This window comes from Sparus aurata, chromosome 10 (genome assembly GCF_900880675.1).
Source record: "Sparus aurata chromosome 10, fSpaAur1.1, whole genome shotgun sequence".
NCBI lineage: Eukaryota > Metazoa > Chordata > Actinopteri > Spariformes > Sparidae > Sparus > Sparus aurata.
Genome location: NC_044196.1, coordinates 28,801,723 through 28,945,901, shown reverse-complemented (window position 1 = coordinate 28,945,901; position 144,179 = coordinate 28,801,723). Strand labels below are relative to the sequence as shown.

The following is a 144,179-nucleotide window of genomic DNA, read 5'->3' as shown; positions in this document are numbered from 1 at the left end:
CCACTGTCACTTGCCTTTCATTTAGACACACCTACACACACACACACACACACACACGCGCCATCATACCATATATATATATATATATATATAAACGTGAGGAAATTGCTTTGAAAAGCAAGGTGTGTTCATGTGCAAGCAACGAAATAAGCGAGCTGTCACTTGCCTTTCCTTTCATTTAGACACGCCTACACACACACACACACACACACACACGCGCGGGCATACTCACACACAAACAGGGTACACAAACACATCCTTCCTTCATGCAGAGTCACATATGGTGGGCCATTCTCCTGGTCAGTAGCTCATTACATTTCTCATTATGTCTTTACACACATTTGGCCGATCCTCTGCACCTGTTGAGGTGTGATATACCGGCTCTCTGTTCACACCTGCTCCTTCTCCTCCTCCTCCTCCTGTTCCTCCCTCCGTCGCTCCATCTCACCCTCCCGCCCTCCATCTCACACTCCTCTCCCTATCACTCCATCTGTCTACCTGTCTCCCCCCGCCTGCCCGCCTCATCATCCTCCCCGTGCATCTGACGAGAGACCACGCTGTTGCCAGGGCGACCGCAGCCATTGTGTACCCGTTGCCAGGTGACTGGTCGCCGTGGCAATGATCAAGAATTCTGAAGCGGCGCTGCCACTCCTCCTCCCCTCGATAAATAAATCTTCACCGTCCCCCCCCCCTCCTCCTTTCGCCGCTCCGTCCTCGTCCTTCCCTCCCTCCTGTCGACACTGGGAGAAGAAAAGCACGGCGACCTTTAAGGGGAACTGAGCAACAATGGAGGGATGGGGTGGATGATGGCTTGTTTGTTTTCATTTCCTATGTCTTTCTCTCTCTCCCACTCTCTCCTCTCTGTTCATGCTCGCAACTCCATTCTTCTTTTCCCTTCATCCATCTCGTCTCCGGCTGTCCAGCCTGCCCGGTTTAATAATGAATTGTCTCTGCTTTCCTTCTCATTTCCCTCTCTGCCCGCTTGTTTGATCACCCCTCCTAATGCTTCGTCTCACTCTCTTTCTCCATCCCTGTGTTTTATTTCGCCAAACAGCGGACCATGAATGGCCCTCGCCTGGACCCTCTCCTCCTCGTCTTTGTTCATCCTGGCACTCAGGGTATTTCAACTTTCATCAGTGTCGTACCTCCTCCTTCTCCCCCCCCCGTCTTCATTTTTACTGCATTCACCTTTTTTCCATCCCCTGCTCCCCTCTCTCCCTTTCTCTCCTCATCACTGGACAATTTTGTCGGGCTTGTGGTGATGCTCTTATCCTTTTAATATGCTTACTCTAATGTGATAGTTAATTCCTGCTCCCCATCACAAGGAATGATGATGGCAGATAAAATTGGTTTTGCAGTAGGGTTTGAACATTATGTTTTTCTTTTTTTTTAAGATTGGTGAGTAGTTTTTGGCATTTCCATTTCCATTAGACTGTATTTGGGCTGAAATTCATTTTACATTAGACAGTCTTCAGGCCAGAAGAGATAAGAAATATCCAGTTTTTCGCTCCCGGAATTTTATTTGTGGCTCGAAGATGATGTGACACTAACCTCCATTGCGAGAAAAGATGATGGCGAGGAAAAAGAAAAGGGAAAAGTAGACATATCCACACTTGTGGAAACTAATTAAACTGTGAACCATATCTTATTTTGCATCAAAGGCCCGAATTGGTTCCGAGCAAGCTGATGCTCTCCGTCAACCAAGCTGAGGATCAGACAGAGAGATGAGGGCAGATACAGCAACACTCGGAAGCATATTTATTGTATACACAGACATGCTTTTTATGGCAGGGCTGGAATGCCCGTGGGGTGCTTGCTATACATAACATACTGTAAGCTATGAGAGTCAGTTGACACTTCCTGGGCAAATGTTGCGCTTAACATCTCACGTATGAATATGTCAACTATTTTCTCCCGTTCAGCCACGAAAGCATTAGTGAGGTCGCCTATTTGGCACAAAATGGCACTGGCTCACAGCTGGCGTCCCGACACAATACTGCGTGGATAAATACTTCCTGTCCAAAATGAAAGTTAGAAGTTAGCTTAGCATAAAATATAGGATGAGCAGGAATACGCGCGCTCTCCCCTAACACCACAACATGGTGAAACAAATGGAACAGAATGTTAGTGAACTTCAGAGACACGTTTAGCCACCTCTGGACAGAGACGGGGCAGCTGTTTCCCAACGTTCCGGGGCTAAATGCTAAGCTAACCAGCTGCTGTCTGCTGCTTCAGATTGATGGTAGTTATGAAAGTGTTAAAAACAAAAAAAGTAAAGAAAGAAAAAGTTATGAGAGTGGCACCGGTGTGAGCTAAAGCACTCGGGGAATTAAAGGAAATAAGTGAATTTCACAAAATGACAAGCTGTTATAACTGGGCCTTTCAAAGTCATTATGAAAAACAACATAAGCAGTATACAGAGAGGTGTCTGTATACATTTTGTGTATAGTGTACATCGCCCTAATTGCGTAATCGTAACAGTTTTGGTGTAATTACATGGACTCTTTTGCAAATTTGAGGTTTCAGTAATCAGCGCTGCAGATTTTTACTGTAACCTTGTCTGCTCATCCATCCTCTAGATGTGATATCTTCAGCCAGCTGGCTGCGTATGCACGAGTGTATGTGTGTGTGTGTGAGTGCGTGCGTCTGTGTGTGTGTCGTAGTGTAAAGGGCAGGTGATTGCAGTATTCCTCTCGCCTGCACGTCGTGATGTGATGAGCGAGCGCGCCCGTGTGTGCGCGGGGGCTCGTCCCGTGTGTGACCAGGCCTGTCCCCCCGACGCGTCCCCGAGCTTAGCCTGACGCTCCGTTGATTTGTATGGAAATACTGCCTGTTTCACACAGCAGGTCCAACGCCCTCTCTTACTCTGTCATCAGTGCCCAGCTGTGGGACGCTCACTGTGTTCTTTCATTTGATTGTGTGTGTGTGTGTGTGTGTGTGTGTGTGATCGGTGTGACTGCGTGAGGGTTACAGTACGCGGCTCAAAGACTGGGAGCGCAAGATTGTGTGAATGGCATGTGTGTGTATGTGTGTGTGTGTGTGTGTGTGTCATACAGATTCAACGTGTCGGTGTGTGAACTCACATCTGTCTCCTGATGATACTGCTGATCAATCTTGTTAATTCACAGCTACCATGTCTACGCACACACACACACGCACACACACACACACACGACCAAACACACACAGCTCCGGCTTGCCCTGACAGAATCCACGGGGTGAGATATAGTGACCAGAAGCCTCATCCAACATCCTCCTATCAACACCATCCGTCCCTTTTGTTTACCACCCGCTCTTCCTCTTGCCCTCCTCTTCCTCCCTCGCGAGATGAGTCAATCCTGCCCTTTCCCTTCTTCCCTTCCCTCCTCTCCATCCTCCCTTTTCTCTCCCCCCCCCCGTCTTCCTCATTTCCTCTCATATCCCATCCATCTTTCCCTCCCACTCGCAGCCTCCCCTCCATCGCCTCCCCTTCCATCCTCTCCTCCCCTCGGTGTTCCGCTAAAGTCGCAACCCTATTCTGTTCACGTGCTCGTCACTAAATGACAAACCAGAGACAGCTTCCGCCTCTTAAAGGCCAAAGCGAGATGTGTGCAAATCTATCTCTCCCTTCTCCCTCAGCCCCTTTTACCACTCATACAATATGTGTTTTTTTGTTTTTTTTTTTTGAGCCACCCCGGGCTTCACTCTGTCTAAAACTGCGGGTAATGGCACTATTCACGTCAAGAGAGGACCACGCCGAAAGAAAAGGTCTGGCTGTAGCCCGCGCGTTTCTCGTGGAAACGCTGATCGGCGGTGCGCTTTGCTCCTTTGTGGCGGTGTCGGGGTGGCAGCCATTTTCAGCCTTTGATACATGTTGTACACATCAAACCGGGAAAAAAAAAAAAAACAACCTAATCTCGGCATACACCTTCTCAACTGCAGAATGGAGTTTACTCGCCCTCAGAGGCGGACATAAATATTTATGGGATATATTTCGTCCTCTGCATCACAGTGAGTATCATCAAACAGGTGCAAGTTATATGAAACAGGCCGTTTTGAAGGGGGAAAGAAGAGGAAATTGAATTTTGTTTACATCGGCTGTTGTTAGTCTCAGGGTGCCCAGGCTTCTCCCGTTTTCGGCATGAATCACGCTGCAAAAGCTCCACTTTAATGTTGCTTTGTTCCGTGTTTTTTACCGAGCAACATGTACGCGAGACAGTACTTTTCCCTTCCGAAGTGAAACAAATCCGAGCGTTGATTCCCGCTTAAATATTCACACAAGCGCTCTGTAAAATGATCAGATGCGCCGTCCTGTCCGCCTGCTCCGCGGTAGGTAATCAGAACAACTAAAAAAAAAAATTCTCATTTGCGCTTGTTGTTCCCAGCCATTCACTGCGGGCGCACCTTTGAAGAAGACGGACCTGTATGAAGTGTTTGTATCCGTCACTGGTTTACCGCTGTGCTTTGTGCCGCAGCAACAGTTTGATCCGAACGTGCTCCCGCAGTCATTAAACGGAGGGAGGGCGAGCTCTCGGCAGCTCCCGGCTGTGATTCGGGATCCCGCAGAATCTCGTGAGCCGCACGTGGGGTCGGACGGACGCGGAAGGCTTTGATCGATTAGCGACGCGAGAGATGAGATAATTAGCTCCTGCCGGCGGACATCGTGACATCACCGCAAGAGTGATGTCCTTCAAATTCCTCCCCCGGTGGGCTAACCCCTGTAGCAACATTTACCTGCTCCGCTGCACGCAACCGTATTTATGGCGGGGCATGATGACATCAGAGAGAGATTGGCTTTATGGCTCAGTTTTATGCTACCCCCTCCTCTGCAAACCGCGAAGAGCGCGCAGCGGGATGAAGTACAAGGCAAATATGACCCTACGCGGAGCCGTGCGCGGGACTCCGGCATAAATTGAACCGTCGTAAATTTGGTTTATCGCGCTTGTCCGTGCATGTTTGTGTAAGTGTGAGTGCGCCGGCTTTTACTATTCTGAGACGCCAGGAATGCACCCTTGGGAATGCATAACCCTAAAAAAAAAAGTGGTGCCTCGGGAGCCATTCATCCTGCAGTTTATTAGAAAAGTGTCTGTTTTTAGGGCCGAGAGTGCGGGTTAAGGGTGAGGACGGTCCTTACCAGTAAATTAAAACGTGCGTGTTTACTCTGGCTAAACAGAAACACATGGAGTTCCACCATTTGATCTGAAATAACCTAAAAAAGAATACAACTTCACTTTCACTGTGGACAGCGTGTGTGTGTGTGTGTGTGTGTGTGTGTGTGTGTGTGTGTGTCTGGCATTAGTTGGTGCTTCCTGGCAGCCATGTAGCCCAATAGTGGAATTAGGGTGATATTGGATATTGGATGGACTGTAACCCATTACACCACTTCACTGTCATGGACGGTGGAGTGCTTACTGCAAACATCACTTACTGCACACACTCAAACATGCACTCTCTCGAACACACACACGCGCGCACACACACTGCGGCCTGACACATGATAACATCCATTTAACACACACACACACACACACGCCTTTTATAATATTTGGAGCCTGAAAGTAAACGACAAAAGAGGGGAGGACGTTTAAGGAAATGTTTTTTTCGCAGGATTTAAGGAAGGGAAGGGGAAAAGTGCGCGCCGCACATTGAGCATGTTCTTTCCCTCTATGCGAGCGTGCATAAGGCTCTTTTATATCATTTTAGATAATTTCCCGCTGGTACGGGCCCCGGCTCAAGCATATTTCTTTCCTTTTATCAGGTTTCTTTATCGCTCCATCCTCTTAACAAGCATTTTCCTGTCTCCTTTCGCTAAGTACGGCCTTTTTTTCACAGCCTCCCCTCCCTTTTTCGTCAATCTTCCCATTCTGCCAGCTCTCATCCGCAGTCATCACACACGCTCGTTTCGCCTTGCGTCCGTCCAGCCCCCCTCTCGGCGTTTATGTACTTACACACTTTGCATTGCAGACATGATATAGTACAGGTGTAGCGCGCTGTCTTGAATCAATCCTGACCTTTGGAGTGCGTGATATAATCTTTGTGATGTTTTTTATGTGTTTTTAATGCATTCCTGCCGTTATTGCTGCCTGGGGAGGAATAGGCCTGATTGAATTGTGATGTTTGAAATTGAATCTCCTCTCTGTTTGTCTTCTGATCGTCTTTCTCAGCCCTCCGTCCGTCTCTTGAGACTCCTATCTCTTTTTCTGTCTGGCTATTCCTTTCACTTTCGCCGTCCGGGTCTCCTCTTTCCCTCACTATCGCGTCTTTACGTTCCGTGGCATCTATAGGGCCCGAGTTCAGATAGCTGCTGTTTCATGTGGGATCCGGTTTAATATACAGAGGGCAAAAATATTCAAATTCACAAAGCTCCAAGGATAAGAAACGGAATATCTTATGTGTTCTTGCTACTTTTTTTTTTTTTTTTCCCAGCAAAGCATAAAAAGAGCACAGAACACTGAAGTGTCGGCCTTCTCGTTTTCAGCTGGCGCTGCCCGTCGCTATCACAGGTTAAAAAAAAAAACAGCAAATGTAGCAGGTGGCAGATGATTTCAGCCGCAGCTAATTATCATTATTCTCTAAGTCACTTGACCAAAGGCCAGAATGAAACTCTCAACTGCTGTTTCAGTGCTATTGCCAGAAAAAGAGAGGAGAACACCTGAGATGAGGTTTCAAACACCCGATGCCGAACGTTTTCTTTTTTTTTTCCTTTTGATTCTTGCTTTTCACAATGGCTGCAAATGGCAACTGCAGGAGGGTCAAGGTCAGGATCAAGATCAAGATCGTGGTTACGGGTTGATCAACAATGCCGACTGCAGATCCCCGATTGGAACACGAACCTCTGGCTCGGGGAGGTCGCCGATTCCGCGCGACCATCCTCCGCCTGGACTCTCTGCCTCGCTACGTGGAGGGTTCGAATCGTGAGGTGCAGACAGAAGAATTATCAATGTGGGTAAAAAAAAAATCTTTAGCTATTCATTTGAGGGCAGTTATTAAAGAAGTTATCAAAGTTTAAAGCCACACACCTAAGTGGACCTGATGAGATGGATTCAGATGTACTTACGATGCCGTCGCACCCAAACCATCTTTTGCGTCGCGTATACCCTGCACACACACATGTCGGAGTGTGGCCTTCACTTCCTTGAAGTTCCATCATCATCTAATGTGTATGCCCTCAGCTTCTCCTCCAACTCCCCTTCTCTCTCTCCACTTCCCGTCTTATGATTCTCTTTCTTTGATAAGTAATACACTGACCTTCTTTCCAAGCCTGGATCCATTGCAGGACTTTTTTTTTCTCACTCACCCCCCCCCCCCCCCCCCTCTCCTCCCCTCCATCATATCTAAAACAAGGAGGAAGAAATGGGACAGACACTGCATACATTTACCGTACTGGCACACGCCCCATTAATACACACAGGAAGTGGCAGACAAAGGCGCCACGGCCACAGGGGATGGGGAGAGAAAGTTGTGAGAGAGTGGGGGGGGGAGAGAGGGAGGGGGGGAGATCTGACACCAATATGGTGTTCTATTTGTATGTTGGTATCGGTAAACACCGCCTCAAATGGCTTCGGCGCTGCTTTCGCGGTGACACCCTGAGCGTAATTATGACACATCGTCCTGCTTCTTGCCATTTTTTTGTTTTTTTTTCCTCCGGCAGGTACCACACGCTCATCACGTGCGCACGCACACACGCGCACGTAAACAAACACACGCACATGGTCGGGCGGCGTGGCACATCCATAGAAAAATGCGAGTGCAAACACACATCCAAACAAACACACACCGACTCACGCAGACAACACACACACACACACACAGCGTGTGTCACACTTGTCTTGCATTGTGTTTGCTTACTGGCTTTGTTCCATCCATCACACCATGACAGGCCAGTCGCTGTTGATTAGAGCCACGTCAGCCCCAACAGAGAAATCAATGGTGAAATATATAAATAAGAACACAATTAAAGCAATTGAGCGGAGGCGAGGCAACAAGTGGCCCGGTGGAGAGACGCCTCCTGCCAGCAGAGGGCGCTGATGAGCTTCCCAGCGTCGGTGGAGGGAGAGAGGAGGGTGGTCTGAGGTTTCCTTTGTTAGTTCTCCATCATTTTTTCCCCCCATTCTCCCTCAACACAATATGTGTACGTCTGTAGGGAAATATACATGTGCATGCGCTGGCGGCGCGTCAGCTTGATAATGACCTCACCACTGCAAATGATTCTCATCCGAATGGGAAAATAGTTCCAAGAGCTTCCCCCCCCCAAAAAAAAACACAGCCCCCGTTTCTCACCATCGATCATCGTACACAACTCCGACGCACAGTTGGCCCCTGGAGCCCCCAGCAGTGTCGTTCAGAGGCCTGCCTGATCACGAATATAAATGACTCGTATGTTTCGGGGTCGGCGGAAATCGAACAGTGGTCTCAGAGCTCAGGGGAAGCCGGCGAGTTCTTCGAATGAGGCGCGGGGAAAAGTCAGAGAGCGCAAGGCGAGGCGGACGGCGGAGGACGCAAACCAAGAACTGCACAAATGAGCGCAGGGGACTAAAAATAGAGGGGAAGACTTGTGAAGAGGCGACTGGAGTGGCCTGAAAAAGGAGGAGGAAAGAAAAGGGAGAAGGAGGGAAAATGCCGCCAGCTGCTCCTGATTCCTCGGCGGAGGAGCTGAGTGGCATTTTTATGAAGAGAAGGCACGCGAGCCAGGACGTCGAACTGCGCCCACTCCACTACAGCCTGGCACACACACACACACACACACACTTTGGGGTAAAAGCGGCCTCTGCGCCGCAGCACAAAACCGCTCCGTGCATGTGCGGATGTGTGTTTGTGCAATCTCGGAGCGGGAATGCACTTAGAAATGCAAATGCGAGCCACATCTCCATAACCTGCGTTTGCGTGTGTGTGTTTTTTTTTGGGTTTCTGGCATTTCAAAGCTTGTTGTTTATGGCTCTTAACAAGTCACTTTCATGTCAAATCTCAAACGGACGCACACACACACGCTCACTAAGTAACACCCCAGCGTGGTGTTGCTAATAGCGCTAATTAATAGGCTAAATTCCGCTAATTGAACTCGCTTATGCCGAACCCTCTCTCTTCCTCCTACTCCTCCACTCCTCCTTTCATTCTCTCCGGACTTCAAGACCGCGCTGTTAGCTTTAATTTAAATTTGCATGGTGATTACATTGCTGTTCCATAGACTAACGCAATCTCTGTCCTTTCATCATTACGGTAAATAATTCCTCAACGCTAATCCCACATTCGCCTATTTTTCAAACCTCGTCTCATTTCAGCTTTTGCTCCCTCTATCTTTACGCCTCAGCATCACCCCCTACGACACACAAACGCAAACACAAACACACACGCGCGCGCACGCACACCTGCTTCTGTTCGAAGCCTCAAGGAGGAGAGAAGGAGCAGTAGAAGAGGAAGAGGAGGCAGTGTTCAGTTGAATGAGCAGAGTGCGGAGGAGAGAACGGGATCTGGGAGGGGACGTGGGGAGGGACAGCCATTAGCCACGCCAGCTGTTTCCCCTGCATATTAATACACAAGCAGGCAGGCAAACATACACCCAAACACACACACACACACACACACACACACATGAACGCATGCCGGCAAACATGCAAACTCATACTGTGAAGACAAAGCCTGGCGAGACAAGCATGAAAAATCCGACATACTGTACTCCACGTTAAACATCAAAGTGGTGCCAGAGATTTACAATAGAGACACATGCTGCAGACATGTATGGACATATATATGTGGACACGCACACACACACACACACACACACACACACAGACGCTCTGAAGATGAGTGCAAATCAGAAATGCACAACACAGAGATAAAAGCACACGCATCAGATTTATAACAGTTACGTCCATATTCATAAGAAATACACTCGCATGCCAGAGTGCACCCAACTACAAACACACACACACACACACACACACACACACACGGGCGCGCAGCACCCGAGCTGCAAAGACGAAAAACAGATGCGCGAGATTTACAATGTCGAGACATGCTGCTCAGATTCATAACAGATACAGTGGAACGCGCGCACGCCCGCACGTGCACGCCCTCGCACACAAACGCCGGCTTATCGGGAAGAGCGTAGAAATCAGACATCTGAAATATATATATATATATGCATAGAAACCAGAGGAACACACTCACACAGGAGACACATGCTGTGCAGATACATAGCAGATGTGGCACACACACACACACACACACACAGTAGTCTGTAAGAGGAGGGAGAAAGCAAACAGTGCAGGATGATGGGCACGGAGAGGAAGAGAAACAGAGAGAGGAGGAAGAGGAGGAGGAGGAAGAGAGAGAGAGGGCAGAGGGTGGCGGTGATTGTGACTGTGGCTCAAAGAATTCCCCGAGTGAGCATTATATATTGAAAAGGGGGATAAAGTGCAGAACTGCCTCTTCCCTTTTCCCTCTCTTGTTGTGTTTCCGCCAGAGTGAACAAACACTGTCACATCCCTGAAAGCTTTCCACAATGCGATGTGCCATATTCTCCTATGCAGCATTATGCACAACCTAATATTACATGGTCTTATATAGCACACACAGTGATATTTATTTAGTAACTCTTATGTAAAAAACAAACAAAAAAAACAAAAAAAACCACATTAACTGCGTGGAGTTGATAGCGCTGTGTAATAGTCCTACCGATTCATGTATATGACCGGAGCTAGACGGGGAAAAAACACAAAAAGATTAGCAACAAAGCTCCGAGTAATGCGGCGCGATTCAGCAGCAACACAACTTGCAGCCAAAAACAACAGTTTCAACGAAAACACGATATTCTTCACGAGAGGGAGATTTACTGTTGGGCTGCTGTGCTTGGACTGCGGTAGTTTTAGCTTAGTAGTGTATCACAGAAACTGTTAGCTATAGAAGTGTATAGCAAGTGTACAAAGCAGCTTCTGCCATTATCCAGTTAAGACGATGCTGTACATTTTAATGCAATTCATCTCGTCAGCAACCTGAATATGTTAAGTTTGGATCAATTCGTTGCGATGAGAGCTCAGAGAAGTACACCACCAATTAGGTCATCCACAGGAAAAACTCCATCAGCAACATGTTTATTATCAGTTGATAATTGAACTTTGTCTTAATTGCATCTTAATTGTTTTATGCAAAATGCTAAAAAGAGGTCTAAAGGGTGAATACTCTCTCCTATTACAACAAATCTTTTTGTTCCGGGCTGTCGATTTGACAAAAGAAGAAGATCAACGTGGGGAAAGAAAATAATGGTTATTACTTAGGTGGTTGGTTAGTAAATTCACTGAACAATATCTTTATATATCTTAAATTTAGTTGAATTAGTCTTTGAGGAGAGATCAGAAATGTAATCAATAGGGGGCATTAATGAGCTAAATGTCTATTGAGGGTAAGGTTTTCGAAAAGTTTCAGTACTTGGATAGTTTTTGGATACACCGTGTTTAAACCTCCATTAGATATTCATTTAATAGTGTTGAAAGTACCACAACTCTATAATGAAAAGGTCGTTACTTTAAAATGATCTTTTTTGTGTTTTTGTGTTACATTTATTTTCTTTCTTCCCTTGAAAAAGGTATTCATTATCATTTTTAAATTCTAGTATTGAATGTTACCAAAATTCGGGTATTGTGACAATCTTAATTTATGGACTAGCAAACTAACTCAGGTTGTAAGTGCTATGCAAAAAAATGCAGAAATTCCAAGTGATGCAGCGGGTCAGAGGTCATTTACAGACATGGTTTCCATCACATGGTTTCGTTTGATGGTTAAGTCTGGAATTATGACATATCCCATCCAATACCTTTCCTATAACCTATAACAAGGTCAATTCTGAAGTTAACAGAAAATATTTTTTAGTCATCAATATCGAAAAAGTTTTGTTCATGCACGAAAAATACACGTCAATATGTTATTATCAGATACTTGAACTTTCAAATACCAGCCTTCAAATGCCGCTATCACTCAGGCTCGAGTACATATGAGAAGCTAGGACATGCAGCTGAAGGACTATAAGGAAAAAGACATAAACACAGTGGCAGCTACTGTGGAGGTTCCCCCTCATGCATTCTCCTGCATCTATAATGCATTAGTACTGGAGACAATTCTCTCTTTTCTGTTTTATAGTAGAGGCAGATAAGTATATTGAAATATAAAATTGAAGCTTCCCTCAGCCTCCTATCAGGCACTATTCCTTGTGACTTTTGACAGCTCAAAAGGGAGGAGAGCCTGTTTTTTTTTTTCTTTTTTTTTACCAAGCAGTCGCTCGTGGAGACGGTACAAAAGTGCAGCATTAGTTCAGATATCACGCGAGAGGCCTTGGAGACCGAGCGCCCTTAATGGCGAGTGTACCTGGGCAAAACAGCCGGATGAAAGACAAAAATGGCGAGAGATGGACGGATAAATATGGGAAAAAATAATGTTTCATCTTACCCCTCGACAACAAGCAGACAGGCTTATGAAACAAAGGACAAAAACAGAGTGACAGGCGGAGGAATTCAAAGGTGCACATACTCAGACACTCCGGGTATGTTCGGAGACAGATTCACGCACACACACACACACACATACGCAAGCATGTCCACACACACACACACAGCAGAAAGTAATAAGTGGTGTGACATAGACAGTGAAACACTAAGACAGGGAGAGAAATGATTGTAGTGTGTGTGTGTGTGTGTGTGTGTGTGTGTGTGAGCGCGCGCGCACACACACACACACACACGTCTCCAGTCTAAGCTTGACTTATGAAATCCTAACTGTGGCTCAACACCGCAATATTGTCTGAAAATGTCAAGGCTTCGACGGAGGCCCCACTGGGACAAAATGTACTGTCAACACACACAGGGCTAAATCTGTCCGCGCCGAGACATATGGCTTTCATTTATCACGTTCTATGCTCAGACAAATTGTTTTCCCAAAACCTCGATGCGCAACACAACAAGAACGGAAGGGACGGGGCGAAGACGAAATGTCACAACGAGGGAGGGGAGCTGAGCGAGACTCTGCAAGACGAATATATCAAGGTACGCCATTAGCCACCACAGATACGTATCCTGCTGAATGGTGCAATGTGTGATACGGTAAGATTTCTAAGGTAGTTCCGGCAGAATATCCGAAGAGTAATCAGCAATTACTTCTTGGAATGAAGTGTGTTTTACAATTAGTCAACAAGGCCGTTGGGATCGTCTTAATTCTGTAAAAGAGTCAAACTATTTTCTGTTTAGAGTAAAGAGCAAAAATCTTGACACTATACCACTTTATATGTTTACTTATTAGACTAAGTGGCGAGCTAGCCGCTTCTGGGGGTATAGAGTTGTATTCAAAGGCTGGATGGGCCGGGGCTAGCTGGTTAGCATGCAAACTTCAGTAGATTTCCGTGCAACACTACGCAGACATCTCTGACGTAACAACACTGTTGTGTCCTCACACTCTGATGATTATATTTGTATATTGTTTGGAACATTTTAAACTAAAATTCTGTCCATATCTTGCACATCGCAACTTTAGAAATTAGGGGTGCACAATTAATCGTAATATTCATGCAATATAGCCGAGTTCGATACACAAAAAACAAAAGCTAAAAAAAATGTAAAGGTCAAATGTGCTGTAGTGCTGCAATCCTGGCCTGCAAAATGTTTCCCTCCACATGTAAGAAAACACAAGTTTGTCGCAGAACCCCACAAACATCTCATCATCGTGAATTTAATAGTTTTTTTTTCTTTTAGTGAAAATGAAAACTGTTGTGAAAATACAGCCATTCCCGCTAATTGTTAATTACCTAACTGCAATATGATTTACTTACCATAACATGCAGCCCTATAATTATATTGTATTTTTGTTTTTTTATGTGCTTTATTTCGGGACACACTGCCTAATTGCAGGTGAACAAAAGGTCCGAGGACAATTAAAAACAACAAAGGCTAAATATCCGATCTATTAGACTTCTGGCAACTTCCTACGAGGTTGTTTTTTTGGCCCTCGAGGGGAAAAAAACAAATCGGATTCTAGTCCCTTAAACTTCAGCTCAGCATAATGGGTTCGTGCTCTTATAATTAACCTCCCCTCCTGTAAAAGCCAGTTAAAATACATACAAAAATAAAATCTGAGCATCAGCCCAGACTGCATCTGCCCTAGGTTATTTTTTTCTGTTATGCTTTCCAAGCATCAGTGACTTGGCTTTAAGACGTTATAATCTGTCTCCATATACCCATAAACCCTTGCGTTCCAGAGCAATTTCCTGTTCAGATTATGTTCTCACTCCTACCACAACACGCTGCAGTTGTCTGGATAGTGGAGGGAGAGGGAGCTGCATTTTTAAGGCATCTCCGGACGGTCCAGTGCTCCGCTCTCACCTGGACGGACAAATGAAAGCGCTTAAAAGTTCAGGAGTTCACATGAGCTGATGCAAACCCGCTTGAAGCGAACGCGTCCTGAATCCTCACAGTCGATTCCTCCAATCTGAAAATGAGGGTTTAGGCTTACCCGACAACAGGAAATCTTTAATCTCCCTGTTTATTACATGCGTGACACATGTGGGGTGTGAAGGAAGAGACTGCCGAACATATGCGGCACATTTCCTCTGACAGCAGTGATAGCTTTACCTGAAATGCCACAGGGATTCCGACATGCAAGTACGTACGGCGGGCGAAACACGCTCGCACGCACCATATGTGCAACACACACATCCCGTTCCCCAACTTTAATTACAGTTGCCTATATTTTTCTACTGTTTCACACTAATTAGACAGAAGTGGTCTGTCGCGGGATAAACGATCCCATGTGGCACCCTTATTTTGACTTTTATCACAGCATCACACCCACACACAGACGCACAGGCGCACAGCCAATACACGGCAGTCACGGCGCACGTCTACGCAAGTGTGAAACGCTGGACGGACACACAGATGCGTATGAGCACGTACGCGCGCACGAAAATATATGCATGCGCGCAGTGGATGCTAATTAGGACGTGCAGGTTTTGATGTTTATAAAAAGAAGAAGAAGAAGAAGAAAAAAAAAGAATTCCATCAGCAAAACCTCAGTTTCCTGTCGAGAAGGGCTGCTGGATTTTAAAACATCTTTACGGGCTCTCATGGCAGGGAGGTGCGACACGCTGGGTGCATGACGCCAGGCTCGTAACGCTCACCGCGGCGCTGCCACTGTCGCCACCAGCCTGTAACCTGTACCTTCTACCCCTCCGCACGCGCTCGCCGCAGGACCGCACCCTACCCTGGGCCTGTGTGTGTGTGTGTGTGTGTGTGTGTGTGTCTGTGTGGAAAAGGCTTTTACTTTCTTTCCCCCGAGGCACGGTTTTACGCCGTGACTCCCACCTTGTGAAAGCCTGCGGTGTGGCGAGCAGGCCACCGGAGGCCCAGAAATGGCCTTGGCACTCGGATTTTATTCGCCCTCAAATTGATCCAAGATGGCAGTGAAGATTCCTGACTAACAATGCAGATGTGGGCCACTGTTGTTCATTAGGAGAGGCCATATTAGTTTAGCCCCAGGTTAAGGCACGGGGGATGATGAGGGATATTAACTCTGGGCTCCTTTTCAGTGGGGTCTTAACCTCCCTCCACCTCCATCTCGTCTCCATTCTATACTATCCCTTTTCCCCTGACCTCTCCCTTTGCCAGTTTCACTTCACTTGACCCCTGACCTGCCGGCTCCGCCCAGCGAACGGTAGGGCCCTGCGTGTCAAACACCGTCTGTGAAAACACTGTTCAGATAAGCTGAGGAGGGAGCCGGGCCCGAACAGGAGCCAGCATTCAAACTGCAGCGGGGGGGGGGTTCAGCGACCCAGCAGCCCTCCTCTAATGTGGTCAACACAATGCGATAAGCCTAGTGAAGTACCCACACTGTGGCAAAACCGATTCAATTTTGAGAAAACACTGCGCCGAGATAAGATGAACAAACTACCACACATTATGACTGTGTTTATTTCCAAGTCGCAGATAACAAGATGCTGCCGGCCAGAAGATAAGCTGGCGCAAGTAGTCGGGCAAACATATAGCTCCGAGCCCGTATGCATAAACATAGAGTACAGTGGAGTGCTGCGAGAGGAGCTCAGGGCCAGTCACATGACAAGATACACTTCATTACAGGGATTAATAATCATCATTTTCATTTTCAGCTCTGGCTCAAAGCAGATTTTTGCCATACTTGGATATGGAAATGTTTCTGCTTTTGGGCGTCAGTTATCAATGTCACAGCTTACTTACAACCGTGACAGTACACCACCCCCTGCTGCGTTCAGTGCTATGTGGTAGTGTTGCCAGCGTCGTGAAAAATATTGATATTGGATACCAATTTTGATACCGCAGGGACAAAAAGACGCAACATTGAGCTTGAAATCAACATTTTTGAATGGAGGTGGAAACCCTCATGAGTCAAGTCGCTGTCGTAGAGAAGAGCTGGTATCGGTGTATGGATCCTGACTGATACAATAAGTATTTAAACTGTCCCACATGTTCACAATCAATGTGTGTCCCCCTCAAAAGGTCCACTCGAAGCTGATGTGGAACTTTCGACTGTGTCAAACGATCTTCCTCAGCAGACGGATTTCGTTTTTGACAGCACGAAATTCCGTTCTTGTGAGCATTTTGATGGCTTTCCGTCCTCATTTCACAGATTGCATTAATCAATGAGTAATATTTGTATTACTTTTCCAAAGTCATTAACTAATACTTTTGGCCAAAGTGTGAGAAACTCATCGCAAATTCCAAGGGCCCAATGTGATGTTTCAATGTAGTATACTTTTTTAGGGACGCACTGGTACGCTGGCCAAACATCGGCCGCTATTCACCTTGATGACAGTCGCCAAATCAGATAGCAGTCAACTACGCTGATGTTCCCTTTTGTGTCACATCTTTTTGGCCTGGCACCTTCATGAGCTATTGGCTTGTGAAATTCTTGCCACATTCAATAAGAACGGGAAAAAGACTAAATCTGTGAGTAGGTACTTGTATTACCGGATATAAAAGGCCTTTGAAGCAGTTATTTAAGTTCTAAGTTTGCACATGCTCAAATGTGTGCTCTTTCGAAGACAAGCGTGATGAAGGGTTGAACAAATGGTTCAGTTGTGGTTTTATTAAGGGTTTCTCTGTGTCTCTGTCCAAAAGTAGGAATAACAAAAACAAAATAAAAAACATTGGTATTGCTGTCAGCTATCAGCCAAATTGTTATTTAAATCATCTCAGTGTTCTACAATTGTTGCATCTCTAATACTTTGGTCTGTAGTACAGTGGTGTAGTAGTAGTAGCATTTCAGCAGTTCCCCTTTTCGAAAATCAGATTGAAGCTGTATTTTCATACTCATTATTTCCTTCAGAATTAACAGTCAAACTCTCCTGGGCTCTCTTAGAATTTAAATAAAAATATTCCTACAAGGTCGTATTGGGAAAAGGAATATTATCTCTTTTGAAATGAGCACACAGAATGAGTCATGTGTCACTTTTTTCTTTTTTTTTTTTTTCAGATTTACAAGCCCAACACCGCTCCCTGCTATCCCCCTTTAAAAAGGCAAAAATGTCCAGCTCTTTCATTCTGAATAAGGAGACTCCAACAGGTTTCTGTCACCGGGATGAAAAACCAAAGCCCAGACACTCGACGCTCTCAAATAGAGAGCCTTTTAAATCCTCTGACAATGGGCGAGACAGATAAGGAGGGAGAGAGAGGAGAGCGAGAGAAAAGGGGAGACACACACAAACAGAGGGAGAGAGAGATAGAAAGGTGTAAAATGGAGAGGATAACGAATGAGTGCGCCGCTGAGAGGGAGCCTTAATGATGTCAATGTGATAAGTCTAAAACGAGGTGAAAATTGAAATGAGCGCTGCCACGGCGGTGGTCGGCGGGGAGAGTGAATAGGAGTTGTGCTGCCGCCACCGCCGCTGCATTCATTCGCTTAGATTAGGTGGGGGAGAAAATAGAGGAGAGGTGAGAAAGAAGTGAGAAGGAGGGAGGAGGAGGAGGAGAAGAGGAGGAGGAGGCGGAGAGAGCTGTGAACCTGTAAACGGAAAAATTATAAAAGCAGGTGACGAGGAGGGGACAAAGGGAGGACCGGGTGGGAGAGACACAGAGGGCAGGAGGATAGATAGCCAATAGACAAAGGAAGGAAGGAAGGAAGGAAGGAAGGAAGGAAGGAAAGAAGGAAGGAAGGAGGGAGGAAAGAAAGAAAGAAAGAAAGAAAGAAAGAAAGAAAAAGGAACGGGTGAGACAAAGGGAGAGTGGGAGTTCAAGCCAAAGTCAATTGAACAACTAATGTGAATCGATTTGTTGCCTCTGCTTTTGCTCTTCGGGGAGTGAGTGACATTTTAAAGGCATATTTTATTGTTGGGAGGAGGCGGGGCTGTTTGCCTGGCAACTGAACACACTGACAGCCTGCTGACAGCTGGACGGACTACACTGAATAGAAGAAATACTGCAAATGGCCCATGTGTGCTCGGGGATCCATTGTGCGACCGGCGAAAGTGTGTGCATGTGTGTGTGTGTGACGTGTCAGATAACATACAGAGGGGAACATGGAAGTGTGTGGGAGCGGGCGATAGCTTCTGTACGGTGGGATTGTGGACATTCTTGCATAAGTACCACGTCTCTGTGTTTACCGACATGATAAATATTGCAAATGGCCTGCACTTTGCTGGATGCATTGCGTCATTAGTAAGCATGCTGCGTGCGCGAGTGTGCATGTGCAACGGTTATATTTTATTAGGCAGGTGAGCACACTTGCATCCGCATGTCCACTGCTGGATTCATGCTTCCTCCATGTGTGTGTGTTTGTGTACAGGCATGTTATGTCCATGTATGCGAGTGTGAGCATGTTCTGTGAGAATAATTCATGGCAGTGAGTGAGTGAAATGTGGTGGCCGTCCACAGGCAGCCTGGAGTTCTGCCAGTATGGAGGGGCCAGCATTAATAATTAAAAACACTTTTACAGGGAGGATCTCTGCAGCGTCTGTTGTCGGCCACTCTCTTCAAGGGCATGTTCAGGACAATCGTACAGAGAGAAAGTTTGGAAACATTGCACAGAAAATATCCCAAAGATAGGACTGTGTTATACAGGGAGGTCATTGGAGGCCAGGGCTGCAAAACATCCAGAAAAAAAATATTTTTAGTGTTTCCACCACAGCTATCTGGCTAACGGGATAATCCAGCTTCTTTTTCTTTTTTTCCTTCTTTGTAATTGATTCAAGGTGTTTAGTCTGTTCTTTTCCACCAAGCATATGATCATTTTTGGTTCGGGACAATAAAAGGTCAAAGAGACGTCTCAGGAATTCACTCAGCCGCAAGGACCTACATTCAAAAGCAGGTCGCCAAAATAAATAATTGAATCAGAGCAGTCTCAGCAGACCTCGTCTCTCTCTGGAGTCTCTGGTCAGAAGCCAGCGAACGTAGTAAACTACTTTTCATGGTATATGTAATCCTGGGGAAAGTCTTCCAGGCGGCATGCTGTGCTGAGGAGTGGATCAAAACAAACAAACCAACATAGCTGTTCACCAGCATGGCCACGGTCCAACCCAAAGGAGTCATCCTTAAGCCCAAATGGCTGGCCAAGTATCTACACAGGGCCAATCCATGGTTTATTGGAAACACTAATGACTAGCGAGGGAAATCAGCTTTTGCATATTACAAATTCCGAACTGCACACATTATTGCACATTGCGGACACTTGCACATCACTTTTTGATATGCAGCTAATCAAGATTTAGGACGTATTCTCCTTAAACAGCCTTTCAGCTGTGCCTTGCTTCAGTAATTCAGTATACCTCCATCTGAATTTGGTACACATAGTGTGGAGGTTGGCTCCTAAAAGTGGCTAATTAGTGCATGGCAAAACTCAGAACTTGACTCATAATCTCTCCTGACCTTAACCCTATTTAAGACAATCTAAGCAACAAGGTCATTGTTAAACAAGTACACAGATTAGCTATAGCATTATTACCAGCAGCCTAATATTGTGTGGGTCCCCCTTTAGCAGCCGAAACAGCTTTGACCTGTCGTGGCATAGACTCTACAAGACCTCTGAAGGTGTTCCGTGGTATCTGGCAACAAGGCGTTGAAAGCAGATCGTTTAAGACCTGTGAGCTGCGAGGTGGGGCCTCGATGGATCCACATGCCACAGACGCTCGACTGGATTAAGATCCGGGGAACTCGGAGGCCAAGTCAACACCTTAAACTCGTTATTGTTTCCCTCAAATCATTCCTGAACCATTTTTTCAGTGTGGCAGCGAGCAAAGAGGCCACTGTTTCCATCAAAGGCTTGGTCTGCAACAATGTTTAGGTAGGTGGTACGTGTCAAAGGAAGAGCCACAAGAATGGCAAGACCCAAAGTTTCCCCCATTAGAACATTGCCCCCAACACCAGCCTCGACAGGCTTGCCTTCTTCCACAGTGTATCCTGGTGCCATCTTCCACCCCAGGTAAGCAACACACCCGGCCACCCACATGGTGTAAAGGAAAACGTGATTCATCAGACCATGCCACCTTCATTCATTGCCCTGTGGGCCAGTTCTGATGCTCACATGCCCATTGAAGTGGCTTTCGGTGGTGGACAGGGGGCAGCATGGGCACTAGGACTGCTCTGCGGCAAGCTGCAATGCACTGTGTGTTCTAACACCTTTCTATCACAACCAGCATGAACACTTTCAGCAATTTGTGCTACAGTAGCTCTTCTGTGGGACTGGGCCAGCCTTCGCTCCCCACGCACATCAGTATGCCTGTGGCTGGTCACCGGTTGTCCTTCGTAAGACAACCTTTGGCAGGCACTAACCATTGTACACCCAACAGGAACACCCAACAAGACGTGCTGTTTTAAGAGATGCTCTTACCGAGTCATCAAACCGCCAAAATCTGGAACTCATCAGTCACTCAGATCCTTATGCTTGCCAGATTTCCCAGTATACCCTGCTCCTTTGAAATTGAAGCTTTACTCTTTAACCAAAACATGCACAATGCCTCATTAACTCATCATAAAACAAACTTAATTCAAAATCGACGAGGTAAATAAAAACCCATCCAAACAGTCTTGGTTTGTCTTTCCACAGTCAACTTTGGTTTGGTCGAAGAAAGTTCTCAATCCTTTGAGTAAGATATGAAAATACTGCAGCTCATTTCCATGTCTTCCCCCTTTTTGCAACATCTTGGCCCGGTCTTACTCAAGCAAAACCGGCTCTAAAGCTAACAGGGCCATGACCGCGGCGAGCGTCAGCCATGGCTAGCTAGCAAAGAGCAGCAGTTGTTGGTCACCCTGGTGATACCTTAAATTCTGGCCGCATATTGTGAATTACACCTTCAATAAAAGTAATGGATGAAAACTGGCAGCTGTAATTTAGTTTTAGTTTACCAGTTATTAACCACAGTTCATGTTCAATTACATTTTAATGGTGGAACAGAGAAGCTTTTCATTTCTAAAATTCTACAGTATATCCACGTCCACACATTCCCACAGCAGAAGGAAATTATATTCAGCACAACAATCTCCATATTTGCTGCTGCTAACTACTTTTACTCTCCAGTGGCTGCCGCTGCTGTTAAAAACTGAATCACACTCCCCACCATCCAAGCCTTCGGTCATAACTGGCTATTATTCAGTTTTACCACTGCGAATCACGTTTGTTGATGAACGCACACTAGCCACTGGCTAGCCAACAAGGCTGTCATGCTCCACAAGCTGAAAAGAATCCATCCACAACCCAAAAACCTTCAACCATGATATTCAATTTATGATGATACAGCTGCTTCGGCTGCTAACTGCTGCACTGAAAGCTAATTCCCCCCACTTTATTTGACCGTGTCGCTATTTCTGACACACTTTTTGATCAGCATGCTGTCAAAAATAATTTAGCGGTTTCTCTTAGCCCTAGAGGTTTGTACTTCTGTGTTGCCAAGGAAAAGTAAAGCATTCTGATTTGACGGTAAACCTGCTTTGAATGGAGTGATGTGCTGAATTGTGTTTGCCATTATGATAAACTGATATTTTGATATGTGTGTCTTGTGTTTCGTGTTTTCGTGACGAAATCAGTTTTGGATGGCGACCAGGCTATGCATTGAATACATTCAGTATTTCCACAAGGAAGTTAGACAGGTGACAACATGCTCCACCTTTCATCTCTGTCGTTCTCTAACCATCCTGTTTGACATTCTCTGGATGTCTGTACAGTTGAGACAAGAGTTTAAGGTCATCTTGACCTATTGCTATTGCAACATCAGTAAACGAGGGATGTAACTGATGCTTATTTTCGTTATTGATTAATCAATTAGTTGTTTGTTTCATGAAATGTCAGAAAATGGTGAAAATGTTGATTCCCTAAATCCCAAGATGATGTCCTAAAATTTTTTTTTTTTTCCATAACCCAAAAATAATCAGAAGAGTAAAGAAACCATAAAATATTCACATTGAAGAGCCTAGAATCCGAAAATGTCTATAAATAAAGTGTATCCATTATCAAAATACTCAACAATTAATCTAACAGTTGACAACTAATATATCTATCATTGCAGCTCAACAATAAACAAGTCGAAAACACGCCCTGTACCAGGGCCTCTTTACATCATGGCCTCTCATAACAGAAAGAGAAACCAACTCTGTCAGGTCTTCTAGCTGTGTGTGTGTTCGGTAATAGGCACAGATGTTTGTCGAACGTGGATCTCGGGAAAGACAAAAAAAACATGCCAACATGTCAGTGCTCAGAGGGGTGTGATAGGAAAGCTGAAAATGAATCCCTTTTGCACACACACACACGCGCACACACACACACACACACACTCTCTCACATCCATTACCCGCCGCCCCAGCCTCCCTCCCCCCGCTCTCGTGGGTGTCGGAGTGAGAAATTAAATTTTTCTGATGAGAAAGTTTTTCCTGCCCCCATTCCTCTCCTCCCTCTCTCTCTCTCCTCCTCCCATCCATTCTTTAATTTATTCGCTTATTTATGAACTATTAATTTATGCACTGAGAGAGAAATTAACAGTTGTGCAGTCAAGTGTTCGGGCTGCCGCCGCGCTCACAATAGATGATCATCACCGAGGGACTGGCATGAGTCACGCGCACACTCACACATAACAGAAACACATGACACCGTGCACTCAGTCAAAGGGAAAGCGAAGACAGGTGCTGCATATCAATTGCCGCCGAAATAACTGTCCATCAGTTCTGCGCAGGAAGCACCAAACTTTGATTTGGTTTTAATTGTGACATCCAAGCGTGAGCACTCCCAACCATTACTCTAACAGTGTGAGAGAGGTGTGTAACATGCTTAATGTGGGGAAAAATTAATTGAATAAACTGTTTCTCTGACGCCGATCTATTAAAATCTGCTAACAATGTGTTCAATATCACACTTAAGAAAAAAAAAAAAAAATGCTATGAACACGAAGGACGACACATATATTGCCATGAAAATTGAGTATTTTCTAAAGCTATGAAAAAAAAAATACATTTTTAATTGAATAGACTGTTTTATAAATGGTTTAAAGAGTCTGAGCGTTTAGTCCTGAACATGAAGGTTGAGGAAATGTTAAATGGAGATCGGTATGTAGAATAAAATAAGGCCACTTCACAGCGATCCTTATAAGATATGATGAATCCATGAAGTAAAATCTAAAGGCAGAGTCTTTCACGGCCGCAGCTCCTCCCTCCGCACTCCGATCTACGCCCGCATGCTTCGCCTCAAGTTCCCACGCCCACGCTTTCCCAGCATGCTTCGTGTTTATCCAGTCAGTCATCCAGACGGTCAGTCGGTATTTCAGTCAGTCAATTAGGGCCAGGAAGTCCATCAGGCGCCCGCCGTGGGCGGGAAATAACTGACGTGCAGACAGGTCGGCCAGCCCCGTGGGGGCAACGGAACACGACGTGACCCATGCCGCCTCATTAGTAGGTTAACTGGCACGTGTGGGCGGCCAATCACTGTGTTTACGTGTGGGAGGGCAGAGCAGACGGGCGGAGCCTCGAGTGAGTGACAGCGGCGTGGGCGGCGGGCCTTGTTTCGGTGTCCCAAGAGCACCCCAGGGGAAGGGGACAGTGCGTGTTTAAGTGTGCGCGCCTTTGTGAAATTGAGTGTGTGGCAATGCGGTCAAGCAGCGGTGGCGTCTGCAGGGCTCTCGGTGAAGAACGCCCGTGGGTGGACAGGCTGTTTGTCGAACACTCTGTTTCCATTTAGCTTGGACAGGCAGACCACACGGGGCACCGAAATGGCCACTAGGACTGAGTGCCGACCCCTCTGTGACAACCCTGGACCTGAGGTCGCCTGTAGTCAGGATGAATTTGCACTTTTCAGTCTGACTTCGAAGCCCGCGTATGTTCAAAAGCCTCGGGTTGCCTTTGTTCGAATCATTGTGACAAACAGTCTTAATAATTGTAATATTCCCAAATAATTACCAGTTTCCTTCCATCTGATTCCCCTCGTGAGTTCTTTTATGCACCACTAGGCGAACACTGTTTACATTTCCGACCTTAGAAGAGGAGTAGGCTGATAAATACCAGCTAAATGTTTAATCCAATTGAGACATATTTGATTTTAGCCTGTCAGACAACGTGTCGCAGCCAGCATTTAAATCAGCAGCACATTACACGAGCGCTGACACTTCCCGTCAACAAACAGGATGTTGCCATTCATCCGCCTCGCTGCCGCTCAACCTTGAGTTTGTTTTGAAGAGCAAAGAGAGGGATGAGACGTGATAACGGCCCCGCGGCCTTTGATAGCGAATACGCCGTCTGACAAGTTAAGTCACTGTGGGGTTGAGGATGTGCAGGTAGATCAGTGGAGGCAGAGTCAAGTTGCGTATTACTTGAAATCACAGCTCCTGATTATTTTTGCCTTAAAGCAGTCGGGAAAAATTTGACCTGACGGCGCGCAACTCGTGTCGCAACCGACTTATTGTTATGTTATTGTTGTTAAAATATTACGCTTTGTACTTCCAAACTACCTAAAAATGGACTCATCACTTGTGGGATAATTAAACACAAAGCCTTTGTTGTGTTTGTTTAAGTATTCAACGAGAGCAAAGATGCCGTATTCATTATTTAATGTCTTTTATCCACTTTATGAAAGCTGCAGGTGGTCGCCTAATGGTTCTTTTGTTCCAAACCGTTCCAATTACCGGACCACATGGGAAAATTGTGGATGATAAAATGCTCTAACCTCCATCCACAAAGTGCCCTTGAGCACAGCGGTTAACGTTGGGGATTGTTGTAGCGCTGTGTGTGGTGACATCATCCAGCCTGTGCGTGTGTGTGTGTGTGCGTGTACACCGTTTTTCCCAGGAGTTGACCTTCAAGGCAAATAAGTATGTTTCTTGAATTATCATACCTGGTTAAATGAGGATTATAAGGGGTAAAATAAAACTGTCTGACCGCAGGATTATTGACATGGACCGACCCGCTCATATTCGCGTGCCATTATTGACGGGGATGACAAAGAACATGAACTAATTGGTGGCACTCACGCACGCACATGCACAAGACAGATGGACCAAGCAGACACGTTATATCTCATACACATAAACACTCATATACACACACACACACACACACACACACACACACACACACACACAAAGATAAGCCCCCTCCAGCGTCCTAGATAGGCTGAGCCAGACTGGACCTGTCCACACTTTGATGATTGACGGTTTGGCCTAAATGAACTGCTGCAGAGCTCTGTGAATGTGTGTGTGTGTGTGTGTGTGTGAGTGTGTGTGTGCGTGTGTGTGTACGAAGCTGTGGGGGGGCTACCTAAGTCAGTTATTGATCCACAGGGCCCCTTAAGGCTACTAATCAAATGAGGCGGACGCTGAGGGGACACAAGAGGCACTTGAAAGTTTCTCAAGTTTCTGAGACTTGTACAACACCCACACACACATACACACACGCAGGCAGTCTGTCAATCTGTTGTTCGGTTCGCTTTAGTGTGTGTGTGCGTGTACCCCAACAACCTCCCTGTCTGTCTCGGCCATCCGTCAGCCCCAGAGACTGATGGGTTAAGTCCAGCAGGTCCGGCTCCGCAGATGGACTTTTCCCTGCCGCAGAAGCCCACAGGGAGAGGCCTTCACTGGGCCAGGCATCTCAGGGAGGCTGGGTGTCTGGACAGAAGGCCCGGAGCTTGGAGGAGTCAACAGAGAGAGAGATCAATGATAGACTTTAAGGCCTATGATAGAATAGATGTGATGTGCGAGTTTTTTTTGTGTTTGTGGGGAGGTCGATGGTGGATGGAAGGAGGAATAGAAGGATAACTATAACGTCGGTAAGTACCAACGAACACAAGACTGCACACCGCATCCCAAGTGCGAACACGTCACGGGATCAAATTTAGCTCATGACTCAGTTCCGTGTCATTCAATTTCCCCGACTTCTGGGCTGCGGAATAAAGAAGAAAAGATTCACAATAATCCTGAGAAAGAAAAGCAAATTGCAGCCATTTGAGAAAAGACTGCCCCGTGTGTTGCAGTACGCCGGGGTGCAGACCAACAATACAGCACAATCACTGCTCCCACATCTGTCGCCAGGGTTAATCAATGGCTATACAGTGACAGCGAATAGACTGCTGATTCCATATGCCCGGCAAAGAATAGACAATCATTGACTAATCAGAACTTGATAGAAGCCGCATAGGGCAGGGAACAGCTGCTGTGCCCAGTGAGCTCGACAGTAATCACATTATATATTATTGATCTGCTAAACTGAGGATTATGGTTTCTGATATTTCTTCTGGGAATGAGAACACTCCGTTTCCAAGGTCATTGTCGCAGTGCTGGGACCGCACCAGACATCTTTGGGGTTTATTATCCATCCGCAGTTGGATCTGCAATATAGAGCGTAAACAGCTACACACAATCCTGTCCGGCATCGTTAAGGAGGCGAATCCTCAGAACTTTATGACTTCCTTCACACACACACACACACACACACACACAAGCACCAACCCTTGCGACAATCGAACACACACACACACACAAAGATGGAGGCTCTGCCATATTAGAGGTGGCGCTTGAGGCATTAGAAGTGTAGCTGCAAACTGTCCACGCTGCACTGCAGAGATATTGATGTCTTAATACAATAAAAAGCAAAATAAACATTATTATCCTGATCGTTATAATTATCTTCAGCCCAGAGGCTCAAACTGAATTATTCATGGAGTGCTTAATTAAATGGGTAGACTAGGCTGCAAGTGTGTGTGTGTGTGTGTGTGCGCATGCATGTGTGTGTGCACGCGTGTGTGTGTGTGTGTGTGTGTGCGTTGCCCGATGTCTTTTGGACAGTAACATTAAATGAGAGTAAATATTCAATCATTCTGGAGGGACTTAGAAAGCAAAAGAGGATGCTGTGACAGACACTGTGAGGGGGAGGGAGGGAGGGGGAAGGGGGGGGGGGGGGGGAGAGAGAGGGGGAATGGATTACACACACACACATCCTCGTTCGCCCTTCACCGCGGTCCCTGTCGAGGAAAAGCAAGAAAGACGGCCGTTTAACGTTTCAGAGCGACGGGGCTTTTCTATGCTCTCCTTTAAACATAACTGCTGGCACAATACGCAACCAGTCTCAGCATTTCACAGCGCCACTCAGGAGGCCGCAACACACACTCGCGCGGACGCACACAAGTGTGTAACGAAGCCGCATGCGGCGCCTCTAACGCAGTCAATAGTGAAGTCAAGGCCACAGTAGTTAGACGGCGCATAGTAGACAGTTATTACTTCTCTCTCACTGTGATTACTGTATCACCCTCTGAATGAAAGCACTTCCTTTGGTCGTGTCACTGATATTAGTCTTGAAAGATGTAGATGGAGTCCCGAAGCCAACACACAGGGACACAGACACGCAAAGCACGCACAAACTTGGATACACAAAAAAGGCCACTTTGCTCACAAAGTCCCCCCACAAACATCTGCTGGATGGCATTTGCATGCGTGCATGCGATCACACACATACGCACAAACACAGTAAGCGCACAAAAACATTGGCCTTCATGCAAATTCCATATTTGCATTAAGAACTATTGAACGCCAGAGATTTAACACAATGCTCACTATTTCCCTTCTCTCTTCCGCACACACACACACACTGATGTTGGCGTTCTATCAGCGCAAAGCTCTGTTTCCGTCATCTTTTCCTCAGACTTTTGATGAAGGGCTGCTACACACACATGCATACGAAACCGATGAAGTGCCGATGTGCCAACAGGCGTAGTCTGGACACTGTGGTAATGTAACAGCCCATTCACTTTATTACGCATTAGTACCAGGGCTGCTTTTTCATTACACCCTAATGACATTTGGTAGGGTCCACTAATCAGCCTCGCGGGACCCCTGCTGACTCCCCTAACCTATTACACACGTGCACACAGACACACACAGACATGTAGGCACATATTATATATAGAATTATGCACACACGCCGTCGGTTCCAGCATGCGAAGACATTTATACAAATGGCTGTAGACATAAAATGACACAAATGCACACATAAAGACATGGGGAAGATGCATCTGCAGTGTATATGCATTGTAAAACATATAGGCATTTCAAACAAAAAGCAATTTTGAAGTGTCTTACCAAGGCTAAAGTGCACATACTGTATACAATGAACAGACCCAGACAGAGGAGGGAGGGTCGGAGGAGGGAGACTTGAGATGGTTGGGGCCCCTGGGCTTGAGTCATTATCCAGGCCCTACATAAACCATGAAATGATACATTACAACTGCTCCATAAGAGAAATGCCATGCCAAAAGGGTTCCACGTAAAAGCCATGTTACCAGTGTTTTCCCTAGGTTAGAGCATTTATTTTGTGCGGAACAGGGGGGGGCCGCCCCCCAAGAGGACGTTTCACGTTTTTCACAGAAAAATCAAAAAATCTAACTTCACATCATCACATTCTCATCATTTTCACAGCATTATAACCTTTTCCATGTAAAAAAAAGTTGTAAAAGTAGACGATAAATTAAACAATGCCCACAAAGCTTAATGATAACACTTCTGAAGCTAGTCCACTGAAGTCCACTAACTACGACTATGAGAGCTGGGAAAAGTAATTTAGTTAGTTTCAGTGTTCTGCACATTTATTTTACATTTATTCTGCTTAGACAGAAATCCTGGTTACTAATTGTTAATCCTAACACTACTAACTTGAATAGCTATACTACCTCACAAAAAACCACCAGGCACACGCTGAGGCATAGAGTAAACAAAAAAAAAACCCTTTTCATAGACTTGCCTTTTTGTGACGTTGTCCTTTTGTTTTTGATCCTACCGTTTGAGTTGATTATATTAAATGTATTTGTTTTGTTTACTTCGCCAATTTGATTTATCTCATCTCTTTATTTTGCTTATTTTATCCATCTTTATCATTATTTCTGTTTTTCCGTCAGTTGTTTCTTATTGTTTAGCTCTAACTGCCATTTAATTACGTTTACACTGATATGTTTGTTCTACTTCCTTCTGCTTTGTTTGTCAAGCACTTTGTAAACTGTGTTTTTAAAAAGTGCTATATAACTAAAGTGTATATTAATATTATTATTGTTATTATTATTATTATTATTATTATCATTATAAACCATGGACCAGTGGTGGTTCTAGACCAGTTTTAATAGGGGGGCCAGGTTGGGGCTAGCTTTTTTGTTAGGGGGCACATACAACCCGGAAAAAAGGATAAATCCCTCATTCAGACAAAACAGTGTTTACAATTTCAGCAACTGTGATTGGGTAGTAAACTGCTGAGACACTTTATTTCTGCCTTTCCCTTCAGAACAAAATCACTGCAAGAAATCTGTCATTGTATTATTGATGCAGACTCCCTCTCAGGGGGGGGCCACAAGGGGGTCCAGACTCAGAGTTACGGGGGCACTGGCCCCTGCTAGCCCCCCCTAGAACCGCCCCTGCCATGGACGCAAGAGGATCTGAGTATGAGTGGGGACAGACAAAATAAATTGACTTAAATTGTAATTTGTTGTGCGTCGCAGCACAATTGAGGATGCTCATGATGAGGAAATCCCTCAGCAAATAATCTACACTATATCAAATATTAGAATTACGACAGGGCGAGCTCAACGGGCAGAGGGGGCGTGATGGCACAGCGACCAACAGACACCACAGCGCCAAAGAAGTCCAATAACACAACAGATATACACGGCTCGGCTCAACGCCTGGTCCGTCCACATGTGCAAAGTAACAACAAAGAGTGATCACGATTGGATGAAAATGCACAAAAAACAACACTATGTTTATTCAACTTTTTAAGTAATTATAATTTGATTATCTTTTGCTTAATTTTCGTTTCCTGATATACTCAGTCTTGTTAGTATATACTTTGCTATGTGCTTTGCTCTGATAATAAAGGCTGAAGAAGATTCAACAGAGCATTTTAAAAGCAGTGTTTTTTATTTTCACGATTTGATTCTGATTATTATTATGATAGCTAGTGGCTAGGCCGTGCTCAACTCTCGCCCAGGACACACATATGCCCACAGACGAGGACCGCGACGGCTGCAGACACACAGACTGCAAGTCTCACCCATAAGAAAGCACATGGAGCTCTTAAGCGCAAATGCCAGCAGTTTACTTTGATGCTTCACTACTCCGCAGCTCTAATATCTCTACACAAGAGTGGGCGACTGCCTCTATTGTGTATGCGAAAAAGGTACAGCGAATCTGCTTATATACAAACAAGCACACAAACACACACACCCCCACACACACACAAGAAAGACATTTGTGAAGGATTAGGTTCGTACTGTAGAGTGCGGGAGTGTTGCCTCCACTGAATACTGAGTGATTAGGTTTAGAGTTTCAACCTTGGGGCAACAGTGGGCAGGGAACACAGGAGGGTATGTTTGTGTGTGTGTGGTGGTGGTGGTGGTGGTGCCTTAGGCCAGAAGTGTTATTGTACCAGGGCTGAGTGTATTGTTTCAACCCTGAAGTGTTTCCTTACACAGCGATCTGTTGACCGCTACCTGAAAGCTCTTCAAATTGTCTTCAGCGCCAGCACGCTTTTTTCCCACAATCGTCGAGAGAGAGAGAATGCATCATTTTTCGAGGGCAATTTCACCAACGGGGAGGACCAAGGACGCTCCTTTATTACACTTTTTTTCCTCCTCTGCCCTCTTTGTTGTTACTGTCATTCATTTTGTCTCTGTAACCAACGCCCGCGCCCACTGACAGCGATATCACCACTCTGTGAGGCGTCGTCTCTTAACTTTGGCGCCTTATCACTGACTTTAAATGAACTTCACCGCCAATTACCTCTGTCAGCTATCGACTGGGTTACCTTTTCTCACTAACGCAGGCGGACAACAAGCGACATTTTTGCATTTCCATGTAATATACAAGCAGTTGATCTACATTTAGCTGGGTTTAACCCTCGCTCATAGCTATCGTTATCATTACCATCATATTATCATCATCATCGTAGCTGTAAATTCAGCTGTGTTTCAGCAGAGCAGAAGACAACCGACGCCACAGAGTCTGCATAATCGCTTGCTTTCCAATCAGCCCAGACTGCTTTTTCTCATTTCACTCACATAGCGCTATAGAGCTAATTTAATATTAGCTCTGCTCAATGGAGGTAGATGACCTTTGAGTCGGGGTGCTTTTAAGTCCGCCATGGCCTGATCAACTAATGGTGTATGTATAGTCTAAGCAAGCGGGCGCAGACAGCTTCATTGGCTACTTAATGGCGGCTGTTTAATCGAATTCCCTTTCCCTCCCTCTTAATTCCTTGTGTCTTTTTCTATCGGTGATGTTTTTTAAAAAGGGGAAGGATCCACTCTGGAGAAAGAGGCGGAGGTGGGAACCAGATGTACACTCTTTGAGAGAGCGAGAGAGAGAGAGACTGTGTGTGTGTGTGTGTGTGTGTGTGTGTGTGTGTGTGTGTGCCTGTTTGTGTGCGGGCCCCCGTGGCTCAAAGGATAAGGCACGGATAAGACAATGGTGTTTGCTGCTGGCACTAAAGGCTCATCATGGGCGGACCCCCTCCTCGGCCGACGCACACAAACACAAACACGCACACAAAGGGAAACACACACTCCAGCTGGGACGGTACCCGGTGACAGGCACTAGGACTCACAGATGCCCAGGTGGCGCAGGGAACCCTGGAGCTATGCCCAGACTGGCACAGGAGAGACTACCTACACACTTTAAAAGAAATGAGCACACACACACACACAAACTGGCACATATTGAAATGCACACATATACAGTTGTAGCGGCTTAGGCGCACCTACAAAGCTCGTGAACCCGCGGCCTGACACACACACACACACAAAAGCACACACCTGCTCACTCCCCACCTTCTCGCAATTAACACTGCTCCTATAGCTCGAGGCGCAGAGGAAATGAGGTTTTGGTTTTGTAACTGTGTGTGTGAGAGAGAGAGAGAGAGAGAGAGGGGAGAGAGAGTTGTAAGAGGTAGAAGGATTAAGGAGGAGGTGGGTGGAGGGTTATGGTTGGCGAAGGAAATATAATGTGTGGCATGGAACTATGTACTCAGGGTACGGTAATGACTGTGCATGAGAGGCCGTGTGTGTCAGTGTATATCTGCGCCCGGAACGCGCGCACACCCGCGTGTGTGTGCGCATACGTGCGCCCACATTAAGTCGTTCCCACCCATTCCCTCTCTAAGTATCATGTTCGGAGGCTGCAGTTCATTCCTGTCTGTCTGATTGTGTTGTTGTGCAGTCATGGCTAATTACCTTGATAGTCTGTTGACAGCGCTGAGACAATTAAACAGCCAAATGGAAAACAGGAGGGGGAACTTGTCTGAAATGTCCTCTCTGAGAGTTGAACTAAAGAGTGATTCATCTCCAACATGTGTTTATAATAGGAAATCGTTTACAGGCAAAAGGGATGGAGTTTGTTTAGCAAATTGTAGGATTGCCTTCTCCAGTGTTCGCCCCGGAATCAAAGCGATTGCGGTTTTTGTTTGTCTTGCTGTTGAGACATCCCGATGTATACATCTCGGGCTCGTAGGAGAATGATTTATTCAACATTCTCATGAACTTCTGTACGATCTAACGTCGCATTATGCCCTGTGTAGTTGCCCACCAGATGTGTTGATGCAGGCCAGCACAAGACGAGTCACATCTTGTTTAGGTTGGCGCACAGGATCCAGTTTCCCTCACGGTGTCTGGGAAAATCTGTGAAAAGAGGCCGAATTAAATCAAAAACCTGTTTGTTTCATACGAACGAACACCAACAAGCATTCCATTCAGGAATTATTTTAGGCTTTCGTCGGTATGAAATTGTTTTTGACTCTGATTTTGTAGTTCTACCACTTTCGTCTAGACTGGAATCTTAACAGCTATTTGATAAATGTATTCATGGTCAGGGTTGAATCCGTATGCACTTTGGGAATGCCCTGAGTTTTCATCAAGCACCACCAGCAGGTCATAGGATTCACTTATCCACTAATATATCTCAACTGTTACCAAACACTTGGATGATTTCCTGAAATTGCATCTGGTGTTACAGTCAGAAGTCAGAATTTTAATATGTTATGACCAAATACATGTAAAACCGAGTGCCTTAAACCTGCATTCTTTATAACGGACAGCAGTGGGCTGATTGTATATGAGCTTATGAGATAACCACCCTGCTTGTCAGTAGATTTGTTACCCCAGTAAACAGTTTTCTAATGGGTGTATAGTCTAATCCACTATTATGCAGACGACACACGACTGTTCCTCTCTTTTTTCCCCAGCCGCCGATGTTGCAACGCGCATTTCGGAATGTCTGGCAGATATCTCCGCCTGGACAACTGCGCACCACCTCGAGCTCAACCTTCATAAAACTGAACTCCTCTTCATCCCGGGGGGAAAGACTGCCCTCGCATTGACCTGTCAGTCACTGTCCTGGGCGTATTCCTCGAATTGTGGTTGCATTTAAAGTACAATTGGCGGTAAAGCAGGTTATGCTTTTCGCTACTTTGTGACTGATAAGTGGCAACCGGGGCAACTGTCAATCAAGACAGAGGTGAAGACATCCTCAATCTGTTGTTACAAATATGGTCACTTCTGGTTCCACAAAACAAGATGGCGACAGCCGTAATGCAAAACCGGAAGCTTTAAAACGGTAGTCCGAAAAACCAATGCTTACATGCTAAATAAGATACAGAACATAGCAAACAGCCTATACCTGCTTAATTTCAGCATGTGTAGCATTGCGCATGTTAGCATAGGGATATTAGCATTTAGCTTAAAGCACCTTTGTGCTAAAGTACAGCTTCATATAGTTGCTAGTGCTGGAGACTCCTGGCCTTGTTAATGGTTAACCAGGTCTTTGTTCATGCGAAAACACCTCAGCTCTTTTCCAGACTACCATTTGAGAACTCTGTGAGAGGAGCTACTGTGAGTGATAGTAGCAATGCTTTAACCAAATCTTTTGGAGTATGATTATTTTGCCAATCTTTAAACATGAATCTACACAGCACCCCGGGTTACAGTGCAGTCTTCACATAATCAGATTTAGAAGCCTAGCCTTGTATGAAATATTAGAGAAAAGAAAAAAAAAACACATTTCTTTCATCTGCAGACTCCTTATATAATCTTAATCAGCCTCCCTGTAATAGAGAAACATGAATATAAATACATATATATATATATATAAGTCTGGTCTGTCCCATAGGTGATAGCAGCATCCATTATGTACATGAATTACATACAAATGGAATTTGCATAAACATGATGAGGGAATTAAGAGGGTTAGGGGTTAGTGTCGCTTGGAGGCGGGGGGCTGGGCTGAGAAGAGGTTTAAAGATGCATTATGGAATTTCAAACAATGATTTATTTTTTTTTTTTTCAGGCATTTCTCCTCAGATAGCATGCATCTGGCTCAGACAGGGAAAAGCAGGTGGGGGGATGACACGCAACAAAGGTTGTGAGTGGAATTTAAATCCACAACATCGGCTGTAAATGGTACTACATGTGTCGGGCTGAATCACCACTTCACTCCGGGGAGTAAATAAATTGCGGGTCTGAACACAAAGGTTCTCCAAGGCTAATGGTTGCCTATGGAAAACAATCTCTTCGCAACGCGCCGCTCGCAGCATTATACGACTGAATTGATTTTTGCTCCGGCGTTTCAGAGGAATACAAATATTCTCAAACAATTCACGGCTTCAGAATGCATTTCAAACCTCCGAGCAGCGTGATGTGCGATCAGTCTTTGTGTCGAGAGCTCAGTCATCCCGCGTCTCTAACTCGGTGAAATATACACGGGCAGGGCCGGCAGCGGGGCGAGCTTGGCACCAGAGTTGTCGCTGTAGACTGATTCCAGATTGGGTCTTCAGGGGTTGTGGGGGGTGAGGGTGGATTGGTGGTGGTGGTGGTGGTAGTGGGGGTACAGTTGGCAGGGTTGTTCACACACTCAGGGCCAGGCCTGGGGGTGTGTGTGCATGTGTGTGTGTGTGTGTGTCTGGCTCCTGGTGTGTGTTGGCAGGATGTGTGCTGGCAGCACCCGCGTCTGACACCACTACAGTTGGTCCCCTCTGGATATCCTTCGCACCCCCTGCTCTCCTGCACCACCTCCCCTCCCTCCTCCTCCTCCTCCCCCTCCTCTCTTCCGGGGCAGAGGCCGGGGTGCCTCATTCCCACTTTTCATCTCCTTCTCTTAATCTTCCTCCTCCTCCTCCTTCCCCTCCTCCATTGTCTGCCTATATCAAATTTTCCATCATCTCCAAACCTCCATCTGCATATATAAAAAAAAAAGGCCTGATATTTTGAGAGCTGAGATGTCATCGTCCAATATGTTGCGCGGTTATAGCCGGCATTTAAATGCGAAATTAATTCACCCAAAATTATAACCGCGCAGTCAAATAATGAAACATAGTCTGCGCAGAAAATAAAACTTTATTGCAGGATTTTACAGGGTGTTTTCAGGCGGCATCGGTCAGAGAGGAACTGCCATCATATTGGCAGTGGATGCCAATATATGATATGTAATAAAAGAAAAGCAATAACAGCGCGATGTAACTGCAGATCGTATATCTGCCAAACTATAACCAGATTTGCACAACAGACCCGTCCTCCCTGTCTTTGTTTCTGTTTTTTTGGGGGGCTACGCCTGTGCACCAAAAAGTTTCCATCAAACCTCCGTGAAGCCAAAATTCCTTTCGACTGGAACGGATTTTCTAGTATTATTACAAGTTTCCACATCAAGGAAAACCTCATATCTCCCCAAAACTGAGGAAACGAGGCAGTTTTTTCAGAACAAGAAGCATGCTTTTCTTTTTATTTAACGAGCAGCTTTCCTGAAACGATTTGACAAGCCTGCAGAATTAAGCTGATTAAACGCATTTATTGGAAACGAAAAAAATCATTTTAAAAAAATCACTAAAAATGGAGATGAACAGTTTTTTTTTTTTTTTTACATCAATCTCCTTCCCCCCCCCCCCCCCCATCAGTGTACCCCGGCCTCTGATGTCTCTGTTCCTCATCTGTTCTACATTCGGGACAGTAGTCGGCCCGCTTCTCGGAGTATTTTCTTTATTTACCATAGGAATCCTGAGACGGCTCCAGGTTTAAGGAGACGCGAGGGTTCTGCATGGATCAGCCCCGAGCTAACAGGAGTACATTTTGTTCTTGAGGTGTGTGTGTGTGTGTGTGAGTGTGTGTGTGTGTGTTGGTAAGAAAGGGGAAGCACATGGGAGAAAGGAGAAAGAATAGAGGGGGGGGGGTCCATAAACTACTAAAACTTCTCCGGGCACCAAACAGCACATCTGTGCAAAAGTGAACTGAAAATTCACCGTGAAGACACATTCTTTCTTTCTTCTGTTCCGGCCTAAGTTGCTCCGGCGGCCCCCACCTCCCCCGGAGCACTTACTTACCCCCCCACCGCCCCAAATCCAACCTCCCCCGCCCCTCTGTCCCCTCCCTCTGTGCCTCTCTGTGGCAGATGGGCACTGTGTGTGACAGCAGGGTCATTGGGTCACATCCACATGGGGTAGGGCTCCCCTTTTGTGTGTGTATGTGTGTGTGTGTAATTTGACCTTTTGCATGCAGACATGTATTTATGTGTTATATATCATGTGTATGTGTGTGTATGCCGAGGCACGTGATTGTGTGTATGTGTGTGTGTGGGTGTGTGTGTGTGCACAAGCAGGCTGATTTTGTGTTCTTCTTTTTAATGTGTTTGTTTTTAAGTTTTTATGTGTGACACGTAAGTGTGTGTCACTGTGCTGCGGCAGCGACTTTGAGTGTGCATATCTCCAACTGTGTGTGTGTATGTGTGTATGTGTGTGTGTGTGTAAAGGGGTATCCAGTGCCATGTACAAGGGACTTGGGGGAAATGGCCTGTAACCCCTGAAATGGTTTGTAACCTTAAGCAGCCCCTTTTAGCCTCACCACACGCACAAGCTTACACACACACACACACGCAGACACGCACACACTCCCCTGCCGTGCCTCCAGTCTCAGACATGATATGCGTGACTGTGTCTGCACGGCACAGTCACGCGTGTTTTCGTGAGCGTCTGGGCATGTGTGTGTGTGTCTCAGTGTGTGTGTGTGTGTGGGGGAGAAAAGAGACGCAGACTGCATGGATGAAGGGTATTTATATGCGTGAGTGTATGTGACGGAGACGGAGTGTTTTTTTCATGGGGTTGTATGTATGTGTGTGTGAGTGCCATTGTGTGTGAGACAGAGGCCTGAGGGCATGCTCATCAGCAGATAGACACAGATTTGCATAATGAAATTCCCTCTATCGCACCGCCGCAGAGGACAAAATAAAACAAGACCCTTAACAAACCCTTTAAACACCTAGGTGAGTATAACAGAAGTACACACACACACACACACACACACACTTATCCTTTAGACCTTTGAAAAGTCTGTTACTATAGGCACATCGTTCTTGTGTGTGTGCCCAAGTGTCCTTTCTCTTTATTGTCTCACTTGTTTGGCTCAACACGAACACAATACCAACTGTACTATTCTGCTTCGCAATTGTCCTCCTCTCCTCGACTGTATGTGAATAGCTTTTGTGGCGTGTGTGTGTGTGTGTGTGCGTGTGTGTGCAACCTTTCATGTCCAGATTTGTCTGAAAAAAAAAAAAAAAATAGAAAAAAAATCTCATCACTTTGACCTGATCATTCATTTGAGGAACCTGGTCTCGGCTGAGCACCACGTCAGCGCCCCAGTCATGTCTGACAGCGTGTGTGTGTGTGTGCGTGCCAGAGAGAGAGAGAGGGAGAAAGTCTGTGCTTTCGTGCACCGCGGCGCGATCAGTGTATCTGTCAGATGAGCTGATAAAGGCAACCCGGGACCTTCACATGTGCACGCATGGCAGACAGGAAAAACCATCACCACCGTCCTCAGCCTGCCTGCCTGAATGTAACGTGGCATGCGCTTCGAATGCAGCGAGAGGAAGAGAGACAGAAGCGGGGTTGGGGGGGGTGGTGTTGATGGTTGTGGTAGTGGTGGGGTAACTGGTCGATAGAGGAGGGGAAGCGAGGGGCACAGACGGAGGCTGAGTGGAGGAGGAAAAGGAGACGGAAGGAGAGAAATCAGTTGTTTTTTGGACAGGCATCATTTTTCCTTCCAGAAGACGCTGGCAGCTGTTGCGTGTAATGCTGAGGGGTGAGGAGGAGGAGGAGGAGGAGGGGGAGGAGGAGGGAGAATGGGGGAGACGGGGATGCCGTGAAAGCATCGGGGAGGAAAAGCATGCTTTAGCTATTATGGAGGAAACCTAAAGGGAGTAGGGAGCGCGTGTGGAGTGGAAGGTGGGGGGACGGGCTGTCGGATCTATACAGAGACCACCTGTTTCATCAGAGGGAAAAACAAAAACATAGATCGAGCATGTCGGCAAACAAGGACAGACGCAGCAGAGGATTTCACAGGTCTTAAGGATGTTATTCCTTCCCTGTGCCTATTTAACTACCGCTGGCAGCAGGTCCTGCTGAACGAGGCCTTCTGTACATGCTCAGCTGGCATCTCCCAGCTCCTGAAAGACTGCTTTTCCAAGACTACTCCTATTGCAGCAAGGATTTGGAGGAAAAGAGCATTTTTGAAAGCGCCGATGTTTAGGCTGTAAACTTCCTCGAGACATGATAAGGTACATCTGCGGCAACCGCATGAATCCAGGCCTCCGAACGTCTCCATCGCAGCTCATCTTGTAAGCACGTTGTAACCCAGGAGCCACTATAAGGCCGCGATCCAATCGACGGCCCCGTGTGAAAAAAAATGCAGCCCCCCTCTGTTACGAACGAGGCCACTGAGTTCATGCAGCAGGGGTGCCAACATAGGCGTCTTCTGCGAACTGAATGCAGTTCGTCCGGCAAAGCAGTTGAAACTGGCCCAGCGACATCTTGCAACCCAGCCAATGAAATGATAGGATGGCGCGCGCCTCGTAAATTACTCTGTCATCGAGAGGCAAAGACACGCCCCTTTTGGTACCTCAGGACCTTATTTCCTGAAAAGAATTGCAGTCAGTGGCGGGAGAGGAATATTTTATTCCACCCTGTTTCCGGATTTTGACAATGAATACACATGAACAATTCAAACGGGATCAAAGAATTATATTTGTCACTCGCAATTTGCCGGGAACACAGCGTTTCTAACGGTTACCTTGCGATCGCTGCGATTAGGGGTTGAATTGACTGCCATGGCGACGGCTTTGCTCGTTTGTGAAAACCCTTTTTTTGGGAATGCTATAAAAAGCTGTGCAGCGTGCGGGCGAGCTGATCACTCCTCCTACCTGAACTGTATTTAATTGCCTGCGGGTTCCTCAATGCGCTCACGAAACAACGACTCCTGCCTGGACCGGTCTGCGTGCCCACTCAGCGTGGGCTAACGCGAAGCATCTAGGATCCAATAATCCTGCAATCGTCTAACACCAAAAACAAAAACAGCCATTGCGTATTCTGCTGTCCAGAAATAGGTGTAACATCCCAGTGAGAGGCATCAGAATTTCATTTCCCCAATTCTTTCTAAAAATCGCATTCAGTTTGCCCATACGCAGCCATTACGAAGACATTGCAAACGGCGAATAGGTTTTCTGACCGCCGCGTACATTCTTAAATCACTATTTGCTTTTAAAGCTAATTAAAGATCACGTTATCTGAGCGGGCAGTCGGCGGGAAGTCAGCCAGCTCAGAAGGCCTCCGACGTGCTGTATAAGCCTCAAATTGCGTCCTTGAGTCCTGATGAACCGGTTTCGCGCCCCTAAGTGTGCAACTTCTATTGAAATGAGCAGGGCGCCGCCTTGGAAGTTCTCTCGATGCATCAGTGGTTTTAATGTGAATGGGGAGCTTATATAAATGATATTATAAACGTTGGCGTGGATTGAACTCCATTTCACATTTCGGCATTTATGGATTATTCGGGCCTGGTCCCTCGTGCCCGTGAAAGCACCAAAGTGTCGCTACGGCCTGCATGTGTACAAATGTATGCATGTGTGTGCGTTGTGTATAATTCGCTTAAGGAGCTGTGTGTGCATAATGCGCCTGGTAACATGCGCGAGCATGTACACACTTTGCCCCCACCGTGTGTGTATGTATGTATATATATATATACAGCTTTTGCATGTGTGTCTATGTTATTATGTAAGTGCGCTGTACGTAAGTGTCTGTGTAATGTGTTCATGTTTCTGCATAATGTATTTGATGGCACAACAGCATAATTTTCACTTGCCTCGATTCTGCAGTGTGTGTGTGTACATTCTCATACGTCGTACTTAAGTGTGTGCCTGCGCTCACCCCGCGTCCGAGTGTACTCGCACGTGCGCCCGGCGTTTTAAGTATGCGTAAAGTACTTTGTGGAGGTGTGTGTGTGTAAGTGCGCGTGGAGTGCTCGTGTCGGTGCATAATGTGCTGCGCGCATGAATGTATGCAGCGGAGCACATGTGCAACACAGGCACGCACAGAACTCAGAGTTTTTTCCACACATGTACGGACTCTGCGCCCGCGGAGGTGCTTTGTTCGGCTGCTTTCGGTGGTTTTTTCGAAAAATCTCTCTTCACCTCGCAGGGATACTGAAGTGTTTTTTGACCTCCGTCCATCTCGTCCCATCAACGCTGCCCCCGTCCTACAGATAAAACCTCTATCCAGCAGCCAAACTTCTTAACCCGCGCCACTTCACAAAACTCTTCTCCCGCTATTACCAGCCACTTACCACACCTCACACACCAGCTCGAAAATCAATACTTTTACTCTGTGTGTGTGTGTGTGGCTGTGTTCGGGGGTCGTGGTGGGGGCTTGCCGTCCCCCCCAGTTTGCTTTTAAAGCAAAACACCCCTATCATTGAAACCCCCCCCCCCCCTTCACACACACACATGCACACACACACACACACACACTGCATTCAAAGTCTCCACTCAGCTCCCCTCACCCCCGCTCCCTTCCGCCCCTGCAACTGTTCAAACACTCATGCACCCTCGCGCCCGCATCTTTGAAACAAAGCGCGATGAACACCTTTGTCTGCAGCCAGCTGCACGGTGTGTAGTCTGAAATGTGTGTAGTTTGAACGCAGGGCACGCACACACGGCGACACACACACACGGCGACACACTCACACACACACACATTCACCCGCGCAGATAAACTTAATGAGGACTTTGGTGAATGTAAAGCACTAACCATACTGATGTCATTGGTACAGTGAGGAGGAGCAGGGCCCCCTTTGGTATGCTGGCCACACACACGCGCGCACACAAACACACACACACACACACACACACACACACACACACACACACATGTTCCAATGCTGGGTCTTGTGTTCTGTTTCCTTTGGCAACGGAAGTTCAGTATTTAAGAGAGCTGCTAGACAAAACAAATACCCTTCTGCACTCCCCTGTCCCTCTCTCCCATCGTTCTCCCCCTCGTTCTCACCCTCCCTCTCCCCGCGCCTCCTCACGTCCTCCTCTATCACATCATCTTTCCCTCTCCTCCGCAGTCCTCTCATCTACTTTCAATCTCCATCATTTGTCTTTCTCTTTCTTTCTCCCTTCCTCTTCTTCTTATGCCCTCTCCCTTGCCCGGTTCGCACACTAACACGGCTCAGTGCCTCCCTGGACACACACCATTCTCCATGCTTATTGTTCCCCCTGACAGCTTTTGTAGTAGGGAGAAAAAGCGACCTCTCCCCTCCTCCCTCCTCCCTCCTCCCTCCGTCTCCCAAATTCACCGACTCCCCCCCCCCCTCCTCCTCCTCCTCTCTGCCTGCCTTCACCCATCCGACTCCCCTTTTACCACCGAACCCGCACCACCGCTGGTCCGCACACACACATTCCACAAGCGCAAAAAGGTCAAAGGGTGCAGCTGCCTCAATAAAGAGATGGTGGGGGGAGGGAGAGAGGGGGGGGGGGGGGGGAGAGATGGAGAGGGAGGAGGGTGACTCATTCACTTTCCTCCCTTTTAGGCAGCGGGCAGAGTGAGAGGATCAGGGGTTTTGGGGGAGTATTTTTGGGAGGTGTTATTGGGGGGGGTTGGGGATGGAGAGGGGTGGCTGGCTCGTTTCTTTGGCATGTTTCGCAGCGTTGGTAATAGCGGGCTGTTGTACCTCTTTCTCACTCTGTTTACTCTCTTTGGCTGCGGCAGATGTAAACACAAACGGTTGGTTACAGCTATTTACCAGAAAGGGATCCTTGGCCGCGTCTCCTTTATATTTATGACGGCCGACATGCTGGATCTGCTGCTGGCGAACGGACAAAATCCCTCCATCGCCCGGGTGTGTTATAGAATTGGATCCGATTTTCTTTTTTTCTTTTTGCGTAACATCAGATAGGAGACGGCCATGTCACCTGCCTCTGATGTGACAAAGATTTCTATCTGACCACAGCTGCTTGAGACCCATCCGTAAAAAAACAAACCAAAAAAAAAAAAAACTGCTATTTTTTTATGTATGTCAATGACTTAATCCTTTAAATACAGGAGTGTACCTCAGATGTTTATCTATAATTGAACTGAAGTGCTGGGTCTCTTTGCTAAGAGGTTGCTAACGCTAACAGAATTTCATTAGTTTCACCGCGGAGCTTCAGATTTGCAGTAAAAAGACGGTCGGAGGACGATCCAGGAGCGGGTGCAGGTTTTCTCACACGCTCTGACAAAAGCCTGAGCGGCCACTGGAAAATGGTTGAGGAGCTTCCCGCAGACGCACCGTGTAACTCAGCCATAGGCCCTTTTTATGGAAGACATTTTGACTTGTCACACTGTCGGACAAGGCGCCGACGCGCACAAAATAAAATCAATCATGGCTGGATTTTTTTCGTTAAGCAGCTCCGGCTTCGGGGGGCGCTGACATCGTTCATGCCGGCTCATTGTCACACTGCCGTGGCTTACGGGGACACTCGCATAGAACAGAGCCGCCGCAAATGTTGTTGGTAACACCTGTGCTTTTTCCTGCACTGTGACAAGTCAAGATGTGTGCCGTGGAAAGGGACTAGTGCAGTATGGACCCAGTCGTTTGCACTCAATTAAACTCTCAATGGTGAAGAAATTAAGTTGTAGACTCCTAAGTTCTGTGAAAGAGACTTTTGACCCTGATAAGATATAATAGAACAAATGATGTGCTGAACCCAGGCATGTGCTAATGGTATGATCTCTTCCCTTCTCTTTTCCGAGATACCAGTCGGGACCGCTAGCTGCGCAGCTAGCTGAGCTAACCAGCTAACTGCAGCTGGGGTTAGCAGCAGTTAGCGGTTACTCTGGTGACAGGCGGCCTCCCTGTTTGCTTCGAGTGTGAATTTGACAGGCTTCGACAATTCTTACTGTTAAGTAGGAGAATTTGATTGAACCCGTGAGGGAAATCCTTCCATTTATTACATAAAGTCTAATTCCAAATCACAGGACAGGAAGTGCAACTAAAGCTGTCAAAGGCAGTGGAGTGAAAAGTGAAATATTTTCCTCTGAGATGGAGGGGAGTAGAAGTATGCATTTGCATAAAATGAAAAAAGCCAAAAAGTACCATTTGCGATGGTAATTGGTGTGGTGCGAACTCAAGATCGGCCACCAGTCCTCACCTGGAATCTCACAGGTGTGTTGCATCAGTGGCTGATTACAAGTCACCCCTGAACGTTCGACGTCAGTTCGGACCCTTCGGTCTCTTCCTGCTCAACCGAACATGAAAGTGACATTAAAAAAGGAGAGTAATATCTCTGTCATGCTGAGGCGCAGGTTGCGTAGTCGCCCTAATAGCTTGCCGAAGCCTTTTGTAGTCGCTGAGATCGCTCTTAATATTCTTACAGCGGCAGACAGTCGGTCCGCCGTCGTTTGAAAATGACACATTAACCTTTCCTAAAACCGCTGCTCCCACACAATGATTGATATATTCAATATCAAAAACACAATGGGATGCTACCGAAGCTAAAATATATTTCATTCAGTGTCTTTTAAAACACCGAGCAGTGGATCACAGTCCAAGGACTGTAAGTTCCAAAATCAGGGAATGAGCTGGAGAAGCGTGAAGGGAGAGAAAAAGACTGACATTCTGAATAAAACTCTACTCTCACGGACTGCTGCTACCTGCAAAAGCTAATGGGAGGCTGCCACAGCACAAGTGGTGTGAAATCCTTCTTGATGGATTGAAAAGTGTCTTTAGGGATCCAAAAGCTCGCCTTCTTGAGCATCTCAAAGGGTGTGGTGCTAACCAGGATGACTTTGGCATGATCACATTTAGACTTGACAGAGTGAAAATTAAATCAGATTTCCTTTGAACAGGATTTGCTTTGAACTCGGCCTGGCATCGTTTAGAGAAAGGTCTCATGACACAATTTGATCGCGGAAATGTGTGCAGGTAGAAATCCGCCTCCCCGTGGTTAGTCCGAAACTTTGAACTTAACATGAAAAAACTTCCCCGGCTCTTCGTGCAACCTCTCATCTTGTTATGCGCGCGCTTCCTCGCGGCAATGATGATGCATTAAAGACTTGAAATAGGTGTGACGTGCAAGCATTTGGTGTGATGAAAACTGTTCTGTATCTTGCGTGTTGCACACTCCTTTGCGGAGCAGAACAAGTCTTTCATTGTTAATTAGTTTGGCTTCCCAGCACATGAAGTTCCAGCACGTTCTGATCGAATTCCAGACATACTCGAAATGAAATACAGTAACAAAAACAGATACGGCAGGTGAAGTGTGGCTGGAGAAAAATCTGCCTTTTTTCTTCCATCCGGCAAGAATCAGGTGCTGCTACACAACAACGGAGATTCACGTCCAGAATCACCAAGGAAAGCTTTGCGAGGGCTATCTGCATATTTTTGCGCTTCAGTAGCTCAAACTATAAGTGGAGATTTTTCATCTCAGTCTCCGAAATGTATGCAAATCAAGTTGTGGCACAAACAAGCCCTAGAAGACGAGCACTGCTCATCCAAAAAGCCCCCCTCATCACCAATCGAGCAAACTGCGTGCTTCAGCTGTTAAGACTAATCCAGCAAGTCTGGCACCCGCACGCCCTAAAGCCCCGACGTAACTGGAGCTTTTTTTTTTTTTTTTTCTGATCTGATTTGAGAAATCTAAGATGGAAAACCCTTTCCAAGGCTTCTACGGCAATTTCTGGTGTAGGTTCAGAATGATGAGAGTGATTCTGAATGGTCAAATTGCACAAGGGATCTCAGGGCCGCTTTCGTATAAAATCTAAGGGAAGGAAGACAGAACTGTGGGTAATCGCAAACACGCACATATCTGACAGCGTGTTTACCTGACAGAATAGGGATTGAATAAGCAAAACACACATAATTTGCGAATAAAACATTGGGTGTAGGCAGTATGACAGAACTGTGTTAGCTTCAAAGGGGTTTCATTTTCGCTAAATGTTTTCCGAGAGCTGTTTTATGGTAATGCACAATTAGCCACACAAATGTTTATTTTTTTTTTGCACTTTTAAATCTTTAACTGAGCTCAATGCGCGGTGATTGTTTCATCATTACTTGACTGGCAGCGCCCTGGGCTTCGTGTCCCTCCGCATAAATTCCCTCGTTTTCAGAGAGAACAACGGCGGCAGGTGGAACGACCAGAATTCAGGAGGACTTCTCACGAGCGTGTGCAATAGTCCTGTAACACCGTGAAAGAAACCAATCGTCGCAACGGAGGCGAATACTTCTATACTTTTCCCCAAGTGAGGTCATTCTGTGCATTTTCCTCCTTGCACAAATTGTCGCTGACTCCAGGCGCGCCCCCCCCCCCCCACTCAAGGACACTACAGCAGGGTAGATGCGAACAAAAGAACCCGCAATCCTTCAGCTGTGGGACCCTTTAACCACAAGACCACCCCGACGCCGGCAACACTGCGTCTTTGTCAGAAGGCATTCCTTCACTTTCACAATGAACTTGAAATCTCGGTAGATTTAAAAAAAATAATAATAAATGAGGTTCTTGGTAAACTGGCAGATGAAACAATAGGGGGCTGTTTTGGAAATACACTTCAATTATGACACGCCCGCACATCAGTGCATAGCGTTTGTTTTGCCGGGTTAGATTGGAATTCCTCTGCGTTTGTGTAAAGTCTGCCGGGGTTTGTTTATCTGCCCTGGCTGGCGGGCGTGTGAGCACGGAATGTGTTTGTGCACAATCCTGCTGCGACAGACCGGTGTGTTGTTCTTCTGCGAGTGGATATGTGCGAGAGAATGTGACACCTGGAGGAGTGCGCGCCACAATAATCTCTTGATCGTTTACCTGGATAAACAGGTAAAATAAACGGTTTGAGTTATTGTAATCAGATTGGCCTGCCTCCACAGTTAGCATCTGAATCCTTCCCCACAACTACAAGTACGACATTGTTAAGTTCTAAATTGTGTATAACTGTAAAACAAACATGAGATGACACTTACGTAGAATGAGTAAATTCTAACTACCAACTATTTAGCATTTTCGCACATTTGTGGCTAAGCTAATTTACTGTACGTTTAGCAGGCGCAGCCCCTTACCAACCACTCACCTTGTTGAGCTGTCTATTCTTTTTTACCCAGTTTACAGATATGGGTGATTTATACTTCATTTTTTTGTTATTTTTTTAAACTCTGGGACATTGTTTTCCAACATAGGTAGACAAAAGAAGGCCCCTAATTTCTAGCTACGGACTTTCAGCGACAGTTAAACAAGCTGTTGCTTACAGATTTGAACAGCTAAAGCAAGCTAGCTAGCTCTGCTAACTGGGAGTTGGTTTAAAATGCAGTCTAAAGGTGATTTGTTTCAGAACCATGTGAACGGGTCGTAAATGTAAGCGATGGATACTCAATGTCATGAAAGACTGATGCTAGTATTCGAGGTTCTCACCAGTCTGTGGTGGAGAAGACATGGGAATAAAGGAGCAGAAATGAGCTAGCCCATGTTAGCTCTAATGCTATTGTGCAATATGATAAGGAAAATGTAAGATAAGACAGTTATTTTGTTTTAGCTCAATCCCGCCACCTAATTTCCCGTAGATTAAAACACACTTGGCCTTGTGACAATACTTAGATTTATGTATATTCCCTTTTCTGAAAAAAAAAAGGCCTTTAGGATGAGGGCTAACCAATGTCTTTGGCTAACGTTATGATATTTTACATAAAGACACTCACTGGGGTGGTGTGTCAAGTTCCCCTTAACCAATACAGACTGCAGGTCTGCCAATGTCACTGTATTAAATGTAGTAGCATCCAGGACCACCCTCCAAACACCCAGCATTCCATACAGTGTACTGTATGCTCAACTGGGAGGAGGCTTTAATGTAAATAATGGAGATAAAACTACAACAGTACGTTACTGCTATCTGTAAGCTAGTTAGCTGGACATGCTAATAGTTGCAGCTTATGTCGGTACAGATACCTCACAGTTTATTCCGAATTTTACACTTTTGCTGTTGTGTTTTCAGTTTCGGAGAGCTCATTCAAAAGACGGAACCCCTCCGACTCTCCTACACCAGAGCCTCTTGCACGCCACTCCAGCGTGTGAAGACATCCAAAGGTTGACAGGCCTGCTGTGCTTATTTATGGTGGCTCAGTTATGATTGGACAATCGCTGTTCGGGGGGGGGGGGGGGGGTTAGGCAAACGGTCAAGTTGATTTCATTACTCCCCGGAACTGAATATTACGGAAGAAACGGCGGGGAAAAACAACCAAGAAGCAGCCGAGAATAATGATGAGATCGTCTCTAAAGCGGCTGAGGATCACATTTGGAGCAAAGCTTTTTAATTGAACACAACCTACTTTGTTTATTTCCTGCGGCCTCGGTTGTGTGTATGCATAATGCCGCGGATGTGTGTGTGTGTGTGTGTGTGTGTGTGTGTGTGTGGTAGAGGGGGTGGGGGACACTGGGGGAGTTGTTTGCGTGACAAGCAGAAGCGTTACAGAACTTTTGCTTGTCTCCAACGAGGGGGATGCAGCGGCGCTATCCGCTCAGGAATATTTAACAAGTTAATCATCTGAAATTAACGCTGTTATATCCTCAAGCCAAACACATAATGTACAACATCCCCCCCCCCCCCCCCACTGAGCAACCAAGCTATTTCCTAACCGTTTTCCTCCCTCTCTCTCCCTTCTTTCTCTCCGTTTTGCAGATCGCAGCTGCGCTTGTCATCGGGCCTGTGATTAACTGTAACGTGTTTCTCACTCTGAGACGGATGGAAAGGTACAGCAAGGAGGGATTCAGGGAGGTGGGGAGAGAGGGAAGGAGGGAAGAAAGACAAAAGAGTGAGAGTCAGGTGGGGGAGTGGGAGAGGAGAGATTGTGCGAGGCAGAGAGCTGGAAAGGAAAGAGAGAGAGAGAGAGAGAGAGAGGGAGGCCAACGAGAGCAATCGTGAGGCTCAGAGAAAAAAGCTGCCAGCGTCAATACTGTAAAATCGTGGATTTTCCTCCTGATAATTCTCTCCTCTGCTGAGGTTTAATTACTCTCCGCCGGAGCTATCTGTCCGCCTCCAGGTCTGACCACACGCGCAGGAAAGGCCTTTTGCATCCAATCAAACGGCTTGACCTTTTAACCCTTCATCTCTTCTCCAATCATGACGTGACATTTCAGGTCTGTCAGGTGCGAGGCCGTCCCCCCACACCCTGCTCCTCGCCTCCTCGGGGGGGGTGTGAGGGCGCCACACTACATTAATCACGGTGACACTGTAATCACAGCACTTTTACCCTGAATCAGTATGCAGATTCCTGGGTGTATTTCTTTGACTTAAAGCGGCGCCGCTCTCTCTCCCTCTCTCTCTCCCCCCCTTATTTCTCCCTCACTCTCCTCTTATCCTTGACCTTCGCTCATTCCCATGGTAACTGCGTCTTACTTGAGGATTGTTTCGTCGGCGAGTCAAGTGGGCCAATCCTCGGGTTTTAAGTTGCGCATCGGCGGCGAAGCTTTTCAAAATCTAATTTAGGGGATTATCTCTCTATTGATTTCACTTAAAAACTGATTCTTTTTCTCTTCCCATCCCTCCGCCGCTGTGATAAAGTATCAGGGAAGGAAGCGGCGTGTGTGTGTGTTTCGGCGCGTGCGACGTATCAAGCCTTTTTCCTTCCTCCGCGGAGTTGAAGAGGAAGGCTCAGCCGTCTCACTTGGCAAAGCACAGAGAGCACGCAAGGAGTATGCGTGTTCCTCTTTGTGTGCATGCGCGCGTGCCGTTCCAACTTTTGGCGCCTATCTGCATCTGTCTGTGTGTGTTCAAGCGGCACGCACACACACACACACACACACACAAGTGGCTATCATCCTCCGTGGCATTAATATTCATCTGTGTGTGCATTGAGCAGAACAGATTAGCAAGGAGTAATGATGAGCATGTAATGATAAGGGGACCACAGCAGTCCCGATAGTCTAAACAGGCCTCCTTTAAACCCGACTGGAAAGAAGCAAGCAAACTCATTACGGCTTAACAGCCATTAGATTAGCATTAGTTCCTCTTTGAAGGGAATATTGCCGCTGGTTTCCATGGATTAGCAACAGAGGCGAGCCATTCAAGGGACATTATCGCTACCGGTTTGGTATTAGAGTTAGCGATTTGTTGGAAGCCACTAGCTTCTTTATTGTTAGCCATTTTGTGTTATTGTCCAGTGACGGTTGGCTCTCGCAGATTAGTAACACATACCGATCATCCAGGTGCTCCACGGGGAGAGCTAACCGACTGCTAACCCACAGGCTTCCTCTCTGTGTGTAGGAATGCCGTGGCATGGCATCACGGGACGGAAATAAACCAAATAAGATTACATAAGATTACTGGGAAATGCATGTTAAGAAGTATGGGCTCAAGAGTTAGAACTCATTTGGCACAGAAACATGAGCGGTGGGTATTTTGTGATTTACAACTATTTGGTTTTGTATTATTTCAGGCCTCATTGTTGGCTTAAAAACGTTATTTTTGACCACCACTCTCCATTAAAACTTGGATTTTTAATCTTAATCTTCAACTATTTATTTACTTGTTCTTTTGAATTTGTTTTGATGCACTTTTAATGTTTTCCTAATGCCTTTCAATGTATATTTAATGTCCCCGTGAAGCACTTTAAAGTGCCTTGTCGCTGAACGGTGCTATATAAATAAACTAGGCCTTGCCCGCGAGACACAAACAGGGATAACGTCTGAAAGAATTTGAACCATTTTCAGTCACATATGTAGGAACATTAGCGTAATTAAAAAAGATAAAAGTTAAGTTTATCAGGATGTGTGGTGTTGCATATCTATGTGTGCCACGAGCTCCCAGTCCGGACCGCTAGCTGCACTGCTAACTGAGCTAACTGGCTAACAGCAGCTACAGTCAGGGCTTTCTCTGGTGAAACGCTCTGTCCCTTGTTGTTTGGAGTGTCAATTTGCCCGGCGGCCAATTCTGACATATTGCGCCTTTAATTAACTTGGCAAAACAGTGAAAAACCCCATCCTGTTGCGTTTGGCCGGCACAGGTGTCTTCAGTTAGCACTGCTGATTATGCCACATGCCCTTGTACAAGGTACTCGGGACAATGGCGTCACAGCAGAGAGGTGGTACAGTACAGGGGCCATCTACCTTTTCATGACTTTTTACACTTTTGTTGTGTTTTGTGTCGTGAAAAGTGCCTTTTACACCTTTGAACCCTCCATTTTCAATCAGCTGATTTGCGCTTGGAGTCGCTGCGAGCGTGTAGCATCAGGCCTCATCCTCCCGTCTCCTTTTAAGTGTGCTGATCTGTTGCATCGGCTGCTGTAGTTGCAGCCAATGCGATGGGTTTTCCAAATAAAGAATCCAAAAGTGATGGACACACGAGTTCCTCCCAAATCAACAGGTGAGTGAAGCACATGACCGCAGCCCTGAGGGGCGAGATGCGCTCGTGTTATGACATCCTGACTCGTCACAGTGGGGGGAAAAGCACATGTGTAAATAATAAAATTAATCACGGCCGATTTCCATTTGGCTGCTTCGGCTTCGGGGGGTCCGCGCCGGCTCACTGTCACACTGTCATGGCTTACTGGGACATTTAAATAGAACAGAGCCAACGTGAATGTTATTAGCAACACTTTTGCTCTCCCCACTGTGTCAAATCGGAGTGTCTGCTGTGAGAAAAAAAAGGGCCTACAGACAGAGCAGGCAATAACAGGGACCGGTTTAAATATGGCAGAGGTCTAATTAGAAACCAGCTCTCGTTTCCAAAAACCTTCGTCAGAGTAAATAACCTGTTTTGTTTACGAGCAGGTTATGATTATGGCTTATGAGATGACGGCCGACGTGCGTTTTAAAAAAAGGGAAAAGCAAGCAAGGATTTCAGCGGAAGGAAGTGGTGGCCCTGCCGACTGAAGGTGTTCGGGTGGACGAGCGGCTTCGGCAGGTTGCTGGTGAATGGATGTTTACCGTTTGCCGGCCTTCATTGTACTTGGCCTCAGTTACAGTGATGGGTTGTCATGGCAGAGGCAGCCACAAGTGTCTACCCGGATCAATGCCTGCCGCGCGTTTGTTTTGCGCACGTGTGTTTGTGTGTGCGTGGCGGTGCGTGAGATTGTATACGGATTTCATGTGTTGGTGTTTGTGTTGTTGGGGGTCAGTGAATGTGTGTGTGTGTGTGTGTTGCTGGTGTGATCTGCTCTCACACATCACGGATCAAAGGGTAAAGGCAGCCGGTCATCTTTAAAACCCCCCTAGGCCACCCTGGTTGCGCGCCATGCTCTTGGAACGGGGGGGGGGGGCCTTAAAAAACACACACTTGCGCAGATACGCAACCAGATGAGGCAAATTTTGGAAGGGAGCAAAAGACGCTAATAGTTACCATAGAAATGCGGCACAAAGCTTGGAGGAGAGGGAGCAGTGGACGGGGGAGGGGGGGATGGAAGGAGGAAGAGGGGTGTTAAGAGAGAGGGAGAATGAAATCAGCTCCGTCAATACGTTGCCAGGCAACACTCACCGCTAACGAAGCCCGGGGTTTGATAACTTGTTGATAACACCAGTGGGAGAGCCAGTGTGTGTGTGCGTGTGTGTGTGTGTGTGTGTGTGTGTGTGTGTGTGTGTGAAAAATGGCAGTGTTATTAGCAGAGGCAGTGAAAGAGCCCCTGCTGAGACAAGCCCAAAGCAGAGATAAGGGGAGAGACCTTCTATTAAAGGCAGGGTTACCAGTGGGCCTCAGGAACACACACACACACACACACAGGAGACAGACACACACACACACACACACACACACAGTGGCGCAACACAAAAGACCCCAGCGCACCCTCGCGAAATAATGAATCACACAACGGGACCAAAAGAGTGGTGCTTAAACATTTTTTGTTTGTTTTTTTTTATTTTTTTTTATTCAACCTTTTTTTTTTTTTCCAAACCAGGAATGTACTAGTTTTTTCCTCTCTTTAGAGGTGTGTTGGAGGAGGGGGTACAGGGAGGGGAGGAAGGGGGGAGGGGTCAGGGGTCGTCGTGATGAGTAGACGGGGGGGTAAGGAGGAGAGACGAAGAGGAGGAGGAAGAGGAGGAGGAGAGGACACAAAAAAACCCTTCTCACACAGAGGTGTCCCAAATACAAAGTCTCAACACGTTTACGTACGAGGGCCATCTCGCCCGGCGGCCTCCGCTCGCTGTCTATTGGCACAAAGAAACGCACGCTCACACACATGTTTACACGCACATACACACGCACTTTCACCAAACGGAGAGGTGAGGGAGCTCGGCGGTGGCTTCTTTTTTTTTTCTCTCTCTCTCTCTCTCTCTCTCTCTCTCTCTCTTGGCTCCGTTCCATAGAAACAGCACTTTTCTTCTTCTTTTCTCTTTTCAACGTGACAAACCAGTGGCCCTGTCCGTGGTTTTTAGAAAAAAAAAAAAAGCCAACACGTTGCGTCGACCAGTCAAACACAAACAGTGAGAGCCAAGAGACACAACTTTGAAATAACATCGACATGAGAATCAAACAATGAAGGGAAAAAAAAGCAAAGTTTTGAGTCCGAGAGATAGTTGACATTCTGCTGAGAGCGGAGGGGGAGTAGGGAGCGAAATGGACTGAAAACAGGGCAGTGGCTTCTTCTGTCGGAGTCGGCGCCGCAAAAAGTCCGAGAAGTTCTGTTCTCCCCCCTGGCGGCGGCCATTTTGGAAAAAAAAAAACAAAAAAAAAATACTGTCATTTTGGATCGGAGTGCTCCAAAGAGTCGCAGACGTTGTTAAAGAGAGAGAAACAGACACTTCATTTGGCTTGGAGGATATTTTAGGTACTCTGAGCAATGTTTAAATAGACACAGACTTAACAGCATACATAAAAGGAAAAAGAAAAAAAAAAACACAAGTCGGTAAGTTGTACAAAAAGAAGAATTCGAGGTGGGGTTTTTTTTTTTTTTTTCCCCCTCTCACATCATCTTTGAAATCAATTTCGATACAGTCAAATACAATCCAAACTCATCCATGGTATAAAAACACATCGTCGGCGTGTGTTGAACAAAGTCATTTCAGACAAATGTGACACTTTATGAAAGATATCTCATTTATATGATGTTAGATACTGATACAAAACACAGTTGAGAAATGTCTTAAGGTCCAGATTTAACACTGGCTGCACACTGAAAAACATGGCTACATCACTGGAGGCCGTATGTGTGTGTGTGTGTGTGTGTGTGTGTGTGTGTGTGTCTGGAAAAACTTAAAACATAAAAAGCTTAAGCTCTCCACTGCCACCCAGTTTACACATAAGCCATAAACATGTTTGCGCAACACAAAACAGCTTCTTTTTATTTTATTTTTTTTAAGTATGCACATGTGAACATATTGCACCTCTGAACACAGCGTTGTGTTGTTGCCCTCTAGGTCGAGGCGCTGGGCACTAGCGTGTTTGTGTAAGTGTGTGTGCATGCGTGTGTGTGTGTGTGTGCGTGCGCTCAAGAGAGCAGGAAACACACCGCACACAAGCGCTCTTTTCATCCCTCCCATGTCCATCGGGTTAGTCTTAATCACTGGAATACAGAGTCATATGAAAGCAATCAGCATTTTTTGTCGAGTGTGGGTGAAAGTGTGTGTGTGTGTGTGCGAACGTGTCTGAGGGAGCGGGAGCGAGAGAGAATGTATGTCACTCAGTGCAATCAGTAGGCATTTGTGACAGTCATTAAAAGGTGTAAAATCTGTGTTAGCTTGTGTGGGAGGGTGTGTGTGCGTGTCGAACTGAGAGAAACAGAGTGTACCGACTGCCCGGGGGATTTCTCTGGTGTGTGTCTGTCTGTGTGTGTGTGTGTGTCCGCGGCTTGCAGGGTACTGTGTGCGCCTTAATGAGAGTGTGTGTGTGATGGACAGAGATGCATTTCAACACAAAGTCGGGCGGAAAAGAGGAGCAAATCTGAAATGCGCCACCTCATGTTAACCTAGGACTGAGTCACGGTAGGTGTGTGTGTGTGTGTGTGTGTGTGTGTGTGTGTGAGAGTGCGTGATGAAATCTCTCCCATTCCGCGGGTTAAAGTTCAACTCCTCCGAAATCCGTTTTTTTTTTTTTTTTTTCCTGTTTTGGCTGTCGGTCCTTCGCCCTCCGCTCAGGAGGCTCGGACCCCTCCGTTCAAAGAAAAGGTTTCTCTCCTTCGCCCAGCCACTCTTTTCCTCTGCTCTCTCCGTCCTCCTCTCCTTCCTCGGGATCCTTCATCACTCACTCCCGCTGCTCCCATCCTTCCCCTCCCCTCAGCTTTTTTTCTTTTAGTGTGCAATTCCTTCACAGTCTTTTCTTTCCTCCTCTCCCTCCCTCCCTCCCTCCCTTTCTCTCTCTCTTTTTTTTTTCAAAGTTCTGCATTCAGACGCCGCTTTATTCCTCCTCCCCAGACAGCACTCTCTCTCTCGCCCTGTTCTTTTTTTTCCTTTATTCTTCTTTTTTCATTTCATCCCCTCTCGCCGCCTGCCCCCCCCCCCCCCCACGCCTTCCCCGCCGTCACCCCCCTTCCCCCCACGCCCCTTTACTTCTTTTTCACTTCTGCGTTTCAAAAAAAGCGTTTGAAAAAAAAAAGAAGAAAAAAAAAAAAAAACTCTCATAGATGGTTTTTCTACCTCAACACTTCCACAAACGAGGTCTAAACTTCAAAACTACAGCATAGTACAAGGAGCTATAAAAATATACACAGAGTTCAGAGACCCTAGAGGGGGAACGGGAGGGGGGAGGGAGGGAGGGAGGGAGGGAGTGAATGAGGGAGGGAAGAGAGGAAGAAAGACACAACCTCTGTTCGCCGGGAAAAATGGGAAAAAACAAAACAAAAGGGGATTAAATTAATATACAACGCAAAAGGGGGGAAAAAGGGAAGGAAACAAGGTCGTTCTAAGTCGTGAAAAACAAAAAACAGCAGATAAAAAAATGTCTAGCAACAGAAGTGTAGTTTAACAGAGTGGGTAGAAATGATAAAAACAATAGAAAACAGAAGAAAAACAAAAAACATCTAGAAATTATTTACTGGATATTCATATATATAATCTATAAGTGTTGATAGCGATAAAAAATCTCACTTTTTTGATATTCGCTCACTATTTTGTGTTTTGGTATTTAAGACAAGTCTAAAGAACGCACGCGCGCGCACAGTCACTCGCACACACGAAGCGTACACACACACACACGCAAACTAAACCCCACGCACGCATATGCAAACTCATATGCAAACTTTGCTGTACTGAAGCGCACTAACTGCACACACACGTCTAATGTGGAGCAGCAGCGCCATAATTATTATCTCGAGTCGTATGCACACTCGCGCAGTCACACGCACGCACGCACGCACGCACGCACACACATTATTAAAATATACAAGATTCTGAGTGTCACCGATTGGACAGACCTCCTCAGGCCTGGGCCTGGTCGTGTGACCGTCGGCCCGAGGCTCGCTTGATTGGTTGAGTCCGAGGCCCCCATTTTTCTCAGGAGAAAACAAACACAAACAAACTAGAATCCTATTGGTGAGTTAGTGGCAGGGGCCGGTCTCTGGTTGGCCGATGGGAGCTCTGAGGGGCGGGGCGGTGAGCTAGGCAGGTATGGCCTCTGGGAATCAGAGTTCTCCGGCGCTAAGTGGGATCAGGGGTGTAGTTTTTTTTTGTTGTTGTTTTTTTTTTTACTTGTAGTCCTTCTCTTTCTTTTTTTTCTCTTTTGTAAAACATCTCAGGTCCCGACGCCCACGTCCATACTCCCAGAAACTCACACACATACTGGTGTTACGGGGACTACTCTTCAATTCAGCACTGGGTGGGGCTCGTGTAGCTCTGAGTTTTACAAGTGGGGGGCACTCAGAGGCTCTTGCCCATTTCGTGAGGGCCTTGTTAAGAAGGGCTACGCGCGAATACGACGTCGCCCTTAACACACACTTGGTGGCCCAGTTGTGTCAGAATGGGGTGGGGTGGTTTATTCAGCTAGAAACACAACTGTGGCCGGGCTCACGGGGCAGTGAGTGGGGGAGGTCCGTGGGACAATACTGGTAAGTATTGAGGGGTTCAGGGTCGGAGCTGTGATGGCGAGCGTTGCTGTGGCTTCATTTGGAGCAGGGGATTGGTCGATAATGGGTTAGAGGGGAGGTGGATGTGTCCAGCGGCCCGGAGCAGCGGCCGTCTCATACTTTGTAGTAGATGTTGGCCGGGCTCTGAGGCGGCATCTCCTGGACGATGTAGACGGGGTGCCCGTAGTCTCCGCTCACCTTCTCGTAGTGAGGGCAGTAGGCTGAGTCCGACGTCCGCAGGGGGATGATGATGTCGCTGGGCTCGGAGCCGTTGTTGTTGGAGCTGGATATTCCCCCGCCTCCTCCTCTCTTAGGGCTGGTGAGTGACGACAGCGACAGCGGAGGGTGGTGGGTGTCCGAGTGCTTGGCGTGCCGCCGCCTGTAGCATACCACGCAGATCACAGCGGTCACCAGCAGGAGAAAGGCGGAGCCTCCAGCGGCTCCGGCAATTAGGGCTATATTGGAGGGTTGGAGGGGCCCGTTCTCGCCGCCGCCCTCTCCTCCGAAGCTGTTGGGTCCTCGAGACTGGGTGGAGTTCCCTCCGCCGCCTGAAACACATCAGAGAAACAATCTTACTCCAATTTCCGCAGCGTCGCAAGATGCTTTCTTTGATTTATATCTGCTTATTAATCATCAGGAATATACCAGAGCAATAACACAGCTTGCTTTCACAATTTGTGTTTTCATGAGCTTTTAAATAAACATACCGATCCTTATGGCTCTGTACCACAATGACATGAGTAATGGTGCTGGTTTAGCTCTGCTAGCGAGGGCTGCACAGACCGAAACCCATCGGAATGCAGCATGCATGCAGCAAATCTCACAGACGCTTCTATGTGGTCCCTTTATTGACGCAGTGAAGCGGACAGCAGCGCGTATAAAACTGCGAGGGATGTCCGTCGGCTCCACGTGCGACCGTGAGCGCGCCGTACAGTATATGCTCCTGCGGACGGCCGCAGTGTGTGTCAAGGTAACACACTCTATTTCCCTAACCTTACCAACCGTATTTGCTTAGCGTCACAGCCAGCCACATGAAGGCAGCCTCCCCGCTCCGCTTCTACCGCCAGACCACACACTCCGCCTGCCTGCTGGCCTTCCTGCCTGTCTGTCTGTCTGTCTGTCTTTTTATCTGTCTGTCTGTTTATCAAACTGTCTGTCACGCCATCTTTCTGTTTGTCAGACCACTGCTCCCTCTGTCTGCTCTGTGTCTGCCTGAAACCTAAGATCTTCACAGCCTCGGAGCTCACAGTTGTCTCGGCGGGAGGTTGGGTCAGAACCCAGCGGGTGGATCACGGTCTGGATGCGTGTACGAGCGTGTGCATCTGTATGTGTGTGTGTGTGTGTGTGTATGTTAATAGAGTAGAGGTGGGGGGGGGGGGGCTGCAGCTCTGGCACCGGACCGTGTGAATGTGTGTGGCGAACTGGTTAAGGCCGGTAATGCGAGTCCCTGTTATATAGAGCCTTTGGATTGGTCTATCATTATTCTTGGCACACATCCCTTCCCCTTTCTCCCTGTCTGTCTCACTCCCGCGTCTCCTCCGCTTCCTCGCCCTCCCTCGCTCCGTGGTTCTCTCCATCTTCGGGTTATTGTAGCCGTAATGACCTACCTTGCTCTGAGCTCAGCGCCTGGCAGCACAAACACGCACGCCGACAGACGCACACCGGGGACGCGGACACACACAACCGGATGCGAGCGTACACATGCAGAACACACCTCATTCTCCCCCCCCCCCCTCGCTGCTGGGCCCCCCGTCGCGCCGGACCGACTGGGAGCAGAGCCTTAATGCCGGACGGCGATTACACTCCCTTCTCCTCCTCCCGCTTTTCTTCCTCCCTCCATTAACCCAACATCCCTCACTCTCCATCTCCATTACGCCGGCCGCCTTTCACCGGCTCTCTTTATTATATCCTCTTCCTTCACCTCTCCTCCTCCGCCTCCCGCTGTTTTCCGCGTCTCTTTCCACCGGCCCCCCTCCCGCGTTTCCTTTTTCTTTCTTTTTTTCAAGCACGTACGAAGTTCAGACTTCTGCGCCTTCCTCGCCCCCTTGCCTCCCTCTTTTTGTTTTTCTTTTTTATTTCATTAGCGAGTTTCACCTCGGAGAGAGAGGCATCCAACAGGTCAGAAGTGATAAAAAACAGATCAAGGTGATAACACAGTCCTCTCCTCGCTCTCTGGCCAGATGCTCTTCTATTTATAACATATTTTTCAACACGTTTTTTTGGGGGGTTTTTTTGTCTTTTTTCAGAACTGCTGAAACTCGTGCAAAGAGACACTAGTTGTTTTTCCGCGCGCGCGTGTTAATTACGTCGTAATCTGGTCAAAAGAAAGCGCGAACCGGTGCGTGTTTGCCATTAGCAATGTTTATATGAATACACTCAAGAGGATGCAAAAAGATTGCATAATTAATGGCGTACAAGGAACTTGCGCATCACGGCACGCAAATTGCTGCTTCCCGTTTCTCGTAAAAGAATTCATTAATCTGCCTTCTATCCGTGTGAACTCTATCAACCGCTTCGGTGACACAGAAGGGGCTTCATGTGCACCAAAGGCCCCCATCTGGACCTCCACCAGGGGACCCTGCGGTTGCACACCCTCCTGACACCCTCGTTCCTTCTACTTTTAGTTTCCTGGAGTGCCTCCAGTGAATCCCTGCACCGTGGCGCGCAGCAGTGTATGCAACTTTAAAAAAAGACACATTTCTAGTGGTTTCAAAGCGACGAAACCAACACCAACGTTGCCATTTACGCTGGCGATAGGAGGGTAAATTCAGACTGCCGTGACCGCTGATGGTGTCACGTGGGTGGATGAGGGCTGTAATGCAAAGCGGCTATCAGCTCTGTATCTATATTTGCTCATTTCGCACAAACATCTAAATACGGGTTAATACCGGAGGTGGGTGGAAGCTGTTAAAAATCATTAAGACTGCTTCGTTTGCCGTGTTGTATTATTGTCTTTTCCCCTGTCAAGTCGCTCTCAGTGCCCGGCTCCAATATCAGACCGGGAGTTAAAAATAACACCTGTGTAACAACAATCAGATTATCCTGCACCGCTCGGCTAATCTGGTGAGAACTGATGCAAAGTTGCTGCGAATGAGCCCTGTCGAATGTCTGAAAATGGAATCTACAACCATCTACACCTCCGTGTTTCAAGCCTTCGGGGCTATTTTGTTTGCATTTGAGCAAATCCGAGCTCCTGCCACCGCCGTCGAGAGCGAGCGTCCGATGGTCTCCTGCAAACTGTGTCGATTCAGATGCCGCGCACATCCGTCCAGAGAGAGCTTATCTGTCCACAGTCCCGATTATGTATTTGTTTACATCCCCAGAGAGGATCGGATTGGGCAAAACAAACAAGCAAACCGGCAATACTCCAGTTATTAGCCGCGTCGATTTCGAGCGCGTTCGCGCGAGGACGAGGCATTCCCGGCGACGCTGCGGTGTCAGGAGTCGAAACAATCATTCCAGATAAGTGCGTGCTTACATGTCCTTATGTGCGAGTCGGAAAATGTGTAAAAACCGCTCATTTCGCCCTGTGAGGTAAATCGGCGCTGTCGCGTGTCCAGTGTCACCCGCCTCCCTCGAGTCGAGAACAATGCGCGCTATTGTTGCCGTCTTGGCGCATGCAGTTCTCACCTACGTGAGGTATGGACAAGTGATCGGACGACGTGTGAAGGCCCCAATTCGCACGTCTGGTATAGTACACAGATTCGAAAAAAGAGGGAGAGAAAAACAAACACGACTGATGTTCTCTCTCCTCCGCCGCACGGGCCGAGCATTAATCCGAGCCTCTCTCCGTTCCATCTCCTTGTTCTATTCCCCTCTCCTCTTTGCTTTTCAATTATTCTTTTCTTTTCGGCTCCTCCTGTGCCTCCCACTTCCACCCTCTCTGTTCCATCGCTCCCCTACGTCTCTTCGTCTCTCCCCTCATCTTTCCGTAATCCTCATTCCTTCCTTTCTTCCCCTCTCTCGACGGAACTGCCGAATCCAGGCCACCCAAAACTAATGACAATAATAATTCTCTGATATGTCGCCGCCGGTCTGGCCCCTCTCTCTCTCTCCCTCCTGCTGCCCTCGCTCCCTTTTTCTCCCCCTGCCTCTCTTCTTCCTCCATCTCTTTTTCTTGTCCTTCTCCCAAGGTAGCTATTAGCCATCCATTCCCCGCCTGCAGCACTTAGCTCGGAGGAGGGGAGCGAGGCAGAGAGGGAGAGAGAGAGAGAGCGATATGGAATTAAATAGAGAGATCCGCAGATGTCACCGCTGCACATTCTCCATCTGTCGCCTCCTCCCTTCCCCGTCCCCGCTGCTTTTTCTTTTTATCCACCAGTCTTTACTTATTCCTTCCATCCATTCTATGGACGGATCCGCCGAGGATTATCTCCATTTGCTCTCCTGCTTACCTGGGTTTCTGTTGGTGGTGCGTCCCGCTGGCGGCTCCTTCTTCGGAGGCAGCCCATATGGGCCTGTGGAGTGGGGGGGGGGGGGGGAGAGAGAGAGAGAGAGAGAGAAAAAAGGGTGGAATATGAACAGAATGACAGAAAAAAACTGAGACAGCCCCTGTATCTGCTACATCAGCCAAGGCTCGCAGATTTAAAACTAATAAGTGACATTAGCAAACAGAGAGGCAGCCAGAGAGAAGGGAGAGCAACACGGAGCGGCTTTAATAAAGGCTGCCCTCCCTTCCATTCCCATTACAGGAGAGCACATATTGATCGGGCCTCCGCGCGCCGTGTCGGAGCACTTTTCCATTTGTTTGAATGGGAAACTAAAGAGAGGCCGTTTGTTGTTTTGGCCAGGGTGAATTTACACAAGGCCATAACGGCTTGTAATCTGTAGTCGCTAAATCAGGCCATCTGTCTAGCAAGCCCTCAGTAATGGTGATGGCATTAAAGTGCGTTTATGTGACACATGCGAGCACGCACACACACACACACACGCACGCAGATGCGGCAATTGTCGAAGTGCCACTCCTCGCCGCCGAAAGAGATGGTTCAGAAAATACTAATTTTGGTCGCTTTTGAGCCATCTGGCCAACAACAGGCTGCGAGAATGGAGGTTTATATCCGGATACGACCGCTCGCACTGCAGTTTATGCAGCATTTGATGAAAGAAGGTCTGTTATTGGTCATTGCAGCAGCAGGGGAGGGCAACAGCGATACGATCGTCGGTTCCATACGGGCGACTCTGTACAGTAAACCCGCAAGGACACACACAAAAACGGCTGAACGTGTGTGTGTGTGTGTGTGTGTGTGTGTGTGTCCGCACAGCCATCAACCTATACATACTGACATTTAGAGAAGTGTAGGGCCATTGGCTGGTAGCTCCCTCATGACAGTCAACCAAACAGAAGTTGGGGGCGGTGCTGTCTGGATCAATAGAAACTGCTGTGTGGTCAGCGGAGGATGGTTCAGAAAGTGTGTGTGTGTGTGTGTGTGTGTGGGTGTGTGATAGAGACAGAGAGCAAGCCTGATAGATAAAATACCAAATAAGAGAAGACAGGTCAACGTATGTGTGCGGTGCAAAGGTACAAGTGTGTGTTTTGCGAGTGTGTGTGTGTGTGTGTGTGCGCGTGCGCGAGTGTGTTCCTCGGAGCGGAGCAGAGCGCCATATCTCATCAGGGATCACCATGAAGCGGCACGCCGCTTATTTAGACGACAAACAACACGGACGTGACCTTTCAGCCACATTGCAGATAAGACGGAAAGACAGCGGAAAGAGTGAAAATAAGAGAGAGGGAGAGTCGCGGGGAGAGGTGGCCTGCATGCAAAATGAAAGGGAACTGATGAGGACGGGGAGGAAGGGAATTTGAAAAAGGAAGCGGGCAATGTTGCTTGAATGAGAAAGGGGTTAAAAAAAAAAAAAAAAAGAGAGAAAGCAGCGAACGCAGAGGGAATAGAGAGAGAGAGATGAAACAGGAGCCGAGTGAAAAGGGAAAGATGACAAATAACAAAAGTGTGTGTGTGTGTGAGTTTTAGTGCTTGGTGGAGGTGTGTAGATCGGCGAAGGGGGGTTGCATGTGTGTGTGTGTGTGGGAGGGAGGGAGGGAGGGAGGTAGCGTTTCCATCACCGATGCGGTGAAAAAGCCAGGGGGAAGAGTGTGTGTGTGTGTGTGTGTGTGTGTGTGTGTGTGTGTGTGTGTGGTGGTATTTCTATTGAGCTGAGCTGACTGTGCTGATGTTCCGGGCTGATAGAGCCACCGCAGCGCCACTTGGCTCTTTGATGAGGAGCACCTACAATACACACGGCCCGATAACACGGGATAGGCTATGAGAAATGGAAATAGGCGAGCGTGTGTTCGTGTCCGTGTGGGAGGTGGGGTTGTGGTTGTGTGTGTGTGTGTGTGTGTGTGTGTGTGGGGGGGGGGGGTCGTGTGAAGGACAGGTGCCTATTATGTGTAGGAATGTGCCGGTCAGTGAAAATGCTTAAACGGGTGGGGTTTTTTTTTTTGTTGTTGTTTTTTTTCTGCTGTTTTTCTGAAAAGCCGGCATGTGAGGGTCATTACCTGTGAATATTTTTCCCAAACAAATTAGGAGAGTGTGCAGCCACGAGTCATTAAAAATCCCTGACTGTGTGCTTTAACGCTGAATGGAGTCATTTTTGTTATCGCGCTTTAGCTGGCAAGTCTGCTGCGCGGGGGGAGATGTGTGTGTGTGTGATCCTGTGTGTGTGCGTGCGTGCGTGTGTGTGTGTCCGTGCGACCTGCTGGGACGCTTCTGTTTTGGGTGTCTGCGGCCCAAACGCACCTGCACGCACGCGCTCGTTGTGTATCGCGTGCGAGCCAACGTCCGTGCCTGACATGTATATCCAGCACGGGGATGTGCGAGTTTTCAAAGTGTGTGTTTGAGCGCGCGCGTGTGTGTGTGTGTGTGTGTCCGGCATGAGTCAGTGGTAGTTAAAAGGCAGAGTGAGAGCAAAGTCAACAGGGCTCATTAAAGCTGACTGATCCCACACTTCTCTGCTGTTCTCACCACTTAACGAGACCTAATATGCTCAGCGAGAACACACACACGCAAAGAAGGGGTTTGCGTGTGCCTGAGTGTGTGTGTGTGTGTGTGTGAGAAAAGAGGGAGATAAGAGAGATGGTTCAAAAGTGGAAGAGGCTGCGTGTCAGATAAGGTGCGGTAATGAACATGTAGCACTGTACAGATGGGAGATGATGCGAGGTGCCAGTGTGCGTTCGTCACGCTGTGTGTTAAGTGTGTGATGCGCGGGAAAAAAAAAACAACGGACCCCGCCGCGTATGGGAGCTCTTGCGCGTGTGAAAGAGAACAAAGTGTGGAAAAGGAGAGGTGAGAAGAAGAAGAAGAAGAAAAAGAAGAAGAAGAAGAAGAAGAGGAACTTACTCTGCCCCACTTTCAGCACCACCTTCATGCCTTGCGTGACACACACTCCGCCTCTCATGCTATCCAGGCCTTGACGCGTCCCATCTGACGTAGCTGGAGGGATTGAAACAAAAAGCACAATTAGCCAAGAAGCAGGATGGTATATATATATTTTTATATATATATATATATATTTATATATATATATATATATATATATATAGATAGACACACACACACACACACATATACAGTGAAAATCCATCCATTAAAGCCACACAAACTCGCCCTCTCAATCTATATCCGACGCCAACAATAGCTCCTATTCACATGGCCGGCCGTTCCAGAGAGTCAGCGACTGACATTTGCAGAGGCAGCGCTTTAAAACTCCACCAGAAGCTCCGAAATGTCAAACTACGAGGCGGCAGCACTTTAATAAGTCCTCATTTAGCAGTCCGCTGGAATTCATTAACACCCCCGCCGCGCCGCGTGGACTCAACCGCTCTCAGTCAACTGCGATCGCCGCTCGGGCCGGAGGAATCGTGGGAGAGGGGGGGTAATTTAGAGAGGCATGGACTGGCTGATGGTGGGGGGGGGGGGGGGACAAAAGAGGATGGTAATCTAATCAGGGGCGCATATGAAATAAAATGGAGCCCCTGAGAAACAACACAGTGTGTGTGTGTGTGTGTGTGTGTGTGTGTGGAGAGAAACAGCACCTGACCGGTGAGAAAACAGACGGTCACCAGCCACCATCACTGCTTTTGTTTTAATCAGGCGAATCAAAGAGAGGTTCCCCCCCCCCCCCCAATTTATAATTGAGGGACTGACGCATTAACACGGGCAGTTGGGTGTTTAATAGTCATTCTGAGGCTACGGAGGCTTTATTTATCGTGACGAACGCAGTTATAAACAGACACAGACGCGGCGCGCGAGTTCACGTCCCAGCCAAAAGGAGGTCGAGCGGCGCCGACAGGAAGTGCACGGGGGCGAGAGAGGAGCGTGTGTGAGCATGAATCCCTCTAACACTCCAAACACTTTGTCTTACATAAAGCAGGTCAGCGGATGCATTGGAGATCGCTGGTCTGCAGGTCACAGCAGGAGGAGGAGGAGGAGGAGGAGGAGGAGGGAAGATACACAGAGAGAATCAGGATGGAGGAATCAGGCGGCATGATGTGAAGGCGTGGAAGAGGAGAGGCTAAAAGTTTTGTGTAATATCCCTCCTTTGCTGCCGATTCTTCCATTTTTTTTTTTGGGACTTGACAAAGAAAGAAGGCTGAGGGTTGAAGACATGAGCGAGCTGCAGTCTCTCGGCCTTTTGATCAGATTTGGGAAAATAAATCTTTGGGCTTTTAAAGTTTAATCTAATAGAGAGACTGATGTGTCTCCACCGCGGATAGTAAAAAAGACAGCAAACATATTCTTCCTCCTTCCGCCAGCCATCCTGAAAACGCTTCCGCACACACCACCCGTCTATCCTTATTTCCCCCCCCCCCCCCACGTTACAGCCCCTGGGCTAACCCTCACCTTGTCTCCTTAAAGAAATATAAAAAATAATTTTCCCCACGCCACTTCGCTTCGGGCGATAGATTAGCCCGTCTGAAGCGAGGCAGACAGGGACGGGGAGCGGCGGATGGTGGACGGCTCCGCAGCGAAAGAGAGAGAGAGAGAGGGAGGTGTGAAGAAGAGGCAGCTTTACTTCTAACACCTCCCTCTCCCTCTCCCTCCTTCCGTCCCTGCAGGACGCGGAGTGTGAAAGCAGAGGAGGAGAGAAGCAGGCGGAGGTCAAGGCGAACAGCAGCGCGGTGGGAAAGCCAGCAGACAGGGAAGGATGAAGGGATATACTGAGAAGGTTTTAAATAAAGTGCCGTGAAAAAAAATAAAGAAATAAAAAAGAAAGTTTGCAGGTTCCTCAGGTTCCTCCACTATTTGTTGTGATACCAAATCATTTTTAAACCGTAGTATTTTTATTCTTTCCTGTCCGAGCCCTGCATGACGTAGGAGGGAAATGCAATTTATATCAATGAAGTTCCATATTAATGGAAATAAGTAGCGTGTGCCAAATGAAGTGCAGCTCGAGCTTCATCAGCGCTTAATCGTGTCATTGGGAAATACTTTTAGATATATATTTTTTTTTGGGGGGGCTGCTAAGACTTTCACATCCAGGCTGCGGCCACGTGTCTGGAGCACCACAGACGCTTCGGAGGAAGTTTTCGGATTAAGCCTCGTGCGACAACCGCACGTATTTCTGGCATCAGACGCCGTCGACTGCTCTGATGACTCGTTAGCAGCTGGACTATTGACACTTTTCTAATTGTTTCTGGTTGTTATGTGATCGCCCGCTGATTCCTGACAGCGGGGTGTGACGCTCCGGGGGGGGGGGATGAGGGTTTCTTTTGATTCTTTCTTGTTTACTTTAAGCGAATTAAACTTGCCAGCGATCGCTAACAGGTGGTGCCCGTCGAGTTGAAAGGAGCCATTTTTACGACAGGTTGGTGAGGTAACGAGGCCCTGGTGAGCTCGAACAATCACAGAAAATAATAAAAATAAATTTAAAAAAAAAGGGGGAAATGAATTGCTCGTCTGAGAATTTGGCTTAATGTTAGAACTTTATCAAAATTACTTATTCACATTTTTTTTCTATAGTCTTTTTTTCCATACGTTTGGTATTGCAGTAATCAGAAAGTCATCAAGATACATTATTTTAATACTGTAATGCTACATTTTGTAATTACATAACTGACTATCAATTAACAGGTGATTATTAATGAATTGGAATACATTTTTTAAGTAACCTCCCCCACCCCGAAATCATTCTAAAGCACGACAACATTTACATTTAAGGTACATGCAAATGTGTTGTATTCACCGGTTACCCAATCAAATGGAGCAAAGTGCTTCCCTCGTGGACATTAAGGCTTCAATCCACAACTAACATGATTAATCTATTAACCGTTTAGTCCATAAAATGTCCCAAGGAAATGCTCTGAACCGTTTCCAAGAGCCCAAAGTGACGTCTTTAAATAGCTTTTCTGGCCAACCAACATTCCGAAACCCGAAGACTCTTCATTTAATGTTAGAAATGACAGAGAACCACAGAAACATCTCGCATTTATGGAGCTGAAACGAGCATGTTTGACATTTTTGCTGAGAAAACTACTCGGACAATAAATCCTTTATTGAAATATTGGTCCGTTAATTTCCCTTTTGATCGACTTATTGATTTAACGACTGATGGCTGCGGCTCAAAGGAGAAGTTTGTCCATTCCGATTATCATGAAAGGTGCCGAAAATATATGAGTTTGCAGCATTTTTACGCACAATGACTGAATAAAATATCAAAATATTAAAAAATGTTAAGAAGTACTAGTTTGAGCCTTTAGATTCGGTGCAAAACAGACTTTTGATTTGAGTTCTTTTACGCAGATACAATCAGTTAACAAACTTATTAAATGCAACTGGGCTAAACACATTTATTTATAATAATTTATTCATAATTGTGTTTCTTTCCTTTGCAGGATTACATTATGTGTACAAAATGTTGAACAACGAAAACCCGATGATTTCAAACGTATAATCTATCCCAATTATCTTAAAGCTAAAAACATACTTTTACCCTCCACTGAGTCTCGTGGCAGGGTGCACGCCGTGTGATAAAGACCGGCCGCGGGGCATAAAGAGATTGTAGCAGCTCTGATTAGAGGACGGCACGGAAGGGGATGGAGTAAACACCCTCAACTGGTCTCGGAGAGAGAAGGGTGGAGGCTCTCTGAGAGTAATAACTCCTGACACGCGAAGGAGGACAAGAAGGTGACGGGAGACGAGGGAGGTGAGGACGAGGAGCGCGAGGAAAGGAGGAGGCCACGCAGGGGAGCGGAGGCAGGGAGACTGATTGCCTGTGACAAGCTGTTGGGTGATATGATGGGGACAGGAGACTATGTGAGACGATGGAGATGACCCAGAGCCCGGTGGACACAGGGAGGAGGAGGAGGAGGAGGAGGAGGAGGAGGAGGAGGAGGGGGAAGATTCATAGAGAGAGCAGTGGGGGGAAAAAAAGGAGCGAAGTTAAAAACAGAAAGTAAGGGAAGAGTTTAAATGACATGATAGATAGCAGAGAGGTAAAAGACTCTAATGTCTCCATTATGGAAGAGTGGAGCGGTAATGGATACAAAGAAGAGGGAGACACAGACAGAGACAGACGCTGAGAGCAAAGGGAGCCGAAAGTGAAGCGCGGGGTGGGGGGGGGGGGGGAGACGACCACAAATGCGACTTTGCAAATGCAAGTTATTTTTCCTGACATCGTAATCCACAGGTCACAAATACCACGCGGGCAATTTTCCCAAAAAACAGCGAGCCGCGTCCCGACAAATCCCCTCGAATCCATTAGACGTGTTACAGGTGCCACTATTCCTGCGAATGTCAATTTCACAGGCACGACGCGAACAAAGAGATCAGAGCCCGCTTTGTCCTTGGATCGAAATAATATTCCCCCACCCAATCTCGCTCGATAAACACTGGAAATGAAAATTCCCTGGCACGTGGTGGGGGGGCGGGCGGTGCGGGGCGGGGCGGGGCGGTGGGGGATATCGCCATATCAAGGTAGAAGTAATCAGAGAACATCTGTGAAATCCTGATGACAGACAGAGATGAGAGCGGGAAAGATGGAGAGATGCAGGAATGGCGTGCCTCGAATACCCGCCCAGCCACCCCCCTCCTCACTTTAAGGAGAGCGAGTGGGGAGGAGTGCGTCGAGCAATTTGGGATGAGATAAGAGGAGGACGGAGGAAGAGCGGCGACAGTGAAGGAGGGAGACAGGGGAGGGGAGAGGAGAGATGAGTAATTGAGACAATGATCAGCAGTGATGGGGGGGATGTGAAGCGCCAGAGGACAGAGGAGAAGGAAGGGCGTCGCTCCGCCACCCTGATTCGACAGGAAGACGGGCGGGAGAAGGCGGAGGAAGTGGAAAAACTTAATTAATGAAATAATACCGCAGTCAACCTCAATCAGCCTGCGCTGCGCCGGGGCTGTGCACACGAGGAGGCGGGCGGGCAAGGCCGGGCGGGCGCGCAGGCCGGGGGAGGGAGTGTGTATCCAGTCCATAGAAAAGATCACAGAGTGGATGAGAGTCTTTCTCTGTGTCTCGCTCGTTATTACCAAGGTCGGCGCTGGGCCACGCTTCTTCGCTGCCTCCACTATCGCGGCTGAAGTCGGCCCACAGTTACATAAAAAGAAATAATAAAAAAACAGAAGACGACTCCATTGAACCTAATCTCACACGGCTCATCATTCAGGGACTTTGAACCCCCTCGACGGCCCGACATGCGTCCGGCTCTGTACCAACCGTCGGCCGCCGCAGTGGGCCGCATGCAAATCTGCTTCATTTGCATCGAGACGCGGCCCAGGCCTCAATGTTTGCCCTCCCACTCTATCCCCCCCCACCACCCTCCCCACCCTCCTGTGGCGTGTTTTGCGGCCCTGGATATATATATATATTCCGCACATGCTGAGTGACAGCCGGCCTCCCGCAGCAAAACACTCGCTCCCGTGTGAGGGATGCCAGTTTGTGTACATGCTGATGTTGTTATTTCCGTCACGTCCTCCCGCCTCGTCGGGACGACCACTCACAATTCCACTTTGCTCGAAAGTCACAAGAAGAAGTGTCGTTACATTGCCTGATTTCACACACACATCTGCTTCTGGCTTTTCGAGCAATCTGCTTTTTTTTTTTATTTTCTCCCCCAGCTTTTTGGTGCATTATGTTTATTTCTGGAAATGGAAACGGGGCCGAATGAGCATTGGAACTGAAGATGCACTGCTGAATCCAAGGCTGGATTATCAGCCGGACCCCGTGGCCCCTCAACTTGCGGGGGCCCCAAAAGGTTGAAAATGAATCCTTTACAATAACAATCGTTGATTATTGGTTAATTACTTATTAATTGTACATTAGTTAATAGTTTACAAACCATGAAATAAAGGTGAAAAGGTTTCTAAACGTCAGCTGCAACTTTACAATGCACAATTGCTTTGTTTGGTTAAAGTGAAATAACTATTAACAAACGTAGGGATCGACTGATGTGTTTTTTTCAGGGTCGATTATTAGTAAGGAGACCACTAATCAATTGGAGCTGATACAGCATACATTTGCAGTAAAAACGAACATCTTTATGTCAAAATTGAGAATAACCAGTAGAATAAGCACAATATACAATTTTTAAATACTTGTACTCTGCATGAGTTTGCTGCTGAGGGTCCCTGCACCCGAGGGGTACACATTCGTTTTAGAGGTAAGCGTAAACAAATGACATGGGGGCCCAATTTGGCTCGGGATGTCCAAATAAATTGTAGTTTAACAAGCCAGAAAAATAAAACAATGCAGTATGTTTTTTTACAAACTAAGTAGTGCCTGCAGTCAGGACAGCGACTTACGTGTAGCCTGGAAGGCAAAACTCGGGGCTAAATTACAAACTGCCACTTGTAAACTCAAAGCTGCGAGCGTTTAACTGTAAGTGACTGAGATGAGGCGTGTTTTAGTACAGTATTTAATGTGTTTTACCTCAAGATGACAGGATACATATAACGCACTGCGGAGGATCCTGGGGGTCAACAGGGGCCCCGTAGGCAGATTAATGCCACCCGTGTCAAGCTGCAGGTTCATTACGGTGGCCGAGACCGAGGCGAATCTGTCCGTGTGCTCTGCAGCTGCGCGTAAATACTGTATGTGTGGCCAAGCTATTGCAACAGTCCCGAGCTAGCTCCCGCGCCACACACAATCAAAATCACGCACACATGGTTGGAGCGCAAAGTGGGAACATCTTCGCCGATGACAGCGAGATTAAAAGGGAGCGGTGACGGGCATGTGGCGCGCAGCGAAGGAGCAGATTAAACGACAAACGGAATGAATAAACAAGCAAACAATCAGGAGAACAAAGCTCGCTCGCCCGGTGTGGTCTCGCTTTCCACGAGCGCGGTGGCGGCAGCGGCGGCCCCCGCTAGCCTCTGGTGTGTGTGACGCCGCGTTAGCCGCGTCACGAGTGTGTCAGGCGAAGGAACGCAAGTCATCCCGAATGCAAATGCGACGTGAAAGACATAAACGCGGCGTGGGCGTTCGGTACTGCTCGGGGCACACTTGGAGCATGCTCGGGCTGGGGAGTGTGTGTGTGCGCGCGACTGTGTGCGATTGTGTCGGCGTGTGTGTGTAAAGTGTTCCCATCTGTGCGGAGCAAAAACCAATGTGTTGCTTCACAGCAGCTTTGCCTCTAAAATCCTGCTTTTAGTTCCACTTGTTTGGCTTTTGCGCTGCATTCCCCCGAAACAACCACGAAACTAAGTTTGTCACCGGGAAGTGTGTGTGTGTGAGTGTGCGAGTGTGGGTGCAGAGGGGACTTGGGGGCGGGATTTACAGTCGCCTTCCTGTTTAAATTTGTAGGCCCTTACACTCCAGAGGCTCTATGAGCTCCATGTGTGTCATCTGGATGATGAAGCGCATATAACCTGATCCCCTCTCCCCTGAGGCGAAGCTGAAGGATTCATCCCCTCTCCTTCCCCGCTCGACACACGTCCTTGCTCCTTCCCCCCCCCCCAAAAAAAATGTGAAAAAAATCCTGGATCTCGCCGTCGAAATTTCCTGTAACCAAAAACGTCTTCATAAATCTCCTATGGCGCTTTTATAACCTGGCTATGACGCATTAACGAAGCTATCACAAGCCATTACCTCGCGGCGGCGGCTGCATGGAGGAGGGGGGGAAAGGCATTAAGTTGTGTACTGAAACAGAACGGGCATTATTTTAGCTCCCCCCCTCGACAAAAAAAAAAAACACACACACACACACACACCGAGCCGAGTATTATTTTCACATTCCACCTCCAAGTACACAACACGCCATTACCTTCCAACATAGCATGAGGTTTTCCAAACTTTTCTTTCTGCAAAGAATGCAGGTTTTTTTTTGTTTTTTTGTGCTATTGTTGCAGACAAAGGCCCACTGTTGCCTGTGTTGTGGTGGCACTTGATCCATAAATGGGACCAGCTACAAACAAGGACGACACAAAAAAGAGACGTCTGCATGGTCGGCGCCTCTGCTGCGCGATGGCATGCTGGTATGTGTGGTTTGGGAGACGGGATATGTGTTTGTTACATGAGGTAATGCGAGAGAGAGAGAGAGAGAGAGAGAGGGTAGAGGCTTGATGGAGACGTTTGTTGATGTGAGGCCGGCTCGTTAAATACAAGAGGCATCCACTTTTTCCCTATTTATAGTCGGATTGCGCCGAAGTACCTCTTTGAATACGACCGCTGTGTTGTGTTTTGAGCGGAAAGAGTGCCGAATTATGGCGCTCAGAGGTAGAATATGCAACCTTTCCACATTTAAATGTCTAAAGACGACCAGACATTTGTTGCGTACTCTGTTGGGTTGTTCGCTCTTACTATTCCAAATCTTCCCAGCAATGTTCGAACCTGCAGAAATCCACAATTTCGCTCGAGGTAATTGCATTCTCATTCCGTCACCTGTCGGCAGCGCTTTCAGGAAACCCACCAGGCGACGCGTCGGAGAGTGAGAACGAAGGAATAAAACTTTGAAATGTGACCTCGCCTGCGAACACTTCTGCCGGAGTCACTTCATCGTCGGCGACAGTGATGGTTCAACAATGAAAGGAACAATTTCTCCCACGCTACTTCTTGTTGTCGCTGTTATCCCCCGTCCTTTGTTTTCACTGAAAGACGCCAAACAGAGGACGTTGCATAGCGTGCCTTTACGGATACTTTGGTTTCTATGGTTACTAATCGTCGCACTAATTTTCGATGTGATAGTTTTACCAGTTTTCTGTGACATTTAATTGACTCGCGCAACACTGAAAGGGGTAAAATAAATCAAATCAATTTACTGTCTAAAGTGCACGAGCAAATTAAAGCCGCGTTTCTCCTGCTGGCAACCAAATTGGCTGATTTCTGACGGGAGCTCTCTCTGTCATGATGCGATTCGAAACGAGGCAATTTGACGACTGCGACTCTCGTGCTTGTGCAAACTCGTCCAAAAGTAAACTTGCTGATGCGACGCGCGGCGTCTCAGCCTGCCTCTCTCGCGCGCCGCGCCTCGCCTCGCCGCACGTGTTTCTGGCGACGGGGGCCGATGTCTGGAGCCAAGTCACGGTCACAGGTTGAACCTCACATGATGCGTCACATGCCGACCAAAAAGACACACATGAGGCCACGGGGGGAAGGAATCTCACGCACACCCCCTCCGATTTCGCACATGGCCGTTAGACGCCGACGTGCACACGTAGGTCGCATACACACAACCCACCGGGGGGAAATGGTCTCGGTGTCTTTGCTTGCGTGCGGTTGATCTCTCCTCTGTGCCCGATGACATTTTAATTCTCAGCAGTTATTCGCTCTCCGTCCATCCTGTTCCATTACCATCACCCCCACCCGTCTCTCCGTTCGCCCTCTCTCTCTCTCTCTCTCTCTCTCTCTCTCCTCTACCCCTCCCCTCCCTCTGTTCCCTGCGTCTTTCGATGTCCCGTGCGCTCGGAGGGTGGGCGACTCTGAAATCACATCGCATTAACCTCCAGCACCAAAGGAAAAAAAAAAAAAACGCACATGACGAAACTGGGCCACGCCGCAGCAGCCTCCGCCCTCCCCTCCTTCCAAAAAGCAGGAGGACTCGGAGCGAAGGAACGCACCTGATCTCCGCGTCTGACAAACACACACATGCAACGCACGGGCGCCGGGAGGGAGTCTGATTGCTTGTGACAGATGCGCTGCCATTTTATGGCTCAGTTCCGCGGCGGCGAGTGAAAAAACATTGTTGGAGGCCTGAAAAACTGCGGCTGCTTTCTGTCACGTTGTTTGGCTGTGACTGAATCCATATCGAGATTTATGAGACAGCGCTGATTGTGTCTCGCTGATAATCCAGATGGGTATTGTCGTGTTGTGTGTGTGTGTGTGTGTGTGTGACCTCGCTTATGCACTCTCATACGTCTAAATGTTTCACGGAAGTGTGCAAAGGTCAGCGTGTGCGTGCCTATGCATGACGGATCATCCGGTTTGATGCACAGAGGGTTAATGATGGCTGTCGGCTACAGCGCTGACACAGTACGGTCACTGTGTCTCTGCACATCAATAAACTATCTACACACAACCTCCCTAAGCTGCTTATGGCTCCTATAAGAGATATATATAGGGCCGACATAGGGTGGGGCGTTCATCACTGCCAGGGGGGGGGGGGGCATAAATAAGTCATCAGCGGGGCTAAACACACAAGCCCTTTTCATCCATCCGACCTCGTTAATGAAATGAAAAAGAAAACAAATCGTGGACGGGCAGACGTAATGAGTCTGACTGACCAATCCGGGGAAAATAATCCACGCCAAATAAATGTGACCGGCGGAGCATAGACGCGCATAATGGACCAAGAGAAAGACAGGCACAGGCACAAAGCGAGGGAGGAAAATAGAAGGGAAAAAAGAAAAAAAAAAAAACTAAAGCAAAAGCAAAAGAAAAGAGGGAGCAGGGCCATTAGAAAGAGGCCTAGTGACTGGGTGGATGAGCCTTGTGTAACGTCAGTAAAGTACTAGTCATGTAGGACAGTCACGACCAATGTTCCTTACAACTGGGTCAATGTTCCCGTCCCGGGGCAGCGAGGGCACTCCGCGATGCTCTGCGCGTGTGCGTGTCGCCGCTGTCTGTCCGTTAACTCCCGCGAACCTGGCGAGGAAAAAAAAAAAAAAAAAAACGAAAACGCCGTCCCTGCAACGCCTGTCAAGTGCACCTGTGAGTGGACCTCCATGCATATTGAATGGTTACTTCAATGACTACTTATCAATACTTAATGAATACTTATCAGTGAATCCCTGAGTGACTTCTACAGCACTGATTTTTCTTTTTTTTTCTTTTTTTTTTTCTTTTTTAAAGGCTTTTAAAAAGGCGAATCCTTTTTAGATGTGGCCCGGTACGTAACGTTGGCCCGGCGCCGGCGGGGCAGAAGAGAGAGAGCTGAGCGGGGCCGCGGAGTTCATGGTCGCGTTTGAGCGTCTGAATGTGATATTTTCCAGCAGTCGCGGGGACTGAGAGGTAACACTCGACTACATACATGGCTGCCTGCAGACCTCCGGCGTGCGTGCATGTCTGCGCACGTCCTTGTCTTGCTGGTGTCTGGCGGCATGTGTCCGTCTTAAGGTTTGCGTGTGTGCGCGTGGGTAGCCGTTCGGCATTATATCAGCCACTAGATTGGAGGCCTGGAGAAATGGGTCAGCGCCAGCCTCGTCGTTCCCTCTCCCTGTCTCTCCTGCTCTGTGCTCATGGTTTTTTTTTTTTTTTCCTTTTATTTCTTTTTCCCCAGCCTTTCTTATTCCCAAGTCGCGCCCAGAATAAAAACGAAACACCTCCGGTTGTCCACTCCTCCCGCGGCTGCCTGGATCTGGGTTAAACCAGCCAAGTCCATCACTCACTCCCTCTTTCCCCTCCTTCCTTTCTCCTTTGCTTTTTTCCGTCCTGTTGAATGAGGGAACTCGAAGAAGTCTCCAGTTGTGTATCTTAATAATCTCGGGCCCGGGGAAGGAGACGCCACGCGGTGTAATGACACGGGTGTTCGGGAGAGGAAATGAGACATCAGATCTGCGGAGCTAACAAAGCGGGCCTCCATGTACGCCGAAACACCCGCCCCGACTCCTGACGTTTAGACTGAAGATTCAATCGTCGCCATCAACAATCGTGATTTTTTTGGATAGAAGCTCATTTAGATTTGTCTCGAATGGAAACGTGTCGCGGCGTGTTTCCACCTCGCTTCGGCGTCGTTGTGACTTCCATCCGTCTGGCTCGTAGCCTGGCTCACGGTATCTCCGTCACTCACAAACACACACACACCTGTTGCAAAACCAGTCAGAGGAGGAAAGACACAACACAGGTAACAGGCCGACGTAGTCATGAGCAATGGCACTGGAGGGATGTTCCCCATCTCCACCTCCTTTAATTAATGCCCCCATCGTTCATCCTGTTGTCTCTTTTTGGGCCAGTAAGTTGCCCCCCCAAAATCCCTGCCCGCCCGTGCACTCACACACACACACACGCACACACACAAGGGATCGCACACTGACACACCTGTGTGAGCACCGGATCACTAGATAAAAGCCCTCAGTCTCACATTAGCCTGATTTACTGCCTCAATTTAAGCATGAATTCTGTGCAGCCAAGAGGAAAACAGAGAGACAACTACAACCTCACTCGCACTTCCACGTCTCCTGTCACTTTGTCATACTTTCATCACGGGGTAGGGAGAGATGGAGGAGGAGGGAGGAGGGAGGAGGGAGGAGGGGGGGAGGGATTGCATCTGTTGCAGCAGTCACTCTCTCCTCCGGTAGCTCTCTCGCTCCCCCCCCCTCCCAACATCTCCCCTCTCCTTTCAATTACAGCGTTCTCTTTCCGAGCCTTCCTGCCGTCCCCTTCTTTGTGGGGGCTTCCTCTCAGGCAGAGCCTAGCTGTGACATTGTCTGTCATTGCGGGATTACCGCGCTGGCATCTCGCCACGAACAAGCTGGAGACGCGGAGAAGGCGACCCTCGCTGCATGCGCTCTGCTCTGCCACGGGGTACGAACCCTTCGACTAGAAAAACAACTCGCAGGGAAAAAAAAAAACTGAATTTATCTGAAGTCTAAACTTCCCTCTGGGACATTGAGCTGTCAGATTTCCTTAATGTAAGTGACTTTGAGTTAACTTTGTAGCTGATGGTGACTTTTAGATAATAGCGGTATTGCTGAACAACTGCAATGATACAGCTTAGGGAGCACCGAGCTTATAACACTTGTTTTTTTTGGGGGGGGGGGGGGGGTTTGCAGCTTCCTCTAAAATCAAGACGGATCTAAGGATTCAGTGTTGGGATAGAATATTTCAAGCAACACTTTCAACTGCGTCACGTCCATCCGACACTGGCGAACATCCATTATTAATGACATCAATCACAAAAACCCGAAAACGTCGAAACATCGCTGGCCAAGTCACTATGAGATTACGCGAAGCCTCTCTCAAGGACAGGGCGGCCATCGTGCCTATTTCTTGCTTTTGGGTTTTGATATGTAGGTTACGCTTCTTTTGGTAAAACGGGGGGGGGGGGGGGACAAGTCGCTCGACTGAAGGACAAACGTCTGGTGAAACAGGAAGCTAGGAACAATGCAAAAAAAAAAAAAGGAGGGAAGTGGGTCGACGGTCTGAAGGGAGGAACGTGACAGCGATCTGTGACACGTAGCAGGAGAGAAAGGAAAGCGAAAAGGCAGGAGGGAAGATGGCGGCGGAGAGAGGGGAGGGGTTTTCTAAATTAAGAAGACGGGAAGCAGAAGGGTGTTGAGGAGGCGGCGGCGGCGGCGGAGGAGCGAGGGTGAGAATGTGAGAGGGAGATGGGGAGAGGCAGAGGCCATGGGAGACCGGAGCCGTTAAGAGAAAAGGGGCCTCATAAATGTCACTCCTTCCTGGGTGATATTAATGTCGAAATGTCAAAGACCCGGAGCTTACAGGAGGGTTAGGCCCCCTAAATACACACAAACACATGTATGAACACTCTCCGACGCACGGCTATTCCCCTCAGACAATGACTTTTGAAGGGAGGCAGTGAAGGAGTGGGCCTGCAGAGGAGCTGTACATCTTAAAGACTGTAATTACACATAACTGTCAGTCTAATTAAGGCTTTTAATGAACTCCATGAGAGCTCAGAAAGGACAAAAACCGCCAGCCGCCGGAAAGTGTTGTGCGTGTTTGTTTGCGAGCGCGCGTTTGTGTGTGTGTGTGTGTGTGTGATAAATGATGCGCTCAGCGAGGAACGTGCCCACAAACGCCAACACAATCAAACATTTTAATGAGCCCGAGTGCAGCTTTGAGGCCCACTATCTAATAAACATGCATACCTGTAAGGGTGTCTCATCTCCTATTGCGACGCACACACACACACCGACACACACACACACACACACACAACTAATTGTCCCTGTCGTCCCCTCTCTATGGTGATAAAGTGCCGAGGCCCTGCCCACTGCAGGAGCATGATGGGACCTATAGGAAAGACCTTTGAAACAATTGGATTTGCCATTAAGGAAAAACTTTATTCAAGATTCACTTAACATAATTCACAACAGAGGTGCTAATCTGCATTACGCATCATTAAGCCGCACCGCTAAAAGTCTTGGCTGCACGCCGCTGCCGGCCAGGCCAGGTATAGGAAAATGGATCGGAACTCAAAGGCTGGAAAAACGTTGGGTCTTGATCTGGTGGCGGATACGGAGCAATAAGTGGAATCAGATTGCGTTTGATTTTGGGTGGGCAGGCCCGTGTGGCATGCATCACGTATACTGATGGCACAGATTACGCCACATCTGAAGCTGTTTTTAAAGAGCCAGTTCACCCGAATCACAGAAAAAAAAAAAAACATAAATCCATGCTTGGAGTCAAATGGGCCTAAACGTTTGTGGTTCTTTTGTATGCCAGAACTTTGTCAATGTGAATGTACAGCACTGATCTACTACTGTGTGCATTATGATGATGTAGTGTATTCGGCAGCAGTAGAAGTCCCTGTAGACTGACAATGTATCGTTAAGGATGCTACGCGTAGCGGCAAGCAGCGCTCCTAATCTAACTCCATTTTCTTGTAGCTTTTCTTTTTCTCCCCCCCTAGCAGTGAGCTGTTTATTTCACTGGTAGATAAAGAGAAAAGATAATTTTTTCGACTTGAGAAAGTGGCAGTTTGCATCTCATTTCAAGCTCACTGAGACCCAGGGCCGAAACCTTGTAGAGCCGGTCACATGTCAATCGGTTCTCTGTGCCAAGGTGGCGGCCGCGTTGGTGTGGGTGACGTACATTGAGTGAGATGATTTGAGTTCACTGAGCGGTTCCACGCAAAACTATATTTCACTATCCTTACAAAAAAAAAATGTGACTTTTTTTTTGACTTGCAAAATCATCTTTTAAAAGTGAGAGGGATGCCAGGAAGTGAGGTTCATGGTTGTCGCCCTAAAGTCGGTGCTGCTTGCCAGCTGCGAATTTGAAGAAAATGAAGTCTCCTGCAACCACGCGGAGGCTTCTCTGGATGGTGCCTGATTGGACGGTTGCGCTTTGTGGGCCCGTCCGCTCCGGGATTTCAAGCCGGACCAACATGGCGGCTCGTTACGAAACTCTTTCTCTTGCTCCTTAAAACATATCACCTGGAAATATGACATGCACCCTGCGCGCCCCCGATTTGGACGGCTTGGAACTCAACCTAAGGCGAATGAAGAAGGGCGAAACGTGAAGCCCCGTCCCTCGGAAACTCAACGCGTCACCGCCAGACGTTGCACAGCTGTTTACATACGCGATGAATAGGAAGCGTGAAAATGGCTGACCCTGCGAACAGCATCCCTTTAAACCCCGTAGCTCCTGAACCTTGTCGCCTCAGGAGCTACCGTTTCAAAGCAGCTTCTCCAACACCTACTAATAGCCATTTTGCTTGTTACTCTCAGTCTCGCTGCTGCCGTCATCGCTTCTTTCCAATGTCGGAGCGGGGGGGGGCCCGCCGCCGTGATCCGTCTTAGTGCCCAAACTCATAGATCAAGAAACACTGGACACACAGAAAACAGTCTCTCTTTTCTTTCTCCCTCGAGTTTTCTTTCTCTCACCGCATGCCATTCGTACAACCAGCGGCTATGTCACAGGCTGCAGACACTGCGCGCGTGCACGCACGCACACACACACACACAGAAGCACTTTAAACCTGGCTCACTTTGAGTGTTTAAATGCACCAGCCAAGACTCGGCTATTACACAACCCTGACGAGCACGGAGGTCCTTCTAATGGATCAACACGGACTCAATACAATGCGGCAGTGTGTGTTGGCTTCCCTTAAATGTCCTTGAACCATGACTGCAATGCTTGAATACCGGGTTGTGCATTTGTGTGTTTATATGTGTGTGCTTTGCCTGCTCCGGCCTTCGTGGACGCTAAACGCTGGAATTCAGTTATGTTTTGCTAGTCTTCACCAGTACGGCCCCCGTTCCTCTTCCTCGGTCACTCTCGTTTCCAAAAGAGGGAAAGGGGGAGAAACACACACACATGCACACGCACAGACACACACACATGTACAGAACATGGTAGCCAGCCAGCCGAAATAATACATCTTGACATCTGTGCCTGCATACTGCTTCGGGGGAGAGACCGGAGAGAGAGAGAGAGAGAGAGGGAATGTGGAGAGAAGAAGGGTGAGATATGAAGGGGAAGATGATGGACAGCAGAAAGCATAGGGCAATTATATACCGTTTGTGTGTGTGTTTGCCCATGTGCGCTGTGCGCGTGTGCGTGTGAGACTGTATATTTCTATATGTGTGCAACAGTGGGAGACAGAGAGCGATGACAGTTGTGTTTGTTTAGCTCTCTGTGATTAAAGCAGCCTGCTAGAAGCTGTGTGCTTAGCTGTATGGCAGTCTGTCTGTTCTTTAGCGTTTGTTGGTGTTTATATACGCGCGTGTGTGTGTGTGTGCACATGCGCGCTCGTGCTCGTCTCTGCTCTTCAGAAACTGCAGGTATGTGCGCGCGCCGTACGCGTCTGTCTGTCTTCAGTTGTGAAGAGCGTTTATCTTACTCGCACGTCATGAGTGCGTCTTGGGATTGATGCATGTGAGCGCCCGTGCGTGTGTGTGCGCGCACGGGCGTGTGTGTGTTGAAGACTGTCTGAGTCTACCTCCGCGAATGTGCGTTGCGGCGTCTAATCTCCCGGTCTCGTTTGCTTAAGTGAACTCATCCGCGGCTGTCTGGTTGCACGCGGGACTGGAAAAACCTGTGTGCGCGGCTCATTAGCACGAGGTGTCTCTGGGAGGCGTCCCGGCGTTTGTTTGCATTCCTGTTTGATGCAGAGTTCATTTCCAGAATCCGACGGCTGACAGACATCCGTCTGTCTCTTTCCGCCACCCTTAGTTTACGAGTTCAACAAGCCCTGTTAACCTGATAGGATCATTCTCAAACCGGCAGAGTAATGTAAACAGCACGGAGAGTGTCAGGATAAAAACAGGCGTGTGAAGCGTGTGTAAATGTCATCAGAGAGCATTCCTATACGTCACACAGACTTTATGGGTGCGTGCTTGTTCAAAAACCACCACGAAGTGACAGTGATTGAGTACAGTGACTAAGTACATTTGCTCTAGAACTGTTTGAAGTTTGAGGTACTTTACTTGAGTATTTATACTTCCACTCCACTTTATTTGAAGGCATATGTTGTACTTTTACTCCATTACATTTACTTGATAGCTCTAGTTACTTTGCAGATTGCATGCTGCATCAAAGCCAATGTACTATCCGTAATCAGATAAAAAAAAACACTGATTATCAGAAAAATGCTGAATATCAGATCTGATTTCTACTTTCTATACTTTATACAGTCATGTCGAAGTGTCCTTGGGTAAGATACTGAACCCCAAACTGCTCATGGTGTGCTGGTCGGCACCTTGCATGGCAGCCACCGCCATCGGTGTATGAATCCATGAATTGCAGTAAGTTGCTTTGGACAAAAGCGTCTGCTAAGCGTCCTAAATGTAAATGTGTACAGTTTACAACACTGTAAAATGATGCCTAAGGATTGTGGACCTCTGACCCGACTCGACAAGCAGCAAAATGTTCAATTCACTTGTTTTTTTGTGTTTTTTTTTATCCATGCGTTCGACCAAATGTGTCCCGAGGGAGACGCTGCCCACTCACAATAAAGATTCATAAACATCCGCAAAATGCACGAGCGACGATGTGACGCTTCACTGATTATCTGGGCTTTTTTTTTTGTTTTTGTTTTTTTCCACCAGAGAGGATCCGCCATCTCGCTCAAGGGCGCTTCAGCAAGGGCCGGATTGCTTGTATCCCTTTCAGCCCGCTAAACACGATCTCCATCACGTGAAAGTTTTTCTTAAAGTGGAAAAATCAAAAAGCGGGGTCACGCAATTTGTGCTTAAAAGAAAAAAAAAGGAGATTTTAAGATTTAAGATGTTTTCTTTTAAGCAGCTGAATCCCAATATTCTCTTTTAAGCGTGCTTTTCCAGCGTGTTGTGACGATTCGGAAATAATCGTTACGTCCCGATCTGGGAACCTGTGGCGAAAAAAATGTTCATTTTCTGATGTCATCTTTTGACTCGTGCATGTGAAAATTTGCAAGCGGGAAAGTCATTATTCTGGCAGATCTGATAGAAAAAGGAACGCATGTATCTCTGCTGCCGCTCACTTTTTTTTTTCCTTGCTGTCTTGAGCTTACAGCAGGGGAAACTGAGCGACGGGGGAAAGCGGGGGGGAGAGAGGGAGAGCGCCTCTAAAAGAGTAATAAGTGCGCCGTGCAGAAAGAGGAAGCCGGAGACAGTGTGACAGACATGCAGAGCGACAGAAACAGAGCATTAGACGGAGTTGCGGGAGGAGAGTTCTCCACCTGTGTGAAACTTTTAACGGGGTCAAGTGTGAGGTGGCGGCGTGAAAACAGACTCGGGCCCATTCATATTTTAAACGTGCCACTCACTCACAGCACACGCGTGAACACACCCGGCTCCCGCGAGGATCACGAGCCCCCCCCCCCCCCACACACACACACACACACACACACACTCTTACCTCCGAGGACTGTTCGCAGCTCTTTTAAAGGGCCCAGTTTTGAGGGGAAAAAAAAAAACAAAAAAAAAGCCGCCACCGAATGCCAAAACATGGCAGATGGGAGACATTTTTGACTCGCTAAACTCTCACATAACAAGAACTGATTTGCTCGGTGTAAGGATTGATATGTGTGATGTGCTCTCTGCACTCGGGAAGCAAAAAAAAGAGCGCACTTCAGCGTCAGTGTCTTCAGTGAGGGGGTACTTAGCTAAAAATATCAGTTCCACGGGAGTGTTCGGTGATGAAAAAAGAAAAAAAAAAAAAAAAAAAGGTAACACAAATCCCAGCAAACAGGCAGAATCGTGTTAGCATCTCGTATAACACGCCAGCCCTAAATAAACGGTGACTAATTTGTCGCTGGGTGTCACATTCTGCGGGGTTGAGCGACCTTTTTTTTTTTTCCTTCCCCCCCCGCCGCCGAAAACTTCTTCGATTACTTTATCGGTAATCCGTTTAAGGCGGCGTGCTCCAATTGCTGTAAATCTGTCCCGCTCCTCTAATCTTCGATTCATCACACATTTCCTAATCACGCTCCAAAAATAACAAACCTGGTATCACTTACTCTCCTCTCCCCTCTCCGCGCGACGCGAGCCGAGCCAAACGCCAGCTATCACGAGGTTTATGGCGTGCGTGCGAATCGCTAAGGACTAACAAACTATCCCCCGTTCATCTCGTTACATAGTAAAACGAAAAATAAAAAGTAAAGAAAACAGGACTCTATTCTTAATCAAAGCTCCGAATAATTTGAAACGGACCCCGCAATAATGCAATAGTGCTTTCTTGGCAGGGTCAGCCTTGTAAAAACAGTTCTTAAATCCTCAGAAAGGGACAAACCTGGATAAATAAAGGTTAAACCAATAACACAGGCCCGGCCATTCTCCATTAAACCTTGTCTTCCCTCCCAGCCGGCCGGCGTCCAGCGGCAGTGACAGCGGAGCGGGTCGCTACAGATGAGGTAAGACGCCGCTCGCCACAAACGAGGGCCCCTCTTCTCTCCCTCGCGGCGTCACCAAGAGAGCAGCCGAGCGAGGCTGGAGGTGCCAATGAATTAGTTCACTGTTTTCACTCATTACGCCGAACTGACTGCTTCACTTTCTCTCTGTCTTTATTTACACCCTTTTCTTCATCTCCCGACTTCTCTGGCACCGCGCACACATAACACACACAGCCCCGACAAAGACCCCGCTCATAATGAGGGCATAGCGGTGTCTGAGTGTGTGTTATTCTTTGTGTGGCTGGTATGTGTGTGTGTGCGTGTGTGTGTGGAGGGAGGGGGATTATGGCAGTTCCAAAGCTGTGAATAGGGGCCAGGCTAGGCCTTGGCCCTGGCTGAATTAATTACTCTAATTAGCTTCTTAATTGCATATATTAAACCAGTGGTTAGCAGGGCTGGAGCCGCGGTTAGGGCCTGGATCTAAAGCTGGAACGGGGGGTGGGTAGCAGGCGGACAAAGGGGTATTACACACAAACACACACACACACACACACAGAGAAGTGGCAAACCAGATCCACCTCCCCCCACCCACTTGACGTAGTCTGGAGTGGTGAAACGAGACCAAGCGCTCCCCAGCCATGATGAGGGTATTCAATTATCCAAACCCCCCCACCCACCCCCCACCTCATCAATATATAATCAGCGCATACAGCAGCAGCAGATGTGTGGTACTAATATGGACGATAAGCCCCCCCGGAGGGAACAGAGAGGATTAATATTGGAACTACAGGGACTACTTGAGGCAGTCTTCATCTGAAACTCCTCACTGTATCGCTTACTCAGCGCTGCGCTTCCCCGTGACATCCAAGACGCCGAAACCCCGCCGCTGATTTGCGACCATCGGGCCTCGCCCCGTCTGGCCGCCGCGGAGCGTCACGCAGACTTACACAGACCATGACAGCATCACAGCCATTAGTTCCGCGGCCCTTTTCCACTTCCCGGCCTTTTCTGGCTCAAACTTTTTTTTTTCTTTTTTTTTTTTTGAGCGTTCTAAACAATTATCAAAAACCCCCGGCTCTCCGGGGGCGGACAACATGCATCAAATTAAGCTTTTTTGGCTTGAGTTGACCCGGGACTAAAATAAGCCAGAGAGAGAGTGGGAGAGAGACAGAGATCCCTCCAGCCAGTAAAGATGGAGGGAGTGTGTGTGTGGGTGTAGGGGGGCTTTTGGATCCAGGAGGCGGGGGTAAAAAATGGCCTTGCTGCATTTGTGAAATGCGCCCAAAGTATCCCACAACAATGCCGATTAGTCGAGAACAAGTAAACAGCCAGTCCGCTAATGAATCTCCCCTCCATAAACAAGTGGAGTGCACGTGCACGCACGCACACAACGTGCACGCGCGCCGAGTGATAACGATGTTCTTTGTGGAGGTTTTTGGGGTAATTAGGGCCGCCTAAATGGTGGTTAAAAAGGATTTGCGGCTGATTGTTTGTCCTTGTGTCTTTTAGCCGTGGGCCCTCTCCCTCCACAGAGTGTCAACACCGTCTTCTACCGCCGTCCCCTCATAGCGCGCAGAAATCCTCTTTCATCAGCCCGTCCTCTGCCTCTCTCCATCCCTCCCTCTCGTCTTCTTCCTCTGCCTGATCAAATTACTCCAGCTCATCTGTTTCCCTGTAATTTACTCTTTCTCTCGCTCTTCCTCCTCCTCTTCCTCCCCAGTCTTCTTCCAGCGAACAGCTGCCGGCTCCAAGAGCGCCCTAATCTCCCTCACACATGGCAGAGATCACGGCTGCGACTTACAAACAAACTGCTGCCATAAAAAGCGCCCACAGTGTGAGTGTGAAGGAGTAGTGCAGCATTATGGATAATACACTCATCTGGTTCCTCTCTCAGAGTTGGATCAGAAGAGGGATATGAATTTCATGTCTGTGTTAAATACGGAGATGGAGTGAGGGTGTGGTAAGACTAGTCTAGCATAAAGACTGAAGCGAGGGATGTAGCTAGCCTGGCTTTGGCCAAAACGACAACATTAGGTCACCATCTGCCTGGCTGATGGATAAACTGTTGCTTAATCAAAGAATAACTCCAAATACAACTCCCCCTTTGTAACACAAATTGTTGTTTTTACACTTCTATTCATGTACAGGCTAAGCTAAGCAGAAGTGTCATGTCAATAAGCTAACTTTTGAGTTGTTTTGATGTGCATTTCTTTCTGTTTGAAAAGCGTCAAGCGAGTTGTTTGCCACTGCTTCGAGTCTTTACGCTAAGCTAGGCTAAACACAGCCCAACCTCAGCTGTCTTCTCATCTTACTTTTCAGATACCAAAACTAACACATAGCCTACAAATGCACTGTGAAGTTCTTTTTGCAAGGCTAGGCTAAAGACAGTGACCTTCCAGTATTTTCTCCTCTCACATTTTAAATACATACAAATACATTGTGGAAATGTTGTCTTTGTGCTAAGCTGGGCTAAAGACAGTTTACCTCGGCCATTTTCTCCAATTCCTTTTCACATGCACACTAATACATAGTGTAAATTTTAAGTCTCTATGCTAAGCTAGGCTAAAGACAGCTTACTTCGCTCATTTTCTCCTATTCCTTTTCAAACGCATACCAATGCATTGCGTACATTTCCGGTCTCTATGCTAAGCTAGGCTAACACAGCCTACCTCCGGCTGCCTTCCTGTCTCTTTTTCAAAAACCCAGACTAAGGTTCGACACAGCTAACTTTCTATCACAGCAATTTTCTCATCCCACTTTCGAAACACGCACAAATACATTGTGTAAACGTCCTTTTGAGATAAGCTAACCTCGCCCTTGCTCCAGCTATTTTTCAATCCACTCTCCGAAAGAAAAGAAAAAAAGTGTATCTCAGAAAAATGTTGAACCATTCCGTTAATTAAAATAGTTGGGACAGATGGCATGTCAGCAAGTTTCATTACGAGGTTTGTCCTGTCCTTGTGTGTGAGAAATAACCCACACATGTTATGTCTGTGTGTGGGGCAGCGCATCTGTCTGGGCGAAATGTGTTCATTATGTTGATCGGGGGTCGTGTTTGCGTGAACCCGGGCACTAAATCAAAGCTGTATTAGCAGGCTAATGCGTTCTCCTGATGCCAGAGGTCAGCAGAGAGGTGCGCTTGTTTTAAACGGCCCCGTGTTTGATTGCCGGGGAAAACACGTCCTTCTGCGAAAGGTTCCTCGGCAGAAGGCGGCGGCACAATGGCGCCTTTGTCTGTCAAGCTGTGATGTGCAACGAGAAAAAAAAAGTTTGCCTATGTGTGTGTGTGTGTGTGTGTGTGTGTGTATGTTAGACAGACAGACAGTGTAGGAAGGTTAAATGAATCATACAATGTTAACCAGGCCCAATCCAATTAGGGAGGGATTCTTCTTGTCTGACCTTTAACAGCAGCGACGCATTCACACTCGCTCACGCAATCAACCCCCGCCCCACACAACTACACACAAACTTTTTTTTTTTTTTTTCACGACTACACACTCGGCCTTCCACTAAAAAACAGACAGCCGCACAAACATGACACTCACGCAAGCACAAAGCCCACAGAGGCACCCTTCTGCACACATACCAAAACACACACGCACACACACACACACACACGCAGCCAATCTCACAGACAGTAGCGCGGCTCTGATTGCTGACCTAAATCGGCCAGGCGATCTGTCACTTTCTCTTACTCACACTCGGCACACATCTTTTTTTTTTCCTTCATCTTTTTTCCTCCCCTTTCTCCTCTTCTCCCTCTCTCCTTTTTTTTTCTCCCCTCGCCCAAATATCCCTCGCTCTCTCTCCCCGTGTCACTTTACATCAGCTCATTCGCCGCCCCTCTCCCTCTCTCCTCCCCCCCCCCCCCCCCCATTATCTTTACCAGAAATTTCTTGGCCTCTGTCGTGCCGCACAGTATAGGGGTCAGAACACAGTATGCTTCATGTTTTCGCCCTTTTCCCCGTGATCTGTGCGCTGTATTTAAGCATCTGTACGTGACCTTGTGCATATAATGAAGATATAAAGAGTGTTGCCCGGGGGGGATCGCAGACTTAATCATTTAAAACACTCGAGCCGACTTCCATCCTTTTAAATAGAGTCATCTTTTTCTACTGTCCACTTCTCTTATCCACTGGAGAGATGCAGATAAACTTTATCTCTGGAGGGGTTATTAGCTGGATGTGTTGCGCAGCCAAACCCCTGCTGGCCAATTCTATTCCATTTTCCACTTCTGCACTTTATTCGAGGCTATTTTCACACATGAGAGTTTAACTGAGGCCGTTCGCCCGAAAGAATTCGATGTGTTTAGTGGAGTGTGAAAAATGTGTTGCGGGCTAGAAAGGCGGTCTCAGGTCCACCTCAAAAATAGTTGTCAGGGGCTGGCTGGGAGCGAACTCTAAAGGCACGTCCCCCGGGGGGCCACAACAGATGTGAAAGCCTTGAACACACTCGAAGTCGAAAAAGGGAGCCACACAAAGTTCACGGTGGTCGGGGACAGGTACGTGGATGGGTAGTTGTAACTCGTAATGAAGAAACTGGACGTTTTAGTGCCATCTGTCGTACGACATCTCCGTCGAGCTTGTGACGAATCTTGCCAACATAAATGTCACAACTGAAGATCTGGTTCCTTCTCAACGATAAAATCATCAAAACACAAGTGTTTTCACCCGTCACATGCAGTCACCTTCAAATGTACTGAAAGGGTTTGTTACCTGATTTAAAACATATATATCCTCAAACTCGTCTCTGTGTAAGCTCTTGAATACCCCGGCATCACTGCAACCACGGTCGCGTTTTATTTTGTAAAAGGGGTGCGTACAAAAGACAAAAAATGGAATAAAATAAAATAGAAAACCTTAAATTTTTTTTTACCGTGCCTGCACATGCTGGGAATGTTGTTTTAGGTTTATCTGAACTAACTCTGACTGCTTAATGGCAAACCCCACAGAGATACCTTTCAGGATTGACGAGGAGTTCAAGGACACTGGCTCTTCTAATCCTCGTATGTCATTTTTCAAGATGGTGCGGTAGAAAGGAGGCACTTGTTCCGGTTGTAAAGCATTCAGCACCATTAAAATAATGAGAGAGTGTAATGCTCTTCATGTGTATGCGAGATGTATTACCACTCCCCCCCCCACAGCTTCCTTTTTTTTATTATTCATGACAGAGGTAAAGACGGGATGTATGGGCTTTCTGCTTCACAAGCATTTTGATTCCAGTGGAATTATTCTGTATGAGACACCCCCTGCCCGAGCTCCAAGCCCCACGCTGTGGTCATCTTTCGCCCTCTCATCTCCCTCCTTCCTGCAGCTCTTCCCCCCTCTCTCCCCTGTGTCTGCGCTTGCTTTAGAGCCTGGCAGGAGGCTCAAATCAGAGGGCTTAAACTTGATCAAATATTCAGCAGATATAGATTTCTCACAGTCCCCGGATTCCGCACCTCTTCCACCCAGCTGCTTTTCCATCCCGCCCCCCTCCCCCTCCCCTCGCCCCACCTCCTCCCTTCCCTTGAATTCCCTCACTCTCGCTCCCCCGCGCTGCAGTCACAAACAAAGTTGTGTGCCGCACACAAATAATATACACACATACACACGCGCGCGCAGACAGCCACGCACGTACGCACATGGGGGAATCATAAACTAACGCAGAGTGGCGGAGAGGTGCAGCTCATTTAGGCTGCAGTGCAGTGTTTCTCTCCGCTTCCTCTCTTTCATTGTCTCCTCTCTCTCCTCCATTTCACTCTCCGTTTCGCTGTTGTTCCCCATCTTTCTCTCTTTCTCTCTCTCTCTCTTCGTCTCCGTCTCGCTCGTTCTCTCCCCTCTTTCTGCCCTCCCTCCCTCCCTCTCCATCTGGATTCTGTGTCATTTATTTCAGCTTAACCCTGATAAATAAACCAGTGAGTACCGCTGCATTATTGAACACCTCGACATTGCTGTCTGCACGCGCTCCGTCGGCCCCGTGCTGTCCAACAATTAGACCACACACGCGCGCGCACACACACACACACACACACACACCCACACCAAAGCCCCACCCTATTCCAAGTTGTGCACAGAGACATCAACCAAAACTTCTCGTAAAAGAACAGGGCTACACACACAATCATATACACACACACTCACACACACACAAAATGCGACAGAGGAGGAAGAGAGACAGATGGATGGACAAAAAGATAAACAGAGAGACAAAGATGAACATAACAACGTTAAGTCAAAGAGAGGGAAAATAAAGTTTGCAGAAAAGAGACGCCATGGTATGCAAATGCCTGCCGCACAAACACACACACACACCCGCGCCCCAAAACTCATAAACTTTCCCAAAGGCGCACACATGTAGAACATGCACAAACACACAGATTTATTTTGCTAGGTGTTCATGCTCCAGTCAGCTCTTCTATTATTCATATTAGCGAGGGGGGGGGGGGGGGGGGGGGGGTTGTTTATCTCTGCCACTGTGTGACGGCAAGCACCGGGCTCTCCGCAAAGCCCCGGGGGCCCTGCTCCCTAAACACACCGCTGGGAGTCTTTCACGCACGCACGGAGACACACACACACACACACACACACACAGAACAGTGTCTGCCTCATATATCCATACCTGCACACGGTGGCCGCATAGTCACACACGACGCGGACTCACAATTTCCTACCTGCACCCGGGCACACACACACACACACACTCACACACACACACACTCATACACTGCCATCTGTCTCAGTATGCAACAACAACAACAACACTGCAGTCCCACAGAGACTGACCCGTTCAACACAACAGATCTGACCAACCTTTGTGTGTGCCATTTGGGTATATATGTGTGTGTATGTGTGTGTGTGTGTGTGGGGGGGGGACTATTTTCAGACTACTTTGCGTGTGTTTACAACCGCAAGCCCACTTGTATGCCAAAGTGTGTGTGAGTGCATATATTTATGAGAAAGCCCCCGTGTACGGCGACGTGAGCACGCATATGTTTAGTGCGAGGACCAAGGAAGATTACTGGTGATTGTGTGCTTATGCGTGCGTGTGTATGTGTGTGTGTGCGTGTGTGTTAGTGTGTGTGGAGAGAGAGGAGGAGAGCGAAGGCGATCGCTCACGTATGAGGTCATATGTATGTTGACTGTGAGCCTGCAATCATTCACTGCTGGCGTGCGAGTTGGCGTGTGTTTGAACATGCGAACGCGCGTGTGTGTGTGTCCCTTGCTGCAGCGGTGATTGGAAGTGACCGCGTTGTTTCAGTGTCACCCCGCAGACGAGATGCCGTGTCCGCACGTCAACTGACACTCACATCCCATTCCCGTCAGCCACATGCGCAGAGACAGACCTGTCCCCCGTCTGTCGTCCACTTCCTCCCTTTCTCCTCTCCTCTCATGCACATAAATGCATCTTTTAACTCCCTTTTTTTTGCGTCCCCCCCCACCTTTTTTCTCACCCCTGTTGTGACTCAGCCTCCCAGCAGCCTTTCCAGCCTTCACTTCCATCACTCAATCTCCAGAGAGAGAGAGACATGGGTTTGACCACCAGCCAAGGCCTTTTCTCAGTGCAAGCTGGGTGGCGCGCGCCACTTCGGGCCATTAGCCCGAACACGATTAATATGAGAAAATTACAGAAAAGTATGTTCAAGCACAATTTAATAACACTTAGAGCCATTTTGTTTTCAAAATTTACCCACTTAACATATTTTCTGATCATTTTTTTTTTTTCTTCCCCCTCGTTTTTCTTTCCTAATCCCGGGGTCTGCAAATGTGTTTCAATAATCACATAATGCTGTATTATGGGGGAAATGGAAAAATAACACAGCGTGCCCCTTGTGACGGAAAAAAATTAATCTCTGAAAAGCTGCATGTTTAAGGATATGTTCACCGAAATTACAAAACCCTCTGGGTAATCCACAGCGAGCGTTGTCATCAGGTTTTTTTTATTGGGACTATTTCTTCAGATGTAAAAACAGTTGACGCTGGATTATCCAGAGTAATGCAGTTTATAATTTTGGTGAACTGACCCTCTATAAAATCAGCTGATCCTGAGCCAGCTTTGACAACGAGTCTTTCATTCTTCCTCCTCCTCAAAGTTGCAAAAAAAAAAAAAAAAAAAAAAACCCCAGATCAGCTGCCCGGAGATGCTTTCCTCCAGCATATCTCATTAAGAAAGACACGTCATCACGACCGCGCTCTGATTGTGAATGTGTGTGATGATGTGCGTGCGTGCATTAAAAAGGAGTGTGTGTTTGTGTGTGTGTGTGTGTGTGTGTGTGTGTTCCACAAGGCCCTGGCGCCGGCTTTCAAAGGATTCATTAAAACGCAGTGAAAGGCTTGATCTGCGGTTTGGGCTGATGTACTGAGCATGTCTGTCTGTGTGTGGTGGGATTTGAATGGCGAAAAAGAAAGGCGGAGAGGGGGAGAAGTTAAAGGGTGGAGAGGAGAGAGGAGAGAGGAGAGACAGAGACAAAACAGATGGAGACGGACAGAGAGAGAGAGAGAGAGAGAGAGAGAGAGAGAGCCAGAAGCGAGCGAGAAATGGGTTTACATAAACCCTGACCTCGTGTTATGAATGAAAACATCGGTCAATGAGTATAACTAATCAATTTCCCCGCTCTTTCTCCCCTCACCACAGGATGCGGAAGTTAAGAATTACATTTAATGGGATTCATGTAATCTGATTACAAAGCTGGAGCATCTGTGCTGCGTTTGCGGCAGCAAGAGTTAAAAGAAACAAAGGAAGATTTTTCCTCGAGATACCAATATCATTTTGCTTATAAATGATCACCGATACCTTTTGTCGATGACGCCAACACAAATCACGACGAGCCAAGGAAACCCTGAGGAGCTTTTCGGCATCGTTCTCGGAGCACGGCGGCGGCGAACTGCGAAGGAACCGATTACCCAGTGGACTTTAAGCAAGTTACTGGTAATCTGTAATGGGTTTAACTTTGAAAATTAACCTCCGCCGCCTCTCTTTTTTTTTTTTTTTTCTCTCTCCTCCTGCTGTTCCACCATCCACCCGCTCCGGATCCCCGCACACACTTTTTTTCCCCGCGTGTGCCTGCGTGGTCTGCGGCGCGCAAAATTAAATCACGCTCCGCTATAGGTTAATTAAAACACGATTTCACCCCCCGAGGCTCGCGCATACATCGGCGCCCTTACACGCCGCGCACAAACATACTGCACATTTCTAAACTCAGGGAGGCGCGGGAGCGGCCGGTCCTCGGCGAGCCCGGTTTGCATTAAATCCAGCCAGTTAGCGCGCGCGAGCTACAGCGGATATGTGGCTCTGAACGAGCGGGAGGATTAACTGTTATTAATTATCTCGCAGCCTCATTAAGTACACAGAAGCTCTGCTGAGAGACTGCGATTCCTCACAGAGAGCACGCCATCAAAGTCACGCCGCGCGCTACGGACAAGCGGATGGGGCGACGTTATCAATAAGTTATCAGGACCGACTGCTCTCTACAATCAGCTACTCCCCCCCTCCCCCCCCCTCCGCTTTCTTCACCTCTCCAACCCACTTTTCTTCAGATGTGCCAGTCCTTGTGTGTGTGTGTGTGTGAGTGCGCGTGTGACCTTGCGCCGCAGCCGCCATTGATTGGGCTGGAGCTGTCAATCGATCAGTCTGGTCTGCGTGCGGAGATAAAGGTGTTTCTATCTCTGGACACTCCAGTTGCCAGGTGGGAGTACAGAGGAGATTTGGACAGAACAGAGACGCTGGGCCTCTTTTGGCCTCTTCCTCACATCTTTCGAGCTCCGCGGGGTGTTTTATGATTGTTTTTCTTACTTTGTTGGAACTAACAAAAGTCGAGTCAAAAAAAAAAACAGATGGATATCATTTATTGACGGGCGTTCGGCGGGCGCGCAGTGGCTTTGCGCGCGATAAGCAGTCGACCGAGCGCGCCTTGACGCCTAATCACTATCTGCGCAGCCGTGTAAGATGAGGGATTTGAACCCGGGTCACTTTGATTACCCCGCTGCATGCAAATATGGAGGCAAACTAAGACGGATTAGAACACGGCGCCTGAATGATACACACTGCTTCAAACCTGTTGAGTTATTCCTTACTTCTAAATCTCGCATGCCCCGAAGCAGATCCTGTACTTGTAGACGGAAAGTTTTTGTTTTTTTGTTTTACATAATACATAGGCTAAGTTATGGCATTATATTTACTGCAGTATCAAAACAACAAGTAAAAGTAATTTACATGTAAATATACATAATGCGTATTAAGGGTCAAGCGACTGTCGGTTTTAGATGGTTTGATTTATTTGATTGCTGATAAAAATAACTACAAAAATTCACTTTTTAACCGTTCGCCTCCGAAATGTAGCGGAGTGGAAGTATAAAGGAGCGGGAAATGGAAATATTCAAGTGACTCAAGGGTACGAGTACCTCAAAAATGTACTATGCAGTTTTGGAGAAGAAATTCCGACTTTAATAGCCACGATGTTAATAAGGTTATTATACAAACCAGAGATATTCATTTCCATAACTGAATAAACAAGCTCCTCTCAGAGGAAAAATGAGGTCCCACGAACAACAATAACATGTTTATTCAGTTCATTCAGTCGTGAAAATGGATAAGTGAAGATTTCTTCCCCCAAAACTACATACTACACCTTTAATTTCTTGATTGAATGTACTTCCATCATTGTTTATAACTACGTACTAAGTATATTACTACTGTATCTAAGTTTTTCAAGAAATGTGATACACTGAATGCACAGTGGACCTACAGTTCATTATGCCACACCAATGTGATAATCTGTAACACACATAAACACACATACTGCCACATAAATGGAGTTTAATTTAGATGCGTTCGAGAGATAAGTTTAGATAAGTTTCTCGCGGCTGCGTGTCATGTGGCTGTTCCGCTGTTCAACGCCTGTCAGTAATCGAATCAGGTATCAGCAGGTATCTGATCGCATGACCTACTTATCGGGCCAAAATTCCTGTATCATTGGGTCCCTGGGGCGCACCGACACGCACGCGCACACACACACACACACACACACACACACACCATATACATGGTGGCATACTGCCCTGCTGCGTGCTATCTCGCCGCCTCGTATCTAATCTGAGCGAAATACTTGCATGTTGATAATGGTGCAGGGTGCAAGAGAAATATGCCCAGTGCCTCACCTCTCTCCGCAAACATGCCGGGTTCGAGGACTCGATATGACGAAGGAAAAAAAAAAAAAAAAAAGTGAGCGCGCCTGAAAACCGGCGGAACAAATACAGAACACAAAGAGACATGGGGGACTTCACAGACTTTCGAGAGATCTTCTATTCTCTTTGTTTATGTCTCTCCATCTCTGTCCCAGCTTCCTCCTCCTCCTCCTCCTGGCACCGCTCGTTCCATCTTTTTTAGGGTTGTGTTATTTTATTTTTTTTTCATTTTTATTCCTACCCGCAGATGAAAAGAAGCGAAAAGAGCATTTGCACACCTGAGTGAATAGAGCTCGCAGGTGCGTGGGAGGAGAGCTGTGGGAATCGAACAGGGTCTCTCTCTCTCTCTCTCTCTTTGTCTACCTCGCTCACTCTCTCACTCCCGAGGTGTTTTTTTTACAGTGCTCGTGTTTGTATTGCAAACCCGTGTGTGCACACGAGTGCGTTCGCTTTTTTGTGTGTGTGTGTGTGTGTTTTGCGCCCAATTGTGAATGCTCTTGGCTCTCGCTCCGCGTTTTTAAAAAACAACCCGCAGGTTTCGGCTGACGCGACCTTTACTTGCAGATTGTTCCGTCCGATACAAAGTGCTTAGGCCCGGCTCGCCTTGATGACCTCATCGGGTCTTCACACTGCTAACTCCAAACAAACCCCCTGAACAGCCCAAAACAAACTGCGCCGCGCCATTTGCAGGTCACCGCAAGGCTGGCAGTAACAATAAACAGGCCCGGGGCCAGCACAGCAGCCTGGCGGGACAAAGACGCAGCAATGACACACACACACACACACACACAATCTTGTTTCAGATGTAACCACACTGCGCTAAACACCCAAAATCCCACACAAGTGGCAGGGAAGGACAAATCCGGGGACACGCTGCAAAAAAATCAAACGCGGGAAGAGCGATTCCTTCCGCCTAAAACGGAGGCAAAAGACAAAACCAGAGGCTCGTCTTGGTCATTTTTTGCAGCGTGCGTCCTGTACCCGCCCGCGGACCGGATCACACACACAATCCTCAAACCTAATTACTCTAAACACACCCGCCCCATCATCACCATCATCACTGAAATAAACAAACACACTCAGGCACAATCAGAAATCAGCCAGGCAATCATAACAACCACCCCCCCCCCCCCCATCGGCCCCCACACACACTGCAACAAGCCTCAACACACATATGCCCATAAACACACACACACACACACACACACACACACACACACACACACCGTCCCCTAATCTCCACCGCTCGCTCCGCTCCCTTGACTCACCGATGATGAAGTAGTCGTGCAAGCTCTTGAATTCGTGGCCCCAGAGGTTGGGCGAGAACTCCTGGAACTTGATGGTGAAGCGGCGCTCGCGGGTGGGCTCGTCGCACGTCAGCACGATGTTGGGCGGGCCCATCACCTCGCAGCGGTCCGCCTGTTCCCGCGACGACACGAGGTAGAGCTTGTAGAACTCGTACTCTGGCGCGGACCTGGCGCTGTCCTGCGGAGGGCAGATGAGGTCCAGCCGGTCCCCGATCTGAGGGTACAGGATGTAGCCCTTATCGTCCCTGAACCTGGAGGGAAGGGAAGGAAGAGGAAGAGGAAGAGGTGTCAGCGGAGAGCAAAAGGCAGGGATTCATTAATTAAAGTGATTTTTTTCTTTTTTCCTTTTGTGGCCTTCAACAGCAAAATAACCCAGTTCAGAGCCACCTGTCCTTGGTTGCGAATGAGCAACAGATGGGTCCTTCCTTTTCCTCCTGCTTCTTTCTGATGTTGTCTCTTTTCACAGGGAACAGGTGCCTTCACAGAGAAACCGCTGTGCGCTCAACTGCACAAATAATGCTTTAGTACACGAGCTTATACAATTCCCTGTTGAGACCACGAGGTGCTAGAGGAAAAAAAGCAGGGCAACATAACCACCGGTTGATGATCTACACAGGGAGTTCTCAAAAAGTTTTCAGCTATTTGAAAAAGATTCATGCTCGCTTTCCCCCCCCCCCGTGAACTGCCCCACAGATGTGACCTTCGGCTCGGAGATGTTTTTCAAGCATTCAAAATGCGGTTCGTCTCGAAAACTAACCATATGTTTGAGTAGTTAAATGTATGCAAAAGTAAACTTCGGAAGTGTAGGAGCAGGAGCGATACCGCCTTTTTAACAAGAAAGCCTGGAGTTTGCTTGAGGCTACGCAGAACTCAAAACCAAAAGAAAAATGTGGAAAACATATGCACATGCGAGTGCGCGCGAGAGACGAAAGCGAGAGGGTGTAAACAAAACGGACAACCGGCGAGAAAAAGTCTGGTTTTACTTTCTTTCCTTTGCAATGCAAATCTTCTCCCTCAACTCGCTTTCTTTTTTCAGCCCCTCACATTTGGAAGTGAGAACTGAGGCATGTCCGTGGAGGAAGAAACAGGCGGACAACCATCGCCGCAGATCAGCAGAACAAAGCTGCCAAGCCAAATCTCAGGTATGTGCGGGTAATTAGTTTGCTAATTAGCTGTTTTGATGTCAGCCCGTCATCCACTTCTGATATGAATGATGCGCGGGCTGTTTGTTCACAGCATAACGGAGGACTCGACACCTGCCACGTATGGGAAACCTGCAGCCTGGAGGGACTTCAATGCACCGGTCTCGCTAAATTCAACGAAAATGCGCTAAAGTACGGCTCATTATCGCCATGAACGGAATTTGACTTTGGTTTCGGTGAGCGGCGTCGACGGGAAGCCGTGTTAATGTTGTTAAGCGGCTTTTTTGGGGCAGGTTTTGAGGAAATTCTTCGTATGCAAATTGATATTAACGCTGCACATTAGCAAAAACGTGTCAAAGCCCAGTCAGAGGGCCGATGTGAAAAGTAAATCTCTGCGGTGTGGTGGGCTCTCTGTGGCCGCACGGCTTCCAGAGGTCTTTCCAGAGCAGACAACATGAAACTCAGCAGTCAGAGGGCCATAAACTGAACAAATGTCTCATTCCCCCCCTCGCAGCACAGGGCCATCTACTACTGATAAGGCCGAATACTACAAATTACCAACAAAGCTCCTCCTGAGGCATGTGATGACTTTAACGCTCCGTGCTAGCCTGCACGGCTAACAAGCAGTCTGTGCACAACCGCGGTGACTTCATCTCAGGTTTAAACAAATGTCACCGCTGACAAAGAGAAGTGAAAAAAGTGTTTATAGTAGTAAAGGATATAAAGGAGGAGGAGATTTGCTGGATTTTCTCCTCCGTTCGCGTTCTCACGGAATTTTAAGTGACACTTTGATGTGGAAGTGGGAGGAAGCAAATGCCTGTAATATTAATAAGCCCATTTTTCTGTTACCTCTGACTCAGACGGTGTTTCTGTTTCCAACTAATCCACGTGAACACTTGGGAGACACAGCGCTCAAACCCGCTTAATTATTCTCTCTGTTCCGCTGTCAGACAACTGTTTGACCATTAAAAATAAACAATACCGGATCACAGAGCATGAACGGCACGCGAATTATGTTGCATATCTTCAGCGCCGGAGAGACAAAGTAAATCCTGCGAAAGGCACGTTAGCAACAAATTGCACTTTCATCTGTCCAAACAACAATTGGAAGCCGATCAAAATGTGCGCCAATTAATTATTTACAATGTTAGATTGCACTGAAATGTGCCAGGTTGATTTCTATTGTAAAAAAAAAATAAAAATAGGCTGGACAATGATTCTCATCATTTACACATCAACTCCTACATTTCCCATGATGCAACTTCACAGCATTTTATATTATATGAGTTTACCTTGATTACATCACTGCGACATCACCAGGGTTATTTTCTCAGACTATTTTCACAATAGACGTAAAACTGTCCCAGCCAACATTGTAAAAGGTAAAAAGGACACAAAGGTTTAAAAAATAAGCTTGATTTTAATGTCTGAATACATCCTGCTAACCTGAGGCTTCGTAGTCTTGCTTGTATCAGATCATCCTCTTTTATATTTTCACTTAAATCGGATGTATTCAACTTTGGGCTCCACGTTTTCCCAAGTGGTCGTGCATGTCCGCTCCTGCAGTGGCATTAAAACTCACGACCGGAGCTCGCCCCACAGTTCAAGACAAGATAAATCTTTATCAGTCCCGAAGGAAATTCTTGAGGCAACTGTCATCCTCCTACTCAACAAGACTGCGAGTCTCCAGCCAGTGCCATGCTAACGGCTCTGAGAAGCTGCACTTAAAACACAGTGTTAGCCAAAATGCTATCATCAGCATGGTAATAGATGCTAAAAATGACAATGCCAACGTGCTAGAAATGACATTGCTAATGCGCAGATGTTTAGCAGGTAAAGCCTACTAACGTTGACCATGTTCACGATTTAGTTTAGCTTTATGCTAGCGAGCCACTGCTGCGGACCTTTTTTCAGTTTCGCTCTGATTCCTGTACCTGAATTTGAATATATGAAGGTATCACTAATATTATATTATTATTGAATTCAACTGAAGAATGTTGGCTTTACACAACAAGTTGCTGTCTTTCTTCTTCTCCGAGATTAAAATGTCTCCAAACTAAGGACATGTTGAGCTAGCTAACTGCTACTAGTTCAAGTAGCTGCAGATTTTTCGCATGCAACTGCAGCCCGCAACACTGATTCTAGATCAGATCCAAACTGTGATATAAGCACGCTGACCTCATGTAATTTGAGTCATAAACAAAAGAACTGGACGACAGATCATCAGACCAACATTGCCATCCATTGTTAGCACAGCTAAAATCAACCGTTTCAGTGGGAGTTTCAGAGGGGCTTTCACCAGGAAACAAACGAAAGATTTTGTTAGCCTCCTTTGTTACCACTTCCTCCCCTTCTGTGCAGGCTACCTCTTAGCACTGCTAGCTAGCAGCCATACACCTGCTGTATATTGAGATGTGAGTCTTATCTGTTGCTGTGTTTGGCTGGCGGCGCACACCCGCGGGGAACGTGAGAAAGCCAAGCGAGCTTAGGCTGCGGCGGGGGCCCCGAGGCCTGCTGGGAAGCCACTGTTCCACTTCTCATTACCAAGGTCACTTGGGGTTATCAGCCAATACTTAGACTGGAGAGGCAGGCACTCAGCTTCACTCAACACGTACGCGCACGTATTCCACCCTCCTGCCGGCCTCAGACAGGCGAGCGCATGCACACACACACACACTAACACACACACACACCGTTTATAGAGTATGAACTGTAAACATCGTGGTGGTTCCTGGGGCATCTGTAGCAAAGCCTAGACAGAGAAATCTATTCAACACACACACACACATACACATACAGGCCCATAGAAATGCCCTCCTGCTAACCACAAAAGGTTTGCCCAAACACATCCACCCACATCTCAAACACGCAGGTTTAGTTTTTTCCCTAAACACACACACACACACACACACGAATACTAACACACATGTACACACGCTCTTCTAAAAACAAGCACCTTTTGCTTCCTGCATGACGCATTCTCTGAGTGGTATCTGATGGTACACTGAGTCACAGTCAAGCTGCATTGCAGAATGGCAGAGCAAACACACACACACACACACACGCACACACACACACACACAGTAGATGGTATGAGTGTTCAGGTAAAATGCCACCGGGCAGGTGCAGTGCTCGAAAAAGAAAGAAAGAAAGAGGGAGAAATCAGCGAAGTGAGAGAGAGGGAGAGAGGGAGAGGGAGAGGGAGAGGGAGAGAGAGGGAAGGGGCGGGAGGGGAGTGGAAAAAAAAAAATATTGAACATGTCAGGCAAGCTATGTAGCAACAACAAAGAAATGTGGCGAACAAGCAGAAAGGCAACACGGAGACAAAAGGGAAACACTCGGCGGGAGGAAAAAAGACTACAAGTTTAACGACAGCAGAGGAGAAAAGAGAGGGGGGAGGGAAAAAAAAAGGAGAGAGAAATCAGAGAAAGATAGAAACTGACATGAAATCCAGCACATTCCTTTGACGGAACTCAATTTTCTGATAGGCTCCATGTTCGGGGTGTCAGATTTGCAGAGTTAACCCCGGTTAACCCAGTGTGTGTGTGTGTGAGTGAGTGAATGATAGTGTGTGTGAGCACTGTAAACAGGATAGGAGGATGGGGGGGGGGTACGGAGACCTTGCACCAATCTAATCATGCAGCGGGGCGAGCAAAATAGAGTGCATTTATCTCCAAATTCGCACTTCCCCCCCCCTCTTCGCCGCGTGACGTCGCCGGTGTCAACAGACCTGGACCGCAATCAGACGGCAGCGACGGCGATGTGCAGTCGCTCGCAGGCGGCTACAATCCACCTTTAAAAAAAAAGTCTAGTCTGAGAACGCGAGACGGTTCTGCCAGCCCTTGCGGATCTCACGGTCGGGAGATGCGGCGGTGCTGTGAAGCGCGGCTGGCAGCGGCGGAGTGCAGGAAGAGAGCCGGGGAAGAGTGGAAGTGAGGTGAACTTATAAACAGCTTTATGGAGTTCATCTGTGACCACATCTAAATAAATCATCCGATTCAGACACAGCCGTGAGCAACATTACATTTTCCCTTTGCTCTCTTCTTTCCGGCCACATTTTCGCTCTGAGTGAGACGCTCTCTGTCTCCGAGTGTCTGGGTGTTTTTTTTGTTTTGTGTGTCTCTCTCCTCTCCTCTCCTCTCCTCTCCTCTCCTCTCCTCTCCTCTCCTCTCTCCCTCGTCTCTTTCTGCTGTCCACTCTCTCTCCCTCTCCTTCCCCTTTTTCTCAGCCTGTTAACAATAGAGCCATTCATGTGGCCACACTTTGAAACATGGCGTGGTGGGGAGGGAGGGGAGGGGAGGGGGGGCAGGGCTGGAGTGGGCCAGAGGTGACACTGAGGGAGGGGGGTGGCGGGGGGGGCAGAGGAGAGAGTGAAGAGGAGGAGGATGAAGAGGAATGGTGGAGGGGGGGGGAGCTTTCCTCTCTCTTTTCTCCTCGGCGGCTCTTTTATGAGGGCAGAAACATCATTTTCTCAACCCAAGCGTCGCCCCGACGCGACCCCTTAGCTGTGCTGAGAACACTCAAGTGTCAGTCTCCCTGACCTCCCCCTCTGACCTCCCACACCTCCCACGCCTCTCACCCTCCACTCCTCCCCCCCACCTACTCCAGCCTCTCCCTCTCTTTCAATGCAGCTGGCAACATCTAAAAAAACTTCTTGAATCTGACATCACTGGGCTCCCAAGCGGCATCGAATTTCCAATAAAAACTCAAACGTTGCTCGTGCGGTTATGCTGGCATTCGAGAATGGATGATGCGTGTGATTTTAACCCGCCGTGTCTCGTGTGTGCGTGCGTGATTCTGTCTCCTCTCTCGTCCATCCTCATGTTGTCCGCCGTTGTACCTGCGTCGGGCGGCGTATCGGACAGCTCGAACATTTCCCAGATTCCACAGCCGCAACCCGAGCCGTGTCCGGACCAAAGCCGGGCACACAGGTGCAGCCAGCGGGGGCGAAACAAGGGAGGGTGTGTATGTATGTGTGTGTGTGTGTGCGCGAGCGTACGTCTGTGCGAACATGAGAATATGAAGGGGGGGGGGGGGGTGTGTGATTGCCGAGTCCATGAGAGCGAAATCCGAAAAGCAAAAGATGCCGCAGCGGAGAGAGCGAGGCCCGAGACAAAAGCAAGAGGTGGGATCCGAAGTGATAAGGCATCAAAACAAACACATGAGGACGAGAGAGATGGAGAGAGAGAGAGAGAGCAAGAAGTTGGACAGTTTGCAACAGGACATAGTGTGGCAAAAATAAACTCTAGTGTAAAAAAAAAAAACAGACAGGAGGAGGAGGACGAAGAAAAAAGGGAGCGGGAAGGACACCGAAGTCGGCGGAGAGTGCAAAATAAACCAAAATGAAATCGGCGTGGCGGATTTACTCGAAAAACTCCACATCAACTTTGACCTCCTCCATCCTCTGTTGGGGGGGGGGGGGGGGGTTTGTCCTTGAGCTAACCACAGCCTGGCGTGAGCAAAGCAGAGACAGCAAAGGACCGATCTATTAGGGAATAATAAACGACGGCGGTATTCGGTTCTGCGGTGGGGGGAGATTTATGGCCGGCCCTGCGCATAAAGCTGTCCGCACTAATCTCATGGTATACACAGCGTAATCACACACACAGGGGCTGTGAGCGGAGCCCCCCCCCCCCCCAACACCACCACCTCTTTTAATGTACACACGCTGTCAGACGCACGGCGGGGGGGGCACGCACGCTAAAAGAGTAGCAAACCGATCGGCTACGGGGGGGAACACACACTCCATAGGACAAGCGGTGCGCGCGCCACACACCCGCTGAGCTGCAACACCTGCAGGCCATCTAGTAGCTGTCTAAAGTAAATCCGCTGGGCCTCATTTGCTTGGAGTGGTGCTTTTCCAGAGAATGCCACAATGAGCAAACACACACACACACACACACACACACAGAGCGGAAAACGTCCATTCTGCACATGTCATCCCCGTCCACATGGAAACCCTAAACCTCGCTTTTAGAACCGAGACTTTCGGTCCCCTCTGCGGCGTAATTAACTTAATTCCAACGCGAGTCGATTCACTCTTCGTGAGTTTCCCCCTCGGTGCTAAAGTCTCGAAAGAACAAGAATAATACCTCCTCCGGCGCGAAGAAAATGATTCGAGAGATTTTGGCAACGCGGAATTATCTCACTCGGCTGACAGACTGTTTTACCTACTTTAAGGAAAATATTATTTCAAGCCTCGGCGCTGGATTAAATCACTTGCCGCGACGGAGCACCCACACAGAGAAGGGACTGCGGTGGCTATCATTTTCCACCGTTCTGCTGGAGCAATCAGTCCCCCCCCCCCCCTCCTCATATGCTGTGCAGGCCCGAAACCCCCAACTATATATAATGTAAAACATATGGCTGGGAGTATATAAAACATGAATCCGCCTAATGCTCAATCTGTCTCTGACACGGTATTGGTGGGAACAGCATCTCAATCAAACTGACCCGCTGTGCTCGGCACGTCTCACCTCCGCCTCCCCTCCCCCCCCCCCCCTCGCCTCCCCCCCGCCTGCTGCTTCAGTCTGATAGCTTTACAATGAAAGATTCAGGAGCTTTTAGATTTTACTCCGATGTTGTGTGCTTTTATCTTGACCTCATCTTTGATCGCCTCTGGAAAGGAAAAGAGCTTTTTTTTTTTTTTTTGTTCAAACGTCGGTACAAGCCTGTTTGAAGCCCGTTTTTTGCGAGTTGAACTCGCGGCCTCGCATTAAAAAAATTTTTTTTAAAACGTCATTATCATCCCGTGGCTGCTCGAGTGTGTGAGGTCACCATATGAAATATCACCGCGTTACATCTATAGTCGTGTCTTTTTTTCTCTTTTTTTTTCACATCATCCTTCATTCATACATCAGTCTGAGAGGATTAAATTGTTCATTATAAATCCATGACATACCTCAGATCCTCGCTGCGGCTTTATGTAAGACTCAAGTTAAGGGAAGTGATTTAATCCCCGTATTAACTTTGACACGCTATTTGTCATCTTGAGCGTTCGTAAAATTAATAATCAATGATCATATTTTAGCGATTCAAAAAAGCTGCATCATCTGACGGGACCTTGCGCAAAAAGCACAGACACTGCGGCTTTCGGCTTCCATCAGCGCACGGGGGCAGACAGACAGTCTTAAAATATCCATAATCATTATTACTGTCTTCATTAAAGAACCATATACCCTGGAGAAGAGCTGCAGAAAGTGGTCTTTGACTGTGTGTATAGAGCCGGAGAGAGATAGAGATACATTTGTACGAGATGGAGGGAGACGGAGAGGAGTGAGGACGAGACGGAGAGAGGGGGGAAAGAGAGGGCTGTAATGTAAATTGATGAGCGCTTGAGTCTCTCTAGAAGACGTGGCCCAGATACCTCCGAACATTTCTATAATGGATGAAATGGTGAAATGAAAGTGAGTTCAATGAGGAGAGGAGGGGGGGGGGGGGGGGGGGAGAAAGTTAAAGCTGGGTTGCTATCCAAGAACTTTTGTTTTGTATAAAAAGGTGGATGTAAACAGCCCGTTTTGATCAACTTCCTTCTATATTCTTAACTTTTTTTCTCCTTAACCCTACCCCCCTTTACCTCGGGCCCACAGAGTTTTCTAGCCCACAAACAAACTGTTTTTAGCAAAAAGAGCTTTAATAATCTACCTGACCAGCACCACACAGCAGACAGAGAACTAGCAAGTAGACATCGTGGAGCATCTAGCAGCTAATGAGCCAGATCAGTTCCCTCAGAAAGTGGTGGAGACCAAAACAGAGCTAACAAAAGAGTGATTATTATGTTTATTGTGATCAGGTAGATCAACACATGCATTCACATTAATGCTAGCGTGAATGTCTAAATGTATCATACAAAGGCCAAGGGGCTGTGATGAGGTGCTGATCACTGGCTCCAAATGCAATTTTCTTTTTATTTAAATTACGTTGGCCCCCCCGACGCGTGGCGAAATTTGAAATAGCCCGATGACATATTCGCTATAACAGCAACGAGGTGATGAATGAAGTTATTCAGACTAAATTCCAGCTGATACAATTCATGTGAACGCCCTCTCAGGTTGGAACAACAACTCGGAAAGTCTTTCACACATGAATTGCCATGTTGACTTCATATGATGCTGAAACACGCTGGACCAAAGTAAACATCGGGTTGGTGTTAAACTTCCACCAAAGCCTTGCACCGGATAGTTCATCGTATGTTTCCTTTGCTTCCTTTACATTTAAATGCTAGTTCTTATACTTCTTTTTAGCATCCATGTTGCTGCCGCATTCCGTGACGCACATGAAGATGAACACTGAGGTCGGAAGAACGACTTCCCGATTCTGGCAATGGGACGATCCGAGGAGCCTGACTGCAGTTTTTTTAAAAGGTGAGTTTAGGCCTTTTAACCCCCCACTCCTGTTTGTGTCAAGTTCTCGCAACCCTCCACGCCAAAACCCTGCTCTTCTCCTCTCTCCCGTCTTGTAGGGCAGCGCGGCGGCTGAAGACATGAAACAAACTGCACACCGCAGGGCTCCAGAATACAAATCATTTCCGCGATGTTTCGCGGTGAAGAGCGGCTTTGGTGCACTGAACTTTTTGGATATCGGAACCCTGCGAGCCATTTTTTTCCGTTTTCATGTTTTTTGCAAATCTTTGACTCAGCACGTGCCCCTTTTTGGCTCGGACGTGCGCATAAACTTCCTGTTTTGGCTGAACGGTTGAGCACTGATGCCTCACAGCGAGAAGCTCCCAGATCCAAACCGCGGTTTGCCCGGGACCTTTTTGGCAAACAGTTTGCACGATCACCCAGTTGCCCCGCAAAAACCACGAGGGGGATGATGAAGCCGTTTGCTCATCCACAACTCCTTTCGGCCCCCCGTTATCCGTCTCCTTGACCCCAAACATCCATCAAACACGACCTGTCTCTCAGCCATTCCAAATAAAACCGCTTTATACAACCCAATAGCCGGGTCTTTGTAAGTCAATATTTCAAAGAGCGCGTCGTCCAAATGGCCACAAAAAATCAATAAATGCAGCTTTATAGCTACATTCATATAAGGATATTTACAAAAAGAGGGGGAACTGGGTTAGGTGAAAAAAAAGGAGAGAGTGAACGAGAGATAAGAGCGGCGTGAACAAGGGGAGAGGAGCGCAAGGTTGATGTAAAGTCGGCGAGCACTGGAAAGCCCTCAGGAATGTTGCTGGTGAGAAACGACAACGGCGGTAATGGTTTCCATATGGTGGGGAGGAGAGAGAGGGATGAGAGGAAAAGAGGTGGCGGAGGAGGGGGAAAACAAAAAAAAAAAAAGGTAGAGAGACACCGACGAGGAGAGCGGAGCGAGGGAGGGAAGCAGGTAGGGATGCGGAGCCTTGTTTGAATAGTTAGTTGGCATCATGGGACTTTGAAGGTAACAGCGTCCTTGTCATCACACACACACACACACACAGGCACACACATGCGCGCGCACACACTCATCCTGCTGTCCGGAGGCGGTCCAGAATGCTGCAGCGTCGGTGTCACATCCAGTACTCATCACGCCCGGCATAAACCGCGGAGACACGGGATGGCGGCGCGCTGGATGCCTTGGCATTTGCAAAGAGCATGTACACACACACGCAGAGACGCACACTGTGATTGTCTCTCCCATAAAAGCACACACACACACACACACACACACACACACCCTTCATCTCCCTTGTTGCTTCGCTCCTGCTGCGCTCGATACAATCCATACGACACAATGCGAGCAGATGAGCGTATCACATTAGGCTGAAACTTGTAGCTGCGCCGCGAAGAGAAAAGCAGAAGTATCTAACTAACCGCGGAGAGAGACTTCTCCCTCCTTTCTTTGAACAAAGCTGAACAACGCAGCTGTATTCAGGTCAACAGAAAACTTTTTCTCGAGCAAACATCTCCCCCCCCCTCTCTCTCTCTCTCTCCTCGCCTCTCTCTCATTTGCATCCTTGTTCCTGTGTTTTTTCTTCTTTTTTTTTGGTTTTGTTTTTTCATGTTCCTGCTTCCTGCATCTACCGGCTCAGAACTTTTGTTTCGCGGCTTCTTTTGACTCCTCCAACGCGCGTTCGCCAGCTCCAGACGTACGCTCTATATTCAATCTTGCTCTACTCCTCACATTCCCCACCTCTCCGCACCTTTTCTCGGTTCCCGTCTGTTTTTCCCCGTTTCTCTCCAGCCGACCACGTGTCGCGTTGCCTCGTTCGGAGCGCGTCTTTGATTTTTTTTTCTTTGTCGCCACCACTTCAGCGGTGCAGAAATTGAGTAATGCACGAGCAAACCGGATGTGACTATTAGCTGGGAAATTGGGACTCAAATAACAAACGGTGCAACAATTACACGTTCATTTACAATGCACTTTAAAAAGAAACTCCGCAGCACGGTACCCTCGGGGCGGTTTGAGGAACATGCTCTTAAATCTCCTCCTTTAACCGAGTGATGTCTATTTTTACTTTGATTTAGTATTCATTTCATTAGTGCTTTGTATAACCTTTGCGTGCTACTTTGACAATATTCCAACACGCGCTACATGCTGCGCTTTTGTTCGGCATCTTGTCGTGCTTCTTTTCCCTACATTTAAGTGCCTCCATGAGACGGAGCCCAATTCCACCGTCCAGTGAAAAGGGTGCAGCTCTGTTTTCAGCTTCATACATGCATCTTTCCTGCTTTTTAGCCTCAAAAAGCACCAATAAAGGAAGACTTGATCTAAAAAATCGCCAAATTAAAAGGTTTTCGACGACGTGTTGATCGTTAAATCGAGAGCAAAAGATTTCTCTCCCACCAATAATGACTCTTTTTTTTAATTTTTATTGTCGTTTGATTATTATTATTATCTTTTAGTCATTAAAACATGAGGCCCAGTTCATATTTCCAGACTTCCTTTTTGTCTGACCGCCATCCAAAAACCCAGGAGGTCAATTCAGATTTTCTTTCCTGTCTGAAACCGCTGAAGGCCAAACTGCGGCGCGCCGTCTCTCCCCTTAAACATTTTCGATTCCATTTTTCAACAGCGTCGGTTAATGCGGGCAGTATTTCATGCTTCCGTCTGAAAACGAACGCGATGACGTGCACTAACCAGCAGCCATTAAGCCACGGCGCGGACATTTTGTGTCCGAGCTGAGGGAAACCGTTCAAAAAAAATGCGAGCGAGCCATTCCTCTGGGGAGGGGTCATACGAACCTAAAACCATACTTTTGACGTCCCCCCTCGTAGCTACGGTTTCCCACACCTCCTGCTTTTTTTCTGTCCGCGCTCCTGAACGCTCCCCAACCACCATTTCTTCCTGCTCCCGTGTCTCTTTTCCTCTCACACTCCCCCCCCCCTCCCCCGTTTTTCAGCATGTACTCTGGATGATTTGCTGCAGTCTGGATTGGACCCATTAAGGTGGTCTACTGGAGGTGTGTGGTGACAGAGCACTGCGGGTCCTGACAGCTCGGTGTGTGTGTGTGTGTGTGTGTGTGTGTGTGTGTGCCCCCACCAAGTTCAGAAATAGATACACCTATGCTTGTGAACCCCTCAACAGCGGCTGAAGGAGACCCTTGAGACACACACACACACACACAAACACAAAATACAGAGCCCCTAAGACTCCCAGTGAGGTCTTTAGTGAGTTTAAGTATATAGCTTATGATGACATATACACACACACACACACACACACACACACACATACGTGGACAGTGGCAGCTGGTGTTTATGCCTGGGCGTGTGAAAAGTCTCCGAGCTTCAACTCGTTCCCTCCAACCACCTCACTAATTTAATTAGGTCACCCAGGACTCTGGAGGAATGAAGGTTATAATGCATGCAGTGGCTCTCTTTCTCATTCTTTATGCTTCACACACACACACACACACACACATACAGGCGCTCACACACACTGAAAGAGAGAACCGTCCAAGAGTGGTCCCTCTGGGAGTGAAGGAGTGAGGTGAGATGCTGACCCGCCGCAGTGTGGGTCACCTACATTTCCAAAAAGCCCTCTGTATGTGTGTTTGAGTGCATCCACATGCGTTCATGCATGTTTGGCGTTCTCTCCCATCTGTGACCTGGGCGGGCTGGTTTTGTGTGCGTGTGTGTGTAGGTGTGTGTGTGTGTCTGTGTGCCGGGGCTCAACTTTGCTCCGGGGAGGCCACGGGGTGCATGAAGTCTGAAACTTTAGCTATAGGGGACTCAACTTAAGCTCAGTCAGGCCACGGTGTCAGGAGAGCAGTGTAATCCATAGGGGGTCCCCAGGGGCCACCAAGAATGCAGGGCCCCTGGGACACAGCTTTTTTTTTTTTTTTCCTTCTTTTGCTGGAGGCTGCATAGTGTTTGAAAGAACATGCAATCAGTGCATCTTTGTTCGGTTGGGCGTAAACCTTTACCTGAAAAGACGAGGCTGCCGTTATTTGCTTTTCTTAATGTCAGCTAATCTCGTGAAAAGACCGAAAAAACAACAAAGTTAACGTTCCAACTCCTCTCATCTCCGAGAAGCATTCACACACGTATAGTTTCACACCACATTGGACTGCACTGGAGCACCACGGCACACAGGAATGAGATATCTGGGTTTGGATACGGAGGCAATTTGTTGTCTCGTTATTTAAAAGGGGCTCCGTGGGACTCTTTGGGAGCCGGTCGCTCGTTCGTGTTAGCGGACTCCGTTTCCAAAAAAGCATTAGCCACCGTTTGTTTAGAGAGGCACTGAGACGAGCCGACGGAGAACGTACATAAAGGCACACCCTTCACACAGCCCAGCAGCATTAAACAACTTCATCCACAGGTCCGTACGGCCAACGGAGAGAGATTAGGAAGGTGCCATTATTCAAGTCACATTGCAATCCGCGCACATATGGCAAATAAAAAGCAGGTTATTAACATATAAATAGCTGCAAATCATTGCATAGAGTTTTATGTTTTTCAGCTTATTCTTTAAAAGAGACCGTTTTAATGATATTTTGACCACTTTTGGCTTTCTTGCCCAAAGGTAAATAGAAAAATTGACACAGCTCTCATGTTGCTCCGGTAAACATACACCACCAGCTAGGGGACAAGCTAGCTTGGCTTCGCATAAAGGCTGGAAGCAGGGTAAAACTGGTAGCGTGGCTTGTCCAAAGCTGGGTAAAAAAAATACTGGAGGGGCAACCATTTTTAGCACATAACCTCTTTTAAGTGTTTCTTTTATTTTTTTATTTGATCGTTATTATGAAAGGAAATCCCACCGAGATCAAAACTTCCTTTACAGGAGAGTCCCGGTCAAGCTAGCAGGCGATGACACAAAAATCTACCCAAAAAATGTCATTTCTATGGTTCAGGTTTAGTGCAGATTTAACAGACATGTTCATTTGTGAGTTTTAAAGGTTCTGACGTGCAAATGTTTGATCTGAGAGAGCCTGGCTATCTTCCCCTCCCCCTTGTTTTCAGTCCTTTTGCTAAGCTAAGCTAGCCATGTCTTGTCTCTAGCTTCATATTTACTGTACAGGCATGACGGTGGTATTTGCCCTTCTTTCAGCAAACAAAAGGTTCAACTATTCCTTCAAGTGACAACAATTTGTGTTTTGTTCGGTCCCATCATTTTTATTGTGAACCCACAACTTGCAAATAAAATAGGAAATTGCCACCTGATTAGGTCAAGGATAACGTTAGCTTGTAGAAAGGGAATTCTTACACTCCAGAGAAGGAAGAAGGATAGAGGAAGTATATCACTGTCATTATATATAATGATATGTGTGTGTTTGCTATGTGTATCCCAACAGGGGCCCTGTGTATCTGCAGCAGTGCTTAATCCACCATTCGAAATGGGAACCTGGCTTCCATTCGCTTTCCCCACAGGCTCCGAGCAGCGCTACCCGACTCCCAGATTCTCAGCTACTCCGGCTCCAGTGGAACGCATCTTGAAGCGATTTGGGGCTCAAACCCTTTGCTGCTCCCTCTCTCTCTCTCTTTTTTTTTTTCCCCCCCTCCCTCCTCTTCGGCTCTCCAGCCCCCCACCCGTACGCCTCCTCCCGATCTTGGCTGAAGGAAGCTTTAAGGGCTTAGGGGAAAGCGCTGGAGCGGCAGTCCCGGCTCGACCCAGGGGTTGTGGAGCCCCGCGGTAAAATCAACAGTTAGCCCCCGCCGAGTGAGCAGAGAGTCCGAGCAGTCGGGGGGGGAGGGAGGGATGCTGTCCACGGAAAAGTAGGACAGGCAGGGTCTAGGGCTAGCTGACGGCTGCCTCAGTTGCAAACAAACACACATAAAAGCAATCGCAAGCATGCACACACACACACACACACACTTAGCCCGCACATAAACATGCTGAAAGAGAAAGCCTCCAGGTCATCAAAAATCCTATTCACTCCCGTCAGGATATTGAAGTGTGTCATGCCAATATTTCAGCGCTGATAGCTTTGGCAGAATGCGTGTGTGTGTTTCTGAAAGTGTGTGTGTGTGAGTGTGTGTGCGGGCACGCCAGTGTGTGGGTGTGTGCCCGAGCACGTCCACTTCTCTCCCACTTTACTTTGTAAAGAGTGGCTTTTTCAAAAGTCGCCCGGGTATTTTCAAGGGGCCTGTCTAATTCATGCAGGTGAAGTGTTTTAAAAGTTCCATTCCCCGTTTACCTGCGGGGCCTGAAGAACACACAACCGAGGTGTTGAAATAACACCTCCCCTCCCCTTCCCCTCCCTCCCCCCCTCCTCTCCCCTCCCCTCCCTCCCTCCTCACTTTTATCACAACTTCTATCCTTTTTGTCCTTCACTTTCCTCCCTGTCCCTCCACACCTGCCTCCCCTCGCTGCACTCCTTCCTCCTTTCTTTCCGTCGTTTCTCTCATCCCTCCTTCCCCTCCCCGCTCCTTCCCCTCCCTGCTTTCTTTTTACCTCATCCATCCCTCATCCTCTCTCTCTCTCTCCCTCTCTCCCTCTCTCTCCTCCTGCCTCTCATAGTGTTTGAAGCGGAGTGTTTGTCTCTAGGGCTGGATGATTGACAGCTGAGAGAGAGCCAGGCAGCTCTCTGGTGACAGATAAGGACTTTGGCTCTATTACTCACTGGGTCCCACAGACACACATACACACACACACACACACACACAAACACACACGCATATAAACTCTCACCCATCCTCCCACGTGCACACGGATTCACTTACTCGCTTGCGCGCACGCACACACACACACACACTCCGGATCCCATGCTGCTCCCACAGTTCGGCAGGGAGCAGACAAACCTATTTGCATTAGGAAGCAGCGTGTAAAATAAATAAAGAATCGGATGAATCGAGGAATAAATAGACAGGAGGCACGGCTGGGGATGAGTATGACTGATTTGCAGTGTTTGTGTGTGTGTGTGTTTGTGTGTGTGTGTGTGTGTGTGTGTGTGTCTTTGTGTGTGTGCGCACGCTCAGTTTTTCAACCTCTGGGCTCCCGAGTGGGGAGAGCGGCAGTGCAGCGAAAGAAACACCCTGCACACCCTGTTGAGCACACACAAACACAAACACACACACACATACACACACACACAGAGTCAAATATACATGAAAAGATTCTACAAAGCCCAAATCATTATGGTAATGAAAAATGAAAGGGTCTAAAAATACTGTTTTATTCCTCCCTTTGTTTCGGAAGGGGGGAAACTCCGGAGAGACCACTGGCTTGACAATGGGAGAGGGAAAGAGTGAGACGGAGGGAGTGAAGGAGAGGAGAAATAGTTTTTTCTCCTCCTATCTGCCTTTGCACGAGCATCTCTCCCCGCCACAGCCACCCCGACTCTCTGGATTGCAACACTCTCTCCTCTTTCCTTCAAAGAGAGAAATTGGATTGAGTGCAACTGGTTCAAATTGGGTGCATGTTTATGTTCTTGGCAGGCGAAAAGAAAGCTCGGTGACTTGTTGATTGACAGCTAGAAGTGAGAGGAAGATGGCGAGAAAAAAGGAGAGGCGGCGGGCGCGTAAACAGGTGCAACATCAGATACGGGGAGGGGGAGAAAAAGAGAAACAGGAAAGCGAGAGCAAACGTGGAATTAGAGAGGAGCGCGGCGAAGTCGCTACTTACGTAAGTGCGTGCAAGAGTGAAAAACAGGCTGAAAGTTTTTTTTTGGGGGGGGGGGGGGGGAGGGAGAGAAAACAATGATGCAGACGAGGGAGGAGAGAGCAGAAGGAGGGGTGGATGGATGAAAGACTGCGAGATGTCGTGCTGGGTTACAGGTGTGTGAGCGTGTGTGAGGGAGCGATAGGGGAGAAAATGAAGGAGGAGAGAGGAGAAGAAAAAAAAGACGAGTGAGGAATAATTAGGCCGACCCCCGGCTGAGGAGCGTGGCAGGTGAAAGGACGAACGGAGGGAAGGCGAGGTCAAAGACGGACGGACGACAGGGGCGACGAGGAGGCGGGAGGGTTGCAGGCAAGGACGCGGCGACATAGCAGGGGAAGGCGAGGGGAAAGAAAAGGGAGAGGCCGAGGCGTGACGAAAGAGATGGCAGGCTCAGCGTGAGGGAGAGGAGGAAGAAAAGAGAGGAGGGCAGCCCGGAGGACAGAGGTTTAAAAGTGAGAGGAGGAGGAGGAAGAGGAGGAGGAGGAGGAGGTGACAGAGATAGACGCAGAGCATGAAAATGGCCTTTGTCATCTCTTCTCAAACACAGAGCCGGAAGACAAAGGGAGCGTGAGCGCGAGCCGCTTCTTCCAGCATCTCTTAGATGACAATAGCTATTTGTCTCCTCATCAGAGCGAGCGGAGAGGTTGAGGGAAGAGAGTGCACTACACACTGTTTCTCCGCGTCGCTTCCTCTTCACTCGCTTCTCGTCTCCGTCCGCCTCAATCTCCCGGTTTTATTTTCCCTACCCCCCTCCTCCGACATGTCACATATGCACAAACACCCCTAAACACGGATCGCCTCCCTCGGCACGCCATGGATCTAAAATGCTCCAACTGGCTGTTAATGGATGGGTGTCGGGGTGGGGGGAGGGCACCCCATCCTCCCTTATTTGGGGTTAGAGGTTAGGGGTCACGCTTGAGTGCTGATGGTGCATCCTGCCAGACAAAGCAGATTAACACGCACATACAAACACACACACACACACACACATTGGGCCGGCAGTGGTATGTCGCCCCTCTCACCAGCCCCTCCCCTCCCAGCATGTTCCCAAGCCTCGGCCTCATTGGGCGAGATTGTATCATAAGTTGCAGGTTGCACCAATGAGCGGTCAAGGCCTGGATTGTGCGTGCGGTCAGCGGTCAAACCGCCTCTTGCCAGGGGCGCCGATGTCACAGCCGAGTTGGTATTCATAGCGGACAAGTTGCAGATGAGCACCGGGCGCCGTTTTATTTGTTTGTTCCGCGCGTCCGCCCTCGTCTCGGACTGTCACGTTTGCCACTAAAGTGGCTCCTTCTATCTGCAAAATACACATTTATCTTACTGTCCATACTTCACGTCGAACAGCCGGGAACTGTACCGGTGCCGCTCTCGTCGAGATCTGAGAGATCAACTCAATTCAGTCTCTAAACTCAATAAGAATCGGAAGAATGCTATCTGGGCACTGTTTAACCCGAAATTAATTTCATTTAGTCATCTAGGCTGACCCCACTCTGGCAGGGAATTTAAGATAAGATTCAAAAAAATTGCTTAATATGCAAACTCAGTTTACGTTATCAGCTTAAATAATGTAATGTTTTATATCTCCTCTGTGGGAAAATCGTCCTACGGCCTCGACAACCTGGGATCTGCACTTGAAAGATAGTTTCTGTAGCCACAAGGACACGATGTTGCCGCGCAGAAATGGAATGATAGATTAGTCGGTGCCGCAACTAAGGGGTTTTTTTTCATTGGTGATTAACATTTCATCGACAGAGGGTCAAAAAGCCAACCCCGACTGCTCGTCTTGGCGGATCATAAGTCAGAAACCCAAAGATACCTCATTTGCAGGGGCAGGAAACAGAGAAAAGGACTAAGTCATACCGAAAACGTGAATGAATTTCGCTGCACTGAAGTCAAGACGAATTAGACTCGATTTTGGAAAATGAGCATACAAAAAGCATAACACGGCTGTCCCCACGTGTGAGTAGCTGAAACTTGCAAATTTGTCCTCAACATGTGCTCAATTACGGATTCATTCCTTATCTGAACTGTTGGATGTTAATTTTCTGTTAATTCACGACTCGCGCGTAGCAAAACGTCTCGGAAACACGGATCACGTTTTGAACTGGGAGTGATAGTCAGACAAGCAGGGCTTGCCATTCTTAATTCAAAGCATCGGCCACTGAGCAGCAGTTCTGGAGCATTTGATCCCACCACATCGTCTTCATCAGCATAATGGAGTTAAATGTTTTTGAGGAAGAAAAAAAAAAAATATATCCATTTTGAGTATTTTTCTGCCATCCGCGAGCGTAGTAACACAATTTCAGTTCCAGTTAAAATCAGCTTTTTCTCAAGTGTCGCATCTTGAAATATGAAAGGTTGCCGCGCTAGAATGTAGAAAAACGAGACGGGATTTTTGAATAATCAGCGAAACAAGTTGTCTCTAATGGAGCGTTTGAGATCTCGCTGCACGGACAGACTTTGTAACTCGCTCGAAAGACGGTAAACTTCAAGCACTCCGTCGCGCGCGAACGGGACCCGAGGAGGACGGCGGGGAAGTGCAAAGAACGTTCGGCCCCGAGAAAGAAATCTAGAACAAAAGATCAATTTAGCTGCCCTTGAGTCCGCTGTTGATCTGTGTGTGAGGTCTTCCTTTAGATCTGGCATCAGTGGGCAGCTCTGCCAGTGTGTTTAGAAGTGTTAAATGCCCCCCTGACCTGATGCAGTCTGTTATTAGCCCCGCCGACTGCCATGCCTGCTAACTCATACTGGCATCGACGCCCATGCCTGGCAACACACACACACACACACACTGGTCAGATGCACAAACTCACATGTGCGAACACTTACGAGCGAACATGTTGCACAGCCACACACTAACACACACACACACACACACGCTGGGCACTCAGCAGAGGGTGAATAGCCAGTGATCCTCCTCCTCCTCCTTCCGCCTTATCAGTGAGTTGCGTTCCGCCTTAGCCATGCATACTGTACAGTCATTAATCATGATTCTCATTAATTATCTATGCACCCGGCTGGCTAATTAACACATCAGCTCAAGCAGAACTAATGCTGCATGCTAGTTCACCTCCCACTCGCACCCAACACTCCCCAACCCACACACACACACACACACACACACCCTGCAACTCCAACCCCGCTTCTCCCAAAACTTCAGTTCCTGTCAGCTGCGAGGAGACAAGACTTGTGAGAAGAAGCTTTAATGTGACACTACAGTCGGAGGGGGGGCGCGGAGACGAGGCGCCAGCTGCGGATTAAAGGGACATTCTGTTATGTATTACCAGTCGGCAATGTTTAATGTCTCGCGTTGCAATTTGCGTCTCCGGTGAACTCAAATTTGCTCGTCTTGTCATGTCAACACAAGTTAATGGTCTGCTCCAGCCCATTTCACACAATGCATTTAGACAGCCGCTAATCAACGGCCATAAAACTGCATTTGTGTCCTATCTGCAGGTGAATGCAGCGGCGCATGCGGCGCTAAAACCCTACAAATCAACCGCCGACCTTTTGTCCCCGTTTACGGCTGACTTTATATGCACGCTGTATGCTGCGCTGCATCAAAACGGAATGCGTAATGACGCCGGCCTTTTTAAAAAAAAGGTGAAATTCACACGGCAGGGGAAATAAAACCATGTGAATCTGCCGCGTTTACTTCGGTGACAGACGTTTTTTCACTATTGACCTTTAAAAAAGCCTGTTTTGACAGCGCTGACCCTGAAAGCGAACCAAGAGCTGCAGGAGGAAAAAACATATAAATCAATCGTAGCTTTTTAGCTGTGTTGCATCATCCACTTTCAGAATAACCCAGCTCTGCTTTCACCTGAGACACAGTGTTTTCAGACGGTGATGAGACAGGAGACGCTTCTATAAATACGGCGCGTTCCTTTAATAAATTGTGTATTACCGTCGTCCCAGCTAGCGTGACGCGACGTTATCCGACATTAGCATGCTCCTGGGTCGCCTAGCGCGGTAGCGGTTAGCAACGGATGCCAGCTCTCACACTTTTGGGTGTGAGATGCCGGCTCTGAGGCTCCGTCTCACGCCGTGACACTGCCTGAACAAATCTCACATCAGAAAAGAAGAAGAAGCCTCAAAGACACACCTTCATGGAAAATATACTTCATGGAAATGCAGGCTGTCTCTTTACACGGGAAGTCTAGAGTCAGAGGCACCACACGCACACATTCCAGCACCAATATTGGACCATTCGTGTTGGGTTCTGTCTCTTTCACTTTGCTTTACAGTTTCACAAACGGAAATGTCCATAAAAATACAACTTTTAACGTCAATAACACCTCTCCTGAACATACAGCGAGCAAGATAGCAAGCAAGCTAACTCTAGCTTGCTATTACCCGATCTTTTCTTAAGTTTACCTCATTTTCTGCTTAAGAATGATTCATGTTTTTAATTAGCTTTCCAATCTTTTGTTAACTATGTTGAGTTCTGACCACTGACAATAGGTTGGGGGTGAAGCAAGTTAGCATGGACAGTAAAACCAGGGGGAGCGTTTTCAAAGAATTGTCAACCTCAAGTTCATACTCAAAAAGAATACTGTGCTGTATCTCCACAAAGAAAGCACTAACCGCTTCCAACTGTAGTTTCCCTTGGCTAGTTAGCTCAGTTAGCCATGCAGCTAGCTGTTCTAACTGGGCCCTAGCTAGCACAGGGGCTCTTTTTAGTTCATTTTGAATGTTTTCAAGTAAAATTCCTTCATATCGGCACATTAAACTGGCAACACCTATTGAGAGGTAAGGACATCTTTACTGGGAAAAACTGAAATAAAAAAATCAGACGTTCGTTTGTTCGCATAAGTCCGATTAACGAGGCTCACCGGTAATCTTTCCTCTTTCCACTAAATGTAACACAGATTTGCCCACGTTGCAAAGTCCTGTTTGATGCTCACTGCTGCTCGACTCTTTCATCCGAGTAAGCTCATACAGCCCGCAGGATCGATATGACAATGATGATATCATCAAAAACGAGAGAGCTGCAGTGAGCATCTACAACAGTTCATTGTTAATCATTAAAGTTTAAGTAACTGCAGTCAGATGGACCGTCAGCACACACGGACAGGAATTTGGGTGTCATGTCAAACCAAAAACTCAACTCATTAGAAGATTTGATCAAACAACTGAGGAAGCGTGTCTTGGGTGATGCATATTCATCAATTGAGTTTTCTTTTGTTTGGTTTTTTTAATGTTGTGGGATTTTTGTCGTCGCTTTCATTTTCGGTTCATCCGTGATGCTCAGAGCACTTCCGAGAGCGATTAACATTCATATTCTTCTCGGAATCGGCGCCGGCTACAATTGAGCCGGATCGATAATCCACAGAATTAACTGCCAACGGTTTTCAGGAACAGTTTGCGGCGTCTGATGTCACCAATGACAGAGCCAAGAATTAAGACACTGAAATGTCACTCTGCTGAAGGGGAGTCCAAATGAGGAAGGCGGGATGGACGGCACGGACGGTTAACAACATCGCAGTATGCGGCCCCCTGCGGTAATCGAACTGGATGAATTGGAAACCTCCCTGGCCTCGTGTCTATGGGGGAGCGCAGGCTTTAACCAGGCGACACCAATCACCAGAAGGGCCTGGTTTTAATATGGTCATTTCTTCTGGCGCGCGGGGAGCAGGCCGAGATAACAAGCAGGGAGATGGATTCAAACCGACTCCATTCAGAGTACAGTCGAGGTGCCACATCCTGCTGGGATATCTGGCCACTCCATGTGGTTTATATGCTGGTCCAGCTACCATAGTATTTACTCCCTTTAATCTCCCATGAGGCCTCGGGCTAGAGTGAGATATGTGCCTGGGGGTAAAACGGAGGGTAATTCACACTCAGACATGGAATTATAATGTTTCCATGCATGAAGCCTCTGAATAATTTACAGCTTTCAATGGCTTAACATTACTCATTCGGCGCACACACGCACACACACACACACGTGCACACACACAGGTCTGGAACAGCACAGGCTGTGGTGGAGATTTAGTCATCGCCCTCGCCTCACCAATCTCTCACTGGTGCAACACTAAATACAGCCCCCCTCATCTCATTCTTTCTGACAGCCTGTGTAGCATATAATTATGTCCCCCCTGAAACCAGGGCAGTAATCTCACACACTTGTCTGGCCATTATCATGGAGGCTCTGGCTTTTCTCTGCCCACACCCTTCGCCTTCCCCTCCACCTCTCTCATCCAGCACTTGTTCTTTCAGCGCAGCTCTGATTTCGCCATCTCTACTTCTTCATATCTCTCTCTCTCTCTCTTTCAGTCTCCCTGTCTCCCTCTTTTTTCCTCTCTCTATAAGCCGAAACCCTGAATGAGAGAAAGAACGAGAGAGAGAGAGAGAGAGAGAGAGGGAGAGAAAGGCGCCCTGACATTAACGAGATTGCTCGTTAAGAAAGAAGGGGAGGGGGGGGGAGTGGGAGGAAGAGGAAGGGAGGTGGAAAATGGAGGGGCTGTAATTGGGAGGTTTTTTGAAAAGGAGAGAAAAGAAAAGACAGAATTAGGTTTCCATCCAGGGGCCTGTCTGAAAGTGTGTGTGTGTGTGTGTGTGTGTGAGCGTGAAGCAGATACAGCGGGGACTAAATATAAGGTGAGAGAATGACTTGTTGGATTTCTCAAGAGGTGCTAAAGGTCAGACGCACCTATCAATCAGGTTCATACAAAGGGCCTGGGTCTAGCCCCCCCCCCCCTCACGCCACCCGCCGGCCCTCCTCCCACCAGCTCCCTCCATCTCTCTTTGGAGACAAAGAAACACTTTACAGTAACAGGCTTCTGGAGACTATTTCCTCCCAGCGCTCGTAGCTGCTGCACTGTCAGCAGGCCCATTACAGAAATGCATTTCATTGGCATTTCGCTTCCTCGTCGGGCAGGCGGGCTGGAGAGCTGCTTCACAGCGCCAGACACATCCTGCCGAGACAGCCGCGGTTTTATAGCAACATAAAGAAGCGTCGACTTCTCTCGGCGCGTGGATAAAAATATTTACCCTTCCTCCGACGTATTAAGCCCCCAGGAGTGATGTGCACTACCTTTTTTTTGTGGGTTCGTAATTCCTTTTTTGAGGGACTGAACTTCTCTCGAAACTTTTTTTTTTTTTTTTTTGATCCTCGCTAATAAAATTTAGAGAAATTGATATCCCGGCTCCTGGATGGAGCGCGCCGCCCCCCCCCCCCCCAAAAAAAAAATAAGTCCGTGTGTGGCTTTGCATTTCCTAATGTGCAAATATGCGCCAATAAATGTGCGTCCGTGTGTGTGTGCGCGCGTAAGTCGGTGTAATCCCTCGCTGTGGGACGCCCTCCCTTCTTCCCGTGCCAGATGAGGAGATATTCTGCCAAATTCGACGGGCAAGCGGGCTGCCAACTGCCAACATACACTCTGAACCGCACAGCGAAATCATACGCTGGCATGTGATGCACGCATATAGGACACAAAGAGCCGTGTGTGCATGAGAGACACGCACGCACACACACATGTTCGGCTGGGTGTGGGGCAGGTTTATTGCAGTCTATAGGTCTGGAAGAAATGTCGGGCGGATTAGGGAGGGAGCCCACGGAGAGGTAGATGGAGGAGCTACGGGAGGGATGGAGATGAAGAGGGAGAGGGGGAGAGGAGATCGAGTTAAAGCAAACGAGGGATGGCGAGGGAGAGATGGGCGGAAATTAGATCGAGGGGCGCGATGACGGAGGAATAAAAGCGGGCGCTCTGAAACAGTTAACGCCGCGGTTTATAGAGCAGGATGGATTATCTCTACCTCTCTGTTTCTTCCCCCCCCCACCACTCCCCTCTCCTGCTCCAATCTCCCCATTGTGTGCCACTATAGAGCTCTATGGGAGCAGCGGTGTAGGGGGAGGGATTGAAAGAAATTCCCTCTCTTTCTCTTTCTCCAGCTAAATTAATAATATGAAGCTCTCTATCCCTCTCAGTCTGCTTTATCCTTTTATTCGCCCCCCTTCTCCGCTTTATCTCAGAGTATTCCTTGATTCTATTATTCCCTTGGCTGTATGCTAGAGTTATACAAGTATATGCCGGTGTGTGTGTGTGTGTGTGTGTGTGTGTGCGTGCGTGCGTGCGTGTATTCAAAGCAAGCTTGACAGGCTGCACACCAAACTGAGCATGAGAAGTTTTTTTTTTTTTTTTTTTTTGCTGGTGAGAGACTGCAGGCTATGAAAGAGCCGAAGAGTGAGAAGGAGCGAGAGATAGATACAAGTGCGACAAAGGGGGAAGTGCAGGAAGAGAGGGAGAGAATGGGAGAGGGCGGTGGGGTGGAGGGAGGGGAGGGAGGGATGGGTAACGAAAAAGATGCGAGAGAGGGAGAGAGAGAGAGAGAGTGAGAGAGAGCAAAGGCGGAGGTGTGAGATGAGACCAAATAGATCAGAGTCACAGTTTCTAATAAGAGGTGTGACACATTCTCATCTTTTACCTTTCTTCTTCTTCTTCTTCTTTTTTTATTCTTAACCCTCTTTCCTCCCCCCCCCCCTCTCTCCCTTCCTCTATCTCCTGTCTTTGCTCTTCGTCGGCTCTCGAGCTGGAGTTAAAATAAAAAAAAAAATAAAAAAGTACCGGCAGTGCTCTTAACCAGGTGCCTGGATCGCACGCACGCTCAGTTCTCGAATTTATGCGCGAGAATTATTCATTTTAAAGGGTATGAATTGCTAATCCGTAACACAAAACACTGGTAGCACTTCATGTGCACAAATTACCTGCTTGATACTATTTACGGCCGGAGGATTTCGGAGGCGCTTGGCAGAAAGCTGAGCTCTCATCCAGCAGTCGGACCACATCTCGCACCTCACACCTCCGGTCACCCCCTCGCCTTTCACCTCTCGCGGCTTGTTCGGGCAGGAAATGAGCAGGATTTTGGCCAACACGTCTACCGTTTTTTTTCCATTGGTCTGCAATGGGGGAGGCTGGCAGGCTTTAACGGCGCCGAAGCCAGCCAAGCCGTGAACACGTGCGTTTTCCGCAGGGGGCGGCCATGTTCGCTGTGGACTTCTCAAACAAGCTGCGTCTCCGCGTCTCGCGTGACGACGACAGAAAAAGTGAAGGTCTCGGGTCTCGGCACTTTTCACCTGCCACGCTGTGTTGAGCTGCTGCTGATAGAAACTGAACAGCTCACGTTGAAGGTTTCACACCCACGAGCCATGAGAGCCTTCCGCTGGTCCCCAGTGATGTCACTCACTTGCTAAGCTGCATTGTGGGTAATTATAGGTGCCAGGTTTTGAAAAACAGTCCGCTGGTGTGAAACTGTTGACCCGTTATTTTTAAACCTTGTGCCTGCATTACCCACAATACCGCTTGGCCGCTGTATGACATCACTGGAGGCACTCAATCAGATGACGACGCAGCTTCCTCAGGAGCCACGAAAGGCTTGACACTCCTTTTTTTTTTCTGTGCCATCTGACAAACAAACCTCAATGTATAAAATTGGTGGAGTTGCCCTTTAAATGTACATATTTTCTGCTGCCGTTGCGCTATGATAGTAAATCACGCGTCTCGTCATTCTTCGCCATTTTCTGATGTTTTTCATGGGCGACAACAAATCGTGAAACGCGGCGCAGCATTTGTCGCCGAGCTCGTCCTGAATTAAATAAGATCAAGATATGGACACATTCAGCGCCGTTTAAAAGAATATAATCACAATAACAGCACTATGAAGCACTTTTATCGCACCGTTATTGTCCCAGTTCAAGGAACGCTCCTCCCCCCCCCCGCCGCCGCCGCCACCACCGTTCCTCAACCCCTTCCTCACCCTTCTTTCCCTGTTCCTCTCCCCCCCTCCGTCTCCGCATCTCAGCCAGTGGATGTCTCTAATCACGGCGTCAATCAGAGAGCGGCGCGTGTAAGAGAATGAAGCTTAATCCAATAGAAGATACAGCAGATAATACAGCTGTTAAAACCATCAGCTGCCTGCCAGATAACAACCCTGTCACCCACATTAAGTCTCCCTCCCTCCCTCTCCCCCTCCCTCGCTTTCCCTCTACGTCGCTGTCGAGTCTCGTTCTCCTCACGGCGAAATGAATGGCTGTTAAAATCTCTCCATCAATTTGTTGCGTGTGTGTGTGTGTGTTGTTTTTTTTTTTTTTTAATAAATTAAAGTCTCTTTGCATCACGGTCTCCTTCAGGGTTATTATTGTGAACAAGAAGTCTAATTCCAGCCATGAATCACACTTTTTGGATAAACTGAAATTAGATTTTAAATTGTGGTAGGGGGAGAAAAAAAAAAGTTAATCGAATCTTACAAAAAAAAAAAATGGATAAAAAAGAAAATGGGACTTTTGGCCGTGAAGAAGTAAATTAAAATATTTTTAGAAATTCTTTTTGGCCAAAATACAGAAAATTAAAGAGGAATTTCTACAGAGGTTTTCCGGTGTCTGACACTTACATAAAAAAGGTCTCTAAGGAAAAACAACTGGCCGAAAAATGTGAGCCCTTAATACCAACCTCAAAATTACACGGAACTTTAATCAAAAAGTTGGTCTGAAACCGTAAAAACCTTGACCCCGCAATCTCTTTTTCCCTCCTCGGAGAGGGACAAATCTTCATTCCTCCCGACTGCTGGATGTTGGATTAAAGCGGCGAGATTATTCGTGGGATTGGGGCAGATTAACCAGTTTACGTGACCTACTGGACGGGCAGATCATCAGTCAGATTATCGTAGACAAACTGGCGATAGCGCACGCACAACAAATATTATAAACAATGGGAGACGGCGAGGTGATAAAAACAGGACCACAGGTGAGCAAAACCGGTTTGAAGGAGGTGAAGAGTGAAAGCTCGTCGCCGGCGCTGACAGACGTTTAAAGCTAAACAGACATTTAGAGATGGAGAGATAGTCGATGAGCGGGGAAAAAAAAAACACGGGAAGAAATGGAGGGTGACCGTGAGGGGGGGGAGGGGCCTCCGTCGACACCTGCGGGAGCCGTTGGGACCGGTGGTTGGGTTGAAAACGGCACGGTTAAGGACAGAGAGATAAGATAGGGCCGCGAGCAGTTCGTCACATTTATAGGCGAGGTGACATTTAGAAAGGCGACAGCTCGGCGCATGTGTGCTTTGAGGGTGCAAAGGCCACGAAAAGGAACGGGGAGGGAAATGAGAAGAAAGAAAAAAAAGCCCTGTGTGCAAAAAAAAAAAAAAGTAGATGTGTTGCGTCTTCGGAATGAGCTGCCTTATTTGCACTTGTGCTCATCTCCCCTTGTTTTTCTAGTTCTGTCTTTTGTGTGCCGAGGCAAGGCCGGTTTCCTCAGGAGTACGGGACACCTGTCAACTCCTAAAAACACACACACACACACACACACACACACAAACATGAACACCTGTCCCTTGTCTAGGTGAGCAGTAACGCACGGTTGGGACGAAGAGATAGAGAAAGAGCGGGAGGGGGGTTTAGAGAGAGAGAAACAGGGCTTACGGAGGACAGAGGGAGGACGGATGGAAGGCTGAAGATAAACTAAGCTTCAGACAGCAAAGCGAAATGTGTGCCGGGGAGGATGACGCACTTTGTTGTGAGGGGGGGGACAGTGGACAAGTGGACTGACAGGCGGGTTTGAAGGTGGAAGGAAAAAAAAAAACGCAAGAGTTGGCCCGGGAGACAGAAGAAGGGGGGAATGAATGGGGAGAGGAAGAGAGGGGAAAAGGCGATTGGGAGGCGAAAGAGAGAGGTTTGAGGGAGAGGAGGGAGGGTCCGCAGGTTCATAATCCCCTTGCAGACAGCTTTGTTGAGTGATTGACAGCCCAGCGCGCCACGTTAGAGCCCGAGCACACGGGGGCCGCCATGACTGGAGGGATTATCTCTCCCCTGGCTTACAACCCCCCCCCCCCCACACACACACACACACACACACCTCGTCACCACCTCATCATCCCCCCCCCCCCTCGCTAGGGTCAAGTGGTACAGGCCAGGTTCTGTCGCTTCCACTCTCTCTTTTCACGCTCGCCCAGAAACCTCGCTTTGTCTCACATGATTGTGTTGTTTTGCAAATAATGCTTAATGCGGTGATGGAGGTGGGGCAGCGGTGGTGGTGGTGCTGGATGAGCAGCGTCAGGAGGGGTGGGGGGGGGGGGGGGCTGTACACAAACCCACGCAGGGCATGTACACAAGCGCACGCACCCACGCATGACGCATGCCTGACATCCACACAATCGCGCTCGCACACAGGCGAGCGCACACACACACACTCGTTAAACTCGCTCTATTCAGCGCGCAAGGGCATCATGAGGGTGCAGAGGCACTTAAACGAGACCTTGAGTGAGTTCTTTTGTTCTAGCTAAGTACCACCATAATGGAGTTAGCTCGCCCATCACAAGAGTGATTACATTTAAGACGAAACATAAGGAGAAAGCAAAGGTTTTGATTAAAGGGAGATAACGTAAAAAAAAAAAAAAAAACACAGTCGAGTTACGGCACTTGCGCTCAATAGTGGCATTGTTTGGCCGTTCAGAAACTATATTAAGGCTGTCAGAAATCAGATAATGTGTATGATTAACCAAGTGCCAGAATGCACACACCTCAGAGACTGGACGTGTTGCAATGCTCAGCTGTGTACACACACACACACACACACACACACACACACACATACAACGGCCACCCAGGACTCCAGATGGGCTGGGCCTATCTGGGACCAGTGGCTTCGCTGAAACACTCAAAATGGGGGGACCGAATACAAACACCACAGCAGCTGTGTGCGTAAGCCAGCTCGGGCCGACGCGAGCGGCTTTCCAATCCGACACCAGGAAAAACTGCCAGAGCGTTATCTAACGACAATCAAGCGTCACGCCGGAGTCTGCGCGCGTGCGCACGAGGTACAGAAGCGCACATGTTCAGGCACAGTGACCCACGCTGCCACCCATCCATCAACCGAAAACCCAAAGAGCACAAGAGAGAGACTGTCGCAAAAAAGGGACTGCTTTTGTCCCATCTCCCCCTTTTCCTCCCCCCCCCCCCCCCCCCCCCCGCGCAACAGCATTCTTCTGGCTTGATTTTCTTTGTGGGAAAGGAGGGAGCGAGGGAAGAAAGAGAGGAGGGATGAAAGGAAGAAGGGAAGAAAGGAGGGCACTCCATCTGTTTTGTTTTGTTTTTCTCCCCCCCCCCCTCCATTACCGTAGCTGGGGACCTGCAATACAGCTGCACCCCACCGGAGAGCAAGACTGATAAAGACTACGAGAGAAAGATTTTTTGGGAAAGGCAGCGTGGAAGACAGGATAGCTAATGAGGGAATGGCTTCCTGATTTCCAGGGAATGTTGAGGGAGCGGTGCATCTGCTCATGCACATGCATGTGTGCGTGTGTGTGTGTGTGTGTGTGTGTGTGTGTGTGTGTGCGTGCGTGCAGGCCGAGCTCCGGTTCACAGTCGCTCCCAAATTACTTTGACACCGCAGTGATAGGCAATCATGATCATTCATCCTGTCCTCACTACAGAGGACCTATTTACTGCTTGACGGTGACGAGCGAATGAGAAGAAACAGAGGCTACACATCAAAAACCACCCACAAAGAAGAACGAGGGAGAAAAAAGGAGCCAGGCTGGGGGGGAGAAGAAAAAGAAAGAGAAAAACAGAAGAGCAATTTCAAAAAAAGAGGGAATAAATTTTAGCGTCTGCCAACTAGCTGTAACATGATAACGGCGCGGATATGTAGAGGAGGAAATTTACACTGGTGGCGAGCCAGGCGACGAGAGAGAAAGTGGAAGAAAAGACAAAAGAAGAAATGAGGGGGGGGGGGGGGGATTAGTGCGGAGAAGTGGACTGGTTTTACAGACGACGAGAGGGGTAAGAGTGCGTGTGGGAGAGTGCGAAGCAGGAGAGACGAGTGCGTGTGAGGGCTTTCAGTGGGAGTGCTGAGGGGGAGGGAGGGGAGGGGAGGGGAGGGGGGGGGGCTCTTTTGTTCAAGGGGGAGCAGAGGGAGGAGGGCGAAGTGAAGGAGGGAGAGTGAGAGAGTAGAGACGGAGGAGTGGATGGAAGGAGTGAGGGATATGCTACTGACGGAGGAAAGGGGGATGGTGGGCGGGGGGGGGTACCTCTGAAGAAACCCAACCCCTCCACTTGGACTTTTTCCAGCACCGAGAGCAATAACATTTTTCATCTGTGCATGCATGAGTATGTGTGTGTGTGTGTGTGTGTGTGTGTGTATACAAGTTCTCCACTGTGTGCATGCATGCCTGGCTGTGTGTGTATGCCAGCGTATACTAATGCCGGTGTGTGTTAACGCCGACTGCAAGACATGAGGACAAAAGGCAAGCGAGGGGGGGAGACGCAGAGAAAGAGAGCGAAGGAGGGCAAAAACCGCTAAAAAAAGCGGCTCTGAGTCGTGTATTATAACCAGCGCCGGGGTATCAGATGATGGGATGTGGACGGGGCAACAACAATCCACTTCAGCGCTCTTTCTGTGCAAGATGGATCTTGTTAGAGTTGCTTGTCCCAGACAACAAAAGCGCCGCGCTGCACTCCGTGCGCTGCCAAAAACACGACCATTTGGAGGCAGTCAGCTAGTTTACTTCTGCACTTGGCCTTAAATCATCGCTTCAGGTTGAAATACTTTCAACCGCAATACATCCACTCTTCAGGAAATGGGAGAAGCAAGCCCTTGTTTTAGCCCGACAGATGCAAATTTTTTGGGTTTGTTCAACGCAGGTTTAAAAAGACGTTTGCAAACACGGGAGGCTGGATCGTCCCAGTCCAAAGAAAACAATGTAAACTGATTTTAAAAAGAGACACAACATTTCGTTTCCCTTTTTTTAAACAAGAAAATTGCACATTTTTAACCTTGCAGATGAAAAAAGTCACATTCGCGAGCAACGAAATGCTTTCCTTGCTCATTTCAACACACTCACCGCCGCTGCTTTCGCCTGACATGACAATTAGCTAATGGTGGCTAATGCTAGCTTCAGTTAGCTAACTTTAGATAGATATTGCCGTGTATGCGAGTCAAGTTGCTGACTTCCAACGTCATGAATCCGAATGTATACTCCAAAACAGAAGCGTACACATTTGGCTTCATCGCCACAGGCTCATAGTTCAGCTTATACCACACCTGCACAGGTGTATTCCCTAGCTTGTTGTAGCGTAGCATAGTGGCTGTCCAGACAAGTATATGTAGAACAATCAAACTGAAAGTGCCCTTACACCCTCTGATGACAAAATGTATCTGACATGGACCACAGTTTTCGGTCGTTTTTTGGTCTTTTCAGGCCACATTGGCCGTTAAGCAAAGCTACGTCAGCTAACTTCTAATTGAGTAAGACGTCATGAAGCTTTAAAATGATTTCTAATCACAAAGTCGTATTGTCTAAATACGGGAACCGGTTCTTTAAGCGTGCAGCTAAGCTGACTAAGCGTATGTTAGCAGAGCCAGGTCGGAATTAGCTTAGCCGAGCGTACCACAAAGAATCAAACAAATGGTCGTCCCAACATTGACGCTGAACAAATAAACAGAATATGTGTCATTTAATTGAGGTTTAGGCGTGCTGGGAGGCGGATCCTCTAAAGCTGGAGAGAGACAGGCTAACCATTTCCCTCTGCTGCCGTTAATCACCTCCATGTTCCAGCTCCGTACTTCATTCAAAGACATCAAAAAAGGCACTGATCTTCTCATCTAACTCTTAGCAAAAAAGCGAATGAGCACATTAAGTATAAGTGTTGAACTGTTCACCTGGGAGAATGTGAAGGCACTTTTCCTTTCACAGCTCCTGTTCTCTCTCTCTCCCCCTCTCTCTCTCAGCATAAGTGAAACACAAGCAGGTAACCTTGACAGAAAAGTTTCCAACGCTCCACCAAGTGTGAGAAGTTTTCGAATCATAAAAACAATTTGAATAGAAACACTTGGCGTGTGCCACCCTCCCTCTCAGTATGTGGTCTCTACGAGCTGAGAGGAGGCAACAACCGCCCCGCATAAAGCGCAGACCTTCCACATCCAAAACCGAGCCGTTCGTCTCTATCTTACGTTTCCATCTTAATCTTGCATTTTTGACGTCAAATCTACTTAAATTATATTTAATGCAGAGCCCGGGAAATGGAGCATGATTTTCCCTGCGCGGCTGGCCAAGGTCAGTTTCCCCATAGACTGTAAGAATGATGGGCTAATGCCAAAGCCAGATGGACTACGCTCACTGTACGGTCTTTTACCTCCTAATTAGAACTACGCATATGTGCTCACACACACACCAGCATCTGATGAGAAGAAAGCGTGAAGCCTGGAAATATAATCAAGGTGCTGGGAGTAACTGATGGGGAATATTATAAAAGATCTAAGGTGGAGAAAAGTAGGCCCCGCGCTCATATGAGGTAATAAATGTGTTTGTTTATTAATAAGCCAAGTTTTCAGACGACTGGCTGTTAGCGTGGCGGGGCAGAGCGGGACAGGGCCCCCCCCCCCCCCCCCCGACCAAAGCCTCTTAGGCGTGAGGATCATCGCTGACCCACTGTAAGTAAACGGGTAAAGATTATCTTAAAGCCGAGATGCTTTGGAGTATCAGGTCTCCGCATCTCCCACACGACGGACCAAACACCTAGCGCAACAGCCGGGGGGGGGATCCACACCCCCTCCAACCAGCCCCCACGCAAATGAAAGCCATGTAGCGCTCTGTGCCGGAGCAGTGAGTATAGCTGCTCCGCTTTGTTACCAGGCTCCTCGCGGGCAGAGTGATTCACGTGCGCTTACTTTATGCGGGCTCTTTTTAACAGCCACTTATTGCCAAAAATATACACGCAAAATGAGGTATTTAAAGAAAAACGCCACCTGTAAGCACTCCATCGGCTACGGGGCCCGTGCGCCAGCCGTGCTTTTCTAGGTCCGTTTCTAGGTTCGGCGGCTTATTTTTGTTTTTTCGCCCGGCGTGGCTCAAAGAGGCCGTGTTCCCACCTCAGCCAAGAATGAAGTGCGCTTGAAAAGGAAGAAAAACACCAGACAAACTTTCAGGTCGTTGGAGAGCGTTTTGCTGTATCAAAGAGCCGGGGACTACTAGAGTCACCAAGAATCACGCAGGATGAAATCCATCAAAGACGAAAAAAAGGCGAGAGACGCCATTCGACTGTCGCCTCAATAGAGCAGAATAAAAGGCTGACTTTTGAAAAGGACACGTGGCTCTCAGACTGCCTTAGAAAAAACACACGGGTCTCCATTCGAGCCATTATCGCCCCTCCTTTCACCCACAAACAACACGGGTGATGATCCTTCCGTGAATATGAAATGCAGAAAATAAGAAAGAAAAAAAACAACGCAGCGGGAGTAGGCGAGAGAAAAGGTGGGTTTCTAACCAGAAATGTAAATCACTAAACACTTCATCCTTGAGTGCAATGAACTTAAAATATTGATTAAACGGTGGAACAGAGGAGCTTTTCTTTTAAAAAGAATCGATTTGGCTTTTGGCAAATCAAGCCCCATCAACACATCGGCGCGCTACGAGGCGTTTGGCATCATTTCTGCCTCTGCGACTCCTGCATGCCGTTTGTGTGTGTGTGTGTGTGTGTGTGTGTGTTCTCGGCATCTCGTCTTATGTGGAACTGCAGGAAATACACAGAGGGGAAACAGCTGCCAGTCTCTTAACCGCTCTACGCTAAGTTGATCAAAGAGCTCATTCTGCCCCCCCCCCCCAAAAAAAGAAAGCCGAGGAATTCCTTTAAAGCTTACCAGGTTTCATGCTGGACTTCACGGGGATAAATATTATGGGACGTGTCAGTAATGAGGGATGGAGGGGCCGGCTCGGTTGTATGCGAGCAGGAAGCAGCTAGTCATGGTGGTGACCTACAGATCATCAGTCACTCTCCCCGTCTGGGCTGCGTCACGTCGGCTAGTACCGCTGTCAAAGCGTGCCGCGCTCCCCCGAGCCATCCGTCTCTCTCTTAACCTGCCTTCCCTCACTGTCTTTCATGCTTTTCTTTTTTTGTGTGTGTGTGTGTGTGTGTGTGTCCTTCTCTGACCCTGCCAGCTCTCTGCTCTCCTCCCGTCTCCTCTATCTTCCCCCCTCATCTCACCCTGACGCCACCCACTTCTTCCATTCCTGCCCTCCTGCCTCGCATGGGTCGAAAGATGTTTGCCAAAACTTCAGCTGTGACAAGGCACGGCTGTCCCGGAGCAACCCTCGCTCATTTGTCTCTCTTGTGCAGACACACACACACACACACACACACACACATTCTCTCTTAAACATTCGGTTACAAAATCATTTTTTCGGGCCGCCGTCCAATCAAAGCGGCGCGCTGACAATCCACGGGCAGGACGACGAAAAGGGGAGTGATGGAGCTCCAGCGCCGATGAAAGTGACGGGATGCAAATGGCGCGGAGCCGGAATGGAGCCCGGCTGCGGAGCGAGTGACTCGGAGATAAGGAGGACGCTGCTTTTTTGTTTTTTTTGTTTTGCATTTTACATCGCCGTGTGTAGGGGCTAGGCAAACGAGGACTCCACCTCGATGCCGCTCGAGGCGACGGCAGGCGTGAAAAACAAACACACACACACACAACACACACCGCGGGAAAGAAATCCTCCATCTGATCGAGTCATTTAGGTCTTGAAAGGGGTTTAAACATCTTAAAAAACTTCTTAAGAGTGTGTGTATCTTGAAATGAGTGAGCGCTGTGCACATGGCTGCACCGGGATCAAGAACGACTTAAATGCAGAAAAGCACTCGAATCCATTTGATCTTTATTGGAAATCCTGACTACTCTAAATCTTTGAATCATTTTATTTATTTATTTTTGAAAAAAAAATATGCTTTATGACTCAATGAAAGACCAGAAACACAATCAGCAGGAGGCTTTCTGCAGTGCAAGTGCTCGTGGCGTGCATCAGAACGGCTCAGGGCTCGGAGACGTTGACGCACACTTTAGTATTCGCGGCACAAACGCGCATGCCAGCACGTCTTCTGTCACAAACCAGAATCCACACACACACACACACAAAATGACAACAGTCAACTCCCTCCCGCTGCTATCCCGCTTATCTGGAATGAAGCCGAAGCCACAGAGGCGGCTGCAAGACGAGCCCAACCCAGATACTGAGCCTAAACACGACTAAAGAGTGAGAGGGAGGGGAGGATGGAGGGATGACAGCAGAGGAGGACGGGCTGAGAGAGTGGAACGTGAGTAAAAGAGAAATGATAGAGAAGGTGATGAAGAGTGTGACAGAGGCCGGCCTCCATACACGCTTTCATACGGGCTTCTAAACCCCCCCACCACCCCACCCCGGTCCGCTTCTCTGTGTCACCCGGGGGAGGGGGATTGACCTGGTCCAGTCCAAATGCTGCCAGGAGGATTGGATGATCCTGCTTAGGCAGGGTGTGCTGTGAAGCAAGCTAATGAGAGGCCAGTGTGTGTGTGTGTGTGTGTGTTGGCTGGCTTTTGCTAAGGGGCTCTGGGTTCAGCCACCCGGGGGCAATCTGCCCAGTGATGCCGGGCCACATGTGACCCCTTCAGACCCGCGGCCTGGATTACCGTTACCGCTAGCCTTCTCCGCCATTGTTGCGTGCGTGCGTCCGTGTGCACGCATGTGTTCCCGAGGGAAACGAAGTCGCTTGTTCCCGCATGCGTTCCAACATTTTCGGCAACCGACTCGGCCAGCCACACGCTTTTAATCTCCCTCATCCTAATCATCAGCACTTTTAACAATTACCAAAATCCCAAAGTCACTTCTAAAGCCCCGGGGACTCGGGGGAAGTAAATTAGTTCTTTAGCTAACCCCAGCATATTTACTACACCGCTTTATGGCTGTTATGATGTTGATGAATGTGCGCTGCCCCTGCCAAATAAACTTATAATCGAGTGATAAAATAATGAATGAATTCCGAGTGGAACAACAGCCCGTGACGCCTGCCAATTTCCTCACCGCTCCTGAGCGTGTGTGTGTGTGTGTGTGTGTGCTCATCTGCCCTCCCGTGCTTCCGGTCTCATGCGGGCAGCGCGTGTTTCGTACATTAGGAAGACACACTGGGACCACACACACTTTTAACACGCCATGTCCGACACAGATGGGAGGGGAGGTCGAGCCCCCAGAGGGTCGTTTACGCGTTCGCGTGCAGGCGTCTGTCGTCTGCGACGGACCTGCCTGCATCTTTCGCAGTCCAGCTGCACGCCTGCGCGTCCGTCTGCAATGCCCGAAGGAAAATAGATGGAAGGAAAGAAAGAAAGAAAGAAAGAAAGAAAGAAAGAAAGAAAAAGATTCGAGCCTCTGGCCCGTTTGGCTCCCCTTTTCTCCCTCTCCCTTCCCCTGGCCTTTTCCATTCTGCCACATCAGCTGAAACCTCTTTTCACAGCTCCTGTTGCTCTCAGCTCGTAAACTCACGCACACACTCCTCTTTTTTCACCGGGGGGAAAAGGGGGGAGGCAGGGAGAGAAAGCAGGGCGCGGGAGGACGAGGGGAGGGGGGAGAGCCGCTGCCCGGTCGCGTTAACGGGCAGCTCAAGCAAAGTATGGTTCATATTCTTTTCCGTCCTTTCTCTACATTCCTCCTCTTGTTCTAACACCCCCTCACTCCTAAAAGAAGAGGAAGAAGAAGAAAAAAACCCTACCTAGTGGATATTCTCTAATCATTTAGCCTAGGGATGCGTGTAGGCTTACAGGCTCCTGCTTACTTATCCACACAGCCCAGAAAAGCCTCGGTGCACGCATGCATTATTCATGAGTGGGAAACCTGCGGGTGGATGTTTTTTTTTCCAATTGGGGGGGCGGGGGGTGAAACCGGGTGTGGCGCTTCGAACATACAGGCGATCAATAAACGGGTGTAGGAATGCTGCTCCTTTGATGCGACACCCCGTTTGACCCACTAACACTCATTCCACCCGGGCCCAGAATGCCCTCGCCGAGAAGATTTCCAGTGATTTCGGGGGGGGTTTTTTTTTTTGGGAGGGTGAGTCTTTTCTGTTTTTTTTTTTTTTTTTGTACTTGAAACACTTAGCCTAGTTAGCTAGTCTTTTATCCGGCGCCAATTAGCCGGCGATTAATGAATTATTGAGAAACGGGAAGGGGGGATTAAATTTTAATGTGGATCTTAGGGGGGAATAGTTGTATTACAAGTCACCGGGAGCGCCGAGCATTAGGGGGGGGGGGGGACGCCCACCCTCAGCAGCCGTTTACAATAATCTACAGCCGCTTTGCTAAAGTACGGAAAAGAGACGGGAAGAGGAAGAGAGAGTGTGCGGGACGAAGGCGAGGGTGGGAGGGTGAACGAGAGGTTTTTGGCCTTAAGAACAGACGCTGAAATCAAACCCGCGGAAGGGCCAAAAACTACAAAACTCCATATGCTGCGATCAGAGCGGGGTGACCAAAGCCAACATTCTCTCTACATGAATTCATTTTCTCTGCATGTATGTGTGTGTGTGTGTGTCCACCAGCGTGACCTACAAGTCCTTGATCCCGTGTGCGTTGCGAGGGTGTACGCGTCACCTGCCGCCCCCCACCGGCACCCCACTCCAATTCGGGCCCCCCTCCGGAGCAGTAATGTAAGATTCGATCTTTCATTAGGGCGGCCGTGTAAGGCCGATAATAGGAGATGCTGAGATAAGGATAATGTATGTCTGAGAGGGGGGAAGCTCTTCCCAAGGTGATCGTTCTGGTTCAGTTCCCTCTTCCTCAAGCAGAACCTGTATTGGCACTTGAGACTTAACTGGTATTGATTTACTTAGGGTTAGGACTGTCTCCCCTCCCTCCCTCCCTCCCTCCCCCCCCACTCTCTGCTCTCTCCACAGCTCCTTCTGTTTCTCATTCACCTCCTGGCACCTGTCTCTGTTTATATTCCTCCCCGTACAACTCTGTCTCTCCTCTTTCCGCCGGGGCCTGTAGTAATTTCAACTGATGGAGCGGTCAATAAAAAAAAAAAAAAAGAAAAGAAAAGGAAAAAAGGGTGGATGCGGCGCTTGGTGGCCGCGAGCATCCCCGAACCATATTCCGCCGCAGCTTGCGCCGGCCTCCGCATCGCAATTATCGCGTAATCCGGTAAAGAATCAGGTGGCAGAGTCTTTCTCCTCCTCACCTCCGTCACTCCCGACGCGTCTTCCGAGTGTGTCGGTGGCTGCTGTAGAGCCATAATTAAAAAAAATTAAATAGTGGCTGGATGTGACACATGTTTCCAATTTGCTACGTCTGGTCACTGCGCTGGAGGAGGAGGAGAAGGAGGAGGGTGGAGATAGAAGATAGAGACAGACGGGGGGGGGGGGGAGTGACAGGAGGGGAAAAAGATACAAGAGATGAGGCTGGGGGGGAGCCGGGGACAGAAGGAGGGCATTGGAAACAGAGGGGGGAAAGAATACAGAAAGGAGATTGCTCACGGAGGCGGAAAAAGGAAGATGGGTGGAGCGGAGGCTGCAGGTGGACGGCCCGAACTTCAAAAGCGGCGCATCCGGCGGAGGTCACAGGGGTTAACAGCGTGACAGCCCATTTGCTACACAGCTCGAGACGTGAGCCGTGCATGCGAAACCCCTGCACCTGATTGACACAGACTGCTGCTTCTGCTCACATCTTCCGCCTCATTTCAGAAGTACAAACCAGATGTGTGTGGGCTCCGGATTTCTGTCCTTGGAAGATGCGCGCTGTTTTGGACAAGCGCGGGCTCTTAACATATTTCAGCCCAGGGCCAAAAAGTATTTTGCCCCGAGGCAGCTGAAAGTAAAAGTTCTGCTCTCGACACGTAGGGAAGGAGAAACAAGCACAGAGAAGTGCGTAAAGGAAAAAAAAAAAAAAAAGGGCCAAGAAAAAAAAAAAAAATAAACAGGAGGAATGACTAAGCTGATTAACTATGAATGGTAAGCTTCAGGAATAAGCCTCATAGTATACAATAGGCTTTGTATTTTGAATATATGAGCGAGCAAATCTGTGGAAATGAATATGAGACCGGCGTCGAAGCCACCACCCCTCTAATTGCCCAGCCGGGCCCGTTTGCTAAGCCCCGACACCCACCTACAACGCTAAACTCCATTAGGAGACAATGGCGTGGAATCACCTGTAAGGCCTGAAAAGCCCGGGCTGTTAGCTTTCCCAGTGAAAATTACCCTCCCGTGTCCAACCCTACTCCCTGTCGGGCGAATCCACCCACTGCTGACAAAAAGCCCTCATTAAGGGCTTCATGCCTGGCTCCCACAGCGGGGTGGGGGCCCACGCACAGTCACATCTGTGGAGAGGGGAGAAGCCGGGGCAGGGCCGTAGCCTACAGCACATGGGTGCATTAAAAACCTGTTAGCGTGTGGAGAAGCCTGTGGCATGGGTGTGAGCCAGGGGGGGGTGGTTGGAGAGGTTTGTAGGCTGCCTAGAGGAAGCCAGAGTCTGAATTCGGCTTTTGTACTTTTTTTTTTTTTTTTTTTTATTATTAAGCGAGTAATTTAGGCAAAGTCACAAGGAGTGGGAGCCACTGTGGATCAGCGCCCGTACCCTGGTGGCCTACATATTCTATTTATTAAGCTGAGGGAAAAAAATATATATATATATCATTGTCCCAGTTTGTCCCCTGAAATGAAGTCAGGATTTTTTTTTTTTTTTTTGCAGAATTGAAGCCTGGTGTCACCTCCATACAGGCCGCCTTGTTATTCCCCTCCACCTCCACCACCACCACCACCTCCTCCTCCGCCTCCTCCACAGCCTATTCAGACAGGGAAATTGGCAGAGGTGTGAGAAAAGTGGTGTCGGTCGTTAATGCCGGACGACCGAGAGGTGTTTAAAATGACATTTCCTCAGCTTAATGCCTGACACCTTCTCTAGAGGGAAAGGTAAAAGAAAAAGAAAAAAATCATAAAAAATGCAAATGTGCGTGGTCAGACGCGCACAGAGGCCTGCGGGGCCGGTGGTGGTGGTGGTGGTGGAGGTGGTGGGGGCCCCTGCGCCTTAATCAAGGTCACACGGCACCAGCAATTAGAGCATCACACACGTCTTTATCATCCTACACACTGCTCCTATGTGTCCCAGCGTACAGGGGACGAGCTGCAGCTGGATCACACACTACCACACACACACACACACACACAACACAATAATCACTGCGAGTGTGACAAATTCGGACCAGCTGTGAGACGCAGCAGCCTGTTCCAGCTTCCAAGTGCGTACATTTATCATATTACGCTGTTTGTATTGGAGTGTAAACAGCGATGGTTTTGGGACGATATGAGGAGAGCAGGAGGAATAAACACACAAATCAGACGAATCCTCCGGAGGCCCGATCTCTGAACTTCACGCTGCTTTTCTCCCTCCGACTCTGCATCCATTACGCACGTCGCCCGCGTCCTCTCCCTCTCCCTCTGAGCTGCAAGTTTGCCCGTCACGTTTCCTTTTTTTTTCTTTTTTCTTCAAACTAATCACTCGATCACTTCTTTTTTTTTTTTTTTTTTTTTTTTTTTTTAACCCTCCCCTGGGAAACTTCCAAGTTCAAACCTGCAAAGAAGCGTGCGGTGAGCAGAACAAGAAAAACAGAAAAGGAAAAAAGCTCTCTTACCTTTCGTTCAGGGAATTCCAGTAGATGGGCTCCATATTGCTGGCCGCCGTCCCCAGTAAATCCAGTAAGAATATCAGCAGGATCCCCAATCCATTCCCACTTCCTCGACACGCCATGTCAACCCTGACACCCAGCAAATGTAGCCCCATTTATCAGAAAGAAGAAAAAAAAAATTAAAGAAATGGGCGAGAATCTTTTTCCTTTTTTTTGGAGGGGGCTTTTCTGCGCGACTCTCAAAACAATGGGTGCGCGACCACAGACGAGCGGGCTATAGGTGGAGGCAGTCAAAGTGTGGAGTGAAAGCCCGCTGTGTGTGCGACCTCATGCATCCACGATTCATCCAAAAAATTGCGTGGTGTTGGTGTTGGTGGAGGGGGGGGATCGAACCGAAAAGCTGGACTCGGGAGAAACTTGTTCCAAATCCGTGCGTCTGGATCTCCCCGCACAAGAAGGAAAACGCGACGCTTTTTTTCTTTCTGCTGCTGCGCGTCCTCGACCCCGTACTATTTCAGTGCCAATCCCATGACTTTCCCATTAATTTGTCATTAGTCCTCAGGTTTTTTTTTCTTCCCTTTCTTCTTCCAAAGCAGTGCTCCTCGGCTCGAACTGAACTCCCGCTGAAATCGAAATGTTGTCTGGAACGTATCGCCACCCAGGAGCTATTTCTGTTGCCTCTCGGTGCGCCCTAATTGTCTTTTTCCGAACAATGTTCCCTTGTTCTCTGAGCCGACTCTGGGTGATTTCTCTCCCATTACCTTGTTCCCCTCGCGAAGAAGATCTACCTTCCAAACATGTCAGGCTCGGACCGAGGGAGAGATGTGGTCGGGTCTGGCCAAAAAAATCAAAACCGAACGCGTGAAGGTAAAAAAAAAAAATCAAAATAAAAAGCGTTTAAAATGGAAAAGATGTCACTCGTGTCCACGGCTCCATCCTCGTAAAAAAAAAAAAGACGTGTTGATGCTCGGTGGGCTCAGTCAGTGCGCATTACAATCCTTATTCTCCTCTTGGTAGAAAACGCACAGGTTGTAAATCCGCAAATCCTTCAGCGAAATAACGATTATATATAAAAGAAAAAATCCCAAACCAAAAAAACCCAAAACAAACCAGGATCCAGATCGGTGAGTAAGTCCGAGAAATCAATTCAAAGAAAACTGAGAGTAAGAAACCAAAGAGCTAGAAAAGCATCCACCCCGCTCTGGATAACGTCGCACAAAGGCCGACGTGAAACTTGTGAAGTGATTATTTAAAAAAAATAAAAAAAAATAAGAAGAAATAAGATGCGAGCAGTGCGCATCGGTTCCCCCCGAGGTTGAGGAAAAAAATTGACGCCTATCTGATGCGGCGCATCATTTGGAGAGCTGCTCGGACGCGTCGCTTCTCGGACCAGATTGGGGGGGGGGGGAGAGAGAGAAGAAGAGAGAGAAAACACACACACCACAGCGCTTCGTTGGTTATCTCATCCGTCTCTCTGCCTCAAAAAATCCCACTGGTTTGACTTGCCCTAATGCTCGCAGCACATTGACAGACCGACTGGCTTGTTTGAGAGGAGGAGGAGGAGGAGGGAAAAAGGGGACGTAGATGAATGGGAAAAAAAATCCCCATCCTCCGACTGGCAGGCAGGGCGCACTGACGGAGCGCGATTCTTCCAGGCTCTTTCTGAGGGGGGGGCGGGGGGGGGGGGGGCGGTATCGAGTCCCTTTCAGCACCTCCTCTCTCCTCCTTCTCTCTGAGTTTCAGGGGCCCCCCGACTCGGACCTCTGGACTCCCCGGCGCTCTATTCTGCCTCCTTTCAACCGCCGAAGAAGAAAACCCCCCCCACCACCACCACCCACCAACAACACCACCACCACCACCTTTCTCCAGACGCTCAGCAACCCTCCTCTGCTCAACGGCATGATGGAAGAGCAAGAGCGCCCCCCATGCATCCAGCGGGCATCGCATGTGGCGCTGGGAGGAGGGATTGCATTGAAAGGATCCAGATGAAATTTTACAAGGATATCATACAATGTCACAGCACAGCTACAGGTCCCCGTGGGGGCATTTAATGTTTATTAGACACTGAATGTGCCTCGGGGGGGGGTCAGCACGAGCTCATTCTAGAGGCGTTAAAGGAATATTATGGCAGTTTTTATCAGTGACAAAGCAGATTTACACAGTCGCACTGCGAGTGCCCCCTCATGATCGCCGGGCTGGATTCACCTCATAAGTCTGCGGCCCAGTCTAAACAAAAAGAAATCCCCGTGTCTCTCTCCCTGTGTGTGTGTGTGTGTGTGTGTGTGTGTGGGAGGATCTCTGTCCTCCCGTTGACAGAACACAGGGGAGTCAGAACACAGGAGTCCCAGCAGCGACACTTCAAAGTGGGTCTGATGAGGTGCAGGACGAGCCGGCTGACAGGCCCCCCCCAGCTGAGGGCCACACACACACACACACACACTCACACACCGGTGTTTGGACGGAGCAGGCCCCCCGGTCGCTAGGAACACTGCAGCTGATTCACTTTTTCACACTATTACACACACACACACACTGAAACATGTACTGAGGGCCGTCATAGCCGTGGCTTTACTGCCCCCATGTGGTAGACGCCGCGCGCACAGCTGACTGCACTGTGTTGCCAGAGTGACGGCGAGGCCGGGCATCGAGCCAAGTGTACCTGTTCCAGTGTGCCCTGTTAGTGTTGGAAGCTCACCTGCTGTCTTTACATCCCGCACTCTCTCTGATCCTGTTGCTTTTCGCAGAGCCGCGCCTGAGGAACAGCAACTGCCGTCACACGCGATTCTGTTGGAAATCAAGCCTGCGAGACGACTGAGACCCAAAACCTCGAGGAAGAACACGCCGCCTGTTTTACACGTGCAGCTCGGCGTACTCGCCAAGTACTCCTCGGCCTGTGACAACAGTTGTGTGGGATGACCTCATCGCATCCTCATAAATCCATAGATTTATAGACTGCTCATGACTCTTAAATGACATATACCACAATCCCCTAAGCAGTGTACCAGTGATCAGGTGTACAGGACCTTCATCGTATGCTAACAGTTTGGTTAGGTTTAGGCAAGAAAAGGAGTGGGTTAGCTTCAGGAAAACATTGTGGTGTGTGTTCAAACGAATTACTAATGTAAATTCAGTTTTTAAGGTGCGTAGGGTTAGGGTTAGGCTGCATTAATCATTTCTATGGCCACTAGAAGCTGCTGCCTGACGAGAAGCATGAATATGGGTTGCACTAAGTCGACCTTTGTGGACGTTTATCTGCTAAGAGTGTAATGGATGTAAATATGTAAAATGATGATGTAATGATGATGTCATCGGGGTCGTCTAAGGTTTCCTGCTTGAGACTTGAAATTCCAGGCAGCTGAACGAAAACAGAACTCAGTTTGCTGGTTTGTAGTCCGTTTGAGGTTCGGCAACCATTCACGCACCTTTGCTCTTGGTTGTTGCTACGACTTCGCCAAAGGTCAAAGGTCACCGAATTTGAACTCGAAGCCGAGGAGCGGATTTGCTTCGGCACCGGCTGGCAATGGTTTTTTTTTGTTTTTTGTTTTTTTCGTGTGCATAGGATGGACGTGAACAGGAGGCGAACACTGATTTGCGCATGTGTGACAGCGGCCTAACAGTGAGCCTGCTGTACAGATTGGACGCATATAGGAGGCTAGTGAATTGCATTATGGGAAGTGAAGTATCCAGTGTCTTCTTGGCGTTTGACCAATGCTAGAGTCTGAAGTTCAGAAACAACTGCTCTGATTTGGACCAATCTTTTTTTAACCCTAACCCTAACCCTAACCCTTCAAATCTGAGCATTTGAGTCCCCCAGAATGTACCCCCTTTAAACATTTTAATCTGCTGATAACTGTCTCTAACAGCAAAATCTTACAAAAGCTCTCACTAATGCATGTTTTTACTGACACTTTTAACTAGGTGAAGAAGGTGAAACATTATCCCCGACAAAAGATACAGAAGTATCCGCTTTATTTTTGCGTCTTGATTCTTATTCATTCATTATTCTGTGCAGGGTTTTTTTTCGTGTGTGTTTCTGTGTATGCAGCCGAGGGAATTGCGACAGTCTTATTTTGCAACTGTGAGCTGAATAAATCTTGAATCTTGAACGGAGCGACTGGGAAATTCATCCTGTGCAAAAGAACGCGGCGCCTCGGCCCGGAAATCCAAGGATTCTCCGGCACGACTCACTTCCAGAAAGACGTGCGGTGAGAGGAACAAAAGAGGGGGAGAGACCTTTAATATGATGCGCCATGAACACCTCCTGCTGTTCCCGCACAGCCCGGGAGAAGAGAGAAGAAATGAAAGAGAGACACACATCTCGCAGGAGGAGCAGAGCTAGATGGACCTGAAGCTGACGAGGCTTTAGTGTCTAGCTCAAAGGCACTCCGGCAGGAGGGGTGAGCGATCTTACGAAAGGGATCAAAACCAGGGTCTGCAGGCTGGACGGATGATCTGCGAGCGAGACAGGAGTGCAGACGTTCCCTCCGCCGTGCAAAATTACAGCGTGCTTTCAGCAAAGGGAAAAAAAAAAAGTGTAATTGCAGGTTTTGAGATCCAAACAAGAAACAAATACAGCGGGGGAGATTTTATAGAGCTGGACGGAGGAAGAGAAAGAGAGGGAGGGAGGGAGGAAAAGAGAGCAGAGATGGAACTGTTTCTGCCGCGCTGACCTCCCGGAACCTTGGCGGGCCGGATGACAGAGCTAAATGTAGTGGAGGAAGACGAGACTGGTTTAGAGACAACAGCAGTTCAGAGGTGGAGCTGGCATGAAAAACAAACCTTCTGCTCTGTCTGGGAATCTATCTGTGTGGGAAAAAAAAAAAGACAAAACCTGGTCCTGGTCCGTGGCTCCCGCTTGTGTTTGCGCGGCGAGGATGACTCAGTTTTTTTTTTTTTTTTTTTTAAATTGCACAGGCTATAAGATACCACCTACATCAGGTCTGTCACGGCGCCGAATTAAACTGAATGTGCTTCTCTGGCGTGATATGCGAGCGCGAAGATGTATTTCCATTGCCTAACACACGCACACACACACACACACACACTCACGGCTCATATGTCGGGTGTTTATTACAGCTTATTTATTCCCGCTGACCTCATTTACTGCACCGACCTTCAACTCTTCTTCATAACCGCATCCTCTCTCCCCCCGGTGACTCTGGCTACAGTCTGCTCCAGCTGCCAGACCTCCACCACTAGAAACACACACGCACACACACCCACCCACACACACATGCATAAGCACACTTACACACACAGACACAAAAAAATCAAACCAAGCATGACTTTCACACAGCATGTATAGCTGCAAACATAAGCAATTACAGTAAGTGCATGGTTAACATAATGCATGCGGTGGTAAAGGGGTTAAGGGGGACGCGTAGACACGGGCGCATCCGCAAACACAACCGGCAGACACCCACAGCGGCTGCAGCACAAAGACCTCAGACAGGAAAACATGCACCCTGATGGGAATGAAATTCACACCGAGGGTGGTACAGCAGTGTGTGTGTGGGTGTGTGTGTGTGTGTGCGCGCCGTGGCTGATGTGTGCCGGTGTCAGAGCATGGCACCCCTCGCCCGCCTTGCAGTTGATAGATCTCAGCTGCACGTCTTTATCCTTCAGCATCTGTCTGTCCCTGTGAGCTTCCTCCTCCTCCTCCTCCTCCTCCTCCTCCGCAAACACACCTCCGCTGCCAACACAAACACACACCCTTGCATCTTCCTGTGACAGGGAGAAACTGGGGGTGGTGGGGAGTGGGGGATTAAATGAGGAGAGGGTGAGGTGAGGGGTGGTGCAACATGGGATGTGCAGATCACACACATGGGTGGTGCAAGCAGCAGTGACTCGCCGATTCTCCAACAGGAAGCAGTTTGTACCCGATGGCCCTCACGCACCCAACCTTCACGCGCATAGTTAAGCAGTCCGAGCGTGTTTGTGCTTCTTATGCCGCACCGGTGATCATTCATCCATCGACTACAATACTACCCGAGCTCAAAAGCTAACCTTAACCTCGCAGCTGCACGGCGCAAGGTTGCACTGCACGACTTGCAGGTGCAAATCTGAATGGGTTGCCACGGAAGAGGTGACCCGAAGCCTTCATCTCGGCCTTTCTCTGGTTACTAAAAAACTAGTTAAGATTTAGAGGGGTGCAGCTCAGTTTAGCGAGTGTAGCCTTACACAAATTCAATAGGCCTACGTCATTTTCTATGGACGCTGTGTTTGCAGAAAAGTGACAAAAAAGGAGTACACTCAAAGACGAGCACACTATATCTGCTTTATTTTGAGCAATTAGGAAGCTGCTGCGAAGAAACCAGCCACATTTTTCTCGGCAAAACGAGAAAGAAACCAAGAAAACATGAAGTGTTCGGATCAAAAGTTTGCTTCGTCTTCGGCGTGGACTTTTTTTTCTTTTTCTTTCTCGAACTCGGAGGGGATCAGCGTCGGAGAGAAAAAATAAATGTCACCAAACTCCTCCATGTGTACGACCGCCTGTTGTCTCAATTTCAAACTCGGTGCTCGCGGTAAAGCAAGCCGTC

The 144,179-nt window shown here is 48.0% G+C and overlaps 1 protein-coding gene across 1 annotated transcript; it reads right to left on the bottom strand.

The window, feature by feature from the left end:
* Positions 1 to 56,306: 56,306 nt before the first annotated feature.
* efnb3b (ephrin-B3b) lies at positions 56,307 to 139,293 on the bottom strand. Its single transcript, XM_030431832.1, has 5 exons — positions 137,647 to 139,293; positions 96,027 to 96,316; positions 64,065 to 64,157; positions 61,122 to 61,184; positions 56,307 to 57,275 (listed from the first exon to the last, which is right to left on the bottom strand). The coding sequence occupies exons 1-5, from the start codon at positions 137,793 to 137,795 to the stop codon at positions 56,842 to 56,844; spliced, it is 1,029 nt and encodes a 342-aa protein (XP_030287692.1). The 5' UTR covers positions 137,796 to 139,293; the 3' UTR covers positions 56,307 to 56,841.
* Between the last annotated feature and the right edge of the window lie 4,886 nt (positions 139,294 to 144,179).

Bases quoted from the DNA above. Each gene is read 5' to 3' on its own strand.
- efnb3b (XM_030431832.1), bottom strand. From the start codon at position 137,795: ATGGGGCTACATTTGCTGGGTGTCAGGGTTGACATGGCGTGTCGAGGA. The intron at 96,317-137,646 runs GTAAGAGAGCTT...CCTTCCCTCCAG, and splicing joins TGGAATTCCCTGAACGAAAG to GTTCAGGGACGATAAGGGCT. The intron at 57,276-61,121 runs GTAAGCAGGAGA...GATGTGTTTCAG, and splicing joins CACCACCAACAGAAACCCAG to GCGGCGGAGGGAACTCCACC.